This window comes from Miscanthus floridulus, chromosome 17 (assembly GCF_019320115.1).
Source record: "Miscanthus floridulus cultivar M001 chromosome 17, ASM1932011v1, whole genome shotgun sequence".
NCBI classification, from domain to species: domain Eukaryota; kingdom Viridiplantae; phylum Streptophyta; class Magnoliopsida; order Poales; family Poaceae; genus Miscanthus; species Miscanthus floridulus.
The window spans coordinates 106995167-107137077 of NC_089596.1; the positions used below are offsets into that span (position 1 = coordinate 106995167).

Consider the following 141911-nt stretch of genomic DNA (forward strand, 5'->3'; position numbering starts at 1 on the left):
CCTAGGCATGTTTTTCTGACCGGACGCGTCCGGTCCACCTTGACCGGATGCAGCCAGCGTCCGGTGCTCAACCCTAGCCACTGTGTCGTCTGACAGCTCGACCGGACGCAGCCTTTCAGCGTCCGGTCGCTGAGTGACCCAGCGTCCGGTCAGTAGACCGACGCCAGCATCATTTTGATCAACTCCATTTCAACTCTAACTTCTTCACCCTTACTCAAGTGTGCCAACCACCAAGAATTTTGCATCCGGCGCAATAGAAAATAGACATTTCATTTTCCCAAAAGCGCTTTGTGCACATGTGGTAGCATATTTTGCACATGTCAACCCTACAAACACCTTGTGCACATGTGGTAGCATATTTTGCACCAAGAGAGGGACCCAAACCCATCTCAACCCTACAAACACCTTGTGCACATGTGGTAGCATATTTTCACAAATATTATCAAGGGTGTTAGCACTCCACTAGATCCTAAATGCATATGCAATGAGTTAGAGCATCTAGTGGCACTTTGATAACCGTATTCCAATACGAGTTTCACCCCTCTTAATAGTACAGCTATCAAACCTAAATGTGATCACACTCTCTAAGTGTCTTGATCACCAAAACAAAATAGCTCCTACAAGTTATACCATTGCCTTGAGCTTTTTGTTTTTCTCTTTCTTCTCTTCAAGTGTAAGCCCTTGATCATCTCCATGCTATCACCATTGTCATGTTATGATCTTCATTTGCTTCTCTACTTGAAGTGTGCTACCTATCTCATGATCACTTGATGAACTAGGTTAGCACTTAGGGTTTTATTAATTCACCAAAACCAAACTAGAGCTTTCACCCTCTAGCATAGGACTTACCTGCCAAGATAGAGGATGAGATCACCCCCAAGAAATTAGTTAGGTAGATAAGCCAGGTGGTGAACTTGTAATAAGTGGACGAGCTCTTAAATTTTGTTATGGCTAAACAAAATTTTAGCTCTTCTCCCCTTTTTGTATAAAATGGTTAATGCGTTCTAACCCTTTTCATCATTAAGGCTGTAAAGCTCAGGGTGCAGGAGAAAAAACTCTAATCATACTAGTGAGCAAAAACGCCATAGCCTCTAGGACGTAGGTTTCTTGCAGTATGACCAGTTCTACTTAGCGTTCGTTTCCGCAACCTTTGCTTCTAGATATTAACGTGAAAAAGGATCGAGCATAGAGAATGTCTATCGGACAGATATACTCTTTAATGTGTTCCAACTCTTTCCATAGTTAAGGCTAAAAAGCTTAGGGTGTGGGCAAAAAACTCTGATCACGCTGGTGAGCAAAAACGCCATAGCCGCTGGGACGTAGGTTTCTTGCGATCCAACCAATTTTACTCAGCGTTTGTTTCTGCAACCCTTGCTCTAGATCTTAACATGAGAAAGGGTTGGGCATGGAGAATGTCTACCGGATAGATATGTTCTTATGAGCCCCCAAGTGAGGCCTGACCCCTTGTCGTTGCTGGGGTTAGGTGTTACTAAAGATCGAGGAGTCAATAGAGAAACTGATAAGAGAAAGCGTGCGTAGATTAAGGGTAAAAGCGACATAGTTGTTTGATGTTCTAGGCATTGACGAAGACTTTGCCGTCAATGGTCTTGAGCTTATAGGTGCCTGGTTGGAGCACCTCCATGATGACGTACGGTCCCTCCCATGGCAGAGAGAGCTTGTGGTAGTTCTTGTTGCTCTAGATAAGGTGGAGCACCAGGTCCCTGACGTTGAAGGCCCAACCCCGCACTCGATGGCTATGGTACCGGTGCAACGCTTGCTAGTACTTGGCTGAGTGGAGGAGCCCAACGTTGCGCGCTTCATCTAGTTGGTCCATGGCATCCTCGAGGGATGCCTCAGCTCCCTATTCGTCATACGCACTAACCCTCGGTGCTCCATAATTAAGGTCGGTTGGGAGGATAGCCTCAGAACCATACACCATGAAGAATGGCATGTAGCCGATGGCCCGGTTAGGGGTCATCCTCAGGCTCTAGAGCACCGTGGGAAGCTACGTGACCCATCATCTACTAAACTTGTTCAACCGATTGAAGATCCTAGGCTTGAGGTCTTGTAGGACCATGCCATTCACACGCTCGACCTACCTGTTTGTGCGGGGGTGTGCCATGGTGGCCCAATCGATGTGGATGTGGTATTCATCATAGAATCGGAGGAACTTTTTTCCAGTGAACTGCGTGCCGTTGTTCGTGATAATGGAGTTTGGGACTCCAAAGTGATGGACAATGTTAAGGAAGAACAACATGACTTGCTCGAACTTGATTGTGGAGATCAGTTAAGCCTCTATCCACTTTGTAAACTTATCTACAGTGATAAGCAAGTGTGTATAGCCCCTGGGCACCCTCTTGAGAGGTCCGACCAGATCGAGCCCCTAGACCATGAACGGCCACGTGATGGGGATTGTTTGGAGTGCTTGGGCCGGTAGGTGGGTCTGCTGAGCATAGTATTGACACCCTTCATAGGTACGCACAATATGTTCAGCGTCGACTATTGTGGTCGGCCAGTAGAAGCCTTGTTGAAACATGTTTTCAACCAGGGTCCTAGGTGCGACATGGTGCTCGCAGACCCCACCGTAGATATCACTCAGCAACCACTTCCCTTGTTCGATGGGGATGCAGCGCTGTAGGATCCCAGTGTGGATTCGACTGTAGAGATCAACCTCAATAACGACAAAGGACTTGCGATGCGTGAGCCGTCGAGGCTCCATTTTGTCCATCGACGGTGCCTCACAGAGGAGGTAGTCAAGGTAAGGCATCCTCTAGTCGGCTAGACGGTCGGACTCTATCGTTGGATCCTCATAAAGCTCCATGACTTCGAGGTCGGATAGAGCCACCAACTAGTTAGCCCCTGAGCCTAGGGTAGGTGGCTCATCACTGGTTTATTTAGGCTCCTCATAGTGGACCGAGGGCTTGTACTAATCACTGGCGAAGATGCCCAACAACACCAGCTCTCGATCGGACATCGTTTTCACCAGTGTGTCGGCCGCCTCATTGAGCCACCTCGGGATGTGATTGAGCTCGAGACCATCGAACTTGTCTTCTAGCTGGTAGACTTCTTGGCAATATGCAACCATCTTGGTATTGTGGTAGCTTGATTCCTTCATGACTTGGTCAATGATTAGCTAGGAGTCGCCCTAGATGTCAAGCCGTCAGATACCCAACTTGATGGCGATGCACAGGCTATTGATGAGTGCCTCATACTTAGCCACATTGTTGAAGGAGGAGAAATGGATGCGAACCATGTACCTCATGCGTACCCAAGGGGTAAAACAAAGACCAGCCCCACACTGGCGCCTTTCTTCATCAGCTATCTATCAAAGTACATCATCGAGTACTATTGGTCGATGACAGCTAGTGGCATTTGGATCTTGGTCCACTCTGTAACGAAATCAGCCAGCACTTGAGACTTGATGGCCATCCAAGGGACATATGAAATGCTTTGACCCATCAGCTCGAGTTCCCACTTTGTGATTCTTCCTGTGGCATCCTAGTTTTGGACGACGTCGCCCAGAGGGAAGGACGTCATGACTATCACTAGATGCGACTCGAAGTAGTGACACAACTTCCTCTTGGTGATAAGGACGGCATACATGAGTTTCTAGATTTGGGCCGAGCGAGTCTTGGAATCGGACAGGACCTCGCTAATGAAGTACACGGGACACTGCACTTTGAGGGTGTGTCCCTCTTCTTCTTTCTCTACCACTAGGGTGACACTGACCACTTGCGTGGTGGCTGTAATGTAGAGCAGAAGTGGTTCTCCATTGGTTGTGGGGACTAGGATCAGGGCCTTAGTCAGGAGCTGCTTGACCTTGTCAAGTGCCTCCTAGGCCTCAGGCGTCCATTCAAAGCAGTTGGCCTTCTTCAGAAGCCGATAGAGGGGGAGACCTCATTCATCGAGGCATGAGATAAAGCGACTAAGTGTGGCAAGGCACCATGTTACTCGCTATACCCCCTTTATGTTCTAAATCAGGCCCATCCTCATAATGGCCGAGATCTTCTCTAGGTTGGTTTCGATGTCGCGCTTGGAGATGATAAAACCCAGCAGCATACCCCTTAGAACCTCGAAAACACACTTCTCGTGGTTGAGTTTGATACCGTTTCCTTAGAGTTTTGCGAAGGTCTGCTCTAGGTTGGCTATGACCTGGTCAGTCGGTTTGGATTTGACCACGATGTCATCGACATAGGCCACGATGGTTTGTCCGATGAGATCCCCAAAACACTTGAGCATGCAGCGTTGGTACGTGGCCCCCATGTTCTTTAGGCCAAATGGCATTGTAACGTAGCAGAACAATCCAAATTGGGTGATGAAAGATGTCATGAGCTAGTCAGACTCTTTCATCATGATTTGATGGTACCCGGAGTACGCATCAAGGAAGCAAAGGGTTTCGCACACTGAGGTCGAGTCGACTACTTGGTCTATGCATGGCAAAAGAAACAAATCCTTTGGACATGCTTTGTTGAGACCCGTGTAGTCAACACACATTCTACATTTCCCACTCTTTTTTCGTATAAGAATGGGATTGGCTAACCACTCGGGTGGTATACTTCCTTAATGAACCCGGCCACCAAAAGCTTCGCAATCTCCTCGCAGATGGCCCTATGTTTCTCCTTGTCAAAGCAACGCATGCGCTGCTTCACCAGCTTGGAGCCTGGCCTGATCTTCAAGGCATGCTTGGTAACTTCTCTCAGAATACCTGGCATGTCTGAGGGTCTCCACGCAAAGATGTCTCTGTTGGCACGGAGAAAGTCGGTGAGCGTGCTTTCCTATTTGGAGGAAAGCGTGGTGCCAATGCGCACCACTTTGCCCTCGGAGCCACTAGGTTCTATGAGGACCTCCTTGGTGCCCTCTACAGGCTTAAAAGACCTGGCCGACTGCTTGGGGTTGGGTGCTTCTTCGATGACCTCCTCCCTGGTGGCTGCAAGCTCTTTGGAGGTGACAATTGCCGCAGCGTGTTCGCAGCACTCGACCTCGCACTTGTAGGCACGCTAGAAGGAGGTGCCGATGGTGATGACCATGCATGGACCTAGTATCTTCAACTTTAGATTGGTGTAGTTGGGGACGGCCATAAACTTCACATAGCATAGACATCCCAGGATGGTGTGGTAGGTCTCATGGAACCCGACCACCTCGAAGGTAAGGGTCTCTGTCCTATAATTGGTTGGATTCTAGAAGGTGACAGGCAAATTGATCTACCCAAGTGGCATGGCCTGCTTTCCAAGCATGATGCCATGGAAAGGTGTCCGGTCGGCCGAATGCACGATCAGTCGATGCCCATGGCGTTTAGCATTTCAGCATCATGATGTTGAGACCACTGACTCCATCTATCAGCACCTTGGTGAGCCACTTTGTGCCGATGATCGGGTCGCCCACGAGCGGGTATCTTCCTAGCTACGGGATGCTTTTCGGGTGGTTGGTCTGATCAAAGGTTATGGTGGGCTCCGACCATCGAAGGAAGGAAGGCACGGCTGGCTCGACCGTATAGACCTCATGGTGCGCAAGCTTCTAGAGGCGCTTGGAGTCATAGGCCACCGACCCTCCAAAGATCATGAGGTAGCCATCTAGCATTAGAAATCCATCGTCCTTCCCCTCGATGTCATCTACGGCTGACTTGGGCTCCTTCCTATGCCCCTCCTTGTTGGAGCCTCCGAACAAGAACCGCTTCATGTGGACGCAGTCCTTGTATAGGTGCTTGATGGAGAAAGTATGGTTCGGGCATGGCCCTTCGAGCAGCTTCTTGAAGTGGTCTAGGGTACCTTCAGCGGGCTTCCTACCCCCCTTCTTGAAGTGGTTGGTAGTGGCCACGAGCGAGCCTTCATGCCATTGCTTGTTCTTCTTCTTGTTGGGGAGGTTGGAGGCGCCTTCGCTGGCGTCCTCGTCCCGCTTTGCCTTGCCCTTGGGACGGTTGAAAATTGCCTCGACCACCTCCTTGCCCGAGGCATGGCTGGTGGTGATGTCGAGGAGCTCCTTGGTGGTTCATGGGCCCTTATGTCCAGCTTGTGAACCAGGAACTCGTAGGTGGTCCTAGACAGGAAAGCTCCTATGACGTCGGCGTCGAGTAGCTCCTTGCACTGTCGATAGAAGCGCTGGATGTACCCACAAAGAGTGTCCTCAGACTTCTATCAGTAGTTTTGAGATCCCATGGGTTCCCAGGATGCGCGTATGTTCCCTGGAAGTTTCCCACGAAGATCCCTTTTAGATCCGCCCAACTTTGGATTCGGTTGGGCGAAAGGTGTTCCAACCACGTTCACGCCGAATCGACCAAGAACAATGAAAGGTTGCGGATAATGAAATTGTCACTATCCGCTCCACCGGCTTGGCAAGCAAGCCGATAATCCTTGAGCTACAGTCCAGGGTTTGTTTCCCTAGAGTATTTTGGGATGTTGGTCGACGGTCGGTACCACGGTGGGAAGATGGCGTTAAGGATGTGTCGGCCAAAGGCCTAAGGTCCTAGTAAGTTAGGGCTTGAGCTTCGATCCTAGCTCCTATCATAGAGTCTGCCACGATGAGGGTGGTAGCCATGGCTGGCCTCCTTCCTCTCATTGCCGCGGGCATGTCCGCGGGCATCTAGGATGTTGTGCGCGTCATGGTGGAGGCCAAGACGCTCATGCATCGGGGCTGCAGCGCATGGCCTACCGCCTCGCTGTGCCTGGTGAACTGACACGTCCCTATCGGGTGGCTCTGAGGGCGCACGCTGGCTGGCGTCGAGCTCGCATCATTAGGACAGTGACCTCTTGGCCTGCTGTGCCGCCGCACGCTCTAGTAGTGTGCGAATCTCACGATGGTCCCAACGATCCTTGGTTGTTGCGGGCTCCGGAAGCCCTCAGAGCAAGGCTGCTACGGCAGCAATGTTCTAGCTTGCCCGGGTGAAGTGTGAGAGGGCTTCGTCGTCCTCGATGATCCTCTGGTTTTTGTCACAGGCCACGACATGCGCACGCCCATCGTCTCCATGGCGCTCGATCTCTCGCTCAAGCTCCACGTGTTCCTGCTCGAGCTAGAGTCATGCTTCTTCGATCTCTTAGTGTCGCGCCCTCAGCTACTCTACCCACAGGCGAGGTGGGGCCTCTGCATCCCCCTCGACCTCGTTATCGAGGTCGCCTATTAGGGTAGCCCCTTCCTCCTAGATGCTTTCGATGTATCCCTTGGGGGTACCTACCATGAAACATTCTCGTGAGGGGTGATGGCTCCCCCTGCTGGAGTCAAAGTCAGAGGGTGACTCTGATTCTCCCGTGAGAAGGTCATGGAAAGATTTCATGATGTATTCGGTCATCCCCATGAACTCATCGTTCGTAGGGGATAGGGGCGTGCACTACGCCACAAGGTGGCCAACAGTCTTGTGGCATTGCGCGAACTAAATGGGAGCGCTGTTGGGGTGCTCCGAATGAGGTATTCTAGGGAGAGCAGCTCTCCTGCAGCAAGTTGTGTCAAGATGTTGGTGAACAAGAAGGTGAGGTGATGTAGGTCCTTCCAGGACGGTTGGGGTCCCAGAAAGGTGCTGAGCTGGTGCTCTAGCCTCCTATAATCGAAGCCAAGGAGTTGGTCGCTCCCAAGGACATGGGCCTCCGGTGCATGCAAGTACAGCTCCTTAAGCATCTCGGCGATCGTGTTGAGGCTAGCGGAGTGGAGAGGCTGGACGACAGCGGGAACCTGCGCCAACTCTCCCTCCGTCGTAACGATGAAGTCTAGGTTCTTGAAGTGCACGTGCACGCCTAGGACTTAGCTGATGCCATGACTAGCCATCCAAGGCCTGATGTGGACGTCAAGACGTGCAAAAAGCCCCTACCTAGGGCATTAGCTATCGATGTTTTTGGACTACCAACGAGTAAATTTATATTTGCGAGTCTGGCTCGGATGGCGTGCTTGGAGGACACAAGGGTTTATACTAGTTCGAGCAAAACATCCCTACGTCTAGTTCATTGCTGCTCGTATTACCGGCACTTGGTTTGCAGTAGGGGTTACAAATAGGAGAGAGAGAGAGAGGATCCTCAATCTCTGGTGGAAGGAGTGAATGGGTGCTGAGAGCTCGCTTGCCGCTTAGCCATGTGCTCGTGCCATGCTCTTGTGTCAAGATCCTCCCTTTCATGGGGTGTCCTGCTTCCCCTTTTATAGGCGAAGGGAAAGCACGGGTTACAGAGGAGGAAAAGGAGAAGAACGAGAGAGAAGAAGGCTTCTAGGGTTGTCGGGTCCTTCTTGTCCTTCATGTGGGTCCTGTTGATCCTGTAGATATCAACAAGGATGGCTCAATGTTATGGCCCTGTTCATCACTGGCGCCAAGTGCAGGCGTCATCTACCGATCATGGCGTTCCACTCCGTCCCGACAGATGTCGTGATGAACTGACGCGCCTATCAGCGTTCGTACGAGGATTAGGCAGAACAGCACCGGCACGTCCGACACTGTTCTTGATGTGATTCCCTAGGTATAGGCCGTCATGGCCACGGTTTACATCGAGGCGTGCCAGCCTCTTTCCTGGCGTTAGAGTTTTGACCCAGGGCCATACGCTTGGACCTAGAGTGGTTGGCGGCAGTATGGGTCCCCGTCAGACGAGATGGAACCCGCGTCCTCGAGGTCGGGCGAGACAGAGCCAGCGACCTTGGGTGAGACAAAAACCGCGTCCTTGGGGTCGGGCGAGACGGAGCCCGCACCCAAGGGGTCGGGCAAGACGGAGCCCGTGGCCTTGAGGTCGAGCGAGACAGAGCCCACGGCCTTGGGCGAGATGGAACCCATGTCCTTGGGGTCGGGCGAGACGGAGCCTGCACCCAAGGGGTTGGGCGAGATGGAGCCCGCGGCCTCGAGGTCGGGCGAGATGGAGCCCGTGGCCTTGGGGTCGGACGAGACCTTTTAATACGTCTCGAGCCATCCGGACAAGTCAGTGTGGGCGCTAACTTTCTTGCTTTGGGTATCCCTAATATCGATACCCGATAGTTAGGGTTATGTTTAGGGTTGTACCTGCGCAACCGGAGCCTGGTGTCGGAGAAGACGAGGGCCACCTAGAGAAGACGACACACCGGTTAGAAGGACGATGAGCGGTAGAGAAGGGGCAGACGGGGACATGAACTCACATAATCACCGATATCTAGAGGGGAGATAGGGACAGGGAGAAGGGAGAGGCAGAGAGGGAGGGGATTAGGTAGGAGTAGGGAGCTGCTCGTCGGCGGCAAGTGGATCGTCGAGGTCACCTCACTGGAGTCGGGGAGGACGGAGCCGAGACGGCGAGGGCGCGAGCCGCGAGGCGAGACAAGAGCGGCGCAGCGGGTGAAATGAACTAGGGTTTGGGGTGAGAGAGAGGGCACCGCAACGTGCCGCTTATATATGAGGGGAGGGAGGCGGGGAGTCATTGGGGCTGGGCCGCTTCACGCTGGGCCTTGGTGAGGAGGGGGGTGGGGGATTGGGGGCCAGGGGGAGGGCGGGCCATTGCCGGGCCGACCGTTGAAGGCCGAGCCGTGTCATGTCAGGCCACGGGCCTGAGCAGCGGCCTAGGCACAGCCAGCTCCTTCGGGCTGGCCCAGCCCGGGCCCGCTGACCATCGGGTCGTGTTGTGCTTGGGCCAGGCCAAAATTGTGGGCTTCGTGTCGGGCCGTCGTGCCTCGGGCTGCTTGGACATTTATAGCATCCCTCAACATATATATTTTATTAGGTTTTTTCCAGCAATAACCGCGCAGCGCTGAGAGAGAATTCATTCCATTCCATCCCAGGAAAGGCTCACCATATTTATTTGCATGCCTATTATTCCAATTCTGGAACAATCAGCCCCCCAAGGCAAGTTTGGAACATATATATAGAGAGAGAAAGAGAGAGGGAGAGTATATTCCAGCTGATCGATCGATTGATAACAATCCAATACAATAATACTCCATGGCCACCGCCGGCAGCAAGCAAGCAGTAGCAGCAGCAGCAGCAGCAGCTGATCAGGCGGAGTTCGACCCCAAGTGGGAGTGGCAGGAGAACGACACCAGCTTCAGCTACCGCATCCATACCTCTCAGGTACGCACTCCCACGTACTGCACGCTAATGGCAATGGCTTCCCTGTCCCTGCCCCTGCCCCGGCCCCTGCCTGGATGATGCACATCACATGCATGACCACTCTGCTGTCTCCCTTGCTTGCCTGCCTGCTTTTTGTAAAAAAAGGCTTCAGCAAACAAGATTGCAGGGTGCAAGTCGACGGCGCCGGCCGCCTCACCGTCATCGGCCAGCGCTCCCATGCCGCCGCCAACCCCAGGAACTCCCGCTTCAGCAAGGTCTTCCAGCTGTCCTCCACCACCAACAACGACGGTATCACCGGCCGCTTCGACGCCGGAGTCCTCACGGTCACCGTGCTCAAGCAGCACGCAAAGGCGCCGCCGGCCGGGGACGCCAAGCCACCGCCGCCGCCGCAGGACCAGGACCAGCGCAAGGCAAAGGAAGACGAGCAGGCCAACAAGCCCAAGGACGACGCCAAGCCCGAGGATGCCGCTGCCGCCAGCAAGAAACCCGCCCCCGCCGCCGACGCCCAGCAGGTGGCGGACGCCAAGAGCGGCAAACCGGAGCCAGCAGAGCAGCCCAAAGCGGCGGCGCCGCCACCGCCACCGGACGTGAGGAAGGAGAAAGGCAAGCCCAAAGCCGGGCGCCGCTGCATCTGCACCAGCACCGGCAGCAGCCGACACGAAGCAGGCCAAGCCCAAAGCCGGCGCCGCTGCAGCTGTGCACCAGCACCGGCAGCAGCTGACACGAAGCAGGCCACGCCCAAGCCGGCGCCACCGCCGCCGCAGGCCGACGCCGAGTGGAAGGCGGTCGATCCGGAGAGCCAGGCGGAGACGGAGACCGAGACGGAGACGGATGCGGCGGAGCGCCAGAGGAAGGGGGCGTGCCGTGCCCGTAGCTTCAAGGAGCGTGTGGCTGAGGAGCTGCAAGGGCTGGCGGGCTCCGAGTGGGCGGAGGGCCTCGTGGTTACGGTGAAGAAGAACAGGGAGGTGATCGCCGCCGCCGTCGCCGCCTTCTCCCTTGGCGTCTTCGTCTCCAGCGAGCTCTTCTCCAGGTCCTGGAAGGCTGGAACGGAAACTAATAATAGGCTAATAGCCAACCAAACCATGCACGCGTCTAGCCATTTATTTGCATTGTGACAACGTACACGTAATATAGTTTGTCACGAGCTATATATTGAGATATATGCAGTCCATGTGGAATTATGGATATATGTACATGCACAAACGTACAGAAATGAATTGTAAACATGTTTAATTTATATACATGTACAGTGTCACAAATTGACGAAGCTAACGCAAAACTTGAATTACTACAAGAGTTCATTGTTCATACTTGTGTCAAGATCCATGCATGCATGTTCGACAATATTCAGATACATACGGTGAAGAGAGAATTTCAGGCATCTGTACTGTACACCAGACGAATCAAAGCTAAGATCGATGATAGTGCCATTAAGTGTTTCAGGCTTTCACATTGACCACCAGAAGAACGGACCAACGATCAGCATTAGTCCAGAGCATGCATCTGCTGAAATGGATGCTATATATAGGTCGTTATATGATGATTCATACAGGCTCTATCGTTTTCACTGGTGAAATTAATCTCTCTGAATGCAATGGATGTGTGGCCATGTGGGCCGTTCGAGTGCAGCAAAGATTGCACACAGATCGATGATACACATCACAACTGACACAACAGTTCACTATCCAGCGTGCGTCTAATTCTTCCAAGCTCCATGGAGATAATTCTTTCCATCCCAATAATAATAAGTATACAAAAGGCTGGCGTGTTTGCATAGCAGAACCATACGATCATCCAGATGAGCGAGCATATACCGTCCGGCCTGGTGTACCCTTCTAGTCTATCTGGGTGCGGTTGGGGTTGACCATTTCCCAGCTCCAGCTGCTGCACGCTTACCTGATTAATTATATAGCCGCATCTCCTGTGCTTTGGCCAGCTGCGCAGTCAGGTCCTAATCCACAAGAAGAAATAATCAGCGGAGATCGAGCAACACATGGAAATCAGAGATGAAAGAGGGATCGCATGCATGCAAGATACCTTTGGCTTGAAAGAAAAGAACCATCCAGTGAGTGCAAGATCGTATCAGCAAGTCCATAATCAATACTTTCTCCGTCCCAAATTATAAGTCATATTAATTTTTTTTGGAGAGTTAAAACATCTCATGTTTAACCAAATTTATGTAATAAAATAATAATATTTATGATACTAAATATATATTATTATATTCTTCATTAATTATATTATCCTAGTATACCTATTTGATTTTATATTATAATTCTCTCTAAAATCTTGATTAAACTTGAGATGCTTTGACTCTAAAAAAAAAAGTTGAAATGACTTAAAATTAAGGAATTCAGCAAGCTCTTCCTTTGGTTTACCAACTCCTTTAGACAAGAGTTCGAGGTAGTAATCTGTGTTTGTATCTAGCTCTTTTGCCTGAGTGCAAAATAAAATATTCAGTACACTAGCTACTACACTAGTCTGCAATATATAGCATGGGCATAAGGCATAAGCATAAAAGGGAGTTGGATTTTGAGTTGGATCTGACCTTAGCTTAATCCACATATCAATGGCAGCTCCACCAGATTTGTGCACCCTAGGTAAGTGTAACTTAAAAGCAATTAGTGGTGCACGTTTAGGGCCCAATATATGTGCCGTTAAGCACGCAACCATGCGAATGCAAAAGAAGAAAGCTTAGAAAATGTAACATACCAATTGAATCTGGCAGCACTCCTCTTTTGCCCTTGATACCAAGGGAAAGAAGCATCGCAGTCTGACCATACGCCATGGTAAGACTGATTGTGTAAACGGCACCGGTAGCGTCTGGGCGTTTAGACGGACGCTCGCGGCTGCAATCCGTTTTCGTGGTAGCGTCCAGATGTCTAGACGGACGCCCGCGGCTGCAATCCGTTTTCGTGGGTCCACGTATAGGCCCACGCCGGCCGGATGTTGCTTGCCCGTGCGTGCTCTCGTGCGGCCATGAGGGGGCCGCGCCACCGAACGTCGCCCGTGCCATGTGCTCGCTCGGGGACTTCTCGTGCCCCCTCCCGCTTCCCAGGCGCATCCCATATGCAATACCCAATCTACTTTTGAAATATTCGAATTCAACATAAAAAAAAAAGTAGATGAAACACTTAAAACATGCGTCTGAAACACTTAAAAAATACTTATAAACATGTGAAAACATTGCAAATAGACACAACATCCAGATAAAATACTTTCAACATATGTGTGAAAACATATGTAACATCAAAATAAACACGCTTGCAACACACGTCTCAAAAAATAGATGAAATATTGGAGACAGACTCTTGCAATATACGTGTACAACAATTGCAACATAAGCAACATCCCGGTCTACTTTTGCATCATCCGTATGAAACGCTTACAACATACCTTTAAAACATATGAAACATTTGTAATATGAACTTACAACATGTGTTTTTCACCCTTCTTCCGTGCGACGCAGAGCAGAGCGGGAACGAACGGTTTCGGTCAGTCAGCGACCGGGGATGGTGGCGTGACTTGGCAATGGCCAGCTGTGCCTGTGCCTAGCCTGGGCCCGCCCAGCGACAGCTCCCTCTCCTGGGGTGCTCCCGGCGATGGTCGTGAGCGGGAGGTCAACGCTGGGCCGCGGCGCGTCAGAGGCGAAGGTCTTCCTGGCCGTCGGCCAAGTGTCCGAACCCCGTGGTGGAGGCGGTAGCAGTGTTGAACGGCCGCGGTCTCCCTCTCTACAGGCGAGCGGCGGTCGGGCAGCAGCGCCGGTCGATCAGCAGGTTTGCTGCCCGCGGTGAGCGGCCCCAGCGGTGGAGAAAGCGAGCGAAGGGCAGGCAATGTGATGTAGGCGCCCATGGCGGTCGATGCTGGGTGGAGAAAGTGTTGCTCTCTTTTTTTTATAGAAACCGTGTATATGTCGTGAGGGGAGGAGGACTGTGGGCCGGTCCGTAGGCCTAGCTAGAAGCGTCCGTTCGGATGGATGCGGGACGGACGTCCGCGCGGAAGCATTAGCGTTGTGTAAATCTTGGATTTACTTCGCTACAAAACAAAACAAAAAAAATAGAGACCTGCTATATTTCAGGTGTCTAAAATATAGCTTGTTTTTTCAAGCTACAGATACCGGCTCTTATATTCACATCCAACGACAAGAATATTTGTGAAGTCACAACCAGCATAACAGGTCCACGAAGAGACCCGGTATGTAGATCTCTTCCTTAACGGGTTAAAAAGAGACATGTTAAGCTTTTATGAGTTGTACCGGGTTCTTAAACATAGGCCCATGTTTTACACATTGAATTGGGCTTTCGAGATTGGCCCAGCACCACAGACAAAGATGTAAATCTACACCCCCAGTAAACCCCTGCTACAAGACAGCAAAGACCTGAGAAAAAAAAAATCGATAAACCAAAAAACAAAGAGAAAAATTACAAGGAGATGGAGAACAATGACTCTCCTGTAGCCGAAAGCTGCTTCTGCTGCTGTGGCTCCTAGCCTCCTCACAAATGACTCTTAGCCGGTGGCTGCAGCAGCCACTTTCTTCTACGGCCAAACAAGTACTATTTTTAAAAGTCCTGGTGGGTATCCATAGGTGTAATTTAAGACCTGCACCTTCAATCGACTAACGCCAACAGGTGCGATTTAGCACGAACGCGGCAATGTGGTTTCATTCGGTCTAGAACCATACCAGATTGCCTAGAGCATCTACGCATTTGTCATCATAAAAAAAAATGAAGAAACGATTATCCTAAAGTTGGATTCTGAAAAGGCATTTGATAATTCTATGATGCATATAACAGAGGGGAAAAAAAGCTTGGGAGTTAAATGGTCAAATTGGATGAATATGATCTTCAACTCAGGCACATCATCTATCGTCCTTTTAAATAGAATCTCTGGTAAAGTCATTCACTGTAGAAGAGGAGCCAGAGGTGATCCTCTCTCATCCTTTACTTTTTGTGTTAGTAGCTGGCTTTTTTACAGAGTATCCTGAACAAAGCAAATGACTTAAACCAAAGTCATAGAAAAACGAGATAAGAAACATCAACCCTCGATCGGGGAATCTCGTCCCCCACCCATGTATGCGGTGTCATTTTCGACCCCGTCGTGTAAACAACTCCGTTCCTCAACCTCATCGTCCAGGGAACTTTGTGACTCTGACTTAAACCTTATTAAATTGACAATAGACAGAGTCGGAGATGATTTTTTCAATTATACAATATGCTGATGACACTGCAAATCAGCTCTTATATATGCCTAGAAGCACCCCTTAACACTTGTTGTGGACTCCTCATGTATTAAAGTTGTTTTTCTCAAAATCAATTATGGTAACAATAAATATAGAATGAGGGGTAAATGAAGATTCTTGCTCGTACTCTTGGCTTCGCAGTTGGATCACTACCATTCACTTACTTTGGATTACCTCTTCATCTTTTGTGATTGTGCTTCCCATGCGGGTTTGTTGAAAAGTCTTTTGATTAAACAAAATGTGCACGTTAATGAAACCAACTACCGAGTAGTATGTGAACTGTGCATTACTAGTTGGCTAATTTTCTTACGGTGGAACTTGTCTACTCGAGTTTAAGGGATTGTTTGGTTGATGGCCTGGAATTGCTGCCTGGTTCAGCACAAGGGACGGCCCAAGGAAGGAATGGGCCAGTCTGCAAGTCCAGCACAAGAGGCGGCCCAATGAAGGAGGCTCCCGAGATCTACGGGCCCGGCCCAATAGTGTGCGCGCACCATCTCCTTTCTCCTCCCTGTGAGTTAAGCTACATGTTCACGTTAGCCGTCGTTACTTGTTGGGACTTGGGAGGAAAACCGAGTAAATATTCCTCTCCTGGATTATTCCTAACCTTTCTGCCCGCCCAAAGGATTCCTCTTCCTCCTCCGGCTCCCATCCCTTGGAACTGGACCTCCATCCTATCCTAGCTGCAAAGCCTCACCATTTCCGCGCGGAGAGAGAATTCCATTCCATCCCAAACAAGTTTTCACCAATGCAATGCATGTTAAGTAGTGATGAGCCCCCCAAGCCAAGTTTGGAACAATCCGGCCGTCATCTATCTTATATATTTTTTTATTATATACAGTATGATATATATACATGTATATTGCTATCTAGCTCTCTCATCTCATCTCACCATCCATCGGCGTTCCAGAGCTAGCTGATCGATCCGATCCAGCATACAGACGACACAAGCAAGCGGTTAGCCATCTGCTATCACACTAGCTAGCCTGATCCTTCCTTCTTGCAGCTGATCGATAACAATAAGAGAATCCATGGCCACCGCCGGCAGCAAGCATGCAGCAGCAGCTGATCAGGAGTTCGACCCGAGGTACGAGTGGCAGGAGAACGCCACCAGCTTCATCCTCCGCATCCACCTCTCAGGTACTGCACGCTGATGCTAATGCCCGCCCTGCCCCTCCTGGATGCACAGTTCCTTAGCTGCATGCACACCCATTGCATGACTCCTGTGTTTAATTTCTTGCTTGTAAAAAGGCTTCAGGAAACAAGATTTCAGGGTGCAAGTCGACGGCGCCGGCCGCCTCACCGTCAGCGGCCAGCGCTCCGACGCCGCCGCCAACCCCAGGCACTCCCGCTTCAGCAAGGTCTTCCAGCTGCCCTCCACCTCCAACCTCGACGACATTGCCGGACGCTTCGAAGCCGGAGTCCTCACGCTCACCGTGCCCAAGCGCCTGCCTGCGTCGCAGCAGCAGCAGGTCCAAGATCTGGAGGCGGCCAAGCAGCAGGCAAAGGCGCCACCGGCCGGGGACGCCAAGCCGACGCCGACGCAGGACCAGCGCAAGGGAAAGGAAGACGAGGACGCCAAGAAGCCCAAGGACGACGCCATTCCCAAGCCCAAGGCCAGGGACGAGGATGCTACCATCAAGAAGCCCGCTGCCGAGCAGCAGGTGGTGGACGCCAAGAGCGGCAAACCGGAGCCAGAGCAGCAGCACAAGGCGGCGGCGCCACCACCACTGGCCGTGAGGAAGGAGGAAGGCAAGCCCAAACCCGGCGCCGCTGCAGCTGCACCAGCACCGGCAGCGGCAACCGACACGAAGGAGCAGGCCGCCACGCCCAAGCCCGCGCCGCCGCCGCCGCCGCCGCAGGCTGACGCCGAGAGGAAGGCGGTCGATCCGGAGAGCCTGGCGGAGAGGGTGAATCGGCGCGCCGAGGAAGAGCGGGCCAAGGCTGCTGCGGAGGCGGCTGCAGCAGAGGAGGCGGAGCGCCAGAGGAAGGCGTGCCGTGGCTTCAAGGAGCGCGTGACGGAGGAGCTGCAGGGGCTGGCGGGATCCGAGTGGGCGGAGGGCCTCGTGGAGACGGTGAAGAAGAACAGGGAGGTGATCGCCGTCGCCGTCGCCGCCTTCTCCCTTGGCGTCTTCGTCTCCAGCAGGCTCTTCTGCAGGTCCAGCAGGAACTAATAGCCAAGCCAACCATGCGTCCAAAAATTTATGACAACGTAATATAGCTTGTCATATATACATGCTCAAACAAAAGCGAAATTTGTAAACATGTTTATACATGTACAGTGGTGATGATTTGACAAAGCTAAGGCAAAACTTGAATTACTATAATATAAGAATTCATGTTTATACTTGCGTCAAGACCCATGTTCCAAAATATTCAGATACAACAAACGAAACAAGCCAAGATGATCATGGCCATTCAGTGTTTCAGGCTTTCACATTGACCACCTGAAGAATGGACCAACGATCAGCATTAGTCCACAACATCTGCTGAAATGGATGCTATAGGTTATATGATGATTCATACAGGCTATCGTTTCCACTGGTGAAATTAATCTATCTGAATGCAATAGCTGCGGGCCGAGCATAACAAAGATTGCACACAGATGATACACGTACAACTGACACTACAGTTTACAACATTCCACTATCCAGCGTGCGTCTAATTCCAAGCTCCATGGAGATGATTCTTCCCAATCCAAGTATACAAATGCTGGCTTCTTTGTATAGCAGAACCACACGATCATCCAGATAAGCATATACCGTCCTGGTGTACCTTTCTAGTCTATCTGGGTGCGGTTGGAGTTGACCATCTCCCAGCTCCAGCTGCTGCACGCTTACCTGATTGCCTCATCTCCTGTGCTTTGGCCAGCTGCGCAGTCAGATCCTAATCCACAAGAAGAAATAATTAGTGGAGACTGGAGAGCTACATATGGAGATCAGAGATGAAAGAGGGATAGCAATTAGCAAGATACCTTTGGCTTGAAAGAACCATCCAGTGAGTGCAAGATTGTATCAGCAAGTCCATAATCAATAGCCTCTTGTGCTCGGAAGTACCTCGTGCCCTTAAGGAATTCAGCGAGCTCTTCCTTTGGTTTGCCAACTCCTTTAGACAAGAGTTCGAGGTAGTAGTCTGTGTTTGTATCTAACTCTTTTGCCTGAGTATAAAATAACATATTCAGTCCACTAGTACACAATAGCATGGGCATAAGGCATAAGCATAAAAGGGAGTTGGATCTTGAGATATTGGTAAGAAGAGTTGGATCTGACCTTAATCCACATATCGATGGCAGCTCCACCAGATTTGTGCACCTTAGGCAGGTGTAATTTAGCTGCAATTAGTAGTGCACATTTAGGACCAATATATAATATATGCTGTTAAGCACGCACCCATGAGTGAATGAAAAAGGAGCAACGAAACTTAGGAAATGTAACATACTGATTGAATTTGGCAGCACTCCTCTTTTACCCTTGACACCAAGGGAAAGAAGCATCGCAGCCTGACCATACGCCATGCTAAGATTGATTGTGTAAACCTTTGATTTGCTTCGCTGCCAAACCAAAAATAATAATATGCAAAAGTCAGAGTAGGCAGTTTTAGTTCTTTTATCCATGCTTCGGATTGCTTCAAAGCAAATAAAATCTTAACAAAACATATGTCATGTGCCAAGATTCTTCAGCATAGTTCTCAAAATGGGAGGCATGTGCTACTAAAATATAATATTTAGCATTTGGTCCCTTGAAAACATTGTACTGACGGGCAGGACTTTACGCATAATGTTGCTATGTGTTATAATTTATAAGCTACTACTACTCTGCCAGCGCCTTTCAGTTGTCACTCCACATCAAATAAGAAGGAATAAAGCCCAAATTGTTCATGATTTGAATTAAGGCTGCCTTCCCACATACTAATTGAATCTGGTACATTAACTTCATCCCACATGATTATTCATCCTTTTTGTCGACTCAGTTTTAATGGTTCATTTCTCATGTTAGTTCGAGTGCCGACAGAATGAAAATGTGTAACAGAACCTAAAAGTTCTGAACAACAGACATCATCTCCAGCAGGCAACAATTTATCTTGCTTTCAAGTTTTTGGCCAAAAAAAAGATCCTCAAGTGCGCAACATATTTAATTGCTCTGGAATCTAGATTCACAGTCCTGATCACTGCATGCACTCTATGCACAGAAACTCTATGAGATTACATTCAAACATAGATAGAGTCCTAGGCATGATAATAACATCATTAACAATGGCATAAAATTATGCTGGATTATCAGTCAGAGATAGAAGATACAGCCTTACATTGATAAAATCAGCAATTGCATAAGCATCAGTTTCAGATGCAACAAGCTCATTATTCTCATCCTGTTACAGCACAGAAGATGTAGTCATATAAATACTGGCAATACGCACCGGAAACATATGAAAGATGACATGATTTCTTATTTTTCAAACATTCAAACAACTACTTACCATAGTTCCAGTGGAGTTTATATACAGATAAATGGGTTTTGTGCGGTCGTCGTAGTCTAGCCATAGAAATTGAGCAGCAATAAGCTCAGTTACTGCTGGAACAATCTGCCAGTATAACAATGACATTGAATGTTACCATTTGTTGAACCAAACCTTCAAAATATTACTGATAATGAAATGAGGTAGAAAGTTGATCTCTCACAGGCATTCCAAGAAATATAATTCGAGAGTCCAGTAGCAATGATGGCAGATCAGGAGCAGAGCTTCTCATTCTTCGATACCCTCTCCCTCCTCTGCCCATGCTCATGCTCATGCTGCCCCCCATTCCCAAACCCATGCTGTAACTTGCAGGTCCCTCATGCATGCCTGACAAGGTGTACATACCAAACTCATCGTAACTCCTAGCAGCAGATACGCTTTCCTAAAGTTCACAGGGAAAATACCATCTCAACTCTGTTACATTGATGTAATGGAATGAACTTGACAAAATAGAAATGGGAAGGGCTCTATATAACATCACTAACCTCTGTAACTTTCTGGGATTGCCGATTATAAGGATTGTCGTCATTCATAAACATTTCCATCTGTGCAGAACTTAATCCGTAAAGGAATTGAGGAACATTCTTGTAATTATCCATCACTGCCAGAGGACATAATGCTTTAAAGTGGTGCAAAACAAATAGCAGGCACAGAAGATTTGATTGGCAAGATACAGAAGCAGATCAAGAAATTGGAATAACCCTCACCACCTAAACCTAAAATGTTGTGGCCGCTACACAATTATGAACGTGTAAAACATGTAGAGTTTAATGGACTTTTTCTCAAAATAAGTCCTCCGGTGCATAGTATTTTTTTTTAAAAAAGAAGGTGCAAATATCTATTTTAGTTTTCTTATGAACCAGCTAGTAAATTTAGTCCTTTGCCCAAAAGTTAAACTACCACCTGGAATCTTCAACCCTGTGCCAAAGGTTTGCCCAAATCTAAAGTGAGGATAGCATATTGCACATCAGGGAACCTTGTGGACCATTGCAAGCTCGTTAAACTGGAAATCTCCAATTCAAAAACAACATTATCTCTGAGGTCTAACACTTTGCAGTGGATAAATGAACATGTAGATACTACTATTTCGCTGGACTAGATGCCCACAGTTGAAAGCAGACACTACCATGCAAGGCTTAGTTGGGCAGCGTTGGTGATCTTGCTTGGCTGTATACAACTCTGTGCATTTGTATCATCAAGCCAACATGTAATGGCAAACTATAGGCTGAAACAGTACATTGTTATCCTTGGATGGCATGTTGTGCTGATTAAATGCCAGTGGTGGCTGGCCTGATTAAGTTGGGTACAGTGATGTAGCACATGCGGTAGCTGCCTCAACCCTCATGGAAATGTCTCGTGTAGCACTCTCGGCAAGCAGTTTCCCTCCCTAGTCAGACTGAATTATAGGCAAACCCGCATATTGCTTATTCTGCATAAGGAGTATCAAGACACAGAATCTACACCTAGCAGCTAGCGGGATGGGATGAAGGCGGTAGCAACTAGCAAGTATGGGGGAGGAGAGAGCACTCACGTCCATCCTTGAGGCTCTCCTCGCGGAACTGCTTGGGGATGTGGTCGTAGCTCTTGCGGAATCCGCCGTCGCCGTAGTAGCCGTGGCACCTCCAGCTGGCGGGCGGCCTCCTCGGGAGCCTCCCCGCCGGGGCCGGGGAGGGCGACGGCAGGAAGGGGCTCCGGGAGGAGGTGGCGGCGGGAGGGCAGCGCAGCGCGAGCGCCATGGGAAGCGGGGTGTGTGGACGGGAGTGGGAGGGGAGGACGGCTCGGCTGCGCTTCACTCCGTCTTCCTCCTCTGCTTCTGCTGCGCTTGCGGGGATTGGAATCGGATGGATAACAGGACAAGGGTAAATTGGGGAAGATCATTTTCCTCGCCTCTTTCTGTGTTGTTCGAAGCAGGCCTAATCTAGCCCAGTAGCCCACTGGGCTGCTGGATCGTACTAGTCCCGCTTGGAGAGGAAAGTCCACGACCGATAGCACCTGATTCCACTTGGAGTCTTGGACAGTCCGTGTCCGCACCGAGGAGGCTAGGCTAGCCACGGCACGGAGAACAACGGAAAGCTCATGGGCGGTGCCATGGAGAACAACGGCGGTGAGTCACCTTCCGTGCAAATGCGAAAGCAAGAGGGCCTCTTTCGCTAGCATATTCACGGAGACGGTGGTGCACCGGCCGGAGCCATTGAAGACAGAAGAGGACGAGAAGCACGACAGCAAAGACGAGGGCAAGGGCAAGAAGGAGGATGGCGGCGAGGACAACAACAATGGCAAGCACAAGATGACCGACGACGACGGCGGCAAGGAGGACGCGGATAAGGACGACGATGAGCAGGGGAATAAGCAGAGGAGCACGGTTCAAGGGCTTGCTGTGGAGGCGTACGACTGCGACGGCAGAGCGTACGAGCTCAGCCTCAAGTATCTATCGTGCAGCACCGCCTACAGGATCATAGGGCCCGACTATACCAGTTTTTTCTGAAGAACAACGGCTTGTTGGTCGGCGGCGGTGGCGTGACTCAAAAGCGATCTGGGAAGCGAAAGAAACACCGGAGCAGTTTGCCAGACGAGGAACCAAACGATGAGCAGCCAGCAGTGCGAGACGCCGCCGGCGACATCCAAATGGAGCTCTGGGCATTCCGCTCGCCAAAGCTGTCAATTGGGGAGAAAGACCAGCCGGACGGCGCGCTCGGGCTGTTGCTGCTGCACCACCGTGGAGGCGAGGCAGGGCAAGCCCGTGTTGGTGGCGCGGCAGCAACGGAGGAGGTGCAGGTCGTCGTCGTCGAGCAGCCACAACCACAACAGAACAGTCATGGCGGCATGGCGACACAGGGCGAGGACATGGTTGCCGCGGGAGATTGCGCGGGGGACGCGGCGACCGTCGTGGATGATGCGGCCGGCAATAAGCTTGGCGACGCGGCGCCGTGGTCCACGCGGGATATGCCCCTTGGTCCGCTAGAGAGGTTGATTGCAGTATGGCTGAGGTTCCATAGTTCCGATGCTGATCACAGTCACACGGATGTTAACGACAACGGTGAGGCAGATGCTAACGACAATTGCACGTGCAAGCAAGGGCCTAACTAAATGCAGGGGACGTGCAAGCAAGGGCCTACAGAGTGACGAAGTCTACTAGATACCTTTTTTTATTTATTTTGCGTAAATCGAGACACTGTAGTGTAAAGCTGTTTTGTAAGCCGGGGTTAAAATGAACTAGAAGCCGAAAAAAACCAGTTTTTCTGGCTTTACCGGCTTTGACTACACCGGTGAAGCCGTTTTGGATGAGCCGTGTCAAAGGGGCCTTTAGTTTTCTTACCAGTCTACCAGAGTAGTGGTTTTATTTCACAGTAAAGTAGTCCATGTTAGTGCAAAAGAATAATTCTTAAAAAGAGGTCTTGGCATGATGATTGTTTGACTACGAAATATTGCAGGCATGGCCCGAGTTCATTCTTCTGTTTAAAACAAGTCTCACCTGGAGGAGGAAATAATGTTATACTCCCTCCGGTTTTATAAAAGATGTCATTTTGAGGTTGTCTTAAGTCAAATGTTTTAAACTTTAACTACAAATAATTTTTTTAGGTTGAGTTTGAAAATATAAAAGTGATGTAAGTAAATTCATCTCGAAATGTAGTTTCATAAAAGTATATATTAACTATATTTTATAAATATTTTTATAGCAAAAAAGTAATGGTCAAAGTTGTTTTTTGAAGAATGTGTCGCTGTTCAAAACGATATTCTTTAGAAAACCGGAGGGAGTATATGTGAAGCGATGCATGTATTCCTAGGAGCAAATAAATGTTGTTTCAATGAGATTCTTAAAAACAACAGGCACGAATACAAAAAACAAAAACAACAACAGTTATTTCACGTCACATGTATTCCTCATCCCTAAATAACTCGTCCGGTTCGCTTGAACTGCTTATCAGACATGAAACAATATTTTTCTCTCATAACAAATCAGCATCAGCCAAACAAGGCGACAGTTGTTTTTTTTCATGTCTTAAGTTTAACTAGATTAGTAGAAAATACCTCTTTTATAAAAAAAAAAGATTAGTAGAAAATACGTGTAATATTTATATCTCTTAGTAAATATATTATGAAAATAGATTCAACGATATATCTAATGATATTAATTATGTACTATAAATATTAATATTTTTATATAAAATTAATTAAAATTATTTCTTGGGAGGTGAGAATGACAGTTATTTAGGTACGGAGAAAGTAGCTTGCATCGCTTTGGCTCATGGTTGCTTGTACATAAATAAATTAATTAAGATATAAGATTACTTAAATTATAGGTTTTCAGTCTGTTCGTTTCGGCTAGATTGACTTATAAGCCATAATTAAAAGTACCGTTGACTGATTTGATGTGAAAGAAAAATATTATTCGTTAGCTAATAAACAAAAAGCTTATAAGACAAATACATGCTGTCGTCCGCCCACGACATCACTAGACGGTCGGGTCGATATGCATGGCCCGAGAACCCCTGCCATACCGCGGCGCCTGCATAATCCCGGCCGGCAGCTAGCGACCAGCAAACCCAATCATCCACACTACACATGACAAGCAAGAAACTAAATAATAGCTACACAAGCCGTATATAGGACTATGTACATATATAAATATAAAGTTTTGATTTGACGTTGCCGCTTTTATAAAAAAATGATGATGCAAAGGCAGATAGGTTGACAGTGGCGGACCCATCAAGAGGACGAGGCAGGACGGTCGCCCTACCTAACGCCAGCGTCAAGAACCTCCTTGGTACCTCTGTTTTCCGACGAGTTCAGAATGCCATGGATGAGTTTTGCCGCCTCCTATTCCAATTCCATGTGAGTCTATAGTGAAAAGTGCCGAGGAAGACAACTCCTGATGGCCATTGAAAGGGTGTGTTTAGAACTAGACCATAGAAACTAGCAAAGCCCATTAGCCCAGTCGATAATCCTAAGTCTTCCTCTCCTATTATGTGTTTCTTGTCTGTTGGGCGTCGATCGTCCCACTCCTCTTCTTTCCGTGACTCCATCCCTTCACGACGCACAACGCAGGGCACATATAGGAAAACCCAATCACTGCACCGCATCACAGCCTCGCGCGATCTGGCTGCTAATCCCGTCATGTCGATGTCTTTGGGGGAGAAGGGACAAATCACAGAGCTATGTCTTTGGGGGAGAAGGGACAAATCACAGTGGTGAACCGACGTACCTATCAACGACCGTACGGGGATTAGACAGCACAGTACCCACACACCCGTCACTGTTGACGATGTGAACCCCCGGGCGTGGCCTATCATGGCCACGGGTAACGTCAAGGCGTGCTCGCGCCCCTTCTGGTGTTAGAGGCTTGACCCAGGGCCACATGCTTGGACCCATAGTGGTTGAGGGTGGTACGGACCCTGTAGCACCCTAGGGGTCGGACGACACGGGGCCCGTGCCTGAGGGGTCTGGCGAGACGGAAACCGTCCCTTCAAGGTCGGTCGAGACTGAAATACGTCATTGATTATCTAGGTGAGTTGTCGTCCGTGGTCCTTAGATCCCTTCTTCGGGTATCCCTAATACTGATATCCGACAGTAGCCCCCGAGCCTACGGAGGAGTATGATACTCCTTCGTAGGCTTTTTCGAATGGAGGGACTTCGAGGGCTTCGATCTTCTGCTGCCCGCGGGGCACCTTGGTGGGTTACGATCCATTTCTGTTGTGACCGGACTTCTTTCGAGGACGTGTACCTGTGGGATTTCTTTGGGGACCGAAGAGGATTTTCCTTAATTCTGGCCCCTCTTAGGACCCGATCGATCTACCGTTGTCACGCGACCGCGTATTTGATCTCTTCGCGAGTCCAATTCCCCTCGAGCCCCTACGCGTTGTGGGGGTCCGATCAAGGGGTCGCCTCGTCTTGCAATCGTTCTCCCTCAAGTGTTTTTTCAACAAAATGGAGGGGTTGAGTCGTGCCATGTTTTCCTCAGTGGATGAACCATGGTGCTCGGTTAGCTGTTAATGGGCTGGTTCGAGTGGGGCCCCAGCGTCCCTTTCGTGGGGGTCCGACATGGGTCAGCTGGTGACCGACTCTAGATTCCTGATGGCCTGTCCATATAGTTCTTGGATCTGTTCATCCGGTCCCAAGGGCTTGCCGCCTTTCTTCGAGGAAAAACCATGGACAACGCGTTGGCCAGGACTCGAACGTGGGCCAGCATGCTAGTAGCACTCGTGTGGTTGGGTATTGACTGCTAGCGGGCCCATCCTTTTCCACCCCTTGCTCTAAAGGTGCCCTAGAACGGTTGTGAACCTATCGGTGGGCCAACCTTCGAACTCGTGGGCCGTAATGGGCCATGGGAGCGTTTTTAGCCCGTATCCCTTCCTTACCTGTGTCGGTTCTCGGTCGTCTTCGCTTTCCATGGAGTCATGGTACCGCTCCGATGTCACCTACGCATGCATGGAGGGCCTCATAAAGCGTGGTCTTCTTCGTAGGAGGACCGACACGATGGAGTGGCTGGTTCTCGGCCGTGAGGAGGTGCCGATGCCACCCGACGGTTATATCGTCTCCTTCACGCCCTTCCACGAGCACGGGCTCGCGATCCCCCCTCATCTGTTCTTCTAGAGGCCGCTGCACCATTACTAGACCTTCATCGCAATGTGTGAGGGGTACCTGGGCATCGAGCCGCACTTCGAGTTGTGAAGATACTTCTTCGCCATCTCCCTGCACAGGAAGAAGGACAGAGGCAGGGAGATCCCAATGCCGATAGGGTGCGTGGGCATCCACCTCCGGGGGCAATGGGCGACCGAGTACATGTCCTGCTAGCTGTCCAGATCCAACAAGGGGTGGCACACGTAGTAGTTCTACTTAAAGAACGACCCCGCCAGCCCCTTGTTAGACTTCACCGGGTGCTTGATCGAAGAGGCGCTGCCAACATGGCCATGGGGGCCACCCGATAAGGAAAAGAAAAGGATGCGGGACATCCTCGAGGCCATTGCATCCTTTAGGAGCCACGACCTTTAAGAGGCAGGTGTCATTGGAGCATACCACACGAGAAGGGTGGCGCTGCTGATGGCGCGTGCCCTCCCATTGTTTGGTATGATGCTGGTTGTGGAACTCGGCAGGGCGGTGCTTGCCCAGGGGCTGCTTTGCAACAATGAGATTGCGTAGCACATCAAGGAGGTGATGGATGAGTCCAACACCATGTTCCCAATCCCGAGACATCCCATGATGCAACCGGAGCCGGGCTTTATCGAGCAGATGGTGGATTTGGGCTTTTGGGCCTCTATCGCGCTGCATGCCGGAGCACGCGGCCGTGACGGCAGTGAACCATGCTACAAATGAGCGGAGGAAGAAGGATAAGGACAACAAGGAGAAGAAATGGTGGGAGAATGAGCGGGCGAAGCTATAGAGAGGGAAGCGGCGCTAAGGCTTGTTGGAGGAGGAAGAGGAGGAGGAACAAGAAGAGGAGGAGGAGGACAGCTCTAGGTCGCCTATCCCATGGGATGATCTGGCCGACGGGGATGAGGACCCACCTTCACCATAGGTGGGGCCCTTAACATGGCATCTCTTGGACAAGAGGGGTGGACACACCCTCGGAGACGGCGGGAGCGAGCCGCCCCGCTCCGTCTGGGCCTTCTATGGCGCCCCCGAAGCCGAGGGGAGCTAGCGGCTCCACCTCATCCGAGCCTCCCAAGCGAAGGGAGGGCTCGAAGCTGTAGTATGACGAGAAGTCATAGCTAGGGTCGGGCGTGCCAGCCCCGAAACATCGATGCCCGGTGGCGTCTGTAGGCTGAGAATTTTTCATCCTTTTGTTTCTAACAAATTTTTCATCGTGATCTGACCGCAGCGCCTTTCGCAGCATTGGAGCATGCGGGACCCTCCTGAAGCTGGCACCAAAAAAGACTCTTGTCCTTCGATGGGTGCACCAGGACCCGTCTGGTGCCACATCGGAGGCTGGCAGGAGCGTTGCCGGGGTGACCGCGGGGTCCACCGGATAGGTGCAGTCGATGACCGCGTCTACGGGAGGGTAGGCGGTGGAGGGCTTGTTCAGGGCGCCCATGGCGGGCACGGCACGGCCAGGCATGGCTAAAGCTGTCGTCCGCATAGGCGGGCACGTCTGCAGCGGGGCAGATGGGGGAGGCCACACCTAAGGTGTCCTCAGTGGACATGGCGCGGCCAGGCGCAGCCACAACATCGTTGGTGGAAACGGCGCAGCCAGGGCCGTTGTCCGTGTAGACAGCCGCACCCATGGCGGGGTGGATAGAGGAGGCCACACCCGGTGCATCCTTGGTGGGCATGATGGTGGGACAGGCTTCCTCATCTGCGTCACCCGTGCCCTCTACTGCTAGGGGGCCGTCCCGAGGGAGTTGCTACCGCGAGAGGGGTTAGCGCTGCCTGGGGTCAACACTGAGGCATCCTGGACTCTGGTCTAGGTTGACGACGACTTGCTATGGTAGAACCACCCAATTTAACCTAATCCCAAGTGTACTTGTCAGCCATTTGACACTAAGTAGGCAAGGCACTAAGCTAAACCCGATAGTCTGTCGATCACACCGGGTGGGAGAACTAAAAAATCCACATTTTCATCCGGAGCATAAACAAGTGAATAAAGCTTACATCATTTATTAACCATTTCATACATCGCAAGATTTCAAAAATCAGAGTTTGACAGAGCAATTTTATAAAAGCAGCGGAGGAAAGATCATTTTACAAAAGGAGCGGAAGTAAACAGTTTTAAATATTGAAGCAGAAGTAGAGCTATAAGAATAAAATGCTACGATCATGACGATAATGGAAGCCTCACTGAGCCCACCAGGAGGTGTCCACACATAGCAACAGTTAGCTTCAGCATCCACCTGCTACCTGCAACAGGTGGAATAAAACCCTAAGTACACAATATACTCCGCAAGACTTACCCGACTAGGTGGGAGTAGTCTCCCGACTCTCAAGGATATGCTAGGGCTATTTGGCTAGCTATTTAATTTTGTTTTTGTAGAGAAGCTTACTAATAGTGCATCCTTGTGTTCAAACTTTTTAGTAGTTACATCAAGTTCATTACTTAACCATTCTAGGTAAGTACCTGAACTACTTTCAAGCATGTGGTAAGCAATCAGAACATATTTCATGATTCGGCAGTAGCCTCATCAGCATCCCCATATTCCAGTTGTTACTATGATGCTAGACAGTGGCAAGTGGTATCCATATCCGAGGAGGGCGACTATTGCAATCGATGTACATCTAGTTGGGCAATCCTAAACACACGCATGTACTTCTCAAAGGAGCAAGTACAAGGCAACCTTTCCTCTCATATGACCTAGGTCTGAAAGTGACCCGACCATCTCGGGGAACCCACCCTATGAGGCCCGCCCCGCCGAGTGGCGACGGGTTTCCCCCTCATAAGTTTTACCATGGACATTCCCTACCTCCTAACAACTCCTCGAATGGCTATTGTAACACTCCAATAAACTTTTTAGGGACCCTGAGTCATAGGAAAGTACTTAGCTTCACGATCAACTATAACTCAGGCCCCTGTTATGTGTTCGGTACCTTCAAACTTAACCAGCGGTCTAGCCAATGGTATGATCCTTGATCGACATAGGCGGGACTAATGCAACTAGAGCCCCGCTCTATTGCCCAACCAAATCCACATCCAAAGTCCCCAGTACTACCCTGTCTCCAATTTATTATCTGTCTCTAAATTCAAAACCATGTGATAGTAGTAGTATAAGGACCTATCTCTCATGAGTGATAGCCCATCACTTGTCTTCTACCATAAGTCCTATAGCATGGCATACTACACGATTCCTATCATACTAGTAGGACTCTTAGGATAGAATATTTATGGAGCTAGGTTTCAATCAACTCCTGTAACTTAATGCACATCAACATAATAACAAATGCTTGAAAAATAAGAGTTATGCACTGGGGCTTGCTTGGGTAACTTATTAACACTAAGTTAGTTGGCTCCATCTTCAACATCATCAACCATCATCTTCAGGACTGATCACTATGACACCCTCTCTCGCTTGACGCCAACATCCTTCAGTTGATCCATCGATCGATCATCGTTCCTAAATGATATACAATAATGCAATGCATGCTTAAGTCAAACAAGCATAACAAGATATTTACAAACACTACAATACAAGCATCACATCACCACGATGAAGGGTAACTAAACGTTGTAGGTTCAACTCTCATCCTCTCCTAGTGACTTACTTGCGAGTTACTATTATCAACCTAACACAAGTGAGCAAAACAATCATTTGTATTTTTAACATACAAGTGAAAGCTTATCATAACATGTCAAGCACACTTCTACTTACTAAACATATTTTTGCCTAATCATCATGTAAAACAAGTAGTGTAGACAAACGTATATTAACCCTAATCTAACACCTAACATATATAAAAGCTTTAATAATTATAACCAAGGAATAAAAAGGTGGCACACCAAACATCTCTTTTGCACATGAACAATTTATGGGTGATACATCTTAACTAAACATAACTACTGCATGAATTTCATAATTTCTAGATAAGCATATTATTTACTAGCAGTTAATTAAGATTTAATGGCAATAAAAGCATGTGACACATGATAATTCAGTAACTCAGTAAATAAACATCCATTGAAACTAAAATTTTTACCACAACACTAGCGTCCAACAATTAACCTATCATAAAAATTCCACAGCAATTGGATTCATACAACAACAAATATGAATTTAACATTAAAAGCATAGGCAAATATCTATAGCAAAATTTTTGTACTAAAACATGTCATATTATATATCTACTACATAGATCTAGTTGTGTGGAGTGTAACAAAACTAGTTTGGTATTTTTATGTTTTTTCTATGATTTACTATGAATTTTCAAAGTTTCAGTCGATTTAAACATAAAAGAAAAGAAAAAACCATAAAAGACAAACACTTTGCACGGAGGCCCCTGAGCTTTTCCTGAATCAACCCGCAGTCTAGCAGCACTATTCATGTGAGTCACAAGATTTACATTCAGAACCCTACAAAAGCTTCTATTTAAGGATGAGGTCCTTCTCTTCTTCTTCATCGTCTTCATCGAGCAGGGGAGGTCGCGATAGGGCCAATTTGGCCAGTAGAGGCCATCGGCGAGGGCGAGGGCAGTGCACAGGGGCAGCGGCGGCCCCGGTTGCATGTGCGGGCAGTGGTAGCTCTGCTAGAGGAGTAGTGTGGAGGGTCGGCTGTGTGTGCGTGCGGCACAGTCACGCACAGACCGGCGACGGCGACGCTGTGGGGCGCGACGGGAGGCGAGGGCAAGCTACGCGGAACTGAGCAGCCACAGTGCACCCATGGCTAGGCTCCGCTCACGTCGGGGCAGGGCGTAGCAGCCAGGCCATGTGCTCACACGGCGGCTGCCTGAGTAGGGGCCACGGCGGCTCCCGGCAACGCGGGCTACGACGAGCACGCACGGGGCACAGCGAGGAGCAAGGCGGAGGAAGGTGGGGGCGAGATCAACTCGGCCTATGATCGAACACAACAGCGAGAATGAACAGCATGGCCATGAGCTCTAGAGCTCGGGCATGGCAGATGGTATGAGCAACGAAGCGAAGGGGAGGGAGCGATAAAAGAAGGGCGAGCGCGGCGGGATAAGGTCAAGGCGAGGGAGCAGTGCGGCATGGGCGCGGTGCAACAGGGCATGGGTGAGGCGGCGTGGTGCAACGGGGGCCACCCTAGGTAGCCTGGGTGGTGGCATGGCCATGTGGGCGACTTGGGCATGGCAGTGGCAATGTAGCCAAGTTGGCGGTACTGTGCCGAGCAAACGGTCAAGAAACGGGCCCCACTCCCTTCACAAAAGATCTTCGTGAAATTGTAGACTACAACTTTGCTTAAGGGACCACTATCATTAGCACAACAGATTAGGAGATAAATATGCTCAAACTTTGGTCCGTCAGGCTGATTCCAGAGACATGGAATTTTTTCTAAGTTTCCCATAAAACTAAGTTTGATTCAAACTTTAGAGCCTTAACTAATCTATCAAACATGCAAACTAAGCACCAATAAGCACTCCACCACAAAGTTCATAACTTATACTAAGTTTTTCATACCAACATATTTTATAGTTTCTATATAAAATAATTATTTATTTATCCTCCAAAAAGCTATTGAGCAATTAAAACAAGGTAAGGTTTTTGGCATTTTTAAATATTTTCTCCACATTTTTCCAACATGATCCCTAGATAACTTTTGTTCGCAAACTCATTTAGAGATGTTTAAGCATAAAAATAAAGTTCGTTGACATCACATATGTTGACCCTATGTTAACAAAAGGTGATTCAAACAAAGAAAGCCTTGTCATTTTGTGCTCTTTTGATTTCAAACATTATGTAAACACCACATATGATCAAAATACACTTAGGTTCATGTAAAGGACTTAAGCAACACTATTCATGCACATTTTTATTACTGACAAAAGATTTGTCTTTCCCTAAAAAGATTTAAGTTGGCTATAATTTAAAAGAACTTTTACTCCACATTTTTAGTATTACAAACAAAAGATCATTACAGAGCGCATGAAACTTACTAATCAAGTTTTATTATCTTTAATCTATCACTAATTAGGTACTTAACACTAGGGGTGTTACACCTGCATGCCTAGGGAGGACCCCAGATCCGGTGGGTCGATCGGTGGAACCCGAGGGCGACGCTCTTTGCCCTTGACGACGACGCAGAGGAGAGGGAGTGGGGGCGCGTTCACTCGGGGATCGGGATCATGGTTAATGCCCTGACCACCACGTTGCACTCGCTGTAGGACATCGTCACGCCAGTCGGCCAAGTACATCATGTCCATGTCTTTGACCTTCATCTCTCTCCTTTACGCCTCTTAACTCGTGTCCTCTCCGCAGTCCCTCATGGACCACAGCCAGGAGAAGTCCCTGTTCCTTCATCGCGAGAAGGATGTTTGGGACCACCTTGATGAGGACATGCCACCATCGGATACAACCATTGTTTATAAGGTGAGCTCGTTCCTATATTTGTATAGTGATTTTTGGTATAATTCACTTGGTTCCACATGTACATGTCATTATTTGAATGTAGGTACAAATGTGTCTCAACGTGCAAGTTCATCAAAGTTGAATTTTAGGTTCATCGGCAGCTCAACAATGCTTCATTGGAAAGGCCATAACTCAGCCATCTAGAGTGCGATCGAAGTCAATAAGCACTTGATGGAAAGCTTGTTTGATAAGCTTTCAAATAGATCTGGTCTTATCTCAATATCACATCGGCAAGACCTCCAAACCATCAAGATATTCTGTCGCTGTTTCTACCGAGAGATACACTGTCGTCATGGGCTTGTTATTCATCCTTGGGACCCTGGCCTAAGTGGGAGCACACCCCAAGGACTTGGAGAACCCACCAAGGAATCCCTTAGACGTCCTCCTCCTTGGCCACCACCTTAGGAGGCTAGCAAGAATGTCCAAGCCAAGTCAGAAGCCCAGTCCAATCCGAGTTTGAGTCTGCCTCGGTAGTCAGGACCAGTCTGTAATAAAACGGACGACCAGGACGCATTCGGACTCCATTTTTTATGATCCACATATGGATGGAAAGATCATTTGATAAGGAAGCTAATCCAAGTGGTTTCACATCAAAAGCTCTTCAGAATCAATAGGAATCGTTGAAACAAATTAGCATCTAGAATCTGCCAGGGTGCTGCGACACCTTCTTTTGGGTTGTTGGGCCTTGTAACGTGTTGGGACACCTTTAGGATGTGAAGAGGGATCCTTGGACGTCCCTTAGGCTATATAATCAGTAGCCATCACCTACTTTAGGTTTTGGGTTTTGTTTTAGATCAATCTGTCATTGAACAGTCGCCGTTATCGGTTTGCAAGACCCCAACTTCGAGTGCTTAATCATTCATCTGCAATTGTCACTTTAATTGAGTTGCTTTTTATCTTGTTCTTGCTTGTGTTCTTTGATTCACAGCAGGGATTAGCCTTCTTGGTGAGGTCAACCAGATTATGACACGGTTGATAACCAGAGGAGACGTGGTGCTAAGATTGCAGGATTTGGGTCTTTGTGATCTGAAGCCGGATCGGTGTGTCGCTCTCCGAACAAATCGTTGTTTATCTTGAACCTAACGGAAGATCAGGATCCCCATCCCCATTAGAGGATGAGATCATCCCCTTGAAAAATTAGTTAGTTAGATAAATGAAGTGATGGTCTTGTAATAAATAAACAAGTTTTTGTTCTTTTGTGTTATAAAAAGGTTACTACAGTCTGACCCTTTTTCATTGTTAAGGCTCCAAAGCTTAAGGCACAAGCGAAAGAACCCTGATCATGCTGGTGAGCAAAAACGCCATAGCCGCTGGGGCATAGGTTTCTTGCAGTCCAACCAACTTTACTCAATGTTCATTTCCATAGCTTTTACATCTTAACATGAGAAGGGGTCAGGCACAGTGATTGTTTTTGAATAGGTATGCTCTTATCAGCCCCCGAGTGAGGCCTAGCACTATGCCATTGCTGGGGTCAGGTGTCACTAAGGATTGAGGATGAGATAGCAAAAAAGAAAGCATTTTTGTATTTCAGAAACATTGTTCTTAGTTTTCATGGGTACATGCATATGCCAAGGGTAAAAACGATGTAGTTGCTTGATGTTCCATGCATTGATGAAGACCTTGTCGTTGATGGTCTTGAGCTAGTAGGTGCTAGGTCAGAGCACTTTTGTGATGACGTATGGTTCCTCCCACAGCGGAGAGAGCTTGTGACGGTTTTTGTTGCTATAGACGAGGTAGAGTACCAAGTCCCCGACATTGAAGGCCTGACCCCGCACCCAACAGCTGTGGTACCAGCACAATGCCTGCTGGTACTTAGCCAAGCAGAGGAGGGCAACATCACATGCCTCATCGAGCTAATCCATGGCATCCTCGAGTGATGCCTCGGTTCCTCTTGAGACAGTTGGGGTCCTAGGAAGGCATCGAGTTGGTGCTCCAACCTCCCATAGTCGAAGCCGAGGAGTCGATCGCTCCTAGGGACATGGGCCTCTAGTGTGTGTAGTAGCAACTCCTCAAGTGCCTCAACGATAGCTTCAAGGGCGGCAGAGTGTAGAGGTTGCATGGTAGCAGGAGCCTGCGCCAACTCTCCCTTCGTCATGACGATGAAGTTTAGGCTCCTAAAGCACACGTGTGCACCCAGGGTCCAGCTGACGCCATGACTAGCCATCTAGGGCCTAATGCGGACGTCGAGACATGCAAAAACCCTCTACCTAGCGTGCCAACTGTCGGTGTTTCAGATCACTAGCTAGTTGAAAGGTCCTAATGGCTAGAGGGGGTGAATAGCCTATTAAAATTCTACAACAACACTTAACAAATCGGTTAGACAATTATGAGGCGAAGCAAGTGTTGTGCTAGCCTATTAAAAATACAAGCCACCTACCACAATTCTAGTTTATGTAGTTTCTATCCACATAATAACTATGTCACTACACTAAGTTAGTGTGCTCTCAAAGGCTAACTAAAGAGGCACACTAACCAAACTAACAAGCTCTCACAACTAGCTACACTAAAGAGCTTAACAACTAGTTTGCGGTAATGTAGAGAGAGTGAGCAAGATGGTTATACCTTTGACTCAAGGAATGAACCAATCAATCACAAGAATGAATACCAATGAAGACCAATCATCTCAGAATCAAATGATGACACAATGATTTTTTACCGAGGTTCACTTGCTTGCCGGCAAGCTAGTCCTCGTTGTGGTGATACACTCACTTAGAGGTTCACACACTAATTGGCATCACACACCAAACCCTCAATAGGGTGCCGCACAACCAACACAAGATGAGGATCACATCAGCCATGAGCAATTCACTAGAGTACATTTTGGCTCTCCACCGGGGAAAGGTCAAGAACCCCTCAATCACCATGATCGGAGCTAGAGACAATCACCAACCTCCGCTCGACGATCCTTGATGCTCCAAGCCATCTAGGTAGCGGCAACCACTAAGAGTAAGAAGTGAATCCTACAGTGAAACACAAACACCAAGTGTCTCTAGATGCAAACACTCAAGCAATGCACTTGGATTCTCTCCCAATCTTACAAAGATGATGAATCAATGATGGAGATGAGTGGGAGAGCTTTGGCTAAGCTCACAAGGTTGCTATGTCAATACAAATGGTCAAGAGAGTGAGCTTGAGCTGGCCATGGGGCTTAAATAGAGAGCCCCCACAAATAGAGCCATTGGGCTCCTCACTGCACTGAACACGGGGCGACCAGACACGCTGGTCAGATCGACCGGATGCTGGACCCCAGCGTCCGGTCGCATGATGCATGCCACATGGCCCCTGCTTCAAACGTTGATCGCCCAATCTCAATGGTCATCAGTACATATAAGTTGTGACCGGATGCGCTGCTTTGAAGTGACCGGACATAGGACCTCAGCGTCTGGTTGTTCCAGTAAGCATCCAAAGACAATTTTTCACAATCAGACGTGTCCAGTCACCCTTGACCGTACTCACCCAATGTCCAGTCAGTCACCCACTTCACTATGTGCTGCCATGTTAGCAGGACCGGACACACCCCAATAGCGTCTAGTCACTAAGTGACCCAGCGTCTGGTCTGATGAGGACATGGCACCTTTGGATACAAACAATGATTATAAGGTGCGCTCGTTCCTACATTTGCATAGTGGCTTTGGTTATAATTCACTTGGTTCCACATGTACATGTCACTATTTGATTGTAGGTTCAAATGTGTTTCATAATGAAAGCTCATCAAAGTTGAACTTTTGGTTCATCGGCAGCCCGACAGTGCCTCATTGGGAAGGCCATAACTCATCCATCCGGAGTACGATCGAGGTCAATGAGCACTTGATGGAAAGCTTGTTTGATAAGCTTTCAAATAGATCTGGTCCCATCTCAATATCACATCGGCAAGGCCTCCAAATCACCAATATATTCTGTCACTATTTCTGGCGGGAGCTACACTGTCGTCATGGGCTTGTTAGACATCCTTGGGACCCAGGCCCAAGTTGGAGCACGCCCCAAGAAGATGGAGAACACCTAAGAGATGTCCTTGGACGTCCTCCTCCATGGCCACCACCTTAGGAGGCCAGCGAGGACGTCCAAGCCAAGCCAGAGGCCTAGTCCAATCCGAGTTCGAGTCTGCCTCGGCCATCAGGACTAGTCTGCAATAAAACGGATGCCTAGGACGCATCCGAACTCCATTTTCGATGATCCACATATGGATGGAAAGCTAATTTGATAAGGAAGCTAATCCAAGTGGTTTCACATCAAAACCTCTTCAGAATCAACAGGAATAGTCAAAACAAGTTAGCATCCAGAATCTACCAGGGTGCTGCGACACCTACTTTTGGTCCGTTGGACCGTGTATCGTGTTTGGGCCCATTAGGGGGCACATCCATGGTAGGTGACGACCCTAAGACCTTTATAATCATACGCCACCACCATCATTAGGTTTTGGGTTTTGCTTAGATTATTCTGTCAAGAAACAGTTTCGTCATTCATCAGTTTGTGAGACCCCAACTCGTGAGATTAATCTTTCATCTGCAATTTGGTTGCATTCTTTCTTGTTCTTGCTCGTGTTCTTCGTTGCGCAGGCAAGGATTAGCCTTATTGGCGAGGTCAACCTAGTCCGTGACTTGGTTGATAACCAGAGGAGCTGTGGTGCTAAGATTGCAGGGTTCGATCTTTCGATCTGAAGCTAGATCGGTGTGTCATTCTCCGCCACAACGATAGTTACCATCACCTGACGGAAGATCGGGATCCCCGTCTCCATTACGGTCAAAGATCGACGCCAACATTTTCACTGCTTCCACAGACCGAACGCTGGACCCCAGCGTTCGGTCACTACATGACCAGCGTGACTAACTCCTTTTCAACTCTATCTTCTTCACCCTTGCTCAAATGTGCCAACCACCAAGTGTATCACCTTGTGCACATGTGTTAGCATATTTTCACAAACATTTTCAAGGGTGTTAGCACTCCACTAGATCCTAAATGCATATGCAATGAGTTAGAGCATCTAGTGGCACTTTGATAACCACATTTCAATACGAGTTTTACCCCTCTTAATAGTATGGCTATCGATCCTAAATGTGATCACACTCACTAAGTGTCTCGATCACCAAAACAAAAATGGCTCCTACCACTTATACCTTTGCCTTGAGCCTTTTATTTTTCTCTTTCTTCTTTTCAAGTCCAAGCACTTGATCATCACCATGGCATCGCCATCATCATGTCATAATCTTTATTTGCTTCACCACTTGGAATGTGCTACCTATCTCATGATCACTTGATAAACTAGGTTAGCACTTAGGGTTTCATCAATTTACCAAAACCAAACTAGAGCTTTCACTAGTACATTTCTAGTTTGTGCGTCTGGCCCGGATGGTGTGCTCAGAGGACATAAGGATTATATTGGTTTGGGCAGAACGTCCCTATGTCTAGTCTGCTACTGCTCATGTTACCGGCACTATCTATAGTAGGGGTTACAGATGGGCGAGAGAGAGAGCAGATCCTAGGTCTCTGGTGGAAGGATTGAAAAGTGCTAAGAGCTTGTTCAGCTGCTCAGTCGTGTGCCCATGCCTCCCTCCCCTTATGTTGTGTTGTGTTCCCCCTTTTATAAAAGAAGGGGAAGATGCTGGTTACATTAGAAAAAAAAGAAGAGAGAGAGAGAGAAAGAGGGAGAAAATCAAGGAGAATAAGCCCTCTGGGACCACCATGTCCTTCTTCTCCTTTAGGTGGGTCTTGTCGATGCTATAGATGGTGACGGGGATGGCTCCATGTTAGGCTCCTATTCACCACTGGTGCCATGCCTTGACATCATCAGCTAATCATGGCATTTCATCCCATCCCGACTGATGGCATGGTGAACCGACGTGCCTGTCAGCGGCCGTACGGGGATTAGGCCACATAGCTCCCACACACCCATCACTATTGGTGATGTGAACCCCTAGGCATGGCCTATCGTGGCCATGGGTCCCATCAAGGCATGCCCACGCCCCTTCTGGTGTTAGAGGCTTGACCCAGGCCTACATGCTTGGACCCGTAGTGGTTGGGGTGGTACGGACCCCACCGGGTGAGATGGAGCCCTCGCCCGAGGACCTGTAGTGGTTAGGGGTGATACTCGGGGTCGGGCGACACAGGGCCCATGCCTGAGGGGTCCGACGAGGTAGAAACCATACCTTTGGGGTTGGTTGAGACTAAAATACGTCCTTGATTTTCTTGGCGAGTTGTCATCCATGGTCCTTTGATCCCTTCTTCGAGTATCCCTAATACTAATACCCAACAATACCACAAAGGATGACACAAGATATATCCTGTGGTTCAATGACTTCTCAATCACCTATGTCCACATTGAGGCAATTCGAAAGATCATCGCCCCTTTGTCAACTCAACACCCTCACAAGGTTGGCTCCGATGTGAGCACTTCATCTTGAGTTGGCTCAATCACAAGGTGCTCTTCAAGGCCCTATTCTAGAAGAGTGGTTGTTCACCTCCTCAATCTTGGATGAACCCAATAGCCCTTCACAATCACCACTAGAGCACCTCATAATGGTCAACTGAGTGCTTAAATAGAGTATGGCCACTCCAAGTCATCTAGGTGGTGGCAACCACCAAGAGTAACAAGCAAACCCACAACAAACTTGATCTCTAGTGCCACTCAAAACAATCTCTCAAATCAAATGCACTAAGATCACTCCAATCCCTTCAAAGATGCAATCACTAGCAAGCAAGTGTGAGCGGATGCTTAACTTGAGCTCTAGTGTGTGCGGATATTAGCTAGGGTTCCAAGAAATGTGCCAAGCTTGGCTACACCATCTATTTATAGCCCCCACATAAAACTAGTTATTGCACACTTACTACACAAAAAGGCCTCACCGGAGTTCCCACGCAGCCGGAGCTTTCCAACTATAGCTTTAACAATAAGTTTAAATAGTCATTAAGCTCTGGTGCACTCTCCAATGCACCGCTAGAGAGCTTTGGTGCTCATTAGCTCGTGATAAGCACAAAACTATACTCTCTGGCCTGACTCTCCCGTGCACAACTCAAGTGCCACATCGGTGAGCTTTGGTGCCCGATTTGAAGTTGTTGCCGCCTGAGTTGAGCAATGTTCCTACTCTCTAGTGCCCAACACTCTAGTGCACTAAAAGGTACAGTGTACATGCCACTAGAAATAGCTTGAATAGAGCACTATAGTCAAGCTCCGGTGCTACCTCTTCGTTGCACACCGGAGGGCTCGATGAGTACAAAATCACTTCGTCAAGCTTCTTTTCTTAAACCATATCAAATAGATAACTCTAATAGGTCTCACATAGGATGACCAACACCTTTAGAACCTCTCTGGTATTGAGTAGCTCCTTGGTGATAACTGTCTTGAGATCAGGCGCTCAAGGTACCAAGACAACCTTTAGGGATTGGGAGCTTCATAGAGAAGCGTCGATCCTTGTAAGTTTAAAAAACATGGTATTGTTCACTTGTGGTCTTTTTTTGAAGGTTTATAAACTCCACTGTAAACCTCTTCATATATGTCATGGTTTTGCATGTGTCTCATTTCTAAAACTATGGTTTCTTTGGTAGCATGGTTTCTTATATCCAAACATGCCCTCCTTGCATGTGTTACTATAAAATAGGTTGGTATATATTGTGCATGCACCCATGGGTAAGGTGTAGGGTTGAGAAGGCAGACTAGATAGGGTGAATAGTCCTTTTTCTAAAACTTAATTACATCAGCTAACAAAAACAAATGTGGAATTAAACTAATTGGTCTAGCTCAAGAATCTGTTAGGCACCCACTGTTCGCCTAAACGGCTGTTGTTTACACCAAAATTTGGGAAGAAGAATGTGGGAACTCAAAGCTCCCAAAGATCGTGGAATCGATTGCATAAAGGTCGATATCAGCTGATTCAAATGCAGCACTAGAATTGGCTCTCTTCAAATGAAGCCATTAGATAACAACAAAAAGCTATGGTTGGCATCGGGAGAAACATGTTGGACTCTACAAAAAGGGAAAGATTAGGGTCCAAGTTATCTTAAATTAAGAATGTTTTCTCTTATGCCAAAGATTGTAATGAGTCATGCATAAGTAGAATTCATGCTTAGATTCTGGGTATAAATTTTGGACTTCGGCTATTATAAAGGACATCCAATCAATCAAATATAATTTACTATTTTTGGCCCTGTGCCAACCCTTAAGAGTAGGAGTAGAGTAGATCCCAGTGAGTTTTTCAACAAGTAGGGTTGCATCGGTTTGGCCGACCTTCGACTTGTTTGTAAGTATCGTCATGGCTTATACTTCTATTTGTACGGCTGCATCGGTTAAGTTCGACCTTCATTGTGAACTCTAGTATAAGCTAGTTATCAACTCTTATCTAATTCAAGTATGGCTGCATCGATCCAGTCGACCTCCACTGCTTGAATTAGATTAAGGTTAAGTTATGGGCTCTACCTAAGGGGGGCATCCTTTGGGTAGATTCATTAAGTTATCGATCTTGTTGATGTTCTTATTGATATTAGTTTGCAGAAACATCAATCTGCTCGATCGAGATCGATCTAGATCGGACTCATTTCCTTTTAGTCCATCGTTTGCTTTTGTCACAACATGATGTTTCTTACTCTAAGCAATGGGTTATATTTCATTGGCTGTTCTATTTTGATCTTGATCATGCATAGTATGTGGTAAAGGCATGTATGATCTTGAAGAGGTTTGCTGACTAGTTGAATCTGGTCTACGGTCCACTATTATAGCTATAACGATCCGGTCGATCCCCACTAATAGCACTTTAGATTGGAGGATGCTAGTTGGTAGATTTGTTCTCGATCATGCATGGCCTTAACTGTTTGCTATGCCTACATTGGCTAAATAGTCGATCACCTATGCGTTAACGCCTACAGTGTGTTTACATGATTATGTTAAATATGAATAGATCTGTTTACTTTAAAGGTTTGATTTGTTGTCTTTATCATGGCTGCATCGATCTGGTCGAACCCCATTGTTAGAGATAGCAGGTTAGGTCTAATGAGTCCATAGGTTTATCCATGTGAAATAGTTGATTGTTCACACGTTGTAGTGCCTTTTCACCTGAATCGGCTATTTCAGTCGGTTCACCTGAGCCTTCACGTATAACATGTCTTTCGGAAAGTCTATCGAAGTATAGATGGTTTTATGGATTCTTTAGTTTTAGTTTGTTATTATCATCATAGCTGACATCGATCCGGTCGAACCTCACTATTGATGGTAATAGATTAGATTCAGAGCGTTTAGAGAATCATTTATACTAGACAGTCGATTTGTTCGCATCTATATCCTTTCTTGTTAGATTCATCGGCTCATATGATTCACACTAGTAATATCCACCTAGCTGATGATTTCACTTACATCCACAGGCATTGTACTTATCAACATAAAATGAATCATAATCCATAAGCTTTACTGTCCGTAACAGCCGATTTCCATGCGTATCGGCTATTTAGTCAATTTTCTCGTCTGGCTGCTCCCGAAGCGGCACACTTGGAACTGTCTGGGCAAAGACCGACATGTTCCACCTTAAATTACTGATAAACTTTCTCTCCTTGTCAATTATAGGTCAAATTGACTGGCATGCTTTGGGAGGAATTTGCAGGATCGATTAACCCTGTGTTGAAGCCAAGCGGATTTCTAGGCTTATCCTAAGCAGATCCTTCTGGCTTGCTGTGTGTCGACACATTTCTATGTCGACACATGTTTTGGCATGCTTGATGGGACACCACAATCATCATGACGACTTACAACAATAATGACATCCTTATGGTGCCTTATGTAGACCTACCTGATGGAGATAAAGATGTCATCAGCACAACTATAGAAGAATTTTAGAACAAGTGTTTGTTATCCTACACCAAGACACTTGATAATACAATTGTTCAGAAATATCCACTACCCAGAGTTTTGTTGCATGGGCAGACAGATGCACATGAAGCTGAAGATAGGCGTTTCTTCATAGAGGCTGTAAATAAATCTGTTCACAATGCCATATCGAACCATAATGAAGTTTTCTTTAACATAATCCATAACAACATAAAAGAGGTGCTTCATGGATATCCAATTGCTCAGGTTGGATCAGCTTATTACAACATTCCACATCTATTGACTCAGGGGACTAATCAAGCCAGCACTAGCCATCAAGAAGCAGCACCAGCTAGTAATGATGATATCCACATAGTTTAGAGCTCATCTGAGCAGATTCAAGGTACCACCACCAATCAGATACTGCATAATCCTAGATTGTCAGTGCAGCATGTACAATAGCCGATGGGGTAAGATCAGAACTAGCTGGTTAATTTTGGCACATCATGCCAAATACCATCATCAACGTAAAAAATAGCGCCATTAGTTCAAAGGATTCGTAGAGATATAGATCCTAATATCTATAACAAGAGACTTCAAGCAGCGAACCAGCAAAGGACCCAGCAGATAGAGATTCCACAAGGGTATCATTATGACATAGATTACAACACCCTTCACATGATTCCAAATCCGGGGTATCAAGGTACCTAAAATTTTAATCCACAGATGGGTCAGCAATTGCAGAGAAATCTAAATTCAAATGCTGATGAGTTGTTGCTTAGAGTGACCGAGATGATGAAGAATCAGTTTGGTTTGAAGCCAAAAGGGCAGACCTTCTCGTACAAATGCCCATATCTAGAGTGGTATGATTTAGTCGCTCTTCCTATAAATTACAGGCTTCCAGAGTTCGCTAAGTTCACTGGCCAAGATAGCACAAGCACAATAGAACATGTCAGTCGGTATCTTACATAGTTGAGCGAAGCATCCATTGAAGAGGCCCATGAGTTCGTTTCTTCTCCTTGTCTCTGTCAGGGCTAGCCTTCACTTGGGTTTTATCACTGCCAGTTAACTCCATTGCAAATTGGGTTGATCTAGAGAAGAAGTTCCACACATATTTTTATACTAGGACAGGAGAAAAGAAAATTACCCATTTGACGACTATAAGGCAGAAAACCAATGAATCGGGCACTGAGTTTCTTTAAAGGTTTCGAGAGACCAAAAATTTGTGCTTCTCATTGAACTTGACTGATGTTAGCTAGCTGCATTGGTCATTCAAGGAATGTTGCCAACATGGAAAGAGAAACTACTAGGATAAGAATTTGACAACTTGGGTCAATTGGCTCAACGAGTGGCAGCGCTTATTAGCCAACTCTAGAATATGCGCAGAGATGCCCGATTCTAGAAAAGTACCATAATGGCCGAAGCCTATAATCCATATTCAATCGATGATGGCTATGAGGACGATGAAGAAGAAGAGGTTGCTACGGCCGAATGGAATTAGGGTAAGAAGATAGTAATGGTGGCAAATCCTTAGGGAAGAGGAGTCGAAGAGCTATGATTTCAATGTCACAAAATCAGACAATTGAGGAGTCGAAGAGCTATGGAATTGGGGTAAGAAGAAGAAGAGATTTCTTCTTGAAGGTCATCTTGTCCTTCTTCTCTTTCTTTTCCTTCTTGTCCTTCTTCTTGTTCTTCTTGTTATCATCTTTGTCACTATTATATGGACATTGAGTAACTAGATGATCTTTGCTTCCATAATTGAAGCACCTTCTTGACTCTTACTTGTTCTTGGATGAAGATTTCTTTCTCCTAGCATGGTAGCCTTTCTTCATCATGAATTTGCCAATTCTCTTAACGAAGAGAGTCATCTTCTCATCACCATCATCATCCCATGAACCATCATCTTTACTTGATATATCTTGCTTTGCCTTGCCCTTGGATGATATGGGCTTGAATGCCACACTCTTCTTCTTCTCATCTTTCTTCTCCTTCTTTTCTTCCTTCTCATCATCATCTCTATATGTATCATCGGTCATTATATCTCAGAACACTTGGTTTGATGTCATGGTGTCCAAACCACTCCTTACAAGAATAGTGACCAATGTGTCAAATCTTGAAGGTAAGCATCTCAAGAACTTGTGGGAGAAGTCCTTGTCCTTCACCTCTTCTCCAAGCACTTTGAGATCATTGACAAGCACTTGAAGCCTATGAAATATCTCTGGCACACTCTCATCCTCCTTTATCTTGAAGCTTGCAAACTTCTCTTTGAGAATGTATGCCTTTGCACCCTTCACGGCTTTAGTGCCCTCAAATGATTCCTCCAATTTCTTCCATGCCTCATGAGCTCTCTCAATATTCTTGATTTGCTCAAAAGTTCTCTCATCCAAAGCATCATGGATGGCACTAAGAGCAATGTCATTATTTTGGAGTAGCATTTCTTCGGCAGTGGTGGGAGCCTCTTCATCTTCAATCTTAATCTTTGTCTCTACCACCTTCCAAACCTTCCTATTGATTAACTTGATATAAGTTGTCATCTTAGCTTTCTAATAGGGATAATTTGAGCCATCAAATTGGGGTGGCTTCTTGGTGTTGTTGATTTGAGCTATTTTTACACCAAAGGTTGTTAAGCCTCAAATCATAGTGACCTCGGCTCTAATACCACTTGTAAGGTCATAATAGCTAGAGGGGGGTGAATAGCCTATTAAAAATTTCTACAACAATACTTAACAAACCAGTTAGATAATTATGAGACGAATCAAGTGTTGCGCTAGCCTACTAAAATTGCAAGCCACCTATCACAATTCTAGTTTATATAGTTTCTATCCACACAATAGCTATGTCACTATACTAAGTTAGTGTGCTCTCAAAGGCTAACTAAAGAGTCACACTAACCAAACTAACAAGCTCTCACAACTAGCTATACTAAAGAGCTTGATAACTAGTTTGTGGTAATGTAAAAAGAGTGAGCAATTTGTTTATACTGCCATGTCAAGAAGTGAACTAATCAATCATAAGAATGAATACCAATGAAGACCAATCACCTCAGATTCAAATGATGAACACAATGATTTTTTTACCGAGGTTCAGTTGCTTGTTGGCAAGCTAGTCCTCGTTGTGGCGATTCACTCACTTAGAGGTTCACGCGCTAATTGGCATCACACGCCAAACCCTCAATAGGGTGCTGCACAACCAACACAAGATGAGGATCATACAAGCCATGAGCAATTCACTAGAGTACCTTTTGGCTCTCCGCCGGGGAAAGGTCAAGAACCCCTCGCAATCACCACGATCGAAGCTAGAGACAATCACCAACCTCCGCTCGACGATCCTCGCTGATCCAAGCCATCTAGGTGGCAACAACCACCAAGAGTAACAAGTGAATCCCATAGCAAAACATGAATACTAAGTGCCTCTAGATGCAAATACTCAAGCAATACACTTGGATTCTCTCACAATCTCACTAAGATAATGAATCAATGATGGAGATGAGTGGGAGGGCTTTGGCTAAGCTCACAAGGTTGCTATGTCAATGCAAATGGCTAAGAGAGTGAGCTAGAGTTGGCCATGGGGCTTAAATAGAAGCCCCTATGAAATAGAACCGTTGTACCCCTTCACTGGGCACAACACGGGGTGACCGGACACGCTGGTCAGATCGACCGGACGTAGGACCCCAGCGTCTAGTTGTGCAATGCATGCCATGTGGCCTCTGTTTCAAACACTGATCGCCCAATCTCAATGGTCACTAGTACATTTAAGTTGTGACCAGACACGCTGCTTCAAAGTGACCGGACGCAGGACCTCAGCGTTCAATCGTTTCTAGTAAGCATCCAGAATTGAAAATTCCTGACCGGACTCAGCCAGCGTCCGATCACTCAACGTCTCCTTTGTGTGCTACCACGTCAGTGGGACCGAACGCACCCCATCAGCATCCGGTCAAAGACCAATGCTAGCTTCTTCACTACTTCCACTGACCGGACGCAGGACCCCAGCGTCCGGTCACTGCATGATTAGCGTGACTAACTCTTTTTCAACTCTATCTTCTTCACCCTTGCTCAAATGTGCCAACCACCAAGTGTATCACCTTGTGCACATGTGTTAGCATATTTTCACAAACATTTTCAAGGGTGTTAGCACTCCACTAGATCCTAAATGCATATGCAATGAGTTAGAGCTTCTAGTGGCACTTTGATAACCGCATTTCGATACGAGTTTCACCTCTCTTAATAGTACAGTTATCGATCCTAAATGTGATCACACTCACTAAGTGTCTTGATCACCAAAACAAAATAGCTCCTACCATTTATACCTTTGACCTAAGCCTTTTGTTTTTCTCTTTCTTCTTTTCAAGTCCAAGCACTTGATCATCACCATGGCATCACCATTATCATGTCATGATCTTCATTTGCTTCACCACTTGGAATGTGCTACCTATCTTATGATCACTTGATAAACTAGGTTAGCACTTAGGGTTGTACCAAAACTGAACTAGAGCTTTCACCATACTCTAGGACGATGGGAGCATCGCGGGTTGTACCCTCCTGATGACAAAACATCGGCATGGTGACATAGACCCATTGAAGGCCTCCTCAGTAGACCTCTTGCCATTCTCCATGCCTTCAAAACTATGAGAAAGCAGAATCACACCAAAGATATGGAAGATTTGGGACAAAGCAGGTTGTTTTTCGATCCATGGCTGTGGCCGTTATATATAGCCTGGGAGATGAGAAGATAGGCTTCGCCGAGGTTGTGGAATTAAAGTCAGATATGGAAACAGATCGACACTCTAGAAATTCAGGGGACAAATCATGAAGAGATAACAGATTTAGACTTATTGCTTCCCATAATTACAAAATATCATGGGAATGATACAAAGGGTTTACATTAACTAGCGATCAACCCACTAAGATTTCTTTGGATTGAAAGGAGTTCGGATCCCCACAAAGCCGAAGGTCATCATGGACCAAGTCATATTAGCCCATTGATAAAATTGCAACAGGGGAAGAGGAAAGGCCACCTGCTTAAAAGATGCCCATATACCCAACCGATTTCTCGGTGACTAGAAAACAATGGGAAAGAAAGCCGCCTATTAAGAGATGTCCATTTATCGGTGGCTGGGAAAACCATGGGAAAGAAGTCTGTGATTTTCCTGATGGGCATTTGATGGAGCGAACAAGAGGAAGGTGTCCACATATTTTAGCCCTTGTAAACACTAGAACAGTTTTGCGATCATGGTGAGAAAACTCAAGTGATGTCATAAGAATTCTTCTAACCGTAGTAGCTAATCCTCTTGCTCGACAAGGCGCTAAAATGAGCGACACAATCATCCTATGCACAAGAATTTTTCTAACCACTCAAGATCCTCATAGCAAGGAATTAGACCATGGAGGGTCTGGTGGAGCCAGGGGCGCTCAAAGAAGCAAACAGAAAAGAAACATAACTAAAGTTGTTGTGTTGCTCTCGCTAGAGTCAGATAGACATTTATAGTCGGCCTAGAAAGATGGATCCAAGCACCCATGAAGCAAAGATGCTCTTGTAAAGCTTTGAAGCATGGGCTCATAAGCTGGCAAAGACGGTGACAGACAGTAGACCCCAGATCAAGATTCTCTACTCATGACTATGGACCTATCGGAGGTACGGGCATGATAATTTTGGAATAAAATTACTTTTATCCTAAAATTGGGGGGCATGTGTTTACATCAAAATTTGGGAAGAAGAATGTGAGAACTCGAAGCTCCCAAAGATCATGGAATCGATTGCATAAAGGTCGATATCAGCTGGTTCAAATGCAGCACTAGAATTAGCTCTCTTCGAATGACGCCAACAGATAACGACAAAAAGCTACGATTGGCGTTGGGAGAAACATGTTAGACTCTATAAAAAGGGAAAGATTAGGGTCCATGTTATCTTAAATTAGGAATGTTTTCTCTTATGCCAAAGATTATAATGAGTCCTGCATAAGTAGGATTCATGCTTAGATTACGGGTATAAATATTGGACCACGGCTATTGTAAAGGACATCCAATCAGTCAAATACAATTTACTTTTTTTGGCCCCGTGCCAACCCTTAGGAGTAGGAGTAGAGTAGATCACAGTGAGTTCTTCAACAAGTAGGGCTACATCGGTTTGGCTAACCTTCGACTTGTTTGTAAGTACTGTCATGGCTTATACTTCTGTTTGTACGGCTGCATCGGTTAAGTTCGACCTTCACTGTGAACTCTAGTATAAGCTAGTTATCAACTCTTGTCTAATTCAAGTACGACTGCATCGATCTGGTCGACCTTCACTGCTCGAATTAGATTAAGGTTAAGTTATAGGCTCTACCTAAGGGTGGCATCCTTTGGGTAGATTCATTAAGTTACCGATCTTGCTGATGTTCTTATTGATATTAGTTTGCAGCAACATCAATCTGCCCGATCGAGATCGATCTAGACCGGCCTCATATCCTTTTAGTCTGTCGTTTGCTTTGTCACAACATGATGTTTCTTACTCTAAGTGATAGGTTATGTTTTATCGACTGTTCTATTTCGATCTTGATCATGCATAGTACGCGGTTAAGGCATGTATGATCTTGGAGAGGTTTGCTGGCTAGTTGAATCTGGTCTATGGTCCACTATTATAGCTGTAACGATCCAGTCGATCCCCACTGATAGCACTTTAGATTGGAGGATGTAGTTGGTAGATTTATTCTCGATCAGGCATAACCTTAACTGTTTGCTAAGCCTGCATCGGCTAAATAGCCAATCACCTATGCGTTAACGCCTACAGTGTGTTTACATGATTCTATTAAATGTGAACAGATCTATTTACTTTAAAGGTTTGATTTGTTGTCTTTATCATGACTGCATTGATTCGGTCGAACCCCACTGTCAGAGATAGCAGGTTAGGTCTGATGAGTCCATAGGTTTGTTCACATGAAATAGTCGATTGTTCACATGTTGTAGTACCTTTTCACCTGAATAAGCTATTTCAGCCGATTCACCTGAGCCTTCACGTATAGCATGTCTTTCGGAAAGCCTGTTGAAGTATAAACGGTTTTACGGATTCTTCGGTTTTTATTTGTTATTATCATCATAGCTACCATCGATTCGGTCAAACCTCACTGTTGATGATAACAAATTAGATTTAGAATGTTTAGAGAATCATTTGTACTAGACAGTCGATTTATTCACATCTATATTCTTTCTTGTTAGATTCATCGGCTCATATGATTCATACTGGTAATATCCACCTAGCTGATGATTTCACTTACATCCACGGGCATTGTACTTATCAATATAAAATCAATCGCGATCCATAAGCTTTACTGTCCATAATAGCTGATTTATGTGCATATCGGCTATTTAGTTGATTTTCTCGTCTGGTTGCTCCTGAAGCGGCACACTTGGAACTGTCTGGGCAAAGACCGGTATGTTCCACCTTAAATTACTGATAAACTTTCTCTCCTTATCAATTACGGGTCAAATTGGTTGGCATGCCTCGGGAGAAATTCGTAGGATCGGTTAACCCTGCGTTGAAGCCAAGCGGATCTTCGGGCTCATCCTAAGCAGATCCTTCTGGCTTGCCATGTGTCGACACATTTTCATGCCGACAGCCGTTTAGCCTGTTTAAACATCATGTAAACGCTACATAGTGGTACGCCATTTTCGTATAATCATCCGTTTAGCCCGTTTAATTGGATGTTTAGCCCATTTAATGAGCTGTTTAGCCCGAATAATGGCTAAACAGCAGGTGATCGACTGTTTACCGTTTAGCATTTAGGAAAACACTATTGGTGTAAGTGCAATCAAGCTCTAAGTGGGTTTTGGTGATATTGACCATATAATTAAAGAACTAATGGCTTTGACAAGTGTTTGACAGAATATCTTTAATCGAGGATGCAAAGAAACAAAGGAGGAGATCCGCCAACTTGAATCGATGGCTTGCAACGGCTTGAAGAGCTATGTTAATTCATTTTATATTTTGAAATTGAGTCATAGGACAAGCCATACTAGCAAAGGGGATACTAATGGTGTGCTGGGTGGAACCAAGTGCTTAAAACTCCATCTACATCTCAAAAAATCCCAACCACAAAAGGTCACCCGAGCTGAATTCTTATATGCTCTGGCCTGCGCGGAACCTCCACGCTCAAATGCGGAGGCTCCGGGGTTTGTCTAAATAGACCATTTTGTGAGTGACGTGGGTGGTATTTATACCATACCCCTTCGCCCCCAACGGTCATCTTCTTCCTCATTCACTCAGACTCAAACTGAAGCTCTCTCTCTCTCTCTCCCATGCTTGGTGCTCCCAACTCCCTTGCTAAAATCTTTGTGATTCCTTGAGGGATTTGGCTCTAGAGAGTGTGAGAAAGCTCGAGAAGATCCTTCTCCTCCATGTCTTGTGCGCTTGGTGTGTTTGTTACTCTTGGAGCTTGGCTCCTAGATGGCTAGCGGTCGCCTGGTAGCTCCCAACCCGCTGTGGTTGAGCACCAGGAAGGTTGTATTACCCTTTGTGACTTAGTGGAACCCTCTAACCCATTGCCTTGGTGATAGGTTGGAGAAGAGGAGCGAGTTGAAAGAGACTCCATAGCCTTTATGGCTAACCTCAACAACGTGGATGTAAACAAGCCTTTGTGGCGAGTTGAACCATGGGATAAATCCTTGTGTTCACTATGATTGTTGTTGTTGTTGCTATTACTTATGATTTGGATTGATTTTTAGGGTTTGCATCTGATCTATGAATTCCTCATCTTCTAGGTGCAACCGACTGTTTTGGATAGCTCAACATACTCCCCAGGAAGGCTGGTATTACATTCGATCTATTTTTCATTCATTAAATTCCACGGTAGATCGATTTCATACTCTGATCCCTGGAGGTTCCACGCTCAGTCCCAGAACCTCCGCGCCCCAGAACCTCCACGATCAAACCTGGAGGTTCCGCGTTCTGACTGTTTTCATAAGTTGATTAAATTTTAGAAAAAGGCCTATTCACCTCCCTATAGGCCACTTGATAGATCCTTTCAATAGGCACCTAGAGCCTAACAGACACAGAAGTGCTGCACCGTCTGCCCATTCTACATAGCTATGAGGCATTGTCGTCCACTCCCTTGGCAAGGTCACATGACGGGTGCGACACATCAGGACAAGGGACTCCCCAAGCTTCAAGGGCAGAGGGCCCCGAGCCCTCTCATCAGCCCCTCTAGGCAAGGAAGTCACATTGCACATCAAGGAAGCCTCGAGAAGGCTCACCTGAGGGAGACCGCACAACGGAAGGCATCTCCTGACGGTCAAGCACCAGACTATGGCAGTGGCATCATGGTGTACAACACTGTCGGCTGCCTCCTAGACGACAAAGAATTACCAGACGATGCCAAGGCAAAGGGACGGCGAGCACTCGGCGGAGAAGCCTTAGGTTAGAACCGAAACCAACTTGTACACCACGCCCTCCTCAGGATATAAGGGGAGGCATGCGCTTCTTAGAGGAGGATTGGGTCCTTGACTGCTCAACGGAACTCGAGAGATAAGAACCCTAGGAAAGGACCGCGCAACCCCCTACCAAAACCTCTCTCGATTCCTCTGTTGTAAACTCCCGATTGAGCATTCCTAACACGAAGAACACCATGCTGCTAGACGTAGAGCTCAGAAGCCCCAACCAGGATAAACCGATTCGTGTCCCTTGTGTGTTTTGAGTGTTCGAGCCATCGGAGACCCACACATCGACTTCTAAGAACAATCCCAATGCTTGCCGCGCTTTCGAACCCACGTCAGGTTGGTATATGGTGCGTATGCACCCACATCAGGTAAGAGAATCGACATACGTCAGTTTTGGAAAGCTTTGAGGTGTTTAGATGTAACAACCATCGTGTAGTATTGAAAACCATGGTATTATTAAACTGTGGTCTCGGTCTTTTCAAGGTTTAAAAACTCCATGGCAGACATTTTTAAGAATCCGTGGTTTTCGCACATGGTTTCTTAAATAGCGTTTTTTTATACCATGGTTTTATACAACCGTTACCGTGACATCTAAATATGATGTGTCATTTATAAGCTGTCTTAATATATGGGGTAATGTGCCCACAAAGAAAAGAAATCTGCAATAAATTATTATTTGAAAGCTTTGAGATATTTGGATGCCTAACAAAAATCGGATTGTTTGAAAAACAATGATTTTGTCAGACTGTGTTGTTGGTCTTTTGGAGTTTTAGAAAACTCTGTGGCATATTTTTTTTTATAAACTGTGTCTTTTGTTTGAGTTTGGTTTTTGAAATCGTGTTTTTTTATAGCATCCTTTCGTACCACCATGACATCTAAACAAACGGTGTATTTGATACCACGACCGACACGATGCCCGCAAACTCCTCTTGACTTCTCCTACCTGTCTACCTGCCACACAACTTGTCTGAGAGCCACTGCACCCTCGTACATACTAAGCAATAATATAAGTAGAAAGGAAGTAGTAGAGTAGTAACTAATTAAGGTGATTTAAGCTCTTGCTTATATTATTATTACGTGCAAAATAAGAAGCGTGGATGGTTTAAAAACTTTTGCGTATTGTCGTCAGCCATTAGCTCTATTTTCCACGATCGATAATGAGCTACTATTACGAGAGGAAGAATATTCCACATGTAATGTAAGTATATAATCAGTAGTAGTGCAGGAGTATGCATGCATGCCGTGTTGTTTCCACGGATTTACAGCTTTATTATTGGCTGACATCAAGGCATCGAATATAGAGGTTGACCAGGGATGCTGTCGCCCCCTTATTTAGGGTCTGATACACACAATTCGAACAAGATTGATATAAAAAATCATACTTTTATTAATCATGAAAAATCACATTACATGGTTCGGGTTTACATAGATTAGGCCATTGGCCTTATATCGTATATCAAAGTTCTAAGACAGCGGTCCTATGTCATCGTGGCTCCATTCCTACAGGCAACTTGGAGTGCGGACGTAACCCTAGACTTATTCATTAAGCGTACTCCTATATCCCAATGTCGTAGTCCTAGCGTAGTTCCTATGTGTAGTCGTACGTCTCCGTCTTCGAGTGTACTCCAGGTGTCCTATCCTTGCGTAGTCCTCGATAGCTCCATACTCGTACGTTCTCCTATGGTCCTATCCTCGTGTAACTCAAGTAGTTCCATCCAGGTGGGTGTTCCTATAGCTTTACTCCTAAAAACATAGAATTGAGGGGTTGAGTACATAAAGTACTCAGCAAGCCCTAAACTTTGGGTGAAGTGGAGGTGGAAAGGGAAGGCTATATGTGGTGGCGGTTATAGTGGTTGGGGTAAAAGTGGTAGGGTGAAGTAATTATAAATATAGGTTGGATCCTGGCAGAGTATTATCATTCTCACTAGTTTCTGGGTTAATTATAGTTTACCAAATTAGTAAAATGCATCTTACCAAATTATCACAGTGGTAGAAGTCTAATCATAGTTGCTCTCGTCCCAGCATCTGCCCATTCCAAGGACGTGGCTATTCGAATAGATTCAATAAACTCTGCAAATGCGTATAAAATTCCCCATATGATAGACACAGCTCCAACCATGCGTGGTGGCAGGAACAGGCCTAACGAGATCCCTGTACCTGCTTAGGTGCTACCCTAGATTTCCATATAACTCTACCATGGCTTCTCAGGGGTTGGAAAACACACTAAACTCGAGAGGATACCAAATCGTCCCATCTCATAATCTCGGATGATACCACATCATCCCATCATATAATCTTGGACGATACCAAATCATTCCAACATAATAGTGCCGATGGCACCAAATCATCATAATAAACAATAACATGGCTCGAACACGGCCAAAACAATAATCATCGGCTCGAACGCGGCCAAAAACTCAAGGGCTTAACGTGGAAGATCACATAGCAACCACGCCAACCGGACCACGAAAAATCACATAACATCCGTGTCTTCTCCTGATATTCCACTGCCAACACCGACCACCTAGTAGAAATTATACTTCAATCTAATGGGATGTGAGATCAAGTATGCCCATATCAGACATGTGGCTGTACGAAATATCTCACTAGGCGAGAGGGACTACGAACCGGTCCTTATGTGACCGAGGTGAGTATCTCCCATAGGAACGCTCACCAGGCGATCCTACCAAGGTAATTTATCCCACATAAATCACCCCCACTCGCCCCCTTGTCGGGGTTTAGTCCAGTTTTACCAGTTTAAATTCCGTAGTTATTATCATCAGGTTCATGGAGCCCATATCATATCAAGGTAACCATTACCTTATTATTATTATTCACAATATCATGGTCAAGTTTATATCATATCAAGATAATTATCATTAATGTTCTCATTATCGTGCCCGAGCTCATGACCCATTATAATTCCATTAATTCACAAATAAGAGTTTAAATAATATAAGTTGAGTTTATTAATCAGTGGAGATGGAGGGTGAAGGATTTATGGTGGAGGCTAGCAAGATGTGTGGTGGAAGGGGAGGTGGTTAAGGAGTGGCATGTAATGTAGGGGAGAGGGACAGGTGGGTGTTAGGACTTGCCTCCATTCGTTGACGATAGGCTCCTTCGATTCCTGCGCCTCTTGCTCCTATCTTCGTGGACTCCATTAGGTTCTCCACGTCTTCTATCCTACGCGATCTAGCGTCGACAAGCAAGGAAAATAACAAGCAAGACATGTAAAACAAGCATAAGCAATCAATGAAAGGAAAACGATCCTAGATGGGTTGGTCCTACTAGTGATGGGTGTTACCTAAGGTTATAACTATTACGTCAATCTAAAGTAAGGTTCAGATAGAGGTATTCTATCCATAGGGTAGGGCTTCTATGGGTTAGGTTAAAATGGTGGGTTGATCTGATCGAAAACTAGACCACGTTATTAGGCTTCACTATTATGTGAACCTGAAAGAGAAAGTCTGACCAAGTCATCATAGATGACTCGCCTGACTTCTATAGGTCCACAGGGTTGGTGGCACATACGCACATGCTTATGTGTGTGCCCAAGATTAGTTAGAAAAGAAACAGGCGGAAAGCAAGTTAGCCATACATAGGCATATACCCGGGTATCAGGCATATCGTTGTATGTTTAGATATTCTATTATTTTAGGTGATTGAGTACGGATATATTCAAGTATGCGTCATGGTACATACACATACGTGAATATACGGGGTTAACTACTACTACAATGGTAGTCTACTACTATAGTTAGAATTTAATTAAATACAAGAAAGGGAAAGCAATCAAACTAGAATTTAAATTGGCACCAAATAATAGAACAAAGGGCCTAAATAAATAGAGTTTGAATTTAGAAGATTTTTTGTGGAAGAACTAAGGGATTTGGAGTTAGGATGGAGAAGATATGATTTATCAAAGATTTAATGGGAAAAGAATATGTAGGATATAACTTGTGAAATATTTCTAGAAATTAGAGTAATGGAAATGAGATGAAAATGCTTGGGTAGGATCTGGGGTGTACCTAGTTTATTTAGGAATTTTCTGATATCTGGAAAATGGTTTTTCACTCCTTCGTGTACACTTTTCTGGGTGTGCTCAATATTTTCGCTTCGGCTGAGAGGCCGACGCGTGGGGCAACGCGGGCGGGGTCAGCCTGTGGCACTATGCTGTGCACCGGGTGTTTACTGTTCCATGGATCGCTCGCTGTCTTCCTCGTGTTCATGTGAACCAAGTTCATAGAGAAGAGGGGAGGGGGTCACTGCGGCTGACACGTGGGCCATCCTCGGCTCCACCTGTCCTAACGGGTGTGACACCGTTGTGGCTTTGGGCCCACCTAGCGGAGAGATGGAGGGAGACGAGGATGGAACGGCGGCGTCACCACCGCGGCGGAACAGGGGAAGGGCTCGATGCTCGTCAGAGTGAGTTACGCCGGCGGCGTTCGAGGCTGAGGTTTGATCTAGCGAGGCCGACGATGCTCCCAAAGCCAGTCCGCAACACCTGCAGTAATTGGTGGTGGCTACGGGCGCTCGAAATGGTCGTGGCGGCTTGCCGGAGCAAGTGCGACACACGTGGAGGCATGTCGGTCTCCAAGCGAGTGGTCTGCGAGCAATATGACCTGCGCGGCGTGACTACGACATGAGCGCGGACCTGTAGAGGTCTGGACATGGCCTTGTCGTGCCTTGTCGAGGTCGGAGGGTGATGCAGGGGGGAAAAGAGTGGCTAGAAGTGTGGAGCGGATATAGGAGTGGTCAAGGAGCTTGTTGGCTAGCCTAATTGGACTATGGTGGGCTGGTGATGGATAGAGCGCGCGGAGCTCGGCTCCTATGGCGACCATGGCGGTCGGATTTGGGGAAAACGAGCTAGTGCTCGGAAGAGGAGGGGAGAAGAGCAGAAAAGGGGGATATGGGATGTTCTTGAACTAGGCGAAGCTCGTGGCACTGATAGTTGATGCCGAGGCGCTCGAGGAGGGCCTATTTATAGGCTGCCAATGGCGGTTCGCGCCGACGAGATATTTCTCGCCACGCGCCTCGGTTGCGCAGGCGCTAAGTCTCTTCTTTTTCCCGCGCACATGTTTAAATCTAAGGCGGTGCGCAACAATGCATGCTTATCCTGGCCGAGGAGAAGTAGGGGCCAAGGCACCTCATGGGGGGCGGGCGGGCGTGTCGACGGGTTTCTCGGAGAGGATAAGGCGATGTGGGAGTAAGGCGGTTCGCGGGCGGAGCTTCATCCTTATCCACTCGGGAAGCCAGGGTGAGGCCGCGAGCACAAGGCGGCATACGCCAACGTAGACGACGCGGTATTTGCGTCGATGCCTCTTGGTGGGAGACGGAGCTGACACGTGGGTCCCACTCGTCGTTGAAGGAAGAGAGGAGGTAAGCAGCTGACTATTGGGCCCTATCTGCCAGCGAGTGAGAAGGGGAGGGAGGCGATGCGGGCTCAGGCTAGGGCGAGCGGTTGGGCTAGCCGACGGCCTAGTGCGGGGAAGAGAGGAGCAAGCCGGCTGTGGCTGTGGGCCAGCAAGGAGGGAAGTGAGGGAATTGAGCCCGGGTTGCCTTTTCCATTTATGAAATACATTTTTTCTTTTTCCCAGAAAATAAACTAAGTACATTTGGGTGGTTTTGAATTGAATTCAAGGAGGATTAGAAATATGATGGGGTTGGTAAATCAAGGGAGAGGTCAAGAAGATTATTTGGGTGGAGAATATCAAAGGAATTTGCCAAAGAGAATTATTTAGTGCCAAAATAAATTCTAGAGTAAACAATCATGCAATTAAACATTCAACAAACATTTCATCATTCAAACATTCTAATCTAAATGCACGTGGTGAGTTATGGTGCAGGGTTTTCAAAAAACATTTTCTTTTAAAAGTGTTTCACAAATAATAAACTAATCAAGTTTTTATTTGTTATAAAGTTTTAAAAAGTTTATTTTTTTATGGATTTTATTATGATGCAAAAACACAGGTGTTACATGTGCATGCAGTCCATTGCGTTGCTTACATTTTTTTTTCTCTTCGTGCCTGTTTGATCGATGGACAATTTGCCGTTTAGTTTGACCTAGCTTAATTACTTTTGTTGGTTGTACAAATGCCTTTTTTCCTTATTTTAATTGGTCAATGACAAACTAAGCACGAATTAACGATGCTCTAAAAAGGAGCAGCGAAACTATAGGTTTTTTTTGCTATATTTGAAAAGTCATATTTTTTTCCAACACAAATCATTCGTCGAGGTGCCATTTTATAATAATAAAGCATGTGTCATATGTGCAAGAGTTTTTTTTCCCTTCCATTCTATAATAATGGCTACTCTTAAATAAAATATAATCCGTCCATCCCGGACAGGAGAAGAAAACCTAGACAGTGAACAGAAAACCTAGGAGGGGGACGTGGTGGATGGATATGAACAGAGCAGGATCGAGCCTCCACGCCACGGGGGCACGCACGTCCACGTGGTTTCATTTGGCCTATTCGTAGATAGCGCGTGATTAGATAGCGTGTGAGCATAAACAATGCAATTCCAAGTTTAATCGAAATGAAGATAAGTTAAATTTAACTGAATTTAGAAAAAAAAATATTATAAAAACATTCTGTGATAAATCTAATGATATTTGTAAAACATGATCATCATGAATATTTTTTTCTATAAAAACAGGAGTACAATTTTAAAATTGTCCTACAAGTGTACAGTCAGCAGAGCGGAGAGTACACACCAAGAACCTAGAGAGAGGGAGAGAGAGCGCACGCGCCGAAATGGATTTTATAGAGTGAGAGAAAGCGGATTTAAGGTTGGAAATGGAAACCGGAGGCAGTGTAGGATTTGCCCACAGGAAGAGGAGGGAGAGCGGTCTCCGGTCTCGCCTCCTTCCTTCCTCCCGTCGCCGCCCCCCGCCCGCTCCCGCCCCTGGTTTTGGCTTTCGTCCCCCTCTCTCCCTTTGCCTTCCTCGTCTACTTCTACTGCACAACCCCCGCCCCCGATGGCTGGAAATATCAATCCAGCCTCCTCTCCGCCTCCCGATTCAGGATTTATATACCCACCCCGACCCCGCCGATCCCCTGTCTGCCTCCCCTCTTCCGGCCCGTCCTGCTGCCGTCGCCAAGATCCCGCCGTCCCCGCCTCCTGACCTGACCGACCGGGCCGGGGCCTTGCCTGCTCGGGCCGTGACCGTGACATGCCGGTGAAGGTCGGAGGGAGCAAGGTGGCGGACCCCAGGCCAGCCAGGGTGCTGGACCTCTCGCCCGCCGCCGTCGTCGGCGACAAGGCCCGCGCCTCCTCCAAGAAGAACCGCCGCCGCCACAAGAAGGCCTCTTCCCCCGCCGACGCCGCCGCATCTTCCATCTCGCCCATGCAGAGGCTCTTCGACACCAGCAGGGAGGTCTTCGCCAACTCCTACCCGGGCTTCGTCCCGCCGCCGGACGCCGTCGCCCGCCTCTCAGGCCTCCTCAGTACGTATCCCGCCCCGCCTTTGCCTTCGGTACAGACTACAGACAGCAAAGCTGCCGTCTTTTGTGCGTGCCGTGCGATTTGATGTTCGTTTCTTTTTTGATATCGTATAATTGTGCGATTTGATGTTGATTGCCTGGAACACCCGTACTTGCCTGCCTCCTCACCAACACGTACTTACGCTCGTCCTCCTGTACAGCAGTATGTTGCTCGTGCTTAGGATGTAGAGACAGCGATAACAGCGTATTATCGATGGGCGGGCGCATCACAAGGATGGATGATCCACCACCCTTTCCTTTTTACTATTGTTGTCCGCGTCGTCGTCCTCGCTCCTTTCATTATCTCGTCTCGTCTCGTGATGAGGTTGAGAGGCGTCCGTTTTTGGTATGCATGCTTCAAAGCGCAAAGGCCTTGGGCCTCGATACTTGATATGGTTTCGCTGCTTTTGCTATGCATGTCGCGGCAAGTTCCCCATCCCATGGCATTGCAGGAAGAGAGTGATATTTTAACTACTGCTGCTACCACTCTGCCTGACAAAGTGTGCTACTATAGTTTGATGATGGTGGGAGCCTAAAAAGCTTGCATTTTTGAAGTACGCCTGTTTAATTAGAAATACTGTTCTTGTTGTTATCGTCGTCGTGGGGGCTAGCGGTAGCAGCTAGCTCCAACCACGGACCACTCCCACCTGTATCCTGATTTGCTGAAGCTGCCATTCCTCAGTGATGGTCACATGGTCAGGTAGGCATGGGCCAACATGAGACAACTCCTACAATGCTGCTCTTTACATGGCTTAACTTGCAATCCTCGGTCCCTTTTTTTAACATAGCATTGTTCGGACTACCGTGTTTGTGTCTGTTCTGTTGAACATAAAATATACTACCGTTCTGCACTTACACTCTTGATTGATTGCGCACGACATGGAAGCATAACAGATAACTACTAATGCTATGTAGCTGACTATTGCATTCACTGCTTTTCTTCTAAACCTAACTAATGGAAGCACTGTAATTTGTTGTTTGATACCTTGATAATCATGGGATGCATTTGTCTGATCGTTATGCTTTTGGATGCAGATGAGCTGAAACCACGTGATGTTCGGGTTGCCCCAAGTATGTCCGTCTTCAAGCATGCCGATCCTAAAAGCCCCCCTCCAGTTACTTATTTGCATTTCTATGATTCCTCCGAGTTCTCGGTAATTTAAACTCCATCTCTGTGTATCGCTTTTTGAGGAACTTGCTAGTAAATTCCTCTTGCTCAACCATTAAACTGTTCTTTGCAGTTTGGTATCTTCTGTTTACCGAAATCAGCAGTTATTCCCCTTCACAACCATCCTGGGATGACAGTGTTTAGCAAGATACTATTTGGTTCCATGCACCTCATGTCATATGATTGGGCTAAAAGTCTGCCGGATAGTAACGATAATGCACTTCAGAACTCTGATGGTTAGTGCTGATACCTTTCCCCCTTTTTTGAGCTATCCAATTACAAGGAAATACTTATGACTTTTCTAGTCAATCACTGTAGTGAAATGAAGATGTTGATAAACCTTTTATGGTTTGTTTCTTGTCCCAACCACAGGAGCTCGTCTGGCCAGGGTAAACACAGATGCTGTTTTGGACGCTTCATCTGAGACCGTAGTTCTGTACCCTGAAAATGGAGGGAATTTGCACTGTTTTACGGCATTGACCCCTTGTGCCGTGCTGGATGTGATGGGCCCCCCCTACAACCGTGATGAGGGAAGGGATTGCGTGTATTACAGTGAATCACCGTACTCAGGTTCATGTGGTGAGTTTCTTTTGCTACCAATCTCCTGCAGATGTAGAATCTAGAATGCCATTCAAATCAAAGAGTGTTGTTACTGCTCCTTAACATAATGTGGTAGGCTGGTAGCTGAGGAATATGTTGTGTGATTTCAGGTGGAGATGAACAATTTTCTTGGCTGAAAGAGGTTCATAGCACATTTGAGATGCAAGGCATAAAGATGGAGCAGAACTTCGTCGTCTAAGGCATGATGACTGGCATGGCATTGTGGCGACATCAGAAGACAAATGCTGGTATTTTGATGTAGATATCTTTAGCTGCGAAGACAAACAGCAGGGGGTACAAGCGGAAGACTGCGCTGGGCCGAGTGTTCAGACTAGGAAACTTGACATTTGTTTGGCTTATTTCATATGGGTTGAAACAGCTTCTTGTGATCTGGGATTGACTCTGCTTTTCTTATGTTACTGGAGTATCTGATAGCACAATTCGAATCTGGGCTTTTTTGGGTCATGGTCACTTTTTATGTTTCCCTGTAGACAGAAATGTAGGCAGGTGCTACTTTTTGAAGCGATCATGGACCAAATCCTTTGGGTCGTTTGGTTGGTTGGTTTTGTTGAGCAGGGCTGGGAGAGGGTAGTCGTGAACTTTTTGCCTGCTTTCATTCATGTTTCAGTTTCAGCCTCAGGGGCATATCTTTTGTTTCCTTGTTGAACAAAGAACTGTCTCTAGTAGCAGTTTGCGTTCTCTGTCTTGGTGCACTAATAAATGGATGTGGATATGATCCAGGCTTCCAAATCAGGAGCTGTGAGGTACTGAGGTGATTGGGAAGTTTGTACTCCCACTACTCAGGTGAGGTCCGACCGGAACCGGATGAAATGAAAGATATGTAGGGGGTGTTCGTTGTAGATTACTGTAGTTGCTCTGCTGGCTGTACCGAACACCGCTCTACTAGTTCAAGCTTTTGGTCTCTCCGTCCCAAAAAAAAAATGAGAGTTCTTGCTTTTCGTCTCGCCGTCTCAAAAAGAATGCAGTCTCATGTCCTTCTCCGTCTCCATCCTAATAAAAAAGAATATAGTTTTGTGTCTCTCCGTACAGAAAAAATGTAGTCTTCAACATCCTCAGACGAAAGTATTTTCTTCTCGTAGTCTCCGTACAGAATAGAGCTTTTGCTTTGTAGAGGTCAAATAGTTTTAAATTTAACTAGACCTAGATAAAAGGAAGGAATTAACATTTATAATACAACATGAATATTATTAGATTAATATATTTTTATTATTTATTTGGAATTATAAATAATTATTTTTTGATAAACTTGACTCGTTCAATCAAACCTAGTTATATCTTTTTTAGGACGGAGTTGGTATTAGAGTAGCTTCAACGTACATTATTTGAGGGTGCTAGTAAGAGAGAGAAAGTAGATGAGAAGGTAGAATACGCTGCGTTTTTTTGAGGATGCTAGCAAGAGAGAAGTGGATGAGAAGGTGTAATACGCTCGAGTAAAATTTTCATCTAATCTAATGTTACAAACCCACATCCTTCGCAATTAGACTTTCTATTGCTAAATCTGCGCCCATGAGTAGCAATAATCAGCCTGTTCGCTGGTTGGTTTCTGGATTGATAAGTCTAGCTGATGCTGGTTTGTTGTGAGAGAAAAACGCCGTATCATGGCTGATAAGCCCTGCCTAAAACCAACTAACGAACAGGCCGAATATCCATCGTAGATTTGTCATTTGTAGAGGCTTCCAAGGCACGTCGATCACGCCTCACACACTGTAGGCATATTCGCTTGTCTTATAATCCGTACTTTTTAACTTGTTTTTTTAGCTATAATAGTATTTTTCTCTCACAACAAATCAGTCGGAACAATATTTCGACTTGTTTTTTAGCGAAGTGAATGGGGCCTCTGCTTGTGACCCTCTGTCTTGTCTCTACTCTGGTCTTGTCTCTACTCTGTAACCACACCAATAAATATTGATTATTTATGAGACACAATGTCATTTCAGATAAACCATACTGACCGATGCAGCCCCAACCAATATTGGTTGTTTATATTTCTAGCCTACTTCATGTAGTCTAGGTCAGTATCAATCAAATTCCTATACATAGATTGCACCCAAAAAGACCATTTTTAATATTAGATTGAAATAATCATGAGGTCTGGTTGGCCATTCATCCTAGTTTGGGATCATACTACCAAACTAATAACTTACTTCCAGCTAATTCTCTATGGACATAAAATGTAATGGAGCTGCACATCACATTAGTTAAGTACCATTTTTCTACAGACTATGTTATTATGTTCAATGAGAGTAGATATGAGCAAATTCGCCCCGCCCTTTTAGAATATTATGATGAGAAAAAATGGTGACGAATAGACCCACATGTCATATTGATAATTTTGGCAAAAATTGGCATGGTAGCAAACCAAGCACTGTTTAGTCCCCTCAATCTTTACTGGTCAAGATTTGGTTTGACCATGATCCAACCATCTTCTTGTCTTACCATAGTTTGGCCTTGCCCAAATGTTTTTGTTGCCAAATTTGGTTTGAGTTGCTCACGAATCAAACCAAATAGATCCATGTGTTGATATGAAACTAAATCCTGGCCATCCACGCAATAATGTCTTTTGTAACAAATATTGCGAATAAAGCGCTACTTCCAATACCACTTGGGAAGAAGAACCGAGTGAGAGCCATGTCAGGCGAATCCTAATGAGTTGTTTCTTTTTTTAAGAGTGATGAATGAAAAAATATCTCCAATGCATAGTGCCATTTGTTGTTTCATATGCTGTTCCTAGCAATTAATTGCAATATAAGGGACATGCACAGTCAAATAAAATGAAGCACCTTAATGCCAGTTTTGCTACGTTATGTCTTGACTTGAAAACATTGTATATGAATTTTCATATAGATGGAATCTCTCCCCCCGTCTTTTCATAACTTAGGGGTATTTGGGACTGCTCCGCTCTATGATTTTTAGCCAAACAGGTTCAGCTCCACGCAACTCTACTCTAGGAAAAAAGGTGGAGTTATGAGAGCACCTAAAAGGGTGCTCCTCAAACTCCAGTTTTTTTGTGGAGCCGCTTCACGGTGGAGTTTGTGGAGCAGAGTTCATGGAGCAGTCCCAAACACCCCCTTAGTGTTATGTCATGTCATCATTTTTTTTGTTATGTGGCACCTCTTTTAATGAGCATGAAACCACACTTCCTTCTCTCTTCGTAACCCTCGCATCATTTTTTTTCTTATGTCGCACCTTATTAATGAGATCGAGACCACCTTTCTCTTCATTTTTTATAACTCTAGTGCCATGTCACCACTTCTTGCTTATGTGTGCCATCTTGTTTAATGATATTAAAAGTTTGAAGCCGTATGACTCACCTACCGGGGGAGGCCACCCTAGTGGCATGATGGGGTGGCCGCCCTAGGTACGGGTGTGGTCACTCTACACCCTTCACGCCTTCTTCCTTTGGTCCCACCCCTTGGTTTTTGACTTTTTGTTGAACCAAGCTATGGCAGAACCGCCTAAAATAACACGCTTTCGGAGGCGCTCGTCTTCCACTAGACACTAAGCACCTCGAAAGTTAGCTACATCGGACAGTTTCGCCAAGCCCGTCCTAAGGGAGAACTCAAAATAATCCATGTTTTACCGCTAGGATCCAATAATGAGTACGAGCTTACAACACTTAGTACATTTCATACAACAAGAGTTCTTGAAAATTATTTATTACAATGCTAGAGTTCAAAGTGCGATAATTAAACAGCGGAATGAAAATAAACATCTAGCGGAAATGATACAAGGATTCGTCTGTGCCCACTAGAAAAATCCTTCACATAAGAGCTGCTCCTCAAGTTGCACCTACAACATGGATAAAATAAACTCTGAGTACACAATGTACTCGCAAGACTTACCCGACTAGTGGAAATAGTTTTTCGATTCTCAAGGATATGATAGACAATATGGGTTTGATGTTTTCTTTTTGTTTGCGGAAAGCCTTACTAATAGTTCATCCTTACAGTCAAGTTTTATTAGCAGTCATGATTACTTCATTAGCTAACTATTCTAGGTAAGCACCTGTTCTACTTTCAAGCAAGGGTTAAGCAATCATAACCACTTCACCATCTTTCATCTTCTAGTTCTTACTACGGTGCTAGACCATACCAAGTCGTACCATCTCACGGAAACGGAGATTCACGAACTAATGTATCCTAGCTAGATATCGTAAAACACATGCCCCGTTTGTACCCCAGGCACAAACAAGACCAACCCATTCCACTTTTGTCATGGGGTCTAGGTCCTCGTCCAAACTTAGACTCCAAGCTCCCACACTTGAGACCCGATCTCATCATGGTGCTTAGACCTCCACCTTTCCCCACCTCCAATTAGTCGATCCGAGAAGAGTCGGAACCCAAGACAAGAGCATAACGAGCCTTCCCGCTCCTATAAGCAAGTATGTGCTTAGGATAATAAGTTTGTGACCTGACTACCAGCCACAGCAACGGACGGTCCTTAATCGACATGAATAGGGAAACACAGTGTAACCAAGCTAAGCCCCATTGGCCGCGGGACAACATGTTACACCCACCAATACCCATACCATATCCCTGCCTTGTCTCTATTTTTCCTTTCATCATTTTATCATGAGAGTAAATATAATAATCTCTTATTATGAGTAACGGCAGGTTACTCATGCTACCGAAAACCTAAGCATAGCATCTACTCAAACCTACACTAGTAAGACTCATAGGACAGAGATATCTAGCATGTGGTTTTCATAAAATTCCTATAACGTAAATGCACATCACATATATATATTCAGTGATTATCAAAAGTATGGGTTATGCACCGGGGCCTGCCTTAGGCAGGCGTAGTGTTAGGTAAGTCAGTCGTTGGTGGCTTTGGGACTTCCTCCTTCATGAGGATCTTCTCCTCGTACTCCTCGGTGATCTTCTCGAACTCGCGATCGTCGGTGGTCACTATCTCCACCAACTCGTTCTCTATATGCATGCGATGATGATGCAACACTTAGCATTTAGGCAATAGCAACTCTTAAAATAACAATACGCATACTAAGCTACTAAGCTAGCTCTAATAACTAAGATACTAAGCTAACTATCATCTTTATCAAGAAGAGTGTTGGATTCAACTAACAAACCCTTAGCTTGGCAAATTAAGGATATATCTTTATTTCTACTAGTGATTTAATGTATATTGAAACAAAGAGCATTTAACTACCCTAATGCTTAGTCTACCCGAAGGCTACAAAAAGTACAGTGAGCACGTAATAATACCATGAAGCTACTATAAAAATTTTAGGACCAAAGCTAGCACCAATTTACCACAAAAAAAATTCTACAATGATTAATTTAATAATATGAAGCATTCTCAAATGATTTAATAGCTCTAGGTATCAACATGTATATATATGAACTAAATACACCAATAGATAGAGCACAATTTTATGAACCTAACAAAATTTGTTTCATAATTTGTGGACACCTACATGATTTTATATTAATTGCCAAAGATCAGCTCAGAAATTAAATTAGAAAACTACTTCTAATTCCTTATGAAAAAGAAAAATGAATTCTCCCACGCGGCCCACGCGATGTAGCACGCGCGCATGAGGGCACGGCGGCCCATGGTGCGGCCCACGCGAGGCCGGCCTGCAGCGCGAGACGGCCCACGGAGGGGGAATCCCGCGCGCTAGCGATTTTACAAAAGAGACCTCAAACTTCTCTCGAATTACAACTAAGTACTAACATTATTTTTCCTTCTCTGAAACATTTTCACTTAACCCCTTGGCTTTCCTAGAATTCTCCCGCGCCCACCGCCGGTGACTCAGCGCACTGCGGCGTGGCGGCTGGTGACACAACACAGTTGCGTCGGCCACTTGGGACCTACGGTAGACCACTTAATGAGTCGGTCACCATCTCTAACCCGAGTTGCTACGCTAAGCGGCGATGTGGGGTGACATGACTTGCTGGGAAGGTTGTAGCGACGTGTGGCCATCCGCGACGACGGCACCACTGTTCTGATGAGCTAGGGTAGCTATAGACCTAATTGGTTAGCGCGTGAGCATCAGGAGGCTATAATGGATCAAGTCGAGGTGACCATTGGGATGGAGGAAGATGGAGGAGGGCTGGCCACATGCGGTCGAGCCATGCGGTGGCATGGTCGCATCAGCGACGACAGGGAGGTAGTAGCGGTTCCACTAGCATACGCAAGGTGGAGATGGAGGCAAGGCGAAGCTAGTGGTGTAGGCAAATTGGCTCAGAAGGGATGGTAGGAGGGCTGCCCTCGACCATGGCCGAGCATGGCCTTAATGGCACTTCGGCGGGAAAAAAACTCTAAATTGGAGCTTGGTCGTGCTTGCTTCAAGGTTGGGTGGGGTTGAAGGGTCAGGCAGCTTAATGGGGAAGCCAGGGACGTGATAAATCAGGCGATGGTGACTCAACCATGTCGAACTAAGCGAGCAGGGTCGGCCAGTCATGGTGGTAGAGAGAGAGAGGAGCAGGTCTGGCTTGGCTCGTCCTCGCCTTAGTGGCAAGCGGTTGGCCAGACACGAGGCAGCATCTATGTACCCGTTATGCGACAACACAGCCAGACCATGAGCGTATGAGCGGAGGAAGGTTAGGGCATGTCATGCGCGACCGCAGCGCCATTAAGGCGAGGCGACGGCACGAGGCAGCTAGGACTATCCACGTGCGCGCGGGGACAAGGCGAGCGACAGCGTAGCACAGCATCGTAGTGGTGTCGGTAGCGGTAATGCGAGGCAGGGCAGCAGTGTGGACGTGACAACGAGGTGATGACACTAGTAGTGGCTCCATTGCGTCATGGAGTGGGGCAGGCGGTGGCTCCACGTGGTGGAGCCAGTGACGGCTAGGCTGCTGCTAGGCCAGAGGCAGCCACGGCCTGCCATGCGTGGTAGCACGCGCACGTGTGACCAGTGTGGAGATGCCGAGCGCCCGAGCTTGGTGACCGTGTCCACCCGGTGAGACAACCTAAGAAGGTGCCGTGCATGAATTTTAAAGTGTCGATAGCAACTATTTGATTGAGGTTGACACTAAACCGCCTTCACTATGTTAAAGAGGGTCTATTAGGCTACCAATCTAAGCTAAAACATGACACCACCTCTTAACTCAATTTCACAAAATAAATCCCCAAACCTAACATTGTCTAGCTATCAATAAACTTAAAGAATCTTCTAAGTCTTAGCTGAATTCAATTTCAAGTTCCATTTCTAAGTTACTAGAATTACTAGCTAGCAATGTTATTTTTCTACAACAAAAGTTGCATTGTCATCTACAAAGTTTGTACTTCAAACTTTATTTAAGTATCACAGACATGTTCTATTACTTGATATACATGAGCAATTGAATCAACTTTCATTTAACATTTTTATTGATCATTTTAAGTTACAAGAAATTTATCTACACATTCTATCACATGCATTATCACATAAACATAATGCTCATGACATGTTTTAGTAGTTGGTTTAGGGCGTAACATCGAGAGTGTTACACAAGCTTTAGCACCATGGTTGCCCAGATGAAGAATGAGTGAGTGCGAAAGAGAAAGTGGCTTGCGTTGCTCGGCTGGACACCTAGACCTAATGTTGACTTCTTGGGTGAGCCCAACAACAACCCATATGTGAAGGCCCAATCCCCTAATGAAAACAATCCCCCATTAGGAAATTACACATCCAATCCATTTATCCGCCACTAGCCATCGTTCCCCACCTTGAACCCTACCTACTGCATGTCTCGAGCAGGATATATTGGGCGAGCTAGCGGCGGTGGCTCAAGCACGTAGAGCAGGAACGGTGGACGACAACACAAGCGCATGGAGCCATGGAGTAGGGATGGGCAATGGCAGCTCGAGAGTAGAACCATGGAGGCATGTTGCGGGAGGGGCATAAGAGCGCTTGATTGAGGGATCATGAGTAGCAAGAGCAATCGACATTGGATATGGTTGTGGCCACTAAAGTCCCTAGCAGTGGCATGGGGATAACAACTCTGGCAACGTCTAGATTTGGATGAGGGCGATGTGCCATCCCAAGATCTATCAGTTCATTCTATAAATTTGAGGTAACATCTTAATCTTCACTCGAGTACCCTTGCTCATCCATCTCTTTACCATAATTTGTATGGTTTCAATATGTGAATGTTGCGTAAATTGATCGACATGCCTTGGTTGTGTTGCTTAGTCAAAGTCACCCCAACCTTTTTAGCTCAGCCACCAATAGATACAATGAATTTTGAGCAAGTCTGCTTATACAATGAATAAAATCATCACTAAAGAGTTGTTATTGATAGATACAACTAGTTAGAATCACCCTAGTATAGGAAAAACATCACATGTTGAAAGGACCTAGGATGCCGCCTAGAGGGGGTGAATAGGCATTTCTAAAAATTAACACCTTTAAATACGGAAACGATTAGTAAAGGGCTCCAAATAAAGAGTAGTACCACACCTCACAATTTAGCCACAGAGTATACAAGGTATAAAGAGTATATCTAGAAGCAACAACACTGCAACATAAAGTTAGAACAGAGAATGAACATATTCGGCGTGGGCAGGAAATATCGAACGTGTCCGGTAGGTATACCCGACGTACCTAGTATGCACGTGTTCTGCAGAACAGCCTCACACAGTGATCAATACCGGACATGTCCAGTATACACGGTTTCAATGGAACAACCCTAAACTTGCTTCTTTCGATTTCTAACTTCAAATCAAATTGTAGGTACCTACTAGATATGACAATATACACAGATAACCTACACAAGAGCAAGAGCAACAAAAATATCAAATGAATGTGAATTGAGACACGATATTTGTTTTATTGAAGTTTAGACTCGTTCGAGTCCTTCTCTCCATTGAGGGGGCTGCGGGCAACCCAGCAAAAGTCAGCCCTAGAGGATACCATGAAGGTCACTCTAGCCGAAGTCTTTTCCAACTCATTTTCCTCCTTCCACTAGTTGATTCCAAGGCGACAAAATCGACCGTTACAAACTTTTTGAGGCACACCGCAATCTCTCGGGTGCTCTCCGGCGACGCCTAACCATCTAGGACCGAAGAGTCCAAGAGTAACAAACGTGAATCATGAAATAGACAATATGCACAAGTGCTCAAGTGGTGGCTTGCTCTCTTTTTCAAATTCTCTCTTAACCCACAAATGGATTTTGCTATTTGGATCACACACTCACTAAGAGAGGGTTTGGGAGAGTTGGCAAGGCTCAAAAATGTGTATAGAAACTAGTAGAATCAACAGCCTCCAAAGGTGGAGGCTTGGGGGTATTTATAGCCCCTTGGAAAAACTAGCCGTTTTATAGCCGTTGCCATACCAGACACGTCTGGTATGCATACCGGACACGTCTGGTATGACTTATACTATGCCAACGGTAACTAAGTTACAATGTCAATGTGAGGCGTTGGAACTCCCGATGAATGCCGAAACTCCGACCCTCAGCATATTTGAAAACTAAGTAACTGAGTTGAAGTTTGTCAGTTGTTGGAACTCTCGACACATGTCAGAACTTCCGACCGTCGAAACTCCCAACTCACATCAGAACTCCCAACCCTTAAGGCATTTGAAAACTAGCTGTTGGCCTCTGGTTGTCCATACCAGACACATCCGATATGACTAGGATAGTGAACCATCTAAGTCAGTTAAGCATGACACGTCGGAACTCCTAACCATTGTCAGAACTCCCGACCGTCGAAACTTCCGACTCAAGTCAGAACTCCCGACGAACCAACCCGAGAACAAAAAAGAATTTTATCGTTGCTGGGCACATACCGGACACGTCTGGTATTACCGAATCAACAAAACACAGGTTAGCACTTTTGTCTCTCAAATACGCAAAACTCACATGGGTTGGCTTGAGCACTTATGAAACATTATCTATCAACATGATGCATCCATCTTAATAGTACGTCATTCCTATTAACTCAAATTTAAAAGTATAACGAATTTAAACCTTTTGAGTTGATCTCTTTCAACTGAAGCCATGTATTCCGATCTTCATCAAGTGAGGGTGCCAACATGTCAACTTTGATCTTTTTTACTAGAGCATAGCCATCTTGAGCACGTGACTTGATTCCATTCACCAAATTCTTGAATAATCCCAAATGTATCAAGTCACTTTCATTAAACACTTCAATAGTGATTTGATCCTTCACATTAACATGACTATCATAGCTTGATTAGTACCTCAACTAAATGCAAGTACTTCCTTCTTCACCCTAGCTAGGTTCTTCGGTCGCCAAGCCATCGCTTGCCCTTCACCCTTGCTTAGTACCTCGAAGCCTTTTCTTACTATCTTCGCCATCTCAAGCCATCAAGTCACACCTTGTGTTGAATCATCCATTCATTTATATTGTTATCTTTTTCATTTCAATTTAGCAAGCTTCAAATATGAGACCATTTCATATGCAATCCCTCATGTCTCATTAATTAATTCTTACGAGCTTGTTTACACATAGCATATGGAAATCCCACAATCAATAAGCCTTTGTATGAATTATATTTGCATTGTTGTCTTATGCTTGAACTAGATTATTTATACAACAACACATCATTTTGGCTTTCATTAAGTACCTATGAGATAACCTATTACATGTCCACACTTAGCAAATGGGTTAGACCTTTAATCACGTTGTCATTCAATCATCCAAAACCCACTAAAGGGCTAGATGCACTTTCAATCTCCCCCTTTTTGGTGATTGATGACAACTTGATTAAAGCTTACAAAAGAATATAAATATTTAAGCTTTTGGGTTCAATGATTTATGAGAGGCTCCCCCTTAATATGTACTTATGATTAGAATTCACAAAATGACCTCAAATGTCAATTGCACATACTAAACCATATAGCAGGCTCCCCCTAAATCATTGCATTCGTGGGGTACATGTGTGTGTGACAAAGTAAAACCATGATGCATATGACAAGATATATCACACAGGAATAAATATAAAGGTATCTCATTAAGTATTTTCATTCTAGCATGCATAGTCCTTATGAAAATAAATATAACACATGTATGTCACACATAGCACTCATTTCACATTTTCTCAAGTCCACAAGCCACTAATATAATATAAATAAAGATCATGTCTCAAGAGATACATAGATAAAGCATAGGTAAGTCTCATCTCAAACTCAAGATACATCAATGAAGCTCAAAAATTAAAAAGAAGCTCAAGAAACTATAGCCTGCAGTACATATCTTTAGGTACAAAGATAAGCAAATGAAACTATCCTAAAGCTTTAATCAGTCTCTCTCCCTCTTTGTCATCTATCACCACAAAGATCCAACAATGATATACTAAGGACAAAGAGGCTGCAAGCTGTCTCTAAAAGCTGTTATCACTCATCATCATCTTCATCTCTACCAACATCCTCATCATCTGAGCATGTAGCACCAACTGGACGAGAACCACCCACACCAGACGGGTCATAGAAACTACCTGTGTGGTCACTCTACCAGTCTAAAGCATAGTCATCTACTGCACTAGGACGTGGCTGAGAGTGAGTAGGCACATGAGCCTGTAGTGGTAAAGTGTCAGGGTGCTCAAGAGCCTACTGCTGCTGCTGCTGTCGCTGAAGGAACTCAGCATACTCTATGTCATACCTACCCTGCTGCTGCTCCTCAGTCTCAGGCTCACTAGCTGCCTTATCTGATAATGGAGACCTAGGAGGATCAAGCTCAAGTCTAGAAGCAGTCTACTTCAAAGTCTAAGTATCTTTCCTCCTAGCCTCCCTCTCCTTCTGCTGACAGGTCCGTATGTCCTTGCACATCCCAAAGATAGCACTGAACATCTTGTGAATAGGAGAAGGAGGACTGTGGTGACATGAAGAAGAATGTGAAGGAGCATGTGGTAGAGGAGAAGCTCGTCTAGCTGCTACACCACCTGTAGGTGAATCTGCCTCTGGTGTTGCTCCTCCTCCTCCTGGTCCTACTGGAGGTACCCCAATCTCTATCAAGTTATCTGCAATCTTTAGGACTTTATGCTTCTTGTCATACTCAAATGTGTGTCTTGTGACCTTCTCAATCATAAACATGATGTAAGGTGCAAATCCATAGCCCTTGAGGGGCCTCTCTCCCACACTCCTGATCTCTGACCAAATAAAGTCAAACACACTAAATGGTTGTGCATCAGGTGCCATCCTGTGGAGCAGGTTCCTAGAATAATCTGCAATGTTGCCCTTGTCTCCTCCCTTATAGTCAATGGTCTTCCTGTACATCCTATCTAGGTATTTGTAGGTAGGGTGAAGACCTAGAACCTTCCCCACTGCTCCTCTCTCACCTCCTAGTGGGTACATGTAAGCGAGTTGCTCAGGAGGTAACACCTGATCTATGTGGATCCTATCTCTATGAAGGTCCTCCTCTGAGAAGCCAAGAAAAGCTGCAAAGGCATTGTAGTCAACACTATACCACTGGTCTTCAAGCATCCAATGCATATGCCTCGGCTCCTCTTTCACAAACAGAGTGGCATAAAACTATACAATGACTTCAGAGTTCCAATGATGCACAAACTCCATGAGCGTGTATACACCTATGCACTGATAAGTGGCAATAGCATAGTCAATGGAGGACTTCCATAGCTCTCTAACATGTTTCCAATCTATCCACTGAGACTTGGCTACCACAGAATTCCTAGCAAGTATCATACTAGTATAATAATCTAGATGGAACATAGTGTGAAAGCGATGATCATACTGAATCCTAGGCAAACCTCTAGGATCAATCCTTCTTTGATCTCTTGCTCTCATAGTCATACCATTTCCTTTGTAGTTGACTCTGACAACATAGTTGGGTAAAACGGGAGCATGTACTTCAAGAAGGCCATAGTCCATGCCCTGACCTGGGTGGTGCACTGGAGGTGTCTGCTCCTCCTCCTCTATCTCCTTAGAGCTATCACCATCATCTGACTCTCTGTTTGAGTCTCTATCAATGCTTTTCCTTTTCATGTGCTCAAGTTTGTAATCCTTAGTTTCATCACTAGAAGAGGGGCTGCTATCACCATCACCACCCTCTCTGTACTATGGAGCGCCTCTAGTGGCTCTAGAGGGTCTCCTGCTACTGCCCTGCTCCTCTTGACTAAATCTGGGATGTATGTCCTGCCTTACCTTCTTGTGTTTCTTCAAAGCTGGATCATGCCTATGCTTGGACCTAGGCTCCTATCTTCTGCTCATGACTGTTGTCCTATATCCAAAGATATGCGAGGAATTTTAGATATATGCCCAAATGATAGCTTATTTTAGTTGAAATATAGAAATAAGAATAATTATCCTATGCTTTACAATCACCTCAACCAAACTAGGTCACAAGGTTCACAAAACACAATAGACAATCAAACTTAGTCCTATGAATCAACCACTGAGAAGATTGAAATGAGAGAGCAAAACCTGCTCTGTTGTCCCATACCAGACACGTCCGGTAGCATACCGGACACGTCCGGTATGAGCGGACAACAACCCTAACCAGGGTCCTTTACTTAATCTTCAACCAATCTAATCCAAACTCTAGGCATTACTTCTAGATAGATAATGTAGCATCTCTACCGAAGGGATTTCAAAATCATGCCCTTACCACTTAGATCGGATGAGGTCTAGCATTAGGGTACCTTGAGAGAGTGAATGGAGATACGATTAGAAATCCATGTCCCGGAGCCTTCGATCTTGATGCAAATCTCCTATGATCCAATCTCCCTCTCTACCTTTTCATGGTGGAAACTTCAAATCACCAATGAAGAAGAAAAACCTAACTTGGCCGAAGGGGTACCGGCCGTTTTTATAATCCCGCTCATACCTGCATACCAGACACGTCTGGTATTTTGCAGGCTGGCTGTTCTTTTTCCAAATTTCATTCACATAATTCCAATCCCCTTCTCTATCATTTCTTGATCCAAAAACATGTATGTCCTTGATCCAAATAAGGTGTAATTACTTTTCTTATCCAAATGCCATGAGTATCACTTCTCTTTTCCAAATATTTGGCATATATAGATTTTGATTACTTGAGAGAGATATTGTGAGACATAGTAGATTGTGGACTTAAGAAAGCCATGTCATGTGTAATTAGCCAATCAAACAATCAAGGAGAGCTATAATTATCACATGACAAGGCTAGGTCATAAAGACCAAGATTCAAATAGTTTTTTCAAATTCACACCACCTACACATGCTAGTAATGAGTTTTGAAAAACATCTCTCCGATGTCACACAAATGCACATTCTAACATATAAAGGGCCTTAGATGCACTTACAATGCATGTATGTAAAAACATACCTTTGACTTGAGCCCACAAGAATATCACTAAGAAAATACATAGCATGATAATCTTTATGTTGACCTTAATTGCCAAATAATCATGCTAGATACGAAATTACTTTTTCATCCAAAGGACTACAAAGAGAGCTAGATAAATTTGTTAGTCCACAAAGTGGAAAATAAAAATTGAGCTCCCCCTAAATAAGTGCTTTAAGTAATTTGAATGGCTTTCAATTAGCACTTTATTCTATTAAGAATTTGAGAGTCAAATTTCTATTTTGAACCACAACCAAATAATTTGCCATATTTAGGATTTGAGTTCAAGAGATGCTCACAATTCACTTAGATTTGATAAACCACAAGCTTCTGAGTAAATTGAGGATATATGAAAATATGTGGATCAAAGACTCAGTTGCAATCCTATCAGTGTTCTAGTTCTTGCAATACTGGATACGTCTGGTAGGTATACCGGACATATCCAGAATACGTAGAACAGAAACACTTGCTTTATGTCCCTGTCCATACCGGATAGGTCCAATAGTAATACCGGACACGTTCGATAGGTGCAGGACAGAAGCAAATAACTTGCTGCTTGTGATTCTTCATTTTAGCGATGGTATTTATTTTATGCCCTACATCTCAACAATTAAATTGCTCCACTAGAGAGCCATTAAAAGTATCATATGGCAAAATAAATTACTTTTCAATTAAATCTTATTAGCCACTTTAAAAATTTCACAAATAGACTTAATTGTGAGTCATTGTGCGCAAAATATACAAAGTGGCTATGCTATAGGGTTTAGGTACTTGTTACCAATGGTGAGGATAAAGTAAATGATATATTCATTAAATTATCTTTGAGTCAACCATATAGGAGATTATGATGAGAATTGATTGATAGATTGAGTGAATATTTTCAATTTATTTGCTCAACCACCCCGACGTCTTCATCTCATCACCAAGTACCTACATCATTAACCTAAGCACACTTTGGTACCCAACTCTTATTGGGTCCTTTTGGATTAGTCAATAAGTGCTTAGGCACCCAAATGGCTTTAGTACTAGTTTGTGGTGAACACATCACCTTACTAGTGCCAACTCCATTTGTGGTCTTTCTAAGCATATCATTATAAATAAATGTGTTTGGCTTAGGAACGTTACCATTTGGGCATTCATAGCTTAGATGCCCCTTTCTTCTACAAGCATAGCATATGCGGCCTTTGTTTGCTCTATGCTTGTTTTGCTTGTATGGGCATCTATCAACCATGTGCCCCATCTCATAGCATCCATAGCATCTTCTTGTTGCAACTTGGGCTTCCTTTTTTGCCTCTTTGTACATTGGGCATTTCTTGGTAGGATGCCCTAGTTTCTTGCTCATGAGACAAGCACTTTGTCCATCACTCTTCATTTGCTTGGCCTCCTTGGTAGAAGCCTTTTGATTGGTGGCTTCAACCTTGTCGGCCCAACTCTTGTGTGGACACATAGCCCACTCATGTCCATATAATCCACAACCATAGCATAACCTTTTTCCTTGTTTCTTGCTCTTGGTTGTGTTGGCCTTACTTGAAATGTGATTCTTTTGTTGGGCTTTGGAGCAAGCAAGGTTTGAACCCTTCTCAGGCTTCTTCACCATGTTATCATGGTTATCTTGAGAAGGTTGTGCTTTCTCCTTACCCTTCAACCAAATCACATCTTTCTTTAATATTTTCACCTCTTCTTTGAGCTCTATGTTTTCTATGAGGTTTAGCTCAATCGAAGATTGGCTTGCTTAAGGAGCACACTCATTAGTACAAGAAATATTTAATTGAGATGGTGTACTAGTGAGTGAATGTGTGAGAGGTTGAGAAAATTTTACCAATGTGATCACAACCTCATGAGCTACCTCAAGCATGATGCTTGATTCTACTACTTCATCATGAGAGCATTTTAGATGAACATAGTTTGCTTGTAGCACATTATATTTGCTTGATAGTTCATCTAGCCTTGCCTTGAGCTCAAAGTTTTCCTTCTCTGGTTGTGAAACACTAGAAGAGGAGTTAGTAACTAAAGCATGCTCAAATGACAATTTTTCATACCTTTCACTTAGAGCCTTTAGTTCTTCCATCTTAGAGATGAGAAATAATTCTTGCTTTTAAAGTGATTGCTCTTGCTTCTCAATTTCTTCTTCAAGCTCATTATTCTTTTCAACTATCTTCATGATGATAAACTTGTCTTTGCGGTTGAGATGATCAAGGTTGTAGTTGTCTTAAACTTCAACATCACTCTCATCTTGATCATCTACTTGTGCTTTCTCCTTTTTTGATCTTTCTTGTTACTCTTCTTCTTGCTTTTCTTGGCTATGAGACACAAGTGATGAGTATCATGAGATATTGAGGTTGACTCATCACTTGGTCGCCACCAGGTTTGAGTATCGTTGCAAACAACTGCTTGCTGCTCTACTGTCTCGGCCATACCAAACACGTTCGGTAGGCATATCGGACATGTCTAGTATGTGCAGGCAGACATCATGTCATGCGTTGCTTGCACTTCTTGCTCCAGCTCGGTGCTCTTAAGGTCTTGTGAGGCTTCTTCGCTGCATGAAGACATAATGGACATACTTTCCATTGACTCGATCTCAAGTGCATCATCACATTTGGATTTTCCATATAAATCAAAAAGTCTAGTCCAAATGAGATGAGCACTCTCCGGAGGTGGTTGTCCATTGAAGATTGCCTCATCTTGAACCTCTGCACTCAATGTACTCAACATGACATTAATAGCTTGAGCATTGAGTTGCACGCATATCTCTTCCCCTTTTGACAAATTTTTGTAGTTGCTCCAATTAACAATAGGAAGAGATATGTTTGCATCCACAATATGCTCAATAAGAGGACTAATATCCCTAAAAGCATTGAGTACATGAATTGACCAAGATAGAAAGTTTGAACCATCATTTTGGAGAAGCACCGGCTCCAACTCGATAGGCGTCGATATCCTTTTCTCACGGCGGTGAAGCTTTAGGTGAGAACCTAGCTTTGATATCAATTGAAAGGACCTAGGATGCCACCTAGAGGGGGGTGAATAGGCATTTTTGAAAATTAACACCTTTAAATGCGGAAATGATTAGTAAAGGGAGTTTCCAAAATGGAAACTCTAAATAAAGAGTAGTGCCACCCCTCACAAGTTAGCCATAGAGTACACAAGGTATAAAGAGTATATCTAGAAGCAACAACACTACAACATAAAGTTAGAATAGAGAATGAATATATTCGGCACAAGCAGGAAATACCGGACGTGTCCGATAGGTATACCGAACGTGTTCGGTATCTATACCGGGTATACACGGTTTTAGTGGAACAGCCCTAAACTTGCTTCTTTCGATTTCTAACTTCAAATAAAATTATAGGTACCTACTAGATACGACAATATACACAGATAACCTGCATAAGAGTAAGAATAACACAAATATCGAATGAAATGCGAATTGAGACATGATATTTGTTTTACCAAAGTTCAAACTCATTCGAGTCCTACTCTCCATTGAGGGGGCTACAGGCAACCCAGCAAAGGTCAGCCCTAGAGGATACCACGAAGGTCACTCTAGCCGGAGTCTTTTCCAACTTATTTTCCTCCTTCCACTAGTTGATTCTGAGGTGGCAGAATCGACCATTACAAACTTTCTGAGGCACACCATAATCTCTCGGGTGCTCTCCGACATCGCCTAACCGTCTAGGACCGAAGAGTCTAAGAGTAACAAATGCAAATCATGAAATAGACAATATGCACAAGTGCTCAAGTGGTGGCTTGCTCTCTTTTTCAAATTCTCTCTTAACCCACAAATGGATTTTGCTATTTAGATCACACACTCACTAAGAGAGGGTTTAGGAGAGTTGGCAAGGCTCAAAAACATGTATAGAAACTAGTAGAATCAGCAGCCTCCAAAGGTGGAGGCTTGGAGGTATTTATATCCCCCTTGGAAAAACTAGTCGTTTTATAGCCGTTGCCATACCGGACACATCCCGGTATGCATACCGAACACATCCAATATGATTTACACTATGCCAACGGTAACTAAGTTATAATGTCAATGTGAGGCATCGAAACTCCCGATGAATGCTGGAACTCCTGATCCTCAGCATATTTGAAAACTAAGTAACTAAGTTGAAGTTTGTGAGTTGCCGAAACTCCCGACGCATGCCAAAACTTCCGACCGTCGGAACTCCTAACCCTTAAGGCATTTGAAAACTAGCCATTGGCCTCTAGTTGTCCATACCTATGGGGGGTATGACCCTAGATAGCCACGGCACACCACATGGGCTATGCCCCCAGGGGAGGCCTAGCCCACAAGACGAAGCCTTGCGAGACATGGCTCTGCTCAGCGCCTCCCGCAAGACATCTGGAGGATATCCTGAAGATACTACAAGATTTGTTAGGATATGTATGATCCCTAGATTCTTGTAATCAGTTATTACTTTCTGGTTATCTTCTAGATCTAACCGACTTGTAACCCTGCTCTACGGACTATATAAGGCGGGCAGGGACCCCCTCCAAACTCATGTAATATCATACGATAGCTAATACAAACCAACAGACCATAGGAGTAGGGTATTACATTATACTGATAGCCTAAACCTGTCTAACTTATGTGTCTCTATTGCCTTCTTGTTCTTGATCTCACGCTCCCCTACCGATCAATCTACTTTCGTGGGATACCCCTCGGAGGACTACCGATGATATTCTGTCGATGGTACCGGACACGTCCGGTATGACCAGGACAGTGAACCATCTAAGTCAGTTAAGCACGACACGTCAGAACTCCCGACCATTGTCGAAACTCCCGACCATCAAAACTCCTGACTCAAGTCGGAACTCCTGACGAACTAACCCGAGAACAATAAGAATTTTATCATTGCTGGGCACATACCGGACATGTCCGGTATTGCCGGATCAGCAAAACACAGGTTAGCACTTTTGTCTCTTAAATACTCAAAACTCACATGGGTTGGCTTGAGCACTTATGAAACATCATCTATCAACATGATGCATCCCTCTTAATAGTACGACATTCCTATTAACTCAAATTTAAAAGTATAATGAATTTAAACCTTTTGAGTTGATCTCTTTCAACCGAAGCCGTGTATTCCAATCTTCATCAAGTGACGGTGCCAACATGTCAACTTTGATCTTTTTTACTAGAGCATAGCCATCTTGAGCACGTGACTTGATTTCATTCACCAAATTCTTGAATAATCCCAAATGTATCAAGTCACTTCCATCAAACACTCCAATAGTGATTTGATCTTTTACATTAACATGACTATCATAACTTGATTAGTACCTCAACTAAATGCAAGTACTTCCTTCTTCACCCTAGCTAGGTTCTTCGGCTGCCAAGCCGTCGCTTGCCCTTCACCCTTGCTTAGTACCTTGAAGCCTTTCCTTGCTATCTTCACCATCTCAAGCCATCAAGTCACACCTTGTATTGAATCATCCATTCATTTATATTGTTATCTTTTTTATTTCAATTTAGCAAGCTTCAAATATGAGACCATTTCATATGCAATCCCTCATGTCTTATTAATTAATTCTTACGAGCTTGCTTACACATAGCATATGGAAATCCCATAATCAATAAGCCTTTGTATGAATTACATTTGCATTGTTGTCTTGTGCTTGAACTAGATTATTTATTCAACAACACATCGTTTTGGCTTTCATTAAGTACCTGTGAGATAACCTATTACCTATCCACACTTAGTAAATAGGTTAGACCTTTAATTATGTTGTCATTCAATCATCCAAAACCCACTAAAGGGCTAGATGCACTTTCACATGTACCTTGCCATCATGTCTACAAGGTAGTAAACTTTGGCCATTATGAAACACTACAACAAGATAAAAAATGTAAGAAATCCATCCCTATAGTATATCATATATTCAAATATGATCCCCACTCTAGAAACTATTCATAAGACCATATAGTAAGTTCAGTATAATATTATTACTAGAAGAAATAATGATAGGAGTTCACAAGGAAACAGATAGCAAACCTTTGTTATAAATAGTTTAACATCTTGGTGCCTTAGGGCTTTCCCAACACACCAACATGGAGTGTTGCCCCAACATTCATGTAGACATAGAGTGGCAATGTAATGCAGAGCAGTGGCTCTATAGGACGTCAGAGATATGTACAGATAATGGTTTGCTCTGATAAAAGACAATGAGAGTTACTGGTACGTGTTGTGATTAAAGACGGCAATAGGTAATATCCGCACGGATAGTAGCTTTGCACGCCCGCGCCCGTGAGAAAAATCTCATGCCCACACCCACGCCCGCCACCCACCATGGGCAGCAACTTGTGCCCGTGCCCATGCCTGCGGGCATAGATTCATGCTCGTATCCACGCCCGCCAGGTCGGGTGCCCGTGGGGACGTGGGTTTTTTTCTGCCCGTTGCCATCTTTAGTAATATCTACGCGGATAGTGGCTTCGCACGCCTACGCCCACGAGAAAAATCTCATGCCCGCACCCGCGCCTGCCACCCACCACGGGCAGCAACCTGTGCCCGTGCTTGTGCCCGTGGGCACAGATTCTTGCCCGTATTTGTGCCCATCGGGTCGGGTGCCCGCAGGTACATAGATTTTTTCTTCCCATTGCCATCTTTAGTTGTGATGAAGAACATCTAGCTTTTTTGAGGGGCCACATTTAGTCGATGCAATGAATCATGATGGCCATGGAAAGACAATGGCAGAATGGTGGGCTCCATGGGCTCAACACCATATGCGACTTGCATTGTAGGATTGACTACCTTTGGTCATTGCTTAGTCTAAATGGCGTCTCTCTTTCTTTAGACCACCACAAAGCATTACCTCGCATTGCTCATGCCCTTAGGAAATGGATTGTGCTCTTGGCCAACAATACGAAATGGTCTGCAAGAAATTGGACGTCTGATTAGTCATCGTCCAGTTGCGATTAATCGTCCGTCCAGGCTATGTGGGTGTCCAGCCAGAGAGTGGGCTGCATCTCAGAGTTGGGCCTATCTAGTTGTCTTATATTTTGGCCCAAGCCCATTAGGGTTTCTCTTCTTTCTTACCCTCACCCCCTCAGCCTCTCACTCACTCAGAAGTCAGCAGACCACACTCACTCCTCTCACCTCTCCCATCCAGCAGCAGTAGTCGCCTCTATTGCTGCAGTTCTGTAGCTTCCTCTCCTCTCCTCTCCTCCCTTCCAGTTCTAGCTGCTCCCTCCCCTCACTCCCTTCCAGTTGCCCTCCTTGCGGCTGCTGTTGTAGGCATGTAGGCCTATAGATCCAGTGGGTGCATAGGTCTAACTATGCAAGGTAGGAGGACTGCACGACGAAGATGAGTTCCTCCTCCTCAGGTCACTCATCAGTCATCACCTCCTCGTTCAAGCTTGATGCTCTACCTGTGCTTGAAGCTTATGCTCTCTTTCTCTGTGTACTTATGTAGATCTAGATCGACAGCGGCAGCATGCAGTGGAAGTGTACATGCCTAAAGCCGTTCAAGGAGAAGTTGGTTCTGCTCTAGCCTCCTCAGTTGCCTCAGGCTCAGCTGTTGCTGGTTTAGCATCCTTAGCTGCTCCAGATGTTGCATCTCTTATTGAGAAGGCCATAGCAAAACTACCTCCAGAAATAGCTGCTGAAGCCAAAGATCCCAAGAGGAAGGCCAAATCTCAAGACCCTAGATGGAAGTATGGGTGGTGGCCAGATATTGCAAAGAAGGACAGTGTGCAATGTATTTTTTGTAAGAAGATAACTCCATCAGGAATTAGTAGGTTCAAACAGCACCTTGCTGGAGGTTATGGTGATGCAATTAAATGTGGAAGTTGCCCTGAGATTATTGCCAGAGAGATGGATGCTTACATCAAGAAGCATACAAGGTCTGCAGTTGTGGTAGTTCCTGAAGTTCAACAAGATTCTAAAGAGGGTGAAGGTGATGAAGTTACTGAAGTTGAACCAGAGAAAGTGCCTAGTTCTGGGACAAAGACCAAGCAGAAGCAAGCACAAGAAAAGAAGAAAATAGCTCAAGCTTCCATCGCTGCCTATATGGCTGCTGCTGGTTCATCTAAACCAATAAATCAAAAAAACACCAAGTCAGTTGTTGCCATGCTTCGGAAGACACCAGAAGAGGTAGTTTCAGAAAGGCACAAATTCAAGACTTCTTAGCCTACTCTAGAGCATTGCACAAAGAAAGAGAACAAACAAGTAGTTGATGACCATGTAGCTAATTTCTTTTATGAAAATCGTATACCATTCAATGTCATTAACTCAAGAAGCTGGGAGATTATGCTTGAATCAACTGGACAGTATGGACCTAGGTACCGCTCACCATCCATGCATGAAATTAGGGAGCCATTGTTAGAAAGGGCTATCAACAAGACAATAGAACTGAGAAAGAAGCATGAGGAAGCTTAGAAAGAGTATGGTTGCACTCTCATGTCTGATGGTTGGATAGATACTAGCCATCGTCATCTAATCAATTTTCTTGCAAATAGTCCAGTAGGGACCTTCTTCCTAGGTTCAGTGGATGCATCAAGTGAGGTAGCTAATAAGGATATGCTAGCAGATTTGTTGGAGAAGCAAATTGACAAGATTGGAAGGGAATATGTGGTGCAGGTTGTCACAGACAATGGGTCCAACTTTAAGGCAGTGGGAAGGATTTTAATGGACAGGATCCCGCACTTGTTTTGGACACCTTGTGCTGCCCATTGCCTGAATTTGCTGCTGCAAGACATTGGAGAGATTAAGGAGTTGAACACTGTCATAAATTTAGCAAAGAAGGTGAGCAGATTTCTATACAAGCATGGGAGGATACTTAATCTAATGAGACAACAAATAGGTGGGGATCTTGTGAGGCCAGCTGTGACTCGGTTTGCTACCTCTTATCTCACTTTGGCAAGTATGTATAAAAATAAGAATGGCTTGAGAGCTTTAGTTGTCAGCGAGGAATGGCACAATAATCCCCTGTCTTTGTCTACTGAAGGCAAACGAGTTGAGGATATTATCTTGTCTGCGCTATTTTGGACTAAATTGGAATATTACTTGAAAGCTTCACAGCCACTTCTCATTGCTCTACGGATTGTGTAGATGGAGATGAGACACCAGCAGCTCTAGAGATCACTGCAGCTATGGATGTTGCAAAAAACACCATAAAAGAATCTCTAAAAGATAAACCCGATTTACTTGCCGAGGTAATGGTGTTATATGATAAGAGGTGGGAAACCCAAATGAAGCAAAAGCTATATGGGGCAGCCCTTTTCTTGAATCCAAGCAAGTTCTTTGCCATAAGGGAGAAAGACAAGAGACAAGCTGGAAGGTTAAGAGACATGTTCAATCAAGTTCTATGGAAAATGGAGACTGATGACGATGTGTCAACCAAGATTTCGCAGCAAGCTGATGACTATGAACAATCCGAAGGCGAAGGCTTCTCAATGCCTTTAGCTACAAGGGACAGAGAAAAAAAGAACCCTAGTAAGTTTATAACATTTTCTTTCCTTCTATTGTGCTGATTCTATTTGGCTATGTGTTGATTGTAGTCTAATTGTGTTTCAGTTCGGTGGTGGTGTTCCTATGGTGGCCATACATTTGAACTACAATGTTTAGCAAAGAAAATAATCAGTCTTTGCTACTCAGCATCAGGTTGTGAGCGTAGCTAGAGTGAATTCTCTAGTGTAAGTATCATTGCTAGAGTGTTAGTGTTATTGCAAATTGTAGATCAATGTGATGTTCTCATGTTAATTTTTTTCTGCAGATCCACACCAAAAAGAGGAATAGATTAGAGCACAAGAGGTTAAACAAATTGGTTTATGTCAGTTACAACAAAAAGATGACAAACATATTTCAAAAAAATCGAGAACTTGGTTGCAAAGAAAAGAGGAGCAACCCTCTCTTGCTAGAAGAGTTTCAGTGGGATAGTGAATGGGTGGATGAGAATTCTGAGGAGGTGCCTTTGGGCTGTTGTGGATGAAGTTATTGGTGCATTTGAGAATCTAAGGAGTCGTAACTTGCATAGGGCTGCTGCTACCCGTGCTGCAGCCAATGTCTAGAAGATTTATACTAGGAACAAGAAGCATCCTAGGAGGACTTCTACAGCACCAGATATATCTAGAGGGGAAGAAGATGATAGTGACCATGATGCCCAAGAAGATCAACATGCATCTGATCCTGTGGTACTAATGGAGGAGGATGAAGACACCCTGGAGATGGAGGAGGCTTTCGTGTAGATGCTGATTTACTTGAGTAGTTCTTATCATTGGCCATTTTGTCTATTTATGTACTGGACTTGATGTATGCACTATGCAGTATGCACTATGGCAGTGGCAGTGTGCCACTATACACTATGTAGTTGTGGACTGGTTTAAATTATGTGCTTTACTGTGTTAATTTGCTTTGTTGATCACTTCATTGCCTTTCACCTAATTGCCTTTGTTAATGTGCTTTATTTTTCTATAATTTTAGTTTGGCAGCAGCAGCCAACAAGACAAGAAAGGGCTCTGCAGTAGCCAGGTAAGTGGCCAGTTGACCTATCTATCTAGAGCAGTAGAGCCTAGAACATGTAGTATACTAGTGTGTGTGTATATATATGGTATATATCAGTCCCCATATGTAGGGGATGACCAGGGGACTCGTCCAGGGTCGATTAATCGTCCTGGACGACGACTAATCGTCCTGGACGGTCCTCAAGCGTCCAGGCTCGACCAGCCGTCCTGAAAACATTACATATGTGAACTTTTAGGTTTGTACATGTAAGCCATAAGGCATCTTTTGTTATGGAACATGGAAAGATGGTGGATAGATGCACGCTATAGTGATCCTCGATTCTAGTTATTCCGATTTCTAAGCTTCGCTCCACAATTTCCCTGTCATAAGCCAGGCCTAAGTCAGGAAACTGTGGATTGGGAAACTGCCTATCAATCAAAGAAATGTTGGATCAAGATGGTTAATATTATAGTAGGATACAATGGATTGAAACTGCGAGTTGTGTTCATTGCACTCTCTAAACACGTGATTAAACATGCCATTCTGCAAAAATTCAGAAATTACATGTTAGGCCTGGAAGAAACTAAAAGGAACTGCATCTATTAAAATCACAATGTTTCTGATAATGAAAGAGGAAGAGCAATATAAATAGTTTGGACTAAATGAGTTTTTTTTACTATATAATGGTAAAGTAGTACACAAAATTGCGCATGCTATCTACCATTAGTTTCCTTCTGAAGATTTCATAAAACATATTTGTTTACATCCAATTGAATACAAATGGCAAAATGTATGATAATTAGCATATAAATTATGATATATGATATATATATATATATATATATATATATATGTGTGTGTGTGTGTGTATATGTATGTAAAAGCATCTATGTCTTTACTTCGATGATTAGAAAAAAGAGTGATTTTTAAGGAGCATTTGACATGCCTCCGATCATGTTTTTTTAGAAAAACCGGGATTGTATTTCACATGAATAAGTCAAGGTTTACATGGCAACTTACAAAAGCACCCTTGAACAAAAAGAAAAATACATTTTGGTCCATACAAGGGTCACCTAGAGTCCCGGTTGTCTTCGTCACCGGCGAATGGAGGAGCCCCTCGACGAGCATCCACCGCACCAGAGGTAGGAGAAGATGCACACCGAGGTTGCACCTTGAAGCCAACGTCCTTCTCGACAAAGAAACTTCAAAGATTTTCATTGACACAACGAGTATCATGCCAAAAACAACATGCCGTAGAACCGTTGAACGCCCAAGCCAAAGAAGATGACCGCTGGCCATCCCGCCGCCGAGGAACATGGGAGTCGCCATAAGCATCACATGCATCTCCAAGTCGACGGACGACGAAGCAACCGAAAAGGGGAAAGAAACCGCCCAAACAGTTGCATGTAAACCACCACCCACAATCCCCAGAATAGTGGTAGGCATACCTCCCAAGAGCCTCTCCGGAGAGGGCATCGACGGTGCCCGTCCCGGAGAAGCCGAGGGAGGGACAAAAGCCCTCACCGATGAGATCCGAATCTTCAAAAGAAACCCCAGATCTGGCGAGGTAGCAGCCACCCAGCCCTTCGCCGCTGCCAAAACACAGACCGACGAGGTGGAGGAGGGGCCGACGAAGATTATTCCCTAACAGGGGCTATGCCTCCACCAATCGCACGCCGCATGGACCTAAACTTCCTAAACTAGGTAGTAGTATGTACAACGGTCGTCTCAATCCCCGTTCCCCGTCCTCTTCGGCGCCGAACCGGCCAGCAGATTGGAGGGGGAACAGAGGAAATCGACGTTGGATCTCGGTCGCCTCCCTTTCGCCCTCTTTCAACTGTAGCAACTAGAAGGGTCGAGAGGAGGAAGAGGATTCTCTCTCTCGCCCCGACCGTGAATTTGATCGATTCCAAGTTTGAACGACGTTTAAAAGGCCCAGTCCAACAGCAAGATAACTGGGCCTATTAGGCCGCTGGCCTAATCTGCACCGCAGCAGTCCTATAGAAAAGAGTCTAGCTCGTCCCTCCTCCCTCCCTCCCTTCGTGTCACCTTCACACCCCCCCCCCCCCCCCCCCCCCCCCCCCCCCCCCTTCCCTCACCTTCCAGAGCCCACTGCTCCCCGGCGGCGGAGATGAGCGTGTGGAACTACGTCGTCACGGCGCACAAGCCCACCAGCGTCAGCCACTCCTGCGTCGGCAACTTCACCAGCCCCAACCAGCTCAATCTCATTATCGCGTAAGCGCGCTAGCTAATCCCCCACTCCCCTCCTCCCCCGTCTTCTCCCTCTCGGCGTACGATCTAACTCGGCGCTCTGCTCCCAAATGCTCAAGCCGTTGAGATTGGGCGCTTTGCGGAGTCTCCTAGGGTTTTGGGACGGAGGTGGGGCGCGGCCTAGGGTTTGCCCTCAGCTGGACCACTCAGGAATGCGTGATTTCTCCTATCTCGTCTTGGCTGTTGCGGATTTATTTCTGCTCGGGATGATACAGGGAAGGGAAACGCGCCTAATTCCCTCCATATTCTTATTTTTTGATTGATCCCGGAGGGCCAATTGTTTTTTTGTACCACTAGTTATGCAGAATCTGAGACTAGCACAGTAAAACCCTACCTTGCAATTTGGCATTTCCTACTAGGGTGTTCAACAGTTGAGCTAATACAAAGTGGCACATAGGCTGGCGTGAGTCTCTCTGTATGTGCAATTCGTAGCTCATCAAGCGATAGACAGGAACATCAGATGTAGCAACCATATTCTATATACATGTTGAGGCGTTTGTGGTGAATTTGCTGCCTAGAAATACTTGTAACGACAGAGCTAGGATTTCTTTTTTGTCCGTTGCCAGTTCAATTGTCTGTACAATCCTTTATTAAGACACACATGCATCGACCTTTCAGGAAATGTACCCGGATCGAGATCCATTTGCTTACCCCTCAGGGCCTTCAGGTTAGTCATTTATAGAACTGTCAGCATATTACTACGATCTTCTGCATAATACCATAACGATTTTGTTTGCCTACCAGCCGATGCTTGACGTACCTATATATGGAAGAATTGCAACGATTGAGCTCTTCCGGCCTCATGTAAGCTAGTTTTCAGTTCATCCATCTGAGATACTTTATTTGTATTTGTGAAGTATTTTTATAAATGGATTTTCTGTTTGTGTCTTATCCCCAGAATGAGACTCAGGATTTTCTTTTCATTGCTACGGAGAGGTACAAATTCTGTGTTCTGCAATGGGACGCAGAAAAATCAGAGCTAATTACCAGGTTGGACAATTAATCTCCTGCCTTTTTTCTTTATAAAGCATGGATTTATGTTGCAAGTCCCACTTAATGTTGTCTGTAGGAAAGCATATTGTCATTCAGTAATATTTGTTGATTGAAATTTGAAACACCGGCGTCCCTATTTTGTATGGAAAATAATGGTTTATTTGTAATATGTAGAGCCATGGGTGATGTTTCTGATCGCATTGGCCGCCCTACTGACAATGGACAGGTGCAGATCTTTTTCAGTTTCAACCCCTACATTTGTCGCCTTAGAATATTATGAAAATTTTCCTTCAATTTGAAATTTTAATTATCCATCATTTTACAGGGTTTTGCGTGAATAGAGAGAGCAATATTTTACCTGTAACAGTAATACTAATGGGTGGCCTTTTATTTATTGTGTAGATTGGAATCATCGACCCTGACTGCAGACTCATTGGCCTTCATCTCTATGATGGCTTATTTAAGGTAAACATATTGTCTGCTTCATTAGGTTTATGAATTCAGACTTGTTCTTATTATAAAGATGCACTCTACATATCCAATACACACCTCTTATTTCCTTTCCTATCCTTGCTTGGCAGGTTATACCATTTGACAACAAAGGGCAGCTGAAGGAAGCTTTCAATATCAGGTATGAGTGTTGAAATTTCTAACTGTTATTTATTTGCTGAAAAATATTCATGTGATCTGGAAATGTATGTAGTAGTAACAATAAATATCGGAGCATGTGTGCACACTCATATTTCTGTCAATTGGTTAATATTTTTTTTGGCACTCTTTACAGTTTAGTTAGAGATTACCTTAATGTGCACATCGCTTAGATTTCTCCATTCTTCTATTTATTATCCATTTATCATTATCATAGAATTCATGTGGTTATCAATGTTATCAAGTTGTCTAGTCGATCCTAGTTGCCATGGGACTGACCAGGCGACTAGTCGCGATTAGTCGTTGACCAGGGTGACTAATCGGCCCTGATTGATCCTAGTCCTATATAAATTAGGACTAATATACCAAATATATACTAAAATACTATATATGTTCTAGAGTACAAATCGAGCATGAAGATAACTCTAGGGTGGTGGCTTCATGTAGGTTTGCAAATTGGGCTGAAAAACATAAGCCCAAGTGACCTAAGCCATCCCAGATGCAGTCCATGTCTTAAGCTGCCCAACAATTCCATTCTATTTTTGGTCGTCCGACTAATTGTGATTGGTCGACGACTAATCGGACGACCAGAAAACTAATCAGCCTAATTGAGTCGTAGCCCCTAGTTGAGTCCAGGATACCGACTAGGACGACTAATCGTGATTAATAGGAAGACTTGATAACACTTTATTACTGTCTCTTCACTTGATTGTCAATCAAGAAGCCAGTAGCTTCTTATTGCATCACGAAAGCATACTGATGTTCTAGCATTTATCTCATGCCATCTACAAATAGATATGTTAGCTACATTTACTCATTTGGAAAGTTCGTCACAAATCTTGATTTTTCACTAATGGTGATTAACTTTAACGAGATGATGAACTTTGATATTTTGAGTATATTGTCTAATAGTTAATGTTATGTTATCCAGACTATCTTACAGTTTGTATTTTCTTCTGTTAGACTGGAAGAACTTCAAGTACTGGACATCAAATTTCTGCATGGTTGTGTTAAACCTACTATTGTTGTCCTCTACCAGGTTTGTTCAAACTTCTTTATGACCTCTCCTTTGCTAGAAGAGTTTTGAACAATTGAACTGCATTTTGTTATGACTTGTGATAGTTGCTTTTGTTTATGTGATTTGCATCTTCTGTTTTACACTTCAGGATAATAAAGACGTGAGGCATGTTAAGACTTATGAAGTTGCACTGAAGGACAAAGATTTTGTTGAGGGTCCTTGGTCCCAGAATAATGTAGACAATGGTGCTGGTTTGTTAATACCAGTACCAGCTCCACTTGGTGGTGTGATAATAATTGGCGAGGAGCAAATAGTTTACTGCAATGCCAATTCTACATTTAAAGCGATACCAATAAAACAAGTAATCTCTTGCCTAGATCTCTTTAATTTTCTTTGTGGTGCCAACTTCATGTTGGTAGGTATCATGTCTACACTCTAATTCTTTTCTCCTTGATTTCTGATTTCCTGTCAGTCCATCATTAGAGCTTATGGACGGGTTGACCCAGATGGTTCTCGATATTTACTTGGTGATAATACTGGAATTCTGCATTTACTTGTCCTTACCCATGAACGAGAAAGGTAACAGCTTGTGCATTATTTTGAAACAGAAAGGCTCTTGCTAACGATTTTTCTGTTTCACCTTTTGTCATTTTAGGGTTACTGGTTTGAAAATTGAATACCTTGGAGAGACTTCGATTGCATCATCGATTTCATATCTCGATAATGGCGTTGTTTATGTTGGTTCACGGTTTGGCGATTCACAGGTAGGTCAAATGCTTTTTTGCCCTTCCATTTCTCCATGTTAGATGTAAAAAGAAAAATCCATGCCCTCCTTTATATTGTTCTTCGGAACATGTCTCATAAACATTCTATTTTTCTAACAGCTGGTGAAGCTGAACCTCCAAGCTGATGCAAGCGGTTCATTTGTTGAAATTCTTGAACGGTATGTTAATCTTGGACCGATTGTGGACTTTTGCATGGTTGACCTTGATAGGCAGGGTCAAGGTCAGGTGGTCACTTGCTCTGGGGCATATAAAGATGGTTCCCTTCGGGTGGTTCGGAATGGTATAGGGATTAATGAGCAGGTATTTTTATGGCAGTTTATTATTGCCAACTTCTTAATGTGGAGAAGTTTTGAGTTGTTATTTCCCCCTCCTGCTTGATTAGGCTTCAGTAGAACTCCAAGGCATAAAGGGATTATGGTCATTGAAATCTTCGTTCAATGATCCATATGACATGTACCTTGTCGTGAGCTTTATAAGTGAGACACGATTCTTGGCGATGAACATGGAAGATGAACTAGAAGAGACTGAGATAGAGGGGTTTGATGCACAAACTGAAACCCTGTTTTGTCAGAATGCGATCAATGATCTTCTTATACAGGTGCCTATTCTAATGACCATTCCGTCAATACCCTTTCTTGCATTTAGCACACTAGCGGCTAGCAAACTATTATTACCTCTCTCCACTAATGTAGTAAGGGGAAAGTTGTAGAAAGTAGATTTTAGCCATTTCTCTTACTGTATATTATCAGTTGCTACAAAATCAACACCATCCTATAAGTATTTTGAATAAAGATGTACTGATGCAGCTTTTGTATGCTAAACATGCATTTAATTTGATTAGTTGTTTCCCCTTTTTGTACATTTTGACGTCTGCCTATTCAATTCAAAACACCCTGTGTTAGTGGATATAAAAAATGTAGTGGGTATTTGAAGAAAGCTCCTTTTTTGTGTATGTTTGATAGATTAGTTTCCTGTCAGTTCATTTTTCATCATTTTAGCAGTTATGTGATATGAGTCATTTTAATCAACTATATCAATGTTTTACCTGTTGTTTTGAATGACAGGTTACTGCTAATTCTGTTTGGTTAGTCAGTTGTACCTCCCGGGAGCTAGTGGATCAATGGAATGCACCAGCAGGATTCTCAGTCAATGTTGCTTCAGCTAATGCCAGTCAGGTGCTTTTCCTTTTGGACTGCCTCCTGTCTTTCTTTAGAAATTTTGGTTGGGGGCATCCCACGTTTCAATGAGACAACCAATTACTCTTTTTTTGAAACCTAAAACTTTCCTGTCATTTTAGTAATATTCCCCTGTTATATCTCCCTAGTAGGTAATTACCAAATATGATCTGATCATTAGATGTGTAGTAATACAAACTTTGGGGGATGTAGTACCCTTTTGCCTTGTTGTCGATGCACATGTTGACGTGCATCCAGGTCTTCTTTTATCCAACATAAACCCAGGAGAGGAGTTAAGGGGCGGGTGTCATAAACAAGAAACATAGTGAGGTTATCAAAAGACTTTGTGTACATGCAATTGTAATCTAAAGGTACCTGTGCATTTTGAGTAGTCTGTCAGCCAAATGGAGCATTGTAACTTTGTGTAGTTATTATAATCCAGAATTACAGTGTCACCTTTACCTATTGCTGTGATTTTGTGCAGACATTTTTATCATCAGCAACCATTAGTCCAGACATATTTTTCTTGAATGTTCTAAGTACAAATGGATTTGAATGATTGGATGCCAATGCTATTTATTTTCTCATACTATTTTTTAATTTCACGTGTGTTGCAGGTTCTGTTGGCAACTGGTGGTGGCCATCTTGTTTACCTGGAAATTAGGGATGCTAAACTTGTTGAAGTGAAGCATGCACAGCTAGAACATGAAATTTCTTGTCTTGATTTGAACCCAATTGGGGAGAATCCACAGTATAGTTCCCTAGCTGCTGTTGGGATGTGGACAGATATAAGTGTTAGAATATTTTCACTTCCAGATCTTGAATTAATAAGGAAGGAAAATTTGGGTGGAGAAATTGTTCCTCGGTCTGTTCTGCTGTGCACCTTGGAGGGGGTATGCTCTTGAAAAAGCTTTTCTAAGCTCATCAAAAACAAGAATGGCTACTTCAAGTAACATATACATGTTCTTATTTTCTTTTTCAGGTTTCGTATTTGCTTTGTGCTCTTGGGGATGGTAACCTGTTCAGTTTTCTGCTGAATGCAAGTACAGGTGAACTGACTGATAGAAAGAAGGTTACCCTCGGGACCCAACCCATCAGCCTTCGTACCTTCTCATCAAAGGGTACCACCCACATGTTTGCTTCGTCAGATAGGCCAACTGTCATCTATAGCAGCAATAAGAAGCTTCTCTATAGCAATGTCAATTTGAAAGAGGTTAATCATATGTGCCCTTTCAATACAGCCGCTTTTCCAGACAGGTTTGTTCCTAGATTTTGTGCAATGGAATTACTTAATCTTTGAGTCAAGTACCTCCTGTATGTACTTGGGAATTGGGATCATCTATCAATTTGGCTGAAATGTTTTCACAAGCCATTTTGTGTAACCATCTTATCTTTGTGCAGTTCATGTATTGTGTTGGTAGACCTTAATTTCTTGACTCTGTGAAGCAACCTCCTTTTAATTCTTATGTACTTATAAATCTTATCATTAACAGTCAAATTAGGGAAAAGAAATGTTTTATAGCCTGCTGTTAATGTCTTTTGATTTAATTGTTTGATTTTTTTGATTGTTGCTAGTTGCATTCTACTTGATGCTCTGAGCTTGTGCTTCATTTGTGTCACTGGTCCAGTCTTTGTAGAGTTATGGTTTGAAAATGGTACCACTGTCTTAAGTTTGCTCTAGTTCACCCCTTGTTTTTCCAATGTCACAGTCTTGCAATTGCTAAAGAGGGTGAGCTTTCAATTGGAACTATCGATGATATCCAGAAGCTTCATATCCGCACAATCCCCCTTAATGAACAAGCACGTCGCATTTGCCACCAGGAGCAATCAAGGACACTAGCATTTTGCAGTTTCAAGTGCAACCAGAGTGTGGAGGAAAGTGAGACTCATTTAATACGTCTGCTAGATCATCAAACTTTTGAGTCCCTGTGTGTATATCCTCTAGATCAATATGAATATGGCTGCTCCATCATTAGCTGTTCGTTTGCGGATGATAATAATGTTTATTACTGTGTGGGAACTGCATATGTTATACCTGAAGAAAATGAACCAACAAAGGTAATATATCTGAAAGCATGATGTTTTACTAATACTAGTTAACTCCCTTTTAATACTTGTTCAATCTACTGCTTCTTGTAGTTTATTTCTGTGTGAACCTTGTCTATTTCTCGTGCACAAAATGCTTATGAATCGGCGCATCTTGTAGGGCCGGATCCTTGTATTTGCAGTTGAAGATGGAAGCTTGCAATTAATTGTGGAGAAAGAAACCAAAGGAGCAGTTTATTCGCTGAATGCATTTAATGGGAAATTATTGGCTGCTATCAACCAGAAGATTCAATTATATAAGTGGATGTCACGCGAGGATGGTTCACATGAGCTGCAATCTGAGTGTGGCCACCATGGGCACATACTTGCCTTGTATACTCAAACGCGTGGTGACTTCATTGTGGTTGGCGATCTGATGAAATCAATATCCTTGCTGGTGTATAAGGTGGGTCTTTTAACTGTTTGCTGGACTCACATTGCCTTATCTGTAATTTTTTTGTGTCAAGTTTTTTTGTTGGGCTGATTGCTAATGTTTTTACTTTTGGGCAGCATGAGGAAAGCGCGATTGAAGAGCGTGCTAGGGATTACAATGCAAACTGGATGACTGCAGTTGAGATGCTTAATGATGAAGTCTATGTTGGGGCGGAGAATGGCTATAACCTATTCACCGTGCGCAAGAACAGCGATGCAGCCACAGATGATGAAAGGGCCAGGCTTGAGGTCGTCGGGGAGTACCATCTTGGGGAGTTTGTGAACAGATTCCGCCATGGTTCACTCGTGATGCGTCTTCCAGACTCAGAGATAGGGCAGATTCCTACGGTCATCTTTGGCACAATAAACGGGGTAATTGGCATTATTGCCTCCCTCCCGCATGACCAATACGTCTTCCTAGAGAAGCTCCAGTCGACTCTTGTGAAGTACATAAAGGGCGTCGGAAACCTGAGCCATGAGCAATGGCGGTCGTTCCATAATGACAAGAAGACAGCGGAGGCTCGGAACTTCCTTGACGGTGACCTGATCGAGTCGTTCCTTGACCTGAGCCGGAGCAAGATGGAGGAGGTGTCCAAGGCGATGGGTGTCCCCGTGGAGGAGCTGTCCAAGAGGGTGGAAGAGCTGACGAGGCTTCACTAGTAGATGGATACGTAGATGCTTTACTTGTAAGCCTGTAACTTGTTGCATGTACATCCTATCTTTAGCATCTGTTTTGTGCTGTAGCAGTGTTGCAGTCGCATGTTGCAGTTCCCTGAGCTGCCTCCGCAGTTGCCGCGGGTCGCACAAGCAAAGTGTTCGCCCGTGGCTGTAGCCTATACCTGTCCTGCATTGTTGGTTGACCCGAATACTTTTTGAGCTGCCAGTTTGCTGAGATTGTTTTTGTTTATTTATGCTGAATGGAGAGATTAGTGGTGAATCCTGTGATGGTCCTAGATGAGATGGGTCGGCGTGAGTCAGGAGTAGATGCATTATAGGTGGGGAGCAGATGAGGTACTACTAGTAAGGGATGGATGACCGAATGAGACGGCAGTTGAGAGCTGTCTTGTCTTCTTTCTGGTAGAAGTAAGATAGTGGTGGTGGTCCAGTCCAGGCCCAATCCAATCATCAGTCAGGGCCAGCCTGGTCCATCTAGCTCCAGCAGGCAGTAGCCCGGCCCTTTGATTTGAACCTGCCGCTGCGAGCACACCCCGTTTGGGGGGCAGCGCTGCGCTAATGCGACAGCCACAGCCACAGCCACAGCCAGCCAGATCGAGCAAGCCGCCGACCCACCAAAACCACACCACAGCGCTGCGCCTCCCTCCCCCGTCTGTCTCTCTCTCGGTCTCCCCCCGCCCAAAGCCGAGCCTCGCGCTTGGCGCGCCTGTCTCTCTTTCTCTCCCTCTACTCCCTCCCGCACGGGCGCACGGGCACCCACGCCTCGCCATCCCGCTGTCCGGTCCACCGCCGCAACCTCTGCCACCCCGCGCGCGCCCCACCTCGCCGATCGCGGGGGGCTCGGACTCGCCGCCGCTTCGCCCTGTCCCGCCCCAGGCGCCCAAACCCTAGATCTGGTGCTGGATCCGCCGCCTCGCCGCCATGTTCTGGCGCATGACCGGCCTCTCCGCGGCCTCGCCCGTGAGTACACTCCTCTCTTGCCTCTTGTGCTGTGCCTCTCGCTCTTCCGTTCTGCTGGGAAGGTGGGAGGGTGTCGCCTCGCCAGCTGGATCAACGCTGCTCTGCTCTAGAGCCACGCCTGCTGCGCGTAGGGTTCGCTGCTGCCTCCGCCGCGCGCTGTAACGCCGTAGCTTTGTGCTGTCGAGACAGAGAGGCACACATTTCGTTTGTGGTCCCTGTCTTCTGTACCCTTACTTTTGTGGCATTAACCAAACTTGCTTTCCGAAGAAACAAAACAAATTAGAGAAAAATCTAGATCGACAAATGCCATCAGCACCAGCAACGGTTCCGTTGGTCTCCCTTTTGGCTTCTTACTGTCGAGTGTCGACCTGCTGAATCCTCAGACGTGGTGGATGTTGGAACAGCTTCCCTGTTCTGGGTTATGTTCTGTGACCACCGTTATGTTCCTGCCGTATGCACACGCTCTGCGGATGTTCCCCAAGGAAGGAATCAGATAAGCCTGGCTGGAGCTAGTTTGAGCGGATTCCATTGGCAATCATTTCCGCTTCATAAATAATAAACATTCTTTCTCTGGCTCTCTGCACACTGTTACTGTCTCAGTTGGGAACGTATTTTCTGTTTCTGTCGCATTACTATTTATGGGACTTCCTGTACCTGTGTCAGAAATTAATTTCATGTCAAGTATGCTTGCTGTTCATTTATTTCTTCCTCCCTTATGAAGAGTCAGAACACTTTATTCTGTTCAGATAGCACTCTTTGTTGAAAGTTTCAGTAGTACTAGTGCCCCCCTGTGGTAGTTTTCGTCTGGTTATCACTAGATGTGTTCTTTTGGTTCATTGTATTCATTTTATAGTAACTAACTATCTGTCTAGTGGATTGAGCATGTTTATTGGTGTCTCTTATTTATTTACTATGTTTTTTTTTACCATCTCAGGGCTGTTGTGAAAATTTACCAGCAAATACACTTGGACATCCCCATCCCACATGCCTAACTTTCTTTTTCTGTTGGCCAGGTGGATACAATTCTGGATAAGGAGAACTTTACGTTGGAAGAGCTTCTTGACGAGGATGAAATCATCCAGGAGTGCAAAGCACTGAATACTCGACTCATAAATTTGTAAGACCATTACCTGTTTTCAAGCTCCTACAGTTTTCAGCATGTCTAAGCTATTGTTTTATCACTCTATGAATTTTGCTTGTATTGCTGGTTTACTGGCAAAGGAATCCATTTATGATTTATGAACGAGTAATAAGATAGCAAAAGCCGTACTTACCATACTCACCCGTCCTTTTCAGCCATACTTAACTCCTATATGCATCAGAACTGCATACGGGGTTCTCTCATGCAAAGCTGAGAAACAGCTCTAATTGCAATTCATCTGCACATACAACCTTTTCATTTCATTCAAGATTGCTTTGCAATTTACTTCTGCCATTACGGTATGTAGGTTTGCAATTTACTCATGCAAAGCGGAGGAAGATGTTAGTTTGGAAGGTCAAGTAGTGCCTAGGAATGATACCTTTCGATATTTAGGATCAATGCTACAGAGGGACGGGGATATTGATGAAGATGTTAGCCATAGAATCAAAGCAGGGTGGATGAAGTGGCGGCAAGCGTCTGGTGTCCTATGTGACAAAAGGGTACCACAGAAGCTAAAAGGCAAGTTTTATAGGACGGCGATTAGACCTGCTATGTTGTATGGTGCAGAATGTTGGCCTACGAAAAGACGACATATTCAACAGCTAAGTGTCGCGGAAATGCGTATGTTGCGTTGGATTTGCGGTCATACAAGAAGGGATCGAGTTCGGAACGATGATATACGTGAGAGATTAGGGGTAGCGCCAATTGAAGAAAAGCTTGTCCAACACCGGTTGAGATGGTTTGGACATGTGCAACGGAGACCTCCAGATGCACCGGTGCGTAGTGGAATCCTAAGTCAGGATAGTAACGTGAAGAGAGGCAGAGGAAGACCGAAGTTGACTTGGGTAGAGGCAATAAAAGGAGACTTGAAAGGATGGAATATACCCAAAGACTTAGCCTTAGATAGGAGTGCTTGGAAGACAAATATTCATGTGCCTGAACCTTGATTGCTTCTGTTGGGTTTCAACTCTAGCCTACCCCAACTTGTTTGGGACTTAAAGGCTTTGTTGTTGTTGTTGTTGTTGCATTACGGTATGTAATTAGCTTAGCAGCATTGCACGCTGAATTAGTTCCTTTAGTTTCTAGGAGAACGGCTAAACACATTCTCCTTTTCCCAATTTTGTAAGATTCTTAATCATCATTTATTAAATTTGCTTCATTTTCTCATCTATTTCAGATGTTTCAACTGCTGTTAAATGAGTTTTTTTTCTCTGTGGTGAAACTAAGTGTTTATTTATGTTGAACTCCTTTTTTAGTTATATAAGTGTCCAGTCTTGAAAAATGTAGTAGTTTTATATGTTATAATAGTATATAGTGATTAGTGTGAACATACTGTGTAGCTTTCAACTGCGTTCCACCTTACTGTAGGCTTGTTTCCCTGCCTAAAATGTTTGAATTTTTGTATCTAGCTTGCGAGATAAGGCCCAAGTGCAGCAGTTACTTCGTTACATTGTGGAAGAAGTTCCAGAGGATTCAGAGAAGAAACAGTCTTTCAAGTATGCTATGGATATTTGTTGTTCATTGCCATGCCATATATTAAACTAGTTTGCTGATTAGCCTTGTCAAACTTCACTTGTCTACCTCTTGCAGGTTTCCATTTATCGCTTGTGAGATTTTTACTTGTGAAATTGACATTATTTTGAGAACCTTGGTAGAGGATGTTGAGGTAAATATATTCACTTGTTAGCATATTTCTTTGGAACATTTTACTCCACAAGTTTATGAACTTCGTTCTGTCTAACAATCTCCTTCCTTCTGTTACAGTTAATGGATTTACTTTTCTCATTTGTAAAACCTGACCATCCGCATAGCACCTTGTTAGCTGGTTACTTCAGTAAGGTACCCCCACCTCGTCTCCTCTTATTCCTGACCTCTTAATCATGGATAAAGTTGTCTTCAAGACCTCTGCAATGTACTTTTACTTCTAACCGTCACATGGGGCTTCACAATTCCCTTCTCTTGTTGCATTATGATGAATTATGGAGCTCAACCAGGTTATTTATCTTTTTAGGTGGTTATATGTTTGATGCTACGGAAGACTGCTTCTCTTATGAATTATGTTCAGGTATTGCTGATCTGTTCTGTAAAATGTAGATTGGTTCTACTGTGCCTTTTTTTCAATGTGTTGCTAAGTAACCTCGAGCTTGACCTGTTCTGCCTGCTTTGAATGCACATTCATATTCTGTTTTACCAACCAAAGATTGCTGATTGATTGTTTGCCCATGTCAGTGAACTTATTCGTGTAAGTCTTGTTGTGCTTACCTGCTTCTCCTTTGTTGTGTATGCTGTTGCCTTGCTCTTGCAGACTGACTGGAATCCATGATATATTATGTTGTTGACTTTGTATGGGTGCATAGAATATGATTTATGGTCTATTGATATTGGAATCCTTTATTTTCTTTGCGATTGTGACATCTCAGTTCTGCTCATTGCCCACACTGTCTTTGGATGCTATACATGCTGGAAAGATGGTATCATTTGTGTGCATTCCAATTTATGTTTGCTTGTCTTTTTTATTTTACCTTTTTGTAGGAGCATCCAAATATTGTTGTCCAGCTTGTCGACCTCATTGGTATCACATCAATAATGGAGGTAAGTAGTTATTGAACTCATTCCCCGTTTAGTTTGGTGAGTGCCTTTGGTTGGCGTTGTTCATCAAATTGATTGTAAAACAGGTGTTGATGAGATTGATTGGTGCTGATGAAACCATATACTCAAATTTCACGGATACGTTGCATTGGTTAGAGAATACAGATGTACTGGAAATGATTGTGGATAAATTTAGCTCATCAGTAAGTACACTTGATCACACAGTAACATAGTGCTATACGACATTTGTTGGGCACTAAACCATGTCATTATTAAGCTTTGGTGTGCGTAGAGTGTGTGTGTGGGTGGGTGTTTGGGTTCTTGTCCCGTATTTTCTTCTTAATATAACGAAGCGCAGCTCTCCTCCGTTTTCGAGAAAAAAAATGTCATTATTATGCTGTACTTGCAGTGGTTATGGAGGTTGGTTTGTTGTCTCAGTAGAATGCATATGTTTTTTTGGATATATTGTTAGTAAAGGGCTCATATATCTATGTTGCCTTGATCAAACAGGACTCTCCTGAAGTGCATGCAAATGCTGCTGAAATCCTTTCTGCCGTAACTCGATGCGCCCCTCCTGCTCTTGCTGCGAAAATATGCAGCCCAAGGTTTGTCCTTTTCATTTAATTTTTGTGCGATCAGAAAATGCAACTTTTGTGCATCATATCGCTTCCTTTGTCACTCAGCTATTATTATGTTCATTTTTCTTTACTTGTTCCTGGCATCAGTTTTGTTGGTAGGTTGTTTCGTCATGCTCTTGAAGAGTCAAGACCAAAATCTGTTCTGGTTCATTCATTGTCAGTGTGTATATCTTTGTTGGACCCCAAAAGACTAGCATCAGCCTCATACCAAGCATTTAGAAGCAACTTAACTCACGGGACGCTGGTCACAGCCAGTCCAGAAACAGTTGATGGTATGCTGGAGAGTTTAGGTGAGTGCTCTGTGCTTGATTCTTCCTACTTAGTGCTACTTGTATTGTTTATATGCTTTTCACTTGTTACACCCTTGCTTTCTGTCACACACATTCTCCTTGTTATGTGCACACCTGGCATGTTTAATGAAAATATGAAATGCTTGATTGCCTTTCCGAGGACTTACCAGTATACCTGTAATCACATCTTAGGTGACTTGCTGAAGTTACTGGACATTACTTCTTCTGAAAATGTTTTGCCTACAACTTATGGATGTTTGCGTCCGCCTCTTGGAAAACACCGTTTGAAGGTACGCTCAGACGCTGTGGATCTCTTATTTTTAGTTTGAGCATATATGATTAGTTTTCGTTTGCTTAAGACATTTTTTTCCTCCTGAATAAATTATTCCTTCCAGTTATTTGATGGAAGCATTAATGCTGCGTAGGGATTTTTAGACTTTACTGTTATTTAATACCATGCACGAGGATATATGATGGGGTAATTTCTGAGAGTGATATGCTTTCAATCTGAGTTTGATGGCCTCAACTGCTGTCCACCTTGCATAACTCTGCAGTTAGGCCAGGCTCAGAAGGTCCAATTAATCGTTTCCTTCATTCAACGTGTCTCTTCAGAGCCCTTTCCTTTTTATTTTGTTTTAATAAATTATACTTCTGTTTCTTTCAGATTGTAGAGTTCATCTCTGTTTTGCTAACAATTGGTAGCGAAATTGCTGAAAAGGAGCTAATAAACCAATCAGTGATAAAGCATTGCATTGATTTATTTTTTCTGTAAGTGGGCTACTGTGTGTTTTATTCCTTAACAGTCACTGTTAATGGAAAATCCTCATACATTGCCTGGTGCTGCAGGTACCCTTATAATAACTTTTTGCATCATCATGTTGAGAACATTATTGTTGCTTGCCTTGAGGTTAAAAGAAATCAATTGACTGACCATATCCTTAATGACTGCGGCCTTGTTGGTAAAGTCCTTGCCGCTGAAAAAAGTCCATCTCTGCCAGTGGTGTCTAATGGGGTAAATCTATTTCTGGATACTTGTCATCTTGTTTTTTTTTTCTTTGCTGGGCTATGTCGCCAGTATTTTGATTGTACCTTGTGTTTGTAGCCAACGTTACCGTCAGAAGGGAAAGAACCTCCAAGAATTGGGAATATTGGACACATAACTCGAATAGCGAATAAGCTCATTCAATTGGGAAATAGTGACAGCATGATCCAGAGTCACTTGCAGGTATTTCCAATTTCTGTTTCATCTTTGGCCAACAATTTGGAACTATTGTGTCATACTCATTTACATTTATAAACTTGTGTTTATAGGAGAACAGTGAGTGGGCTGTATGGCAAACAGATGTCCTGGTCAAACGCAATGAGGTGGGGAACGTTTACCATTGGGCATGTGGGTATGTTCTTTTCCCATCCTGGGCTTTTTGATTCTTGTGTACACTGCTGACACACTTGTGATTTATCTGTGGTAACTTGTATATTTCTTCCTGACCGTTGGCTAATGTTTTATGCTGCAGCCGTCCAACTTCTCTACATGATCGTGGGAGGGATAGCGATGATGACGACTTCCGAGACAGAGACTATGATGTGGCAGCACTTGCTAATAATCTGAGCCAGGCATTTCGATATGGGATATACAGCAATGATGACATTGAAGAGGTGATTTTCGTCAGTTTTTTTAGCAAAATTTTCTTGAGTTTTGAACATCTTGTTCTTTGGTAGCATGCTATAATTTTGTAGGGTGGTATTTAGAAAAAAAAGTGTGTTCAATTTCTGAATCTGTTATAATATCTTCACTGTTGCTGTTTTACAACTAAACGTTTCAACCATGTAAAAATAAAACCTTGGGATTCTCCCAGATAACTGAAATATACTAATATTACCTTCATTGCTAACATTATGCTGCTATCTATTTTATAACGTATTTCATGTTTGATTATTGCAGGCACAAGGATCCCACGAACGAGATGATGAGGTATGCTTACAGTACTATTTATGTAAATATTTATAGTTTTATTTACTTCAATACAGTTAATGTAAGATTGTTACATGGTCAATTCTTTTGATTTGATAATTAAAAACATATTGTATCATGCTATAACAGACATGGATTATCTATGAGCTTATTCCTGTGCATGTATTTCAGGATGTCTACTTTGATGACGAGTCAGCTGAAGTAGTAATATCTTCATTGCGTTTGGGGGATGATCAGGACAGGTAATTAATGTTTTTCAGTGACCTAAACTGTCCTTACTACAAGTAAGATGGCTTATAGTGTGCGCATTTTGCAACAGTTCCCTTTTCACGAATTCAAACTGGTTTACGTTTGATGGTGATAGAGGAATCAATGATCTCCTAGCTGCCTCTGTTCCTTCATCATCCCCCAATTCTGAAGAGATTTCCTTGAACACGGAGGAAACTGATGAAGTGCTAACTGGTGAAACCACTGGTACTGAGTCACTGCTGGAAAGTGCATCCCTTGAAAATGGTCCTGTTGAGGAGGCCAAGGAACTAGCAGAAGTTGCTAACGACAGTGATGCTACCACGGTCAGTGAGAAAATTTTGTGTACAGAAGAGGATAGTGCATCCCATGAGCCTGAAACCTCTGAGCGGCCTGTGGATGCTCAAGAGGGCCGGACTGGAGGTGCGGCTGAAGCATCAAGCACAGAGGGAGCAGCGAATGAACCTTGCAGCTCTTCTGAGCCTGGCAATGCCTTGCCTGAATCTGGTGACACTGATTGTCGCACTGCCAACTCATCTGAGCCTAATGAGATTGCCCATGAATCAGGATCACCTGCGGAGGTTGATGATGAAAAGAAATCTGAGATTGCCACGACAAATGAATGAAGCGTATGGGCTGGAATGGTACCACAAACCAAAGGCAGGATTGCTGACCTGATTCTTTTGCTGGTGAGCAATGCCACTTTGTTTTGCATCGCAAGCTCTGGAACCACGGACTACCATTCAGAAGCAGGGGCGCCCTACAATTTTAACAGCGCTTCTTTGCTATGAGCAGTCGATTGTTACTGCTTGGATGGGCATACTCGTGCAGCTGGTCACGCTCTGTTATGATCTCAGCTCATCACCATCCCACATGAACTTATTACGCCATATTAGCTGGTGGTTGATGCACGGGGCGTTTAATTCATTTGGTGGTTCCTGATTTTGGCTCAGGGGGGTTTATATTCTTTTGCTAGGGTACTCGAACTGTAATATCTGCTGTGAGTTTTTCCCTCATTTCTTATATCATCGTTCCTTTCTGATTAGCTGCCTCTGTAATTGTTATTTGTTCAGGTGCAAAATCTGCCTCTCTTTGTTTCTTTAAAACATGTAGTTCCATAAAAAAATAGGTACAAATGATTCTGGACGACCTGCTTAAGGCTGAGACCAGCTTTGTAACCATGGTGTGTCAGTGAAAGTTAGGATTTTCTACGGCCTATCGCTGCTCACATTAGTAGCATGCTGTGTTAGATTGATCTCTACCGGCTTGGTCCAACGACCGAGTCAAACCCTGACTCGTGCCCTGATCGGGGGCGCTTAGCCGTACACATGGCTGGTGCCCTTCCGTCGCGCAGCGCTATAAAGAGAAGGTGGGCCGGGGGCTCAAGGTATGAGGTTCGCCGCCGCCTACCGTACTCCACCTACAAACCCTAACCGATCTAGAGGGAGGCGCTGACAATGACGGGAAGCTCCACCGCCATTGTCCTCGACACTCGCTGCCATCACTCGACTTCACCCTAGGACGACGCCATCGTCGGACACCGTTGCCATGGCTTCCTCCTCCACCAAGTTCGATGGTCAACGACTTCTATTCTCTATCTCCCTCTCTCTCTATCTAGTTCATGTTCTAGGAAGAACTCTCCGTTTTATCCCGAATAGGAAAGAAACCACCCGTTAGATCTACTCCTAGTTGACCTAGAGTTTTAAGAATGGTATCAGATGCCTACACTAGCGTGTAGATCTAGTTCAGGGAAGAAAATAGAATGAGATGAACGAAACCCTAACCCTAAAGAACAGTGGACGGAGGAGAGGGGGACTCACCAGGGCTCCTCTGCCTCCGTCACCATCGTCGTCGCGCGGGAAGAAGCATCACTGTCTCGCAAGAGAACGAGCTGGGCCGCCACAAATTGCTGCATCGCCGGCGCGCGAGCTTGGGCTCGGGCTCAGAGCACCGCCGCAAGGCCGCTCGACGGCGGCGCTCTCACCCTCGGGCAAACGCGCGCGCCGACGAGGGGGCCTGTGGCAGCGCCGCACTCCTCCGGCTGCCACGCGCGGCCATCGCTCCGCCGTCTTCGGACGCCGCGCGGCGAAGATAGAGAAGGGGAGGGAGAGAAATGACCTAGGGATTGGGGGAGGCTAGTCGGCTCGCCAGTTTTTGATCCGTTGAAATCAAAGGTGAGCCGTCCGATCCAGATGGACGGCCTGGGATGGCTCGGCGTTTTCGCGAGTTGGGCCACGGGCCACTAGTTTCGACCAGGCCAAATGAAAAGGAGCACCTATATTCTAGTTTCATTATTTTCAGAAGCTTTTTTGCTGAATTTTGTTTCAATCTTTGCTCAAATTTGAACTTTTCGGAAAAATTTGTTCAGAGAATAGATATGTACTCATAAATGTTTTTGAACAATATTATTTTAAGATTATTTTCATGTTTTCGCTGTAAAGATGAACTTCATGATTTTCAAATTAAATTTGAACTAACGGGGGGATTTAATTTTGAAGAGTAGTTATAATTTTTAGTTAAATCATGACATTGTTATTTTTCTGACCAAAGTTGATAATAGCAATATTTTGATTTTATTTATGAGTTTTATGCATTAATTTTATTTCTGCCCAACGGTGATGTAGAGTTAATGTAGAAGCACATTGTATATTTTAATTTTGATCAACGTTTAATTAAGGCATATAATTATTATGTAAAATGTTTTCAGGATACAACCCAATATTGTTTATCTCGTCCATTCTGCTTCTCAATGGAAGCAACTATAACATATGGCGAGAGAAGCTTGAGATAACACTTGCGCTGTCCAACAATGATCTAGCGCTAACCGCTCTCTGTCCCACTGTCCCTGAGGACCCCATGAGGGTAGAAAATGAAACTAATGTAGCTTTCGCTACTCGGGAGCGTGACCATGCAACAATAAGAATGAAGTACGACCTTGATCGTGTGAAGTGGGATAGTTCAAACCGCAAGTGTTTGATGGTGATTAAGGACTCCATTGAGGATCCAACAAGGGGATCAATCCCAGAATGTACCACCGCCACTGAATATCTCAAGAAGGTGGAGAGTCAGTTTACTGGCTCTTCAAAGGCTTATGTAAGCACTCTTATTAAGAAGTTAGTCAATGAGAAATATACTGGTGGAGGGATTAGAGAGCATATATTAAAGATGAGCAACACGGTATCCAAGCTCAAACCAATGGACATGGAGCCCAAGGATGAGTTCCTAGTTTATTTGATTTTTGCATCTTTGCCCAAAGAGTATGAGACCTTTGTTGTTAATTACAACTTACAGCCAGATAAGTGGGACATTGAGAAGCTCATTGCCATGTGTGTGCAAGAAAAAGAGAGGCTTAAGAGCTCACATGGTGACTTTGTCAACCATGTGAAGGAAAATAAAAGAAAAAACTTTAAGAATGCTAAACCATAAGGGAAACCTCAGTGGGACACTAGCTCCCCTTCTAAGTCACAAGGAAAGGCCTCATAGACTGATCACCATCAGAAATTTAACAATGTTCAAGTAGACAAGGATACCTGCAAATGGTGCAAGAAGAAGGGACACTACCAGAAGGATTGTTCAGAGTTCCTGAAGCACCTGATGAGAAAAAAGGTGAGGACATTATTACATTTATAAATGGGTCATTGTATTTAAGTTATGCAAAATCCACTTAGTGGATTGATTCAGGTGCAACTATTCATGTTACAAATTCATTACAGGGATTTCTTACGAGGAGGACCCTGCAAAGAGGAGAAAGACACATTAAGGTTGCAAATGGAGTCAAAGCTGAAGTTGAAGACATTGGAGAACTCCCATTAGAATTAAATGATGGCTTTATACTTAAACTTATAGATGTCCTTTATGTACCCTTTTTGTGTAGAAACTTAATAAGTGTCACATTTAGACGATGATGGATATGATTGACATTTTCGTAATGGCCAATGTAAGATTATGTTAAAACATAAGTGTGTTGGTCTTGCCTTCCTACAAGACAAGCTTTATTTGTTATCACTTTGTGAGAATGTGAATGTTGTAAGCACTAAGAATGAGAATGCCTCCTTATCTATGAATGCACGAAATAAGTGGAAGAGAAATCATGATGTATCATCGAAATTATGACATAGTCGTTTAGGCCATATTTCGAGGGGGAGAATAGAATGATTGATTAAGAAATCAATTCTTTCTCTATTAGAATTTTCAGACTTAGAACAATGTATTGATTGCATTAAAGGAAAGTATGTCAAGAAAATAAAGAAAGACGTCAAACGAAGCGCGAGAATTTTGGAAATAATTCACACAGATATCTATGGTCCTTTTCCTATGAAAAGTGTGGATGGTTATGATTCATTTATAACATTCACATATGATTATTCTCGTTATGACTATATTTATCCAAGTAAGCAAAGATCAGAAGCATTAGATAAATTTAAGATATTTAAGGCTGAAGTAGAAAATCAGTACAATTTAAAGATTAAGATATTAAGATCTGACCGTGGGGGGAGTACTACGGTCGACATACCCCATATGGCCAAGTTTCTGGACCTTTTGCAAAGTTCTTATAGGAAAATGGCATAATTGCCTCAGCAGAATGGAGTAGCTGAAAGACACAACCATACCTTAATGGATATGGTGAGAAGTATGATAAGTTACTCCACTTTATCGATAAGTTTGTGGATGGAGGCGTTAAAAACCGCCATTCATATTCTCAATCGAGTACCAAGCAAGTCAGTGCCCAAAACACCATATGAGTTGTGGACAGGAAGAGAACCCTCGCTTAACCACTTACGTGTGCGGGGCCATCCAGCTAAGGCTAAAGTATTTAACCCAAACATTGGGAAGCAAGACTCCAAGACAGTAAGTTGTTATTTTATTGGCTATCCAGATAAGTCAAAAGGTTATCGTTTTGTCGGTGTTTTAGACCGGGGGTCCTCAACCAACCAGTGAATTTGAACTGCGTGCCCCTAATCCCGGATGGTGATGCAAAGAGACACAAGGTTTATACTGGTTCAGGCAATTGATGCCCTATGTCTAGTCTGAGAGAGATCGATCTTGTATTCCTTGCACCGAAGTGCTTGTAGTAGGGGGTTACAAGCTAGGGAGAGAGAGAGCTAGTCCCAGGTCTCGGCGAGGTGTCATGTGGGCCGCTTGAGACATTGCTCTCAGGCGGCTGGGATGTGTGCGTGTGTGTGTTACAAGGTGTTCTTCTCTTCTTCTCCTTCTCTAAGTGGTCCAAGTCCTCTCTTTTTATAGTTGAAGGGAGGACAAGGACAGTACATGTGTTAACTATGCGGCGTCGTGCCAATAGGGGCGGTATGTCCGAGCCCTGTGGCCTATTCCTATGGCGGCATGGTCGTTGGAGTAGTCCGTCCTTGGAGCACTGGGGCGGCGTGCTAGTCCCATCCAATCCTGTGCGTCGTGGGAGCTCTGGGACTACCTCGGAGCGGGTGCGGCTGTGGTCGTGCAAGCCGCTGTGGATGGACTGTGCGCGAGGCCGAGGCTTGGTTGGTGCCGAGGCTACACCGTAGCGGAGGGTCTCGGTGGGCACAAACCCCGAGATAGCCGAGACCTTGGTGCACAGTGCCGAGGCCCTGAGTGGGCGGCTGATCTGGTGCGCCGGCTTGGAGGCGGTGATGACCCAGGCCAAGTTGTCCGTGCGATGTTGTTTTCGAGGCGGGGATCGCGGGACACAGTGTAGTGTGGGCGCTGATCGTGGGCACAGCGTCAGAACACAGTGGTCGGTAATCCCCACCGTGCCCTGTCCCTGCCGGTATGGCACTGATGCAACCTCGGGTCCCGTTGGCCATTCTATGGCGTCGAGCCATCATCCGGCTGAGATTGCGGGAGTGGTTGAAGTATTAATGAGACATGATGCGCTGTCGGGAGGGTTGGTCGAGGCGGGGGGCGATGGGCTATGGACGAACCGGCCTCGAGCGACACGGAGAATGAGGCCTCGCACGAGACGGAGATCAGACTCCTTGCCAAGGCCTTCTGCGAGAGGCCTCGCGCGATACGGAGAATGCACCCCCTGCCAAGGCCTTCCATGGAGAGCCTCGCGTGAGGCAGAGATCGTGTTCCCTGCTGAGGCCTCTCGTGGGGAGCCTCGCATGAGGCGGAGATTGCGTCAGGATGCCGAGACCTCCTGCGTGAGGCTCGAAGCGAGGCAGAGGGTCTGGTGGGCTCGGACGTGGCAGGTGAGGGGCCCACAGCTTACCTTCTAGCTTTATTTTTTGATGGGACTTTAGCGACCCCTTTGATGTTCGCTCGGGGTACCCCATTCTAAGGTACCCGACAGTAGCCCCCGAGCCTCCGGGGGAGTGCGTGCACTCTCCCTGAGGGTTTGCCGAGGCTTGGTTTATACCCGCTCCGTAGGAATTGGGTTTTGTTTTTTGAGGTTCCGTTGGGTGCGCGCGAGCGCACCCACCGGGTGTAGCCCCCAAGGTCCTGGAGGAGTGGAGTTACTCCTCCAGGGGCTTTTTTCATTTTCGCGATTGAGCGAGTAGTTTTTATCGCATTTGCCGAGCCCATAAGCGCAAGTTCAGGTTGTGGGGGTCTCGGCGAGGCTACAGGAAGAGCCCTCTAGCCTCCGCACAGAGCGAGAGGTTCGTCAGGGGTCCCCCTGACTTTGGGTACGACCCTCACGCTTCCTTTTTGCTTGGAAGGAGGGGTGGAATGTGCTAGGCTACCCTCGATGGGCACGAGCGTGGACACTTCCGGTGAGCTATTATCGGGTGAGTCCGAGTGAAGGCCCGTACCCCGTTCGCTAGGGGACGGCTAGTGGTCCAGAGACGCACTCCAAGAGTACCAGAGGGTTTCTCTAGTGGGTGCCGAGGCCGTTCGCTGGGCCTCGGTGGCTCGGTGCCTCCCTATGGTGGGATCCCATTCGGAGACTTCCCTGCCGGTCTTGGACACGACTTAGGATGCCCCGAGCGACTGTTCGCTCAGGCCTCGACCATTCGTAGGCTCGCCCCGAAGTCGTCCCTGACTCTGTTGCCCTGGGGCAGCTATTGAAACCTCTTGGAGGCCCAGCCTTCGAACCCCTAGACCGTAACGGGCTCGGTGCCCTTTATCGTATTTATAACGAAACCTCTAGCGTGGATTTGGACCGTTTGTCTTTGTCTTGGGTGCAAGAGGAGCCCCCGAGCCTCCGCCTGGAGCAAGAGGTCGGTTGGGGGTCCCCTGACCTTTTCATCCGATCCTAACATATCCTTTTCGTTCGGACGGAGGGTTTGTTTGCCGAGCCCATTCTGGTCTCAGCAAGGTTGTGGGAAGAGCCCCTAGCCTCTGCGCGGAGCGAGAGGGCCGTCGGGAATTCCCCTGGCTTTTTATACGCCCCTCGCGCGTGAGGGTTTGTTTGTCGAGGCCCATTCTAGTCTCGGCAAGGTTGCAGGAAGAGCCCCTAGCCTCTACGTGGAGCGAGAGGGCCGTCGGGAGTTCCCCTGGCTTTTTATATGCCCCTCGCGCTTCCTTTTTGCTCGGAAGGATGGTTTGTTTTGGCGAGCCCCTTCGAGTGCGAGTCGGGGTCGTCGGGTCTCGGCAAGGTTGTAGAAAGAGCCCCTTAGCCTCTGCATAGAGCGAGAAGGCCATCGAGGGTTCCCCTAACTTTTTATGCGACCCTCATGCTTCCTTTTTGCTCGGAAGGAGGGGTGGAATGTGCCTCACTACCCTCGTTGGGCACGAGCGGTGGCACTTCCGGTGAGCTGTTATTGGGTAGTCCGAGTAGAGGCCTGAACCCCGTTCGCTAGGGGATGGCTAGTGGTCCAGAGACACACTCCAATAGTACCAGAGGATTTTTCTAGTGGGTGCCAAGGCCGTTCGCTGGGCCTCAGTGGCTCGGTGCCTCCCTACGGTGGGATCCCATTCAAAGACCTTCCTGCTGGTCTCGGACACGACTTTGGGCGTCCTAAGCGTTTCGCTTGCTTGGGTCTCGGCCCCGTATAGGCTCGCCTGCGGTCGTCCCTGACTCTGTTATCCTGGGGTGGCTGTCGAAACCCCTTGGGGCCTAGCCTTCGAACCCCTAGACCATAATAGGCTCGGAGCCTGGTTCCTTCATATGAAAGGAATAGGCCGTGGGGAATGTCTTCCCTATTGGCTCGACAACGGGTGGCGTGCCTTTTAAGGTAGTTTCCTAAGGAGGCAAAACAATGCCTACTGCCAGAGTGGCCGAGCATGACGTGGTGGATGGGACGTAACTGCTCTCGCATTTAATGAGGGAGACGTGGGCGCATGGGCCGGCGAAATCGGCTCGTGGTTAACTATGCCGGATCGAGGGGGGGGGAAACTTCCTCGATTCCATCGCTCGTTTATTTTGCCTCCTCCCTGCATAAATACCCGAAGAGTCTCACCCCTCCTCATCTTACCTTGCCTGCATTAGCACTGCCTCCGTCGAGCCATCGCTAGAGCAGCGGGTGCTGGGAAGAAGAGGAGAGAAGAGCGAGCCTAGGGAAAAAGCGAGAGCGTGGGAGGGAGAGAAAAACTCACCGCCGCACCTGATTCCTCCATCACACCCATGGCTGGCGACATCGTCGTTGTCAAGGCAGACCCCTAGGATCCTTTGGAGATGTCACCGAGGAGATGCTTCAATCACTTGTCGACGGTGGACTGCTCCGCCCGGTGACAGACCCCATCAGGCCAGAGTGGATTGCTCCGTACGACGAGCCTGAGCCAAGGCCTCGCGACGGCTATGTCGTGAGCTTTGTCTCCTTCCACGAGCATGGCCTTGGTGTCCCAGCGGACCGGTTCATGCGGGCGCTCCCACACTACTATGGCGTGGAGCTCCACAACTTCAATCCCAACTCCATCGCTCAGGCGGCTATCTTTGTTGCCATCTACGAGGGGTATTTGGGGATTGCTCCCCATTGGGAGTTGTGGCTCCACCTATTCTGGGCGGGGCACACTACCAAGCCGACGGGCACGTCGGGTAAGAGGAAGGCGACAAGGGCCGGTGGCTGCACTCTCCAAGTGCGCCAGGACCGCCTGCACCTCTACATCCCGGCCCAACTCACGTCCTCCAATCATCGGTGGTACACGAGTTGGTTCTACCTTCGCAACGACGACGGAGGACTTCCCCCCTACACTGGGTGGATTATGGGGAGTTGCCCGGAGAGATGGAAGTACGGTGTCCCAAAGGACGACCAGCCCAAGCTACAGCCGCTTCTGGAGGGGCTAGCGAGGCTGCGGGGCCACGGTCTCACCATGGCTGTGGTCGTGGCCACCTTCCACCGCCAGAGGGTGCTGCTGCTGATGGCTCGGCGGCGGCGGCTGTTTGAGATGAAGCTGGGTGAGCCCATTGAGGGCACCCGGATGTCCTCCTCCGCCCTTTCTGATGAGGAAATTCTTCGTCGGGTGAGGGAGACGGTAGAGGCGAAGCTGAGGGGTGGCAACTTGACCCCTATCGTGATGCGACCATCGTGGGGGTTCCTTTCGCTGGTAAGTCATGTGCCGCCATAGCCTCTGAGCCTCCTCAATCTCCCCTTTCCCTTTGTTTCCTCATGCACATCCGTCGTTCCTGTAGGGGATGAGGGACATGCGCTCCTCTTCGCCACCTGTTCCCAAGGACGCGAGGCGGCGGGCGATCAACCACGTGCACGCCGACGCACAGAAAAAGTGGAAAGACGCCAAGGCGGCGAAGCGTACGAAGCAAATCCTCGCGCACGAGGAGCTAGATAAGCGCCGCCGTCAACAATGGAAGGATGGTCTCCTATTGGAGGGATCCCCGTCGATGTCGTTGTCAACGGAGGCCTCGGATGGGGATGATGGGGGCGAGGTGGGGCAAGGTCCCCTGGACCACCTTCTTGACATAGTGGAGGTGGCGCCCGGGGCGTTGGCAAGCGGCCCGGCACTCCCGGGAGGAGGAGGAGAAGCGGACCCCGGGCCAGCGGTTGCCCGCTCCAGGGCCGAGGCTGACACACCCGAGGCGCGGGCGTTGGGTAAACACGCTGTCAGCCCAGTGGGCTCAGCGGCTGTGGTGGAGCACGTGGCGGTGGAGACGACGCCACTGCCCCCGCAGAGGATCGAAGGGGCGCCGGGGTCCATTGAGGACCGACCGACGCTAATGGATATGGAGGCGATGCCTCTGCCGCCTCCTCTGCCCACTGGGTGGCGGAGGCCCAAGCCGCTATCCAACGTGGCGCGGCGTCGGCGAGGGTTGACCCGAAGGAGCTGGCCGCCTAAGGAGGGGCTGTCGAGGCGACCCCTACACAGACGAGGGAGGGAGGGCTTCTACCCCGCGGGGGCGAGGCTCATGAGTTGGATGGGGCCAGCGTGCCCTTGGTTGCCATGGCCCCTAGGGTCTCCGAGGCTGAGGCGACGGAGACAGGGCGCCCAAGACCGCCGAGATTGCAGTGGCCGCGGTTGGTGTTTCTGCGTCCTCCGAGGCCATGATGGCGGAGGCTGGAGCCCCTGAGACCATCGAGGCTGTCATACTGGTGGCGAGGCCATCTATCTAGGAGGCGGAGATGAAGGCAGCGGAGGCCTCAGTGGCGCCCTTGGTTCAGGGGCCGCCGTTGTTGCGAGAGAGCACCCGAGAGGCGGAGGTCTATCCGATCTCCTCCGACGATACTTCCCGGGCGCGGGAGGTGGTCGACGCCGAGGATGCTGGTGCCATGGAACAGCCAGCGCCGATCTTGGATGAGGGAAACTCGGCCCTTGTGCGGGCGTGACCCAAGCCTCGCGTGTGGGATCACCTGCGGGTACTATGGCAGAGCCAGGACGACCCTGAGGGGGAGCCTCTGTTCGCCCTTGAGGATGTAGCCAAGGGCGGGCGCTGGGGCACCTTCGAGCAATACCACTAGCTGGCGGAGCGGTCGCTACGGATGGCCCTATCCGTGGTGGCCGATGAACTGCCCGGAGTCACCCAGGTTCGTGTTTTCCTTTCTCGCGCGACGTTGTCCTTTTCTAGTTTTGTTGCAATCAATGACCCCTGTTCTACTTCCCTAGGAGCTCGAGACCCGGTCCCTTGGGAAGTCGGTCTTTCTCCGGCGGGAGAGGGGCGTCTAGGACCAGCTTCAGCGGTAGAAGGGCCTTCTTGCCAGCGCCAACGAGCTCCTGTCGTCACGGAGCGCGGAGGTAGAGGACCTCCGCCTTTGTTGTGCCAACACGAAGGTCGAGGTGGTCACGTCCCAAATGCGGCTCGCCCCTCTGGCGGCGTGGGTGAAGGAGTTGGAGGAGGAGCTCACCCGCGTAGTCAGCGATCGGGATGCCTTCAGGGGCCAAGCCGTTGAAGCTACGGCCTCGGCCATGGCTCTCACGGGGCAGCTAGGGGTGGAACAGAGGGCGCACCAGCTGACGAAAGGTGCCTTGGATGAGGCCCTTGCTGCAGCTAAGGCCTTGCGGACCGAGGCTGTGGTTTGGAGGGGGACGGTCGAGGGTGAGTTTTAGTCCCCTTATTTTGTTTTCTTTTCCTTATGTTCGCTCCCTAACTCTCTTGTGTGACGCAGAGCTAGGGAGTGGAGCTTCTAGGGCGGCCAAGGCTTCTAGGGTCGAGGCCCAGCGCTTGAAGGAGGAGGCCAAGGCTTCCCGGGCCGAGGCCCTGTGCTGGAAGGAGAAAGCCGAGGCCTGTCAGGTCGAGACCCGACGCTGGGAGCAGAAGGCCAAGGGTGAGTTCTGTGGGCTTCCACCCCTAACTTAGGTTGTTTTTTCCCTCGCTTGACCTCATTCTATTTTCCGCAGTGCAGAGTCAGAGGCGGAGGTTACTCAGGCCACTGAGGCTTCTAGCGCGGTGCAAACGGTGCTCAAGACAGAGATCGGGGAGCACGAGGCGCTGAAGCATGCTGCCCTTTCCGCCTGCGAGGCCCTAGAGGTTGAAGGGGTTCAGTCAGCCAGCTCCCTAGGGAGCCGTTTGATCGCGCTGAGCAACCAGATGCACGAGCAGCTCTGAGGAGCGCTGCACATGGGTGTCAAGCGCGTGCTGGCCGTCATCTCTTCTCACTATGTCAGCGTCGACCTCCTAGCCATCAGTGATGGGTATGTCCTGCCTGATGATGATGAGGAGGCTAACGCGGCGGTCACGAAGCTGATGGAGGCAGCGAAAGGCCCTGGCACGGCGCTGGCGACGCTCTTCGAAGAGAAGGTGGTTCCTCCCCTACCATCTGCCGGTGCTGAAGGCCCTGAGCCTTGATCTGGGCCCTGGGGGCTATGTAAAAATAGAGTAGGAGTTATTTTGTATCGTAACGCTTGTGGCCGTCGAGGCTTTTATTTCTGAAGTATTTGTGTTTCTTAGTTGTTTTTCTTATGTTTTCGAGCCTCTGCCCTCTGTTGCTCCTGATCAGATTTCGTTTGCAAAACACCCCCTTGGGGCCTAAGCCATCCCTTGGGTGAGAGGTAGTGAGGGAGTGCCGTAGCCCGAGGGCATAGGCCGTCTCGCGACTCTACCGGCCTCTTGCTTAGGAAACAGACCTTGGTCCAAGGGGTTTTTACAACTGATTCGTTAGAGCCTGCTAGAGTCTTGGCATAGGAATTTTTGTGAAAAATAACTGAAGAATGGTGCATGGGACCTAGGGGGGAGTCCCCCATCTAGCCCCCGAGGGAGGCTTGGTTCTACCGAGGTAGAGCCGAGTCTCCCTTGTTGTGTTACTGTATTGTCGTGTTTCTCGAAAAATTAGACCAACTAAAAAACGCTTTTTAATTGTATTTCGAGAAATGACATATACAATGCTTGGAAGTTTAGGGATAAAAGCGACGTAGCTGTTCTATGTTCCAAGCGTTGGTGAAGACTTCGCCCTTCTCGTTGGCCAGCTTGTAGGTCCCGGGCTTCAGTACTTGGGCGACGATGTACGGTCCTTCCCATGGCGGGGTCAGCTTGTGGCGGCCCTTGTTGCTCTGTGCTAGCCTCAACACTAGGTCGCCTACCTTCAAGTCTTGGCCTCGGACGCGTTGGGCCTGATAGCACCGTAGGCTCTGCTGGTATTTGGCCAAGTGTAGTAGCGCAACGTCTCGGGCTTCCTCTAGTTGATCAAGGGCGTCCTCTCGGGTGGTGTGGTTACTTTGTTCGTTATAGGCTTGTAGCCTCGGGGAACCATATTCTAAGTCAGTGGGGAGGATGGCCTCAGCCCCATAGACCAGGAAGAAAGGCGTGAACCCCGTGGCTCGGCTTGGAGTGTTCCTCAGGCTCCAGATGACCGATGGGAGTTCGGCGAGCCATTTCTTGCCAAACTTTTTCAACCGGTTGTGAATCCTTGGCTTGAGGCCTTGTAGGATCATGCCGTTGGCACACTCTACTTGGCCGTTGGTCCTTGGGTGTCCTACGGCCGACCAGGCCACATGGATGTGGTGGTCGTCACAAAATGTTAGGAACTTTTTGCCGGTGAACTATGTCCCGTTGTCGGTGATGATGGTGTTGGGGACCCCAAATCTGTGGATAATGTCAGTGAAGAACAGCACTGCCTGCTCGGATTTGATTCGATTGATCGGACGAGCCTTGATCCATTTGGAGAACTTGTCGATTGATACCAGTAGATGGGTGTAGCCCCCGGGGCCTTTTGTAGAGGCCCGACCATGTCGAGCCCCCACACGGCGAACGACCACGTGATGGGGATGGTTTGCAGGGCCAGGGCCGGGAGATGTGTCTGCCGAGTATAGTACTGGCAATGTTCGCAGGAGCATACTAGCTTGGTAGCGTCGGCGACCGCCGTCGGCCAGTAGAACCCTTGGCGGAAAGTGTTCCCCACGAGCGTCCGAGGTGCCGCATGGTGCCCGCAAGCGCCTGCGTGCAAGTCCCAAAGCAGGGCTTGACCCGTCTCGGTAGTGATACATCGTTGGAGGACACCTGAGGGACTTCGCCTGTACAGTTTGTCATTGTAGAGGACATAGGTCTTGGCTCGGCACGCAAGCCATCATGCTTCGGTCTTGTCGCTAGGAAGCTCCCCCCGATCAAGCCAATCGAGGAACGGGATTTGCCAATCTACGTCCTGATCAGTCTGTGGAGGCTCGGTGTTGACTTCCATGACCTCGGGCTCGGTCAAGGGGGTCTCAGCAGCAGAGGGGGCGTCGAGCTTTGCCGTGGGTCCCACAGGTGGGCCCACCTCTGTCGTCGAGGTGTAGTCAATGGAAGGTTTGTGGAGGTCTCTAGCGAAGACGTTCGGGGGGACCGAGGCCCGTGCCGAGGCCATCTTCGCCAGCTCATCGGTGGCCTCATTGTATTTCTACGCGACGTGGTTTAGTTTGAGGCCGTTGAACTTGTCTTCTAGGCGACGTACCAATTTGCAGTAAGCCTCCATTTTGGGGTCGAGGCAATTTGACTCCTTCATCACTTGATCTATAACGAGCCTCAAGTCGCCTTGGACGTTGAGGCACCGTGCCCCAAGTTCGATGGCGACTTGCAAGCCATTGATGAGGGCCTCGTACTCGGCCACGTTGTTGGAGGCGACGAAGTGGAGCCGCACCATGTAGCGCATGTGTACTCCGAGGGGCAAAATGAAGAGCAGACCCATGCCTACCCCGGTCTTCATTAGGGATCCGTTGAAGTACAGGGTCCAGCACTTCATCTGAATTTGAGCAGGTGGCAGTTGGGTGTCTGTCCACTCAGCCACGAAATCGGCCAAGACCTGTGTCGGTGTTTTGGAACCGGGGGTCCCTCAACCAACGAGTGAATTTGTACTGCGTGTCCCTAATCCCGGATGGTGATGCAAAGAGACACAAGGTTTATACTGGTTCGGGCAGTCGAGGCCCTACGTCCAGTCTGAGAGATTGATCTTGTATTCCTTGCACCGGAGTGCTCGTGGTAGGGGGTTACAAGCTGAGTGAGAGAGGGAGCTAGCCCCAGGTCTCGGCGAGGGTGGTGCGAATGGCTTGGGACGTTGCTCCCAAGCAGCGTGGAAGTGCGTGATTCTATCGGTGTGTTTTTTCTCCCGCCCCCTAGAAATGGCCCTGGCTACCTCCTTTTATAGTTACAAGGAGGAAGCGAGAGGTACATGAGAAGGCTACTATTTGCTGACGTATTCTTCTCCCTGAAGCAGTATGGCGTCGTGGGAGTTCCAGTCGATGTCTAGTCGGTATGGTCTTCAAGGCTGACGACATGCTGCGCTCTTGTACTTTTGTTGACTTGGTGAAATGCCGAGGCCTGGTGGCTGCTGTAGTAGGCTGCGTCGAGACCTGTCGCGCTGAGGCCGAGACCCACTGTGCCAAGGCCTGCTGTGCCGAGGCCTTTAGCGGGTGGCAATGTGAGGTCTGGGCGGCCATCGCCGATAGTTGATTTGGGCGGAACAGTGCCGAACACACGTCTACAGGATACGGTGCCCTGTATCGTCAGTAAGGGATGGTAAAAAGGCGATTTGACCGTTGTCCTGCCGCGGCATGCTGCCGATCGTGACTTCCGTAGTGCGGGCAGCTGGGTGCATTAATTGGATGCGATAGCCTGCCGGAGTGACTTTTGAGGTGGAGGTGACGAGATTGCGGGACGAGCCCAGCCTCGGGCGAGGCGGAGCATGGCCAGTTCGCCCGAGGCCCTACCGGGAGTCTCGGGCGAGGCAGAATCCGAGGCTCATCGGGGGTCTCGAGCGGGGCGGAGCGGTCGGTTCGCTGGCCCCGAGGTCACAGGAACCCGGTTCTGACTCCCCACGTCGTGTCCGTCCTTGGTGCAGGAGTTTAGGCAGCACAGTAGCCGGTAACCCTTGCACAGTCCCGTCGTGGATGGCAGGGTGCTGACGTGACGGATGTCTGGTCTGCCACGTCGCTGCACTGCGCCGCCGTGTGATTTGTTGGAGTGGTTGAGCGCCTCGACAGGACGTGCGGAAGTGACATGCGGGTCGTACTCGGTCTTGTGCGTCGTGGGGCTCCAGTACGGCTTGATGCAGGACATGGCGGGCGACGTGCGGGTTGCCGTGTAATGACGTCGTAGGGGGCAGCGGCTATGCCGAGGCCGAGCCATCGCGGGGGGCTCGGTGGTCATGGACCCTCAGGCTGCCGAGCCCGTGAAGCAAACTGTCGAGGTTCTTGGGGGGAGTTATTGGCCTTGGGTACCGATTCCGAGGCTACAGTAGCCCAGATGTGGCTCCCCACGCTGCATTGTCCTCGGTGCAGGAGTTGGCAGCATAGTGAGGCATGGGCGTCACGGTGGTTAGTATAGTGGCGGGTAACCCCTGCCCAGTCCTGCCTCCTGTCCCATCGGCCATTCTGCTGTACGGTGCCGGGCGTGCGGTTGTCGCCAGAGGCAACAGTCGGCTGAGCTGATGTGACACGACGTTTTGTCAGAGGGACGGGAGAAGGAAGAGGCGGCGGAGTGCTGCCGAGCCTGCCTTGCGCGAGACGGAGGGTCGGTGGCCCGGCCGTGGCCTTTGGCGGGGAATCGCTCGGGGTCGGTAGCGAGGGGGCCTCGGGCGAATCGGAGAATCGGCCGAGGCCTGCGGCGATGGGCCTCGGGCGAGTCGGGGAATCGGCCGAGGCCCTTGGAGCCTCGGGCGAGTCGGAGAATCGGCCGAGGCCAACAGCGTTTAGCTGGTTTCGATCTTTACGAAGTCTAAGCAGTCGTTTTTTGGATTTTGCTTAGGGTACCCCTTCTCACGGTATCCGACAGTTGCCCCCGAGCCTTGGGGGGAGTGGAGGCACTCCCCCTGAGGTTCTGACGAGAATTGGCTCTTCATAGTTCCTGTCGGGATGTTGTTTTGTTTTCGGGGTTTCGGTGGGTGCGCGCGAGCGCACCCGCCGGGTGTAGCCCCCGAGGCCCTGGAGGAGTGATTTCACTTCTCCAGGGGCTTTTCTCTCTTTCGAGTGGGGAGTTACATTGTGTTTGCCGGGCCCGTGGGTGCGAGTTCGGATCGCAGGGCCTCGACGATGCTGCGGGAAGAGCCCCTTAGCCTCCGCCTGGAGCGAGAGGGCCGTCAGGGGTTCACCCGACTTTTTATTCGACCCTCGCGCTTCCTTTTCGCTCGGAAGGAGGGTTTGTTTTGCCGAGACCCCTCGTGTGCGAGTCTGAGCCGCTGGGTCTCGGCAAAGTGTCGCAGGAAGAGTCCCTTAGCCTCTGTGCGGAGCAAGAGGGCCGTCAGGGATTCTCCTGACTTTTTGTTCGACCCTCGCGCTTCCTTTTCGCTCGGAAGGAGGGGTGGAAGATGCCACGCTACCCTCGGTGGGCGCGAGCGACGGCATTTCCGGTGAGCTGTTATCGGGTAAGTCCGAGTGGAGGCCCGTACCCCGTTCGCTGGGGGTCGGCTAGCGGTCCTGAGACGCGCTCCAAGAGTACCGGAGGGTTTCTCTAGTGGGTGCCGAGGCCGTTCGCTGGGCCTCGGTGGCTCGGTGCCTCCCTACGGTGGGATCCCATTCGGAGACTTCCCTGCCGGTCTCGGACACGACACAGGGCATCCCAAGCGTCTCGCTTGCTTGGGCCTCGGCCTCGCATAGGCTCGCCCGTAGTCGCCCCTGACTCTGTTGTCCTGGGGCGGCTGTCGAAACCCCTGGGGGCCCAGCCTTCGAACCCCTGGACCGTAACGGGCTTGGGTCGCTTGTCTTTATCTCGGGTGCAGGAAGAGCCCCCGAGCCTCCGCACGGAGCGAGAGGGCGGTCAGGGGTCCTTCCGTCTTTTTTGCCCGTCCCCCGCCCGTCCTTTTCGCTCGGACGGGGGGGGGGCTGTTTGCCGAGCCCACTCGTGTGCGAGCCTGAGCTGCTGGGTCTCGGCAAAGTTGCAGGAGGGCCCCCGAGTCTCTCGCGCGGAGCGAGAGAGCGGTCAGAGGTCCCCTGGCTTTTGGTTCGCCCCTCGCGTGTGAGGGTCTGACTGCCGAGCCCCCCTCGGGTGCGAGCTTAGGTCGCGGGGTCTCGGCGTCTTTTTGCAGAAGGAGCTCCCTAGCCTCTGCACGGAGCAAGAGGGCCGTCAGGAGTTCTTCCGGCTTTTTGAACGACCCTCGCGCTTCCTTTTCGCTTGGAAGGAGGGTTTGTATTGCCGAGCCCCCTCGTGTGCGAGCCCAAGTCGCTGGGATTCGGCAATGTGTCGCAGGAAGAGTCCCTTAGCCTCCACACGGAGCAAGAGGGCCGTCAGGGATTCTCCTGACTTTTTGTTCGACCCTCGCGCTTCCTTTTCGCTCGGAAGGAGGGTTTGTGTTGCCGAGTCCCCTCGTGTGCGAGCCCAGGTCGCTGGGACTTGGCAACGTTTCGCAGGAAGAGTCCCTTAGCCTCTGCGCGGAGCGAGAGGGCCGTCAGGGATTCTCCTGACTTCTTGTTCGACCCTCGCGCTTCCTTTTCGCTCGGAAGGAGGGGTGGAAGATGCCACGCTACCCTCGGTGGGCGCGAGCGACGGCATTTCCGGTGAGCTGTTATCGGGTAAGTCCGAGTGGAGGCCCGTACCCCGTTCGCTGGGGGTCGGCTAGCGGTCCGGAGACGCGCTCCAAGAGTACCGGAGGGTTTCTCTAGTGGGTGCCGAGGCCGTTCGCTGGGCCTCGGTGGCTCGGTGCCTCCCTACGGTGGGATCCCATTCGGAGACTTCCCTGCCGGTCTCGGACACGACACAGGGCATCCCAAGCGTTTCACTTGCTTGGGCCTCGGCCTCGTATAGGCTCGCCCGTAGTCGCCCCTGACTCTGTTGTCCTGGGGCGGCTGTCGAAACCCCTGAGGGCCCAGCCTTCGAACCCCTGGACCGTAACGGGCTCGGTGCCTGGTCCCTTTGCCTGAAAGGAATCGGGTGGGGGTTACCTCTCTCCCTGCGGTTAGCAACGGCAGGCGCGCCTTTTGAGGCAGCTTTTTCGGGGAGGTGGGACGGCGCCTGCAGCTACTGCGGTTGGGCGTGACGTGGCGTCAGTCGACGGGACGTAACTGCACGCGCAATTAATGAGGAGGGAGTGGGCGGTAAGACCGGATCTGGATAACCGCACCGGATTTCCTGGGGGAAACTTCCCCGATTTCGTCGCCCGGTGGTTTCGATTCGTCCCTGCATAAATACGCAAACAGCCTCGCCCTCTCCCTCCTTACCTTTTCCGCGTTCGCCTTTGCTGCCTCCGTGCCGTCGCTGAGAGCATAGAGCGCCGGGGAAGAGAAGTGCGAGGGCGAGAGATCGAAAGAGAGAGGGGGAGAGATTACCGCTGTAGCAGCGTCCTCCGCCGCGCAATGGCTGGTGGTCCCGTCATCCTCCCGGCGGATCCCTGGGAGCGGTCCGACGTCACCGAGGAGAAGCTGCAGTCGCTCGTGGAGGCCGGTCTTCTTCGCCCGATCACCGACCCCGACGAGCCGGAGTGGATTGCTCCGGGGGACGAGTCGGAGCCGAGGCCGCGCGACGGTTACGTGGTGAGCTTCATCGTCTTCCACGAGCGAGGCTTCGGGTCGCCGGCGGATAGCTTCATGCGGGCACTCCCGCACTACTATGGCGTGGAGCTGCACAATTTCAGCCCCAACTCCATCGCGCAGGCGGCCATCTTCGTCGCCATCTGCGAGGGGTATCTAGGGATCGCTCCCCACTGGGAGTTGTGGCTCCATTTGTTCCGAGCGACGTTCACCTCCAAGCCGGGGGGAACGAGGGGGGCTCGGAAGGCGCAGAGGGCCGGCGGCTGCACCCTCCACGTGCGCCAAGACCGGCAGTCCCTCTACATCCTGGCCCAGCTGTCGACGTCCAACCGTCGTTGGTATGACGGCTGGTTCTACCTCCGCAACGACGGCGGAGGACTTCCCCCTTATACCGGGCGGGTTGTAGAGAGTCAACCGGAGAAATGGGGGTACGGCGTCATCAAGGTCGACCAGCCTAGGCTGGAACCGCTCTTGAGGGCCTTGGGGAAGCTGCATGACTGCGGCCTTTCGGCGGCCGTGGTCGTGGCGGCCTTTCACCGCCGAAGGGTGTTGCCGCTAATGGCCCGGCGACGGCGGTTGTTCGAGATGACGCCGAGCGACCCGGTCGCCGGTATCAAGATGTCCGCCCTCGCCCTTACCGATGACGAGACCCTGCGTCGGGTGAGGGAGGCGGTAGACGGGAAGCCGAGGCTCGATGACTTGATGCCGTTCCCGATGCGCCCGTCGCGGGGGTATGTCTCGCTGGTAAGTTGGATGTTGTCGAGGCTTTCGCGTCCTTCTTGTTTTTCGCCTTTTTGGTCTGTTGTCTTACTTCGTCGCTCTCACAGGGGATAAGAGACGTGCGAGGCTCCCCGCCGCCCGTTCCTGAGGACGCCCGGCGGCGATCCGTGAACAGGGCGCGTGCCGAGGAGGAGAAGAAGAAGAAAGATGCCCAGGAGGCGAAGCGCACGAAGAAGATCCTCGCGCGCGAAAAGCTGGACGCCCGTCGCCGGCGCCAGAGGCTCGACGGTCTCCCTTTGGAGCCGTCTCCCTCGCCGTCGGTGTCGGATTCTTCGAGCGACGGCGGTGGGTGCGAGGTGGGGACGGCCTGCCTGGAACACCTCCCCGACATCAGGGAGATGGTTCCCGGGGCGCCGGCAAGGAGCCTGACGCCCCTAGGAGAAGGAGGAGGTGTCCCGGGGCCAGTGGTGGCCCGTCCCGGCGCCGAGGCCGGCACACCCGAGGCGCGGGTGTCGGAAGAGCGTGCCGTCGGCCCGATGGGTTCGACGGTGGAGGTTGAGCGGGTGACGGTGGGGGCGACCCCATTATCTCCGCGAAGGGTCGAGGAGGTGCCGGGGTCCGACGGGGTCCAGCTGGCGCTGGTGGACACCGAGGCCGCGTTGCTGCCACCACCGCCGCTGTTGCAGAGGAGGCGGACGGTGTCGAAGCGGTTGCATCCCCGTTCGCGGTAAGCGTCTTTCCTGGCGGAGTCCGCTTCTTGTTTGCCCCTTGGTTGCATGCTGACCTTGGGAGTGTCTTTTCTTGCAGCTAGACGCTTCTGGTGGGAGACCCTCCCTTGGTGCCCCGTAAGGCGCTCAAGGTGAACGTTAGCTCCTCCGCCCATCAGGCAGCGGAGGCGCAGGCTGACGCGCAGCGTGGCGCGGGGTCGGGTGAGGCCGTTTTGGAGGAGGCGGCTGCCCAGGAACAGGGGGCCGAGGCGGCCGCGGAGCGAGTGGAGGAGGAGGCCGCCCAGGAACAGGGGGCCGTGGCGGCCGCGAAGGAGGCTGGGGCGTTTGCTATTGCCGAGGCCACTGAGGGCGAGGCCGGAGCCCCCAAGACCTCCGATGTCAGGGCGGTGGACACCGAGGCCATCAAGGTAGAGACGGCGGAGGCCAGAGCCCTCGGGTCCGTCGAGACCGAGGCGATGGAGGTGGAGACGGGGCAAATTTTGGCGCCGCCCCTGGTTCAGACAATCTCGTCTGATGATTCCTCCCGAGGGAAGGAGGCGGCGGACGTCGGGGCGGCCAGTACCGCGGAGCAACAAGTCCCAGATCCTGCCGAGGGGAGTTCGGCCCTTGTTCCGCTACGGCCCGAGCCCCGTGGGTGGAACTTCCCGCGTGTTTTCTGGCGGGACCAGGCTGATCCCGAGGGGGAGCCTGTGTTCGCCCTTGAGGACGTCGCCGAGGGGGGGCGTTGGGATACCCTCGAGGAGTATCGCCGATTGGCCGTGCGGTCGTTGCAGACAGCGATGACTGTCATGGAAAGGGACTTGCCTGGTGTCACTCGGGTGAGTACTTTCCCCTCTCGTGCCGCGTTGTTTTCTCTCCGAGCCCGCTCGCAGTGTTTTGACGTGTGTTTTTTGTTTTGCCTCCTTAGGAGCTCGAGACCCGATCCCTTGGGAAATCGGTGTTCCTGCGAAATGAGAGGGATATCTGGGACCAGCTCCGGCGCCAGAAGGGCTTGCTTGCCGATGCCCAGGGACTATTGTCGGCGCGGAGTGCGGAAGTGGAGGACCTCCGCCTTCGTTGTGCCGACATTCAGGCGGAGTTGGCCATGGCTAAGGAGCAGTCCGCCCCTCTGGTGGCCAAGATCAAGGAACTGGAGGAGGAGCGAGACTCCTTCAGGCTTCGGGCCCAAGAAGCGACGGCCTCTGCGAAGGCTACAGCCGGGCAGCTGGGTGCGGAGCAGAGCGAGCATCAGGCGACAAAAGTCGCCCTGGCAGAGGCTACCAAGGCGGCCGAGGCCTCTCGGGTCGAGGTCTCAGCCTGGAAGGGCAAGGCCGAGGGTAAGTTCCGCTGAACCATGTTCCTCGTTCCATTTGCTCTTTTTGTCCTGGTTCGCGCTTGACTCCTGACCCCTTGCTGCGACGTAGGTCTGGAGAAAGAGGCCTCCCAGGCGGCTGAGGCCTCCGTCGCGGCGCAAGCAGCGCTGGATGTCGAGGTCCGGGAGCACGAGGCACTGCGCAGCGCTGTCCGGTCTGCCTGCGAGGCTCTGGACGTCGAGGAGGTCCAATCAGCTAGCTCCCTTGGGAGCCACCTCATCGCGTTGAGCGGCCACGTCCGCGAGAGACTCCGAGGGGCGTTGCACACGGGTGTCAAGCGCGCCCTGGCCGTCGTCTCCTCGCACTACGCCATCAACCTCGAGGCTGTCAGCGACGGCTACGTGTTGCCAGAAGATGACGAGGAGGCTGATGCAGAGGTCGTGAGGCTGTTGGAGGCGGCCGAGGCACCTGGCACCGCGTTGGCCAAGCTGTTCGAAGAAGAGGTGGTCCCTCCCGCGCCAGCCGCCGATCCTTGAGCTTTGACCTGGGCCAAAAGGGGCCATGTAACCGAATCGAGTTAGTTGCCGAATCGTGACGTTTTTTTGTGGCCGTCGAGGCCCTTAAAGTATTTGCGTATGTGTGCTTCTTAACCGTTTTCCATTCTATTTCTAAGTTCGTGCCCTCTGTCCCGATCGCGAAGAAATCCCTCGGAACCTAAGCCGTCCTTCGGCGAAGGGCGGTGAGGGAGCTGCCGTAGCCCAGAGGCGTAGGCCGTTCTCACAACTCAGCCGGCCCTTTGGCCTCTAGACAGGCTTTTGGTCTTTGGGTTTCTTGCGAAGGTCCCGTCGGAGCGCGAGAGAGTTTGGTGTGGAAATTTTCGGAAAAACGGTTGAGAAATGGTGTCCGGGACTTAGGGGGGTTCCCCCTTTTTAGCCCCCGAGGGAGGCTCGACTTTGCAGAGGCAGAGCCGAGTCTCCCTTATTGCGTTATAGTGACGTCGAGCCCCTATCGATAGATAACCTCTCTGCAAAGAACTTCCTCGGAACCTAAGCTGTCCTTTGGGCGAAACGGTGGTGAGGGAGCTGCCGTAGCCCAGAGGCATAGGCCGTTCTCACGACTCGGCCGGCCTTTTCGCCCTTGAGACGATCTTTCGGTCCTTGGGTTCTATACAGCCGATTTGTCTATAAGGGGGTTCCTCGAAAGATTATAACAATTTAAAGAACGCTTCTTTATTCATTTCGAGAAACAATGTAAACAACGTTTGGAAATTTAAGGGTAGAAACGACGTAGCTGTTCTATGTTCCAAGCGTTGGTGAAGATTTCGCCCTTCTCGTTGGCTAACTTGTAGGTCCCGGGCTTCAGCACTTGAGCGACGATATACGGCCCCTCCCAGGGTGGGGTCAGCTTGTGGCGGCCCTTGTTGCTCTGCCTCAGTCTCAGCACTAGGTCGCCCACCTTCAGGTCCCGGCTTTGGACGCGCCGGGCTTGGTAGCGTCGTAGGGCTTGCTGATACCTGGCTGAGTGTAGTAGCGCGACGTCGCGGGCTTCCTCCAGTTGGTCGAGGGCGTCTTCGCGGGCAGTGCGGTTGCTTTGCTCGTTGTACGCCTGTAGCCTCTGGGAGCCGTATTCTAAGTCAGTGGGGAGGATGGCCTCGGCTCCATAGACCAGGAAGAACGGTGTGAATCCCGTGGCTCGGCTCGGGGTATTTCTTAGGCTCCAGATGACTGACGGGAGTTCGGCAAGCCATTTCTTGCCAAACTTCTTCAACTGGTTGAATATTCTTGGCTTAAGGCCTTGTAGGATCATGCCGTTGGCACGCTCTACTTGGCCATTCGTCCTTGGGTGCCCTACGGCCGCCCAGGCCACCCGGATGTGGTGGTCGTCGCAGAACGTTAGGAATTTGCGCCCGGTGAATTGTGTCCCATTGTCAGTGATGATGGTGTTAGGAACCCCGAACCTGTGGATGATATCCGTAAAGAATAGCACCGCTTGCTCGGATTTGATCTGAGCGATCGGACGAGCCTCGATCCATTTAGAGAATTTGTCGATAGCTACCAGCAGATGGGTATAGCCCCCGGGTGCCTTCTGCAGAGGCCCAACCATGTCCAGTCCCCACACAGCGAATGGCCATGTGATGGGGATGGTTTGGAGGGCTTGGGCCGGGAGGTGCGTCTGTCGAGCATAGTACTGGCATCCCTCGCAGGTGCGTACTAGCTTTGTGGCGTCGGCCACCGCCGTTGGCCAATAGAAACCTTGGCGGAAGGCGTTACCTACGAGCGCCCGAGGCGCCGCGTGGTGCCCGCAGACTCCCGCGTGTAAGTCCTGAAGTAAGGATTGGCCAGTCTCGGTGGTGATGCATCGTTGGAGAATACCAGATGGGCTGCGCCTATATAACTCGCCGTCGCAGAGGACGTAAGTCTTGGCGCGTCGCGCAAGCCGTCGGGCTTCGGTTCTGTCAGCAGGAAGCTCTCCTCGGACGAGGCGATCAAGGAGAGGGACTCGCCAGTCCGTTCCTTGGTCGGTCTTGGGAGGCTCTTCGTCAATCGCCATCGCCTCGGGCTCGGCTGGCGGGGTCTCGACGGCAGAGGGGGCCTCGAGCCCTGCGGTGGGCTCGGTCGATGGGTCCTCTTCCGTCGCCGAGGCGTAGTCGGCGGACGGCTGGTGGAGGTCTCTGGCGAAGACGTTCGGAGGGGCCGGGGTCCGTGCCGACGCCATCTTTGCCAGTTCGTCCGCGGCCTCGTTGAACTTTCGTGCAACGTGGTTGAGTTCGAGACCGTCAAACTTGTTCTCCAGACGACGTACCATCGCGCAGTACGCCTTCATTTTGGGGTCGTGGCAGCTTGACTCTTTCATCACCTGATCGACGACGAGCTGCGAATCACCCCGTACGTCGAGACGTCGTATTCCAAGTTCGATGGCGATTTGCAGGCCGTTGACGAGGGCCTCGTATTCGGCGACATTGTTGGAGGCGGCGAAGTGAAGCCGGATCATGTAGCGCATGTGTATTCCGAGGGGCGAGACCAGGAGCAGGCCCGCGCCGGCCCCAGTCTTCATCAGAGACCCGTCGAAGTACATGGTCCAGCATTCTGATTGGATTTGAACGGGTGGCAGCTGTGTGTCGGTCCACTCGGCTACAAAGTCGGCCAGGACCTGTGATTTGATCGCTTTCCGAGGCGCGAAAGACAAGGTCTCCCCCATGAGTTCGACAGCCCATTTGGCTATTCTACCCGAGGCCTCTCGGTTTTGGATTATCTCTCCCAGAGGAAAAGACGACACCACAGTCACCGGGTGGGACTCGAAGTAGTGACGCAGCTTGCGTCGAGCCAAGACTATGGCGTAAACTAACTTCTGGATGTGCGGGTAACGTGTCTTAGTCTCGGAGAGCACTTCGCTGATGAAGTAGACAGGTCGCTGGATGGGCAGAGCGTGTCCCTTCTCCTGCCTCTCGACGACTACGGCCGCGCTGACCACTTGGGTCGTCGTGGCGACATAGAGTAAGAGGCGTTTGCCCTCGGTGGGCGGAACCAGGACGGGGGGGTTGGTGAGCAGTGCTTTGAGCCTGGCGAGGGCTTCCTCGGCCTCGGCGGTCCAAGAAAAGCGCTCGGCCTTTCTCAAAAGGCGGTACAGGGGCAGGCCTTTTTCGCCGAGGCGGGAGATGAAGCGGCTCAGGGCCGCAAGGCATCCCATGACCCTCTGCACGCCTTTGAGGTCTCGGATCGGGCCCATGTTGGTCACGGCCGAGACCTTCTCCGGGTTGGCCTCGATCCCACGTTCCGAGACTATGAATCCTAAGAGCATGCCTCGGGGGACCCCGAAGACACACTTCTCGGGGTTGAGCTTGATGTCCTTCTTTCTGAGACATGTGAAGGCAACCTCCAGGTCGTCGACGAGATCGCCGGCCTTCCTGGACTTGACTACGATGTCATCCACATAGGCCTCAACGGTTCGTCCGATATGTTCGCCAAAGACTTGGATCATGCACCGTTGGTAAGTGGCCCCTGCGTTTCTGAGGCCAAACGGCATGGTTACGTAGCAGTACATGCCGAATGGAGTGATGAAAGAGGTCGCGAGCTGGTCGGACTCTTTCATCTTGATTTGGTGGTAACCGGAATACGCGTCAAGGAAGGAGAGGGTTTCGCATCCTGCAGTGGAGTCGACGATTTGGTCAATTCGTGGTAGTGGGAATGGGACTTTCGGGCATGCTTTATTTAGACCAGTGTAGTCCACGCACATCCTCCACTTGCCACTTTTCTTCCTGACTAGAACAGGGTTAGCCAACCACTCTGGATGGGATACTTCCTTGATGAACCCGGCTGCCACGAGCTTCTGTACTTCTTCGCCGATGGCCCTGCGCTTGTCCTCGTCAAACCGGCGCAGGCGCTGCTTTGCCGGCCTGGAGCCTGGCCGGATATCTAAGGCGTGCTCGGCGACCTCCCTTGGTATGCCTGGCATGTCCGAGGGACTCCATGCGAACATATCGACGTTCGCACGGAGAAAGTCGACGAGCACGGCCTCCTATTTGCTGTCGAGGGTGGCGCTGATCTTCAGTCCTCGGCCGTCGGGGACGGCGGGGTCGACGGGGACGTGCTTGACAGCCTCCGCGGGCTCGAAGGCCCCGGCGCGCCGCTTGGCATCGGGAACCTCGCCACCAAGCTGGACGAGATCGGCGATGAGGGTCTCGGCCTCCACGATGGCCTCGGCGTACTCGATGCACTCGACGTCGCAGTCGTATGCATGTTCGTACGTGGACTCGATGGTGATGACGCCGTTGGGGCCTGGCATCTTGAGCTTGAGGTAGGTGTAGTTGGGGATCGCCATGAACTTGGCGTAGCACGGGCGCCCCAAGATGGCGTGGTACGCCCCCTTGAATTCTACCACTTCGAAGGTGAGGACCTCCTTGCGGTAGTTGGAGGGAGTGCCGAAACAGACGGGTAAATCGATGCGTCCGAGGGGTCGCGTGCGCTTTCCTGGTACGATGCCGTGGAAGGGCGCGGAACCGCCTTGGAGCCGTGATCGGTCGAGCTCCAGGAGCTCCAGAGTGTTGACGTAGAGGATGTTGAGGCCGCTGCCTCCGTCCATGAGTACTTTGGTGAGCCGGGTGTTGTCGATGATCGGGTCGACGACCAGTGGGTACTGCCCGGGGTTTGGAACGTAATCAGGGTGGTCATCCCGGTCAAAGGTGATTGCTTCCCGAGACCAATCGAGGTACCGGGGGGTGGCTACCCTGACCGAGAAGACCTCCCGGCGTTCCCTCTTTCGCTGGCGCGCCGTGAGGCATGCCGAGGGTCCGCCAAAGATCATGAAAGCGTTGCGTACCTCGGGAAACCCATCATCTTTATCACCGCCCCTTTCGCCGGCGCCCCTTTTCCTGGTCTCATCGTCGTCGGGGAGCCCGAGCCTGGCGTAGTAACGCCGGAGCATGGTGCATTCCTCGAGGGCATGCTTCACCGGGCCTTGATGGTAAGGACAGGGCTTCTTTAGCATGTCGTCAAATAGCCCGGGGCCGCGGGGGCCTCGGGGATTCCTGCGATCTGTTGTGGCGACGTGAACGGCCTCGAGGACCTCCTGCTTCCCCGGGCGGCCCTTCTTCTTTCTCTTAGGGACGCGGGTGGGCGAGGCCTCGGGGGCCTCGTCCTTCTGCTTCCCCTTGGCGTCGTTGTTGGGGAAGATGGCCCCCACCGCCTCTTCGCCCGAGGCGAAGTTGGTGGCGATGTCGAGGAGCGCGGCGGCAGAGCGCGGGACGTTGCGCCCTAACTCTCGGACCAAGTCCCGACAAGTGGTGCCGGAGAGGAAAGCCTGGACGATCTCCGAGTCACCGACGCTGGGTAGCTCGGTGCACTGTTTGGAGAAGCGCCGGATGAAGTCTCGGAGGGACTCGTCCGGCTTCTGGCGGCAGTTCTTGAGGTCCCAGGAATTCCCAGGGCGCACGTAAGTGCCCTGGAAGTTCCCGACGAAGATCCTAACCAAGTCGCGCCAGTCGTGGATTTGCGAGGGGGGGAGATGCTCAAGCCAGGCTCGCGCCGAGTCCGTCAAGAGTAACGGGAGATTGCGGATGATGAGCAGATCATCGTCCGCGCCACCCAGCTGACAAGCCAGGCGATAATCGGCTAGCCATAGCTCAGGGTTCGTCTCGCCGCTATACTTGGTGAGGTTGGCTGGCTGTCGGAACCGGGCGGGGAAAGGAGCAACGCGGATGGCCCTGCTGAAGACCCGAGGTCCTGGCGGCTCAGGGGAGGGGCTGCGGTCCTCACCACTGTCGTAGCGACCGCCTCGGTGCGGGTGGTAGCCTCGGGCGGCTCCGTCGTCGTGGCGCCGTCGCCTGCCAACTACCTCGTGGTCGCCTTGTACCTCGTGTTGGTGTCCAGGTCGGTCGCGCACCGAGGGGGCCCTGTTGACCGTCGGCGCGCGAGCGGGCTCGGGACGGACCGAGGCATCCTGACCTTGGCGAGGTCGTGCCGTGGGTTGCTCCGAAGTGCCTCCGCGCCGGCGGGAGGCAGAACTTTCGGCCTGCTGTACTGCTGCGGTCTCGAGGAGGTCGCGGAGCTCTCCGCGGACCCGTCGCCCTTCGGTGGTGGAGGGCTCGGGCATCGCTCGGATCAGCATCGCAGCAGCTGCGACATTCTGGCTAGCGCGGTTAAAGATTGGGGGTGGCTCTCCGCCCTCGTTGTCGTTGATGCGGTGATGAACGTCGCGGGCCCGCGCTCGGGCTCCTCCGCCCTCACCGCGCCCTCGCTGCTCCTGCTCGAGAGTGTCCCGGAGCTGTTGCAGAAGGAGTCGGTCCTGTTCGACCTTGGCCTGAAGCTCGCGGAGCTGCTCCAGGTCTGGGCGACGATGCCCCCCGTGGACGAGATTCTCGTTCCGTGCTGCCGGGGCTGCGAGACGAGGAGGCGTGGCACCACCCGTCCCCGCCCGGGGCGGTGAACGAGTGCCTGTCCCTTCTTCCTCTTCGCCCACCGTTGGCATCCCGAGCCCGACGTGGAAGCACTCACGGGATGGATCGTAAGTCCCTTCGTCGTCGGAGTCGGAATAGCCGTGGCAGTAGTCGCTTGCGGCCAAGAATTGGCGTAAAGCCCCAGGGTTGTGGAGTTCGGAGAAATCCACCCCGGGCCACGCCTCGTCCTCGTCCGAGGGGTCGGAGTGGGTGCTTAGGTCGAGAGCGAAGCGCTGGCGGCGTTCCGAGGGGTGCTCGTGAGCGGCAGCGTAAGCGTAGGCGTAGGAGGTGGCGGCATTTCTTAACCCAAAGGGGTATGGGAACGGGGCCGTCTCCAGATTCTGCCCCGCCGGGGTCGGTTCTTTAGGGAGTGGCGGAGCGGGGTTAGATGACTGGGCATCGTCGTAAGCCCCTGGCGATTTTCCTTTGTCCAGGCTCAGGTCAGACAGGTCCCCAGTCAGGGACCCCGTACCAACAGCTGGTCGCAGGATATCGGCGGGGAGTGTCGTGCTGCCCCGGGCTCGCGTAGCGTCGGGGTGGCCTTGCTCGCGCCGTGCCCGGCGAGCGTGGCGAGAGCGGCCGCCCGGACGCCGCCTACGCCTGGGCTGCCGGGGCGTGACTTCGTCGTCGGACGGTGGGGTTCGAGGAGCGAGGAGCACCATGTCGTACTCATGCCCTAGAGACATGAACTCTAGGCTCCCGAACCAAACTATGGTGCCGAGGCGCAATGGTCGTATGTGGTCTGCCATCCGGAACTTGCTAGGATGACGAAGCTGACACGCAGAGGCCCCTACCTGGCGCGCCAACTGTCGGTGTTTTGGAACCGGGGGTCCCTCAACCAACGAGTGAATTTGTACTGCGTGTCCCTAATCCCGGATGGTGATGCAAAGAGACACAAGGTTTATACTGGTTCGGGCAGTCGAGGCCCTACGTCCAGTCTGAGAGATTGATCTTGTATTCCTTGCACCGGAGTGCTCGTGGTAGGGGGTTACAAGCTGAGTGAGAGAGGGAGCTAGCCCCAGGTCTCGGCGAGGGTGGTGCGAATGGCTTGGGACGTTGCTCCCAAGCAGCGTGGAAGTGCGTGATTCTATCGGTGTGTTTTTTCTCCCGCCCCCTAGAAATGGCCCTGGCTACCTCCTTTTATAGTTACAAGGAGGAAGCGAGAGGTACATGAGAAGGCTACTATTTGCTGACGTATTCCGCTCCCTGAAGCAGTATGGCGTCGTGGGAGTTCCAGTCGATGTCTAGTCGGTATGGTCTTCAAGGCTGACGACATGCTGCGCTCTTGTACTTTTGTTGACTTGGTGAAATGCCGAGGCCTGGTGGCTGCTGTAGTAGGCTGCGTCGAGACCTGTCGCGCTGAGGCCGAGACCCACTGTGCCGAGGCCTGCTGTGCCGAGGCCTTTAGCGGGTGGCAATGTGAGGTCTGGGCGGCCACGCCGATAGTTGATTTGGGCGGAACAGTGCCGAACACGCGTCTACAGGATACGGTGCCCTGTATCGTCAGTAAGGGATGGTAAAAAGGCGATTTGACCGTTGTCCTGCCGCGGCATGCTGCCGATCGTGACTTCCGTAGTGCGGGCAGCTGGGTGCATTAATTGGATGCGATAGCCTGCCGGAGTGACTTTTGAGGTGGAGGTGACGAGATTGCGGGACGAGCCCAGCCTCGGGCGAGGCGGAGCATGGCCAGTTCGCCCGAGGCCCTACCGGGAGTCTCGGGTGAGGCGGAATCCGAGGCTCATCGGGGGTCTCGAGCGGGGCGGAGCGGTCGGTTCGCTGGCCCCGAGGTCACAGGAACCCGGTTCTGACTCCCCACGTCGTGTCCGTCCTTGGTGCAGGAGTTTAGGCAGCACAGTAGCCGGTAACCCTTGCACAGTCCCGTCGTGGATGGCAGGGTGCTGACGTGACGGACGTCTGGTCTGCCACGTCGCTGCACTGCGCCGCCGTGTGATTTGTTGGAGTGGTTGAGCGCCTCGACAGGACGTGCGGAAGTGACATGCGGGTCGTACTCGGTCTTGTGCGTCGTGGGGCTCCAGTACGGCTTGATGCAGGACATGGCGGGCGACGTGCGGGTTGCCGTGTAATGACGTCGTAGGGGGCAGCGGCTATGCCGAGGCCGAGCCATCGCGGGGGGCTCGGTGGTCATGGACCCTCAGGCTGCCGAGCCCGTGAAGCAAACTGTCGAGGTTCTTGGGGGGAGTTATTGGCCTTGGGTACCGATTCCGAGGCTACAGTAGCCCAGATGTGGCTCCCCACGCTGCATTGTCCTCGGTGCAGGAGTTGGCAGCATAGTGAGGCATGGGCGTCACGGTGGTTAGTACAGTGGCGGGTAACCCCTGCCCAGTCCTGCCTCCTGTCCCATCGGCCATTCTGCTGTACGGTGCCGGGCGTGCGGTTGTCGCCAGAGGCAACAGTCAGCTGAGCTGATGTGACACGACGTTTTGTCAGAGGGACGGGAGAAGGAAGAGGCGGCGGAGTGCTGCCGAGCCTGCCTTGCGCGAGACGGAGGGTCGGTGGCCCGGCCGTGGCCTTTGGCGGGGAATCGCTCGGGGTCGGTAGCGAGGGGGCCTCGGGCGAATCGGAGAATCGGCCGAGGCCTGCGGCGATGGGCCTCGGGCGAGTCGGGGAATCGGCCGAGGCCCTTGGAGCCTCGGGCGAGTCGGAGAATCGGCCGAGGCCCTTGGAGCCTCGGGCGAGTCGGAGAATCGGCCGAGGCCAACAGCGTTTAGCTGGTTTCGATCTTTACGAAGTCTAAGCAGTCGTTTTTTGGATTTTGCTTAGGGTACCCCTTCTCACGGTATCCGACAACCTGAGACTTGATCGCTTTTCGAGGCGCAAAAGTTAAGGTTTCCCCCATAAGCTCGATGGCCCACTTGGCTATCCTGCTCGAGGCCTCCCAGTTATGAACTATCTTGCCTAGGGGGAAAGATGATACCACAGTCACTGGGTGCGACTTGAAGTAGTGACGCAATTTGCGCCGGGCTAGGACCATGGCGTAGACCAGCTTCTGGATGTGGGGGTAGGGTGCTTTGGTCTCAGAGAGCACCTCGCTGATGAAATAAACAGGTCGTTGGGTGGGCAGAGCATGCCCCTCTTCCTGCCTCTCTACTACTATGGCAGCGCTGACCACTTGGGTCGTTGCGGTGACGTAGAGTAAGAGGGCCTCGTTCCTGGTCGGGGGTACCAGGACAGGAGGATTCACGAGCAGCGCTTTGAGCCTATCGAGGGCTTCTTTGGCCTCGGGGGTCTAGGAAAAACGCTTGGATTTTCTCAAGAGTCGGTACAAAGGTAAACCTTTTTCACCGAGGCACGAGATGAAGCGGCTCAGGGCCGCAAGGCATCCCATGACCCTCTATACTCCCTTGAGGTCTCTGATTGGTCCTATGCTGGTTATGGCCGAGACTTTCTCTGGGTTGGCTTCGATGCCTCGTTCCGAGACTATGAACCCCAAGAGCATGCCTCAGGGGACCCCGAACACACACTTCTTGGGATTGAGCTTGATGCCCTTCTCTCTAAGGCATTTGAAGGTTATCCTCAAGTCGTCGATGAGATCCTCAGCTTTTTTGGTCTTGACCATGATGTCGTCTACATAGGCCTCGATGGTCCGCCCAATGTTGTCACCAAAGACCTAGGTCATGCACCGCTGGTACGTGGCACCTGCGTTTCTAAGGCCAAAAGGCATAGTCACGTAGCAGTACATGCCGAATGGTGTGATGAAAGAAGTCACAAGCTGGTCTAACTCTTTCATCTTGATTTGATGGTAACCAGAATACGCATCAAGGAAAGACAGGGTCTCGCACCCTGTAGTGGAATCAACGATTTGATCGATCTGGGGTAATGGAAAGGGGACTTTTGGACAGGCTTTGTTCAAACCAGTGTAGTCTACGCACATCCTCCATTTCCCATTCTTCTTCTTGACTAACACGGGGTTAGCCAACCACTCTAGCTGGGACACTTCTTTGATGAATCCGGCCGCCAAGAGTTTCTATATCTCCTCACCGATGGCCCTACGCTTTTCCTCATCGAAGCGGCGCAGGCGCTGCCTCGCCGGTCTGGATCCGGCCCAGATGTCCAGGGCATGCTCGGTGACCTCCCTCGATATGCTCGGCATGTCCGAGGGACTCCATGCGAATATGTCAGTGTTTGCATAGAGAAAGTCAACGAGCATGGCTTCCTATTTGATGTCAAGGGTGGCGCTGATCCTCAGCGCTCGGTCGTCGAGGCAGGCGGGGTCGACCGGGACGAGTTTGATGGCTTCCGTGGGCTTGAACGCCCCCGCGCAACGCTTGGAGTTAGGTGCCTCGCCATTGAGTTGGTCGAGGTGGGCGATGAGGGTCTTGGCCTCCGCAAGAGCCTCGACGTACTCGATGCACTCAACGTCGCAGTCGTATGCATATTCGTACGTGGACTCAATCGTGATGATACCGCTGGGGCTTGACATCTTGAGCTTGAGGTAGGTATAGTTGGGGACTACCATGAACTTGGTGTAGCACGGCTGCCCTAGGATGGCGTGGTAGGCTCCCCCAAACCCGACTACCTCAAAGGTAAGGACTTCCTTGCGGTAGTTGGAGGGGGTGCCGAAGCAGACGGGAAGGTCGATGCACCCGATGGGTCACGTGCACTTCCCTGGCATGATGCCGTGGAAGGGGGCGACGTTAGCTTGGAGCCTCGACCGGTCGATCTCCAAGAGCTCTAGAGTATTGACGTAGAGGATGTTGAGGTCGCTGCCTCCGTCCATCAACACCTTGGAGAGTCGGGTGTTGCCGATGATCGGGTCAACAACCAGTTGGTACTGCCCGGGATTCGGAACATGGTTAGGGTGGTCATCTTGATCGAAGGTGATCGCCTCCCGAGACCAGTCGAGGTACTAGGGGGTGGCCACCTTGATCGAGAAGACTTCTCGGCGTTCCCTCTTGCGCTGCTGCGCCGTAAGGCACGCCGAGGGTCCACCGAAGATCATGAAGGCATTGCGTACCTCGGGGAAACCATCGTCCTTGTCATCGTCCCGGTCGCCGGCGCCCGTCTGCTTGGTGTCATCGTCGGGAAGCCCGAGCCTGGCGTAGTAACGCCGCAGCATGGAGCAATCCTCGAGGGCATGCTTGACCGGGCCTTGGTGGTAAGGGCAGGGTTTCTTAAGCATGTCGTCGAAAGGCCTAGGGCCTCTAGGGCCTCGGGGATTCTTGCGCTCTACGGCCATGACTAGATCGGCCTCCAAGGCCTCCTGTTTCCCCAGGCACCCCTTCTTCTTTCTCTTGGGGAGGCGGGAGGCTGAGGCCTCGGGGGCCTCATCCCTCTGCTTACCCTTGGCGTCGCTATCAGGGAAGATGGCTCCAACAGCCTCCTCACCCGAGGCAAAGTTGGTGGCGATGTCGAGGAGCGCAGCAGCGGAGCACGGTATGTTCTGACCTAACTCTTGAACCAGGTCTTGGTAGGTGGTGCCAGAGAGGAAAGCCTGGACAATCTCTGAGTCACCGACGCTGGGCAACTCGGTGCACTGTTTGGAGAAGCGTCGGATGAAGTCTCGGAGAGACTCGTCTGGCTTCTAGCGGTAGCTCTTAAGATCCCAGGAGTTCCCAGGGTGCATGTATGTGCCCTGGAAGTTCCCAACGAAGATCCTAACCAAGTTGCGCCAGTCATGGATTTGTGAGGGAGGAAGGTGCTCGAGCCAGGCTCGCACCGAGTCTAACAAGAGCAAGGGGAGGTTGCGAATGATGAGCAGGTCATCATCCATGCCACCTAGCTAGCAGGCCAAGCAGTAATCAGCAAGCCAGAGTTCAGGGTTGGTCTCGCTGCTATACTTCGTGAGATTGGCTGGTTGCTGAAACTGGGCGGGGAAAAGAGCAGCGTGGATGGCCCTGCTGAAGACCCGAGGGCCTGGCGGTTCAGGAGAAGGACTACGGTCCTCCTCGCTGTCATAGCGGCTGCCTCAGTGCGGGTGGTAACCCTGAGTGGGCCCTTTGTTGTCGTGGTGTCATCGCCTGCTGACCACCTCATGGTCTCCCTACGCCTCGCATCGATGGCCGAGGCGGTCCAGAAGCACGGGGGCCCTGTGGGCTATTGGTGCTCGAGTGGGTTCGGGATGAACCGAGGCTTCCCTATCCTGCCAAGGCAGGGCTACGGGCAAGTTCAAGGCGCCCCCATGCCGTCGGGAGGCAGAACTTTCGGCCTGCTATACCATGGCAGTCTCTAGGAGATCTCAGAGCTCACCGCGGACCCGCCGCCCCTCTGTGGTAGAAGGCTTGGGCATTGCGTGGACTAGCATTGCCACAGCCATGACATTCTGGCTAGCGCGATTGAGGACTGGGGGTTGCTCGCTCCCTTCGTCGTCGTGGATGCGGTGATGTACATCGCGGGCCCTTCGTTGGGCTCCTCCGCCTTCGCTGCAACCTCGCTGCTCCTGTTCAAGAGAGTCTCAAAGCTACTGTAGAAGAAGTCAGTCCTATTCAACCTTGGCTTGGAGCTCACGGAGTTGTTCCAGGTCTGAGTGTTGAGGTCGCGCAGGAACGAGGTTCTCGTTCCGTGCTGCTGGCAGGACAATACATGGAGGTGTGGCGGTGCCTGTACCCGGGCGAAGCGGGGAACAGCTACCAGCCCCCTCGTCCTCCTCGCCCGCTCTCGGCATCCTGAGCCCGACGTGAAAACACTCACGAGTGGGGTCATAGGTGCCTTCGTTGTCGGAGTCGGAGTAGCCTAAGCAGTAGTCGCTTGCATCCAGGAACTAGCGCATAGCCCTAGGGTCATGGAGTCCAGAGAAATCCACTCCGGGCCATGCCTTGTCCTCCTCCGAGGAGTCAGCGTGGGTGCTTAGGTCGAGAATGAAGCGCTGGCAGCGTTCTGAGGGATCCTTGTGAGCGGTAGCGTAAGCGTAGGCATAAGAGGTGGCGGCATTTCTCAACCCAAAGGGGTATGGGGATGGTGCCATCACCAGATTCTGCTCCATCGAGATCGGCTCCTCAGGGAGTGGTGGAGCGGAGCTTGACGACTGGGTATCGCCGCGTGCCACCGGCGATTTCTCTTTGTCCAAGCTCAGGCTAGATAGGTCCATAGCCAGGGACCCTGTGCCAATAGCTGGTCGTAGGATATCGACGGGGAGCGGCATGCCGCCCCAGATTCACGTAGCGTCGGGGTGGTCTTGCTTGCGTCATGCCTAGCGAGCACAGCGAGAGCAGCCGCCTAGGCACCGCCTACGCCTAGGCTGCCGGTGCGTGACTTCATCGTCGGTTGGTGGGGCTCGAGGAGTGAGGAGTACCATGTCGTACTCATGCCCTAGAGATATGAACTCTAGGCTCCCAAACCAAACCACCATGCCGAGACGCAATGGTCGTACGGGGTCTACCATCCGGAACCTGCTAGGATGACGAAACTAACACGCAAAGGCCCCTACCTAGTGTGCCAACTGTCGGTGTTTCGGACCGGGGGTCCTCAACCAACCAATGAATTTGAACTGCATGCCCCTAATCCCGGATGGTGATGCAAAGAGACATAAGGTTTATACTAGTTCAGGCAATCGATGCCCTACATCTAGTTTGAGAGATCGATCTTGTATTCCTTGCACCAAAGTGCTTGTAGTAGGGGGTTACAAGCTAGGGAGAGAGGGAGCTAGTCCAAGGTCTCGGCGAGGTGTCATGTGGGCCGCTTGAGACGTTGCTCTCAGGCGACTGGGATGTGTGCGTGTGTGTGTTACAAGGTGTTCTTCTCTTCTCCTCCTTCTCTAAGTGGTCCAAGTCCTCTCTTTTTATAGTTGAAGGGAGGACAAGGATAGTACATGTGTTAACTATGCGGCGTCATGCCAACAGGGGTGGCATGTGAAAGCTCTAGTTTGATTTTGGTGAATTGATGAAACCCTTAGTGCTAACCTAGTTCATCAAGTGATCATGAGATAGGTAGCACACTTCAAGTAGAGAAGCAAATGAAGATCATAACATGACAATGGTGATAGCATGGAGATGATCAAGGGCTTAAACTTGAAAAGAAGAAAGAGAAAAACAAAAAGCTCAAGGCAAAGGTATAACTTGTAGGAGCTATTTTGTTTTGGTGATCAAGACACTTAGAGAGTGTGATCACATTTATGTTTGATAGCCGTACTATTGAGAGGGGTGAAACTCGTATCGGAATGCGGTTATCAAAGTGCCACTAGATGCTCTAACTTATTGCATATGCATTTATGATCTAGTGGAGTGTTAACACCCTTGATAATATTTGTGAAAATATGCTAACACATGTGCACAAGGTGGTTGTAGGGTTGAGATGGGTTTGGGGAAAATGAAATGTTTATTTTCTATTGCGCCGGATGCAAAATTCTTGGTGATTGGCACATTTGAGCAAGGGTGAAGAAGTTAGAGTTGAAATGGAGTTGGTCGAAATGTTGCTGGCGTCGGTCTACTGACCGGACGCTGGGTCACTCAGCGACCGGATGCTGAAAGGCTGCGTCCGGTCGAGCTATCAGATGGCACAGTAGGTAGGGTTGAGCACCGGACGCTGGTCTGCGTCCGGTCAAGGTGGACCGGACGCGTCCGGTCGGAAAAACATGCCTCGGGGAGCTTACTAGAAACGATCGGACGCTGGGGCTTCAGCGTCCGGTCAGTTTTGACCGGAGCGTCCGGTCAGCGTCATAACCGTTGGGATCTGATGAACAATGTTTGAAGTAGATGACACGTGGCGTCCATCGGGCGATCGGACGCTGAGGGCCAGCGTCCGGTCAGTTTGACCGAAGCGTCCGGTCAGAGCGCGTTTTGCCCAGTGAAGGGGTATAATGGCTCTATTTGATGGGGGCTCTATTTATAGCCCATGGCCGGCTCAAGGGCAGTCTCTTGCACATTTTCATTGACATAGCAACCTTGTGAGCCTAGCCAAAGGACTCCCACTCATCTACATCATTGATTCATCATCATAGTGAGATTGGGAGTGATCCAAGTGCATTGCTTGAGTGATTGCATCTAGAGGCACTTAGTGATCGTGGTTTGCTGTGGATTTCGCTTGTTACTCTTGGTGGTTGCTGCCACCTAGACGGCTTGGAGCAGCGAGGATCGTCGAGCGGAGGTGGTGATTGTCTCCGGCTCCGATCGTGGTGATTGTGAGGGGTTCTTGACCTTTCCCCGGCGGAGCGCCAAAAGGTACTTTAGTGAATTGCTCGTGGCTTGTGTGATCCTCATCTTGTGTTGGTTGTGCGGCACCCTATTGAGGGTTTGGCATGTGAAGCCAATTAGCGCGTGAACCTCCAAGTGAGTGAATCGCCA

General features: G+C 48.3%; 8 protein-coding genes across 8 annotated transcripts; 6 read left to right on the plus strand and 2 right to left on the minus strand.

Annotated features, from left to right (window-relative positions):
• The first annotated feature begins 9862 nt into the window (after nt 1–9862).
• Nucleotides 9863–11106, plus strand: LOC136516157 (uncharacterized). The gene is made up of 3 exons (XM_066509533.1): nt 9863–9987; nt 10134–10610; nt 10686–11106. Exons 1-3 carry the CDS (start codon nt 9863–9865, stop codon nt 11104–11106), a joined length of 1023 nt encoding a protein of 340 aa, XP_066365630.1.
• A 4835-nt stretch (nt 11107–15941) lies between these two features.
• LOC136516537 (uncharacterized) lies at nt 15942–17522 on the plus strand. Its single transcript, XM_066509953.1, has 2 exons — nt 15942–16367; nt 16479–17522. Exons 1-2 carry the CDS (start codon nt 16259–16261, stop codon nt 17399–17401), a joined length of 1032 nt encoding a protein of 343 aa, XP_066366050.1. The 5' UTR covers nt 15942–16258; the 3' UTR covers nt 17402–17522.
• Nucleotides 17523–17556: 34 nt separating this feature from the next.
• LOC136516536 (ATP-dependent Clp protease proteolytic subunit-related protein 1, chloroplastic-like) lies at nt 17557–21576 on the minus strand. Its single transcript, XM_066509952.1, has 9 exons — nt 21274–21576; nt 20228–20343; nt 19906–20124; nt 19704–19808; nt 19533–19595; nt 18666–18777; nt 18497–18558; nt 18202–18384; nt 17557–18113 (listed from the first exon to the last, which is right to left on the minus strand). Exons 1-9 carry the CDS (start codon nt 21476–21478, stop codon nt 18012–18014), a joined length of 1167 nt encoding a protein of 388 aa, XP_066366049.1. The 5' UTR covers nt 21479–21576; the 3' UTR covers nt 17557–18011.
• A 22551-nt stretch (nt 21577–44127) lies between these two features.
• On the minus strand, nt 44128–44565 carry LOC136516158 (protein PXR1-like). Its single transcript, XM_066509534.1, has 2 exons — nt 44312–44565; nt 44128–44242 (listed from the first exon to the last, which is right to left on the minus strand). The coding sequence occupies exons 1-2, from the start codon at nt 44563–44565 to the stop codon at nt 44128–44130; spliced, it is 369 nt and encodes a 122-aa protein (XP_066365631.1).
• A 14242-nt stretch (nt 44566–58807) lies between these two features.
• On the plus strand, nt 58808–61653 carry LOC136517063 (plant cysteine oxidase 1-like). The gene is made up of 5 exons (XM_066510577.1): nt 58808–59384; nt 60456–60574; nt 60662–60824; nt 60961–61167; nt 61299–61653. The coding sequence occupies exons 1-5, from the start codon at nt 59111–59113 to the stop codon at nt 61385–61387; spliced, it is 852 nt and encodes a 283-aa protein (XP_066366674.1). The 5' UTR covers nt 58808–59110; the 3' UTR covers nt 61388–61653.
• A 26327-nt stretch (nt 61654–87980) lies between these two features.
• On the plus strand, nt 87981–96242 carry LOC136516566 (DNA damage-binding protein 1-like). Its single transcript, XM_066509993.1, has 19 exons — nt 87981–88133; nt 88788–88836; nt 88914–88973; nt 89068–89159; nt 89337–89388; nt 89565–89627; nt 89744–89793; nt 90774–90849; nt 90977–91189; nt 91301–91407; nt 91484–91592; nt 91713–91913; nt 91996–92211; nt 92678–92788; nt 93406–93681; nt 93771–94045; nt 94498–94846; nt 94995–95279; nt 95384–96242. Exons 1-19 carry the CDS (start codon nt 88030–88032, stop codon nt 95963–95965), a joined length of 3270 nt encoding a protein of 1089 aa, XP_066366090.1. The 5' UTR covers nt 87981–88029; the 3' UTR covers nt 95966–96242.
• A 312-nt stretch (nt 96243–96554) lies between these two features.
• Nucleotides 96555–104922, plus strand: LOC136516555 (uncharacterized). The gene is made up of 19 exons (XM_066509977.1): nt 96555–96940; nt 97954–98057; nt 99491–99577; nt 99672–99747; nt 99846–99920; nt 100093–100146; nt 100614–100673; nt 100757–100873; nt 101181–101275; nt 101396–101598; nt 101791–101888; nt 102263–102366; nt 102445–102610; nt 102701–102823; nt 102910–102992; nt 103113–103254; nt 103541–103570; nt 103742–103812; nt 103890–104922. Exons 1-19 carry the CDS (start codon nt 96902–96904, stop codon nt 104440–104442), a joined length of 2280 nt encoding a protein of 759 aa, XP_066366074.1. The 5' UTR covers nt 96555–96901; the 3' UTR covers nt 104443–104922.
• Nucleotides 104923–125019: 20097 nt separating this feature from the next.
• LOC136514801 (uncharacterized) lies at nt 125020–126340 on the plus strand. The gene is made up of 2 exons (XM_066508507.1): nt 125020–125270; nt 125360–126340. Exons 1-2 carry the CDS (start codon nt 125232–125234, stop codon nt 125780–125782), a joined length of 462 nt encoding a protein of 153 aa, XP_066364604.1. The 5' UTR covers nt 125020–125231; the 3' UTR covers nt 125783–126340.
• Nucleotides 126341–141911: the final 15571 nt, after the last annotated feature.

Coding starts and splice junctions, on each gene's coding strand:
- LOC136516157 (XM_066509533.1), top strand. CDS start 9,863: ATGGCCACCGCCGGCAGCAAGCAAGCAGTAGCAGCAGCAGCAGCAGCA. Junction 9,988..10,133: donor AGCTACCGCATCCATACCTC/TCAGGTACGCAC, acceptor TTTTGTAAAAAA/AGGCTTCAGCAAACAAGATT. Junction 10,611..10,685: donor AAAGGCAAGCCCAAAGCCGG/GCGCCGCTGCAT, acceptor GCGCCGCTGCAG/CTGTGCACCAGCACCGGCAG.
- LOC136516537 (XM_066509953.1), top strand. CDS start 16,259: ATGGCCACCGCCGGCAGCAAGCATGCAGCAGCAGCTGATCAGGAGTTC. Junction 16,368..16,478: donor CCTCCGCATCCACCTCTCAG/GTACTGCACGCT, acceptor GCTTGTAAAAAG/GCTTCAGGAAACAAGATTTC.
- LOC136516536 (XM_066509952.1), bottom strand. CDS start 21,478: ATGGCGCTCGCGCTGCGCTGCCCTCCCGCCGCCACCTCCTCCCGGAGC. Junction 20,344..21,273: donor GGAGAGCCTCAAGGATGGAC/GTGAGTGCTCTC, acceptor GTCCTCTGGCAG/TGATGGATAATTACAAGAAT. Junction 18,559..18,665: donor AGTGCTGCCAAATTCAATCA/GTATGTTACATT, acceptor TACTAATTGCAG/CTAAATTACACCTGCCTAAG.
- LOC136516158 (XM_066509534.1), bottom strand. CDS start 44,565: ATGACCGATGATACATATAGAGATGATGATGAGAAGGAAGAAAAGAAG. Junction 44,243..44,311: donor AAATCTTCATCCAAGAACAA/GTAAGAGTCAAG, acceptor TCCATATAATAG/TGACAAAGATGATAACAAGA.
- LOC136517063 (XM_066510577.1), top strand. CDS start 59,111: ATGCCGGTGAAGGTCGGAGGGAGCAAGGTGGCGGACCCCAGGCCAGCC. Junction 59,385..60,455: donor CCGCCTCTCAGGCCTCCTCA/GTACGTATCCCG, acceptor TTTTGGATGCAG/ATGAGCTGAAACCACGTGAT. Junction 60,575..60,661: donor ATGATTCCTCCGAGTTCTCG/GTAATTTAAACT, acceptor TGTTCTTTGCAG/TTTGGTATCTTCTGTTTACC.
- LOC136516566 (XM_066509993.1), top strand. CDS start 88,030: ATGAGCGTGTGGAACTACGTCGTCACGGCGCACAAGCCCACCAGCGTC. Junction 88,134..88,787: donor CAGCTCAATCTCATTATCGC/GTAAGCGCGCTA, acceptor TCGACCTTTCAG/GAAATGTACCCGGATCGAGA. Junction 94,847..94,994: donor AAGAAAATGAACCAACAAAG/GTAATATATCTG, acceptor CGCATCTTGTAG/GGCCGGATCCTTGTATTTGC.
- LOC136516555 (XM_066509977.1), top strand. CDS start 96,902: ATGTTCTGGCGCATGACCGGCCTCTCCGCGGCCTCGCCC. Junction 99,578..99,671: donor GAGAAGAAACAGTCTTTCAA/GTATGCTATGGA, acceptor TACCTCTTGCAG/GTTTCCATTTATCGCTTGTG. Junction 101,599..101,790: donor TGGTATGCTGGAGAGTTTAG/GTGAGTGCTCTG, acceptor ATCACATCTTAG/GTGACTTGCTGAAGTTACTG.
- LOC136514801 (XM_066508507.1), top strand. CDS start 125,232: ATGACTGTCATGGAAAGGGACTTGCCTGGTGTCACTCGG. Junction 125,271..125,359: donor ACTTGCCTGGTGTCACTCGG/GTGAGTACTTTC, acceptor TTGCCTCCTTAG/GAGCTCGAGACCCGATCCCT.